This window comes from Python bivittatus, unplaced genomic scaffold (genome assembly GCF_059951505.1).
Source record: "Python bivittatus isolate LINGU-HERP-01145 unplaced genomic scaffold, Pbiv_v1 ctg000580_np1212, whole genome shotgun sequence".
In the NCBI taxonomy this organism is placed as follows: Eukaryota; Metazoa; Chordata; class Lepidosauria; order Squamata; family Pythonidae; genus Python; species Python bivittatus.
The window spans coordinates 23,729,778-23,873,956 of NW_028277087.1; the positions used below are offsets into that span (position 1 = coordinate 23,729,778).

The window sequence follows — 144,179 nt, forward strand, 5'->3', positions numbered from 1 at the left end:
TAGTGGTTTGGGATCTATCTGAAAGTGAGCTGCAGGATTAGATCAGCAGACCAACTCTTACACTGCTAGGTGGAAAACTCATCAGTAAATGAGGGAGGTTCCCCTCTTCCCCCTCAGCAAGTTGGTATGAAATCTCTGTGCTTTGCCATCCCACGTGCAAACAGGGTGTTTCCCCACACCAGAAAACATGCAAAATGCACTTTTAACCAAAGAAGACAGTAATACAAAATGTGCGTGTGTAATTTTCCGCTGAACATTATTCACTGCCCCCAGGCCTCGTGTGTATCACAGCTGCCTTAGTCTCTAGCTTTCACTTGTATCTAACAATGGTTACATCCTCATTATAAAGGGGAAGTTCAATCAATGGTCCACGTGGGAGGGAAATACTTCATAACATCAATCTTCCAGTGGTTGCTAAGAAGTCTGGTTTGATCTATAGGAGCTGGAGAAACTTGAGCTGGAATTAATTTCCAAGATGGTGAGCATTTTTAAGATTATTGTGAGATCATGGGCCATTGAGGACTCTTAAGAGTCTGGGTGAAGGTGAGTTCTTTGTTGAGATGGACTGGAGTAGGAGACAGGAGGCGACTTATCTGCACTTACAAATGGGTCTTGTTTTGTGCATGTTGAGAAAGAAACCTGTACCGAAGGTGTTGGAGAATTCTTTGTTGGTAAACAACATGGCAGGAGAAAGCAGTGCGTTACAAATCTTAGTACCCACCAAACTCCTATCTTATGTAAAACAAAAATTAAATGGGTAGCTGGCATTTGAAAGCAAAGTGCCAGCCTCTAGCATTAACATTATCATTAAAAAAATGTCTCTGGGTTTCATAGGCATTGTTAAAAAAATAAACATGTAAGATGACTGCAGCCCAATTCTTTATTTAAAGGACGGTGCAGCGTGTTTACCTAAGTTGAAAACTGGGGTGTAAAGTTGATAAAAAGATAAAGGTAAGCTAAGGGGTGATTGGGAAGACCTTCATCCATTCACCTTCTGATAAATGAATGTTTTGTGATTGTCCAAACTTGCCATGCCAGTCATTTTGAGAATTGGCAAGTCACCTCTATGACAAACATTTTGTGACAGGATCCACAAGATACTTTCAGAATTCCAGAAGTGCCCACTGCCACAAAAAAAAAAAAGTAGCCTCCCCTTGATTCTGATCTGGAATGGACCAATGAGTCATTCTAATCAAGAATATGAAACAGGATAAGATTGATTCATATGAAACAATTGAATTAGTTCAGAACAATGGGAGGTCCTTAGGAGAAGCAACTCTTCCAGGTTTAACAGACAGCTTGAGATTGCAGACTTTCTGCTCTAGTCTCAGAAATTTATTTATTTTAAACAATTTATAGAGCCACCCATCTCACAGCAGTGACTCTGCATGGTGTACAAAGGTTAATTTATCCCATCCTGCTTCTTGAACACTAGCAAAGCTACTCAGCCAACTCTCTTCCTAGTTGTATCGTCAAAGGCTTTCACGGCCGGCATACGATGGCTGGTGAGGGTCTTCCGGGCTGTATGGCCGTGTTCTGGAAGTTTTGTTTCCTAACGTTTCACCAGCATCTGTGACCGGCATCTTCAGAGGGCAGGAGTACAGACAGGAGCAGTTCTCACAACAGGGTCACATCATCCTGGGCACAGAGAGAACTGCTCCTGTCTGTGCTCCTGCCCTCTGAAGATGCCGGTCACAGATGCTGGCGAAACATTAGGAAACAAAACTTCCAGAACACGGCCACACAGCCCGGAAGACCCACACCAGCCATCTCTTCCTAGTTCCTTAAATTTACCTTCATGCTCCAGCAGCACATGAAATGGGATGGCTGAGTTTCTTATATACTGGCAATTTTTATAGTTGGTGCAAGGAGGGCTGGGAGATTATAATTTCTGGACCCACTTCTTGTTATTACTATTATTATAATTTCTATTACCAGAATGAAAGCAAAATAAGAAAAAAAATCAGTGGTGATGCAATGTGAAGAGGTTTGGGGAGGTTTTATCCACATTGCCCATTCCTGCCCCATTCCACAGTTTCTTCCCCTGTGTGGCTGCAGAGGTGGGGGAATCCAAAGGAAAACAGAGATGATGTTCCTAGAGAAGCATTGTTTTCATTGAATATCTCATCTTAATTTTGAGGGATTTAGGGGACACTTAATCTCTAATCAGTAGTTTGAATGATACAGCTGACTGCAATGAGTTAATTTAACCCCAACCTATCATGCATCTTTTTGAGGTTAAATTTAAGTCCCAGAATTTAAAATGATAGGATTCATCTGTTAATATGACATGCTAACTACTCCCCTTCACATGAGCAGTGAGTTGCATTATATGAATGTAGCCAATAAGTTGCTTTAGATTCCATCTTTACTTCTGCCCTCAGTCTTTATTCCATAAAGCATGGATGCACAACTAGATTTCATTTAAATCTAATTAAAATAAATTGAATTTAAATAATTTGAATTAAATAATTCAAAAGATGATGTTGAAGCTGCTTTGATCAAAATGGAAAGAATTGTTACAAAGAGAGGTAGAAAGATGCTTGGTAAAGTAATGAAGTGAAAGAACCTATGGATGAGGAAAACAATGCAAATAAGAGAATGCTACAAAAATAAGGATGAGAAAAAGATATTGAACAATGTGTACATAGAGAAAAAAGTATTTGCAAAGGTATTTATAAGGACCATCTCTGGGCAAGTCAGGATTCATATACACTGAGGATATGAAGCCTGTTACATAAACCAGGCTTCCTCACCCTGAAGTTTTCCAGGTGTATTGAATTGCACCATTGGGAACTGCAGGAGTTGTATGGTTCCTATCTGGGTGACATTGCAATAAAAATGGCCTCTATTGATAGCATCCCTTTAGTTATTACACACACAACTCAGTTTTTGAAACTTGTACACCAATCCAGCTTTCTAATGGTGTTTAAGCTAGAAAAAACAGGATTTTGTTAGGGATTCAAATAATTTTGGATATTTTTTTCAGATTACCCCTTTATTGTGCCTGTTATAAATCCCATAGGATTTATGAAGTTAAATTATTGGATGAAAACTGTGGTCAGTTCCTGAGGCCTGATCATATGAGCAAAGAATATGACTCACAGTTAGTAATTTTCTTAGCCTAAGTTTAGGAAGCCTTCTGAAAATGTTTCCATGTGTGCACTAAAGTTTTCAGGCTATGGCCTCCTCTCCCATTTCTTCGTCTCTAGAAATTTAATATTTCATCCAGAGTTTTTGAGTTTGAAGCAGATGCTAAAGACTCTTGAAAGGGAGTCTACCTGAATCAAAACACATTTTATATCTTTCCTCTTTCAACTGATGGAATTTATTGTGCATACAACTCTATACTGAAGCAGCCTAGAGTATTTGCACAGTTTGGAGAATCACACTTTTAAAAGGCTATAGACAGTTTGGAACCAGCTCAGAAAAGGTTTAAGTATTGAAGAGTATGCCCAACTGCATAAGGAAGACCTGAAGGAACTGGACATATTTAGCTTGGAGAAGAGATGCTGGAGGAGGAATGCCTTTCACTTCCGTGTCATGTATTTCTGTTCTGCAGATATTGAACAGGACACCAGTAAAAACCCAGATATTAAACAGATTCTTCTACCTTAAAAAGCATGCAAATAATCAAAATGCCATTCACATGGTAAGTATTGGAATAAATTAAATTACTGCTAAGGAGGTATAAAATGCTTCTGAAACAGGAGTGTGCAGTCTTTTATGGGTTGATGGTTACACTTGGAGTGGCAGGCTGAAGGCCTGAGTCCTCAGAGAAGACAACTCCAGAATGAAGAAGCAAACAGGGCCAAGCTAAAATAATTGAATGTAAGTTAAATTTAAATTAAATATAGTTAATATGTGGTTATACCCCATGTAACTAATAATTTCCTTCTTTTGTCTGATTAAAAATTGTAATTTGGTGTCAACTTTTTGAGGGCTTTGAAAGCTGTATCCTGATCTTGGGAGGTGGGGATAGGATTATCCATGGAACTGGAGGCTCAGCTTGGATCACCCTTGCTGTAAGTCAACATGCCTATTATATTATATTAAAGAAATTATATTTCTTTAGTAATGAAAATAACCCTAAACCCGATTGTATTTCTCAGAAAATACCAACAATGCCCAGAATAGACTGAAGATTGATTTCTCACTTAAGATTTGAGGATAGACTTTATACCTCTCCTACTTTGGCCAAAGATTAAATGAAGTTTATTCAGATCATGATAGCTGTGCTACTCAGGAAATGTTGAGCTTCTTCAGGAACACTGTTTTACTGCAGTAGTTGTCCGTGTATGTTTTGTGAGGCTTCAGAGGATGGTGACCACCTTTGCTGAAAGGATGATGAACATATTTATCAACATCATCATCATCTTATATATTAACTGTTTTTCTAACTTTTATACAGCAATTTTAAAAAGCTAACCTCACAGCCTGACAGTCTAAAAGAAATAACGCAAACGAGAAAAAAGAATGAAGAAGAGGACAGCAGAGAAATTCAATAGCCAGTCATAGAAGTTAGATAACTTAGGCAGTCACATTTGCTCTAAACAGGAAATGGTTTCCCTGTCCCTTTATATAACTTTATCATTACTGTCTTGTGACAGAAATATGAACAGGAAATAAGTCTCTTCCACCTGCTATTGAGATTCAAGCCAGTGACTTGAAGAGTTTCACTATTTTTAATAAAATGAAACTGTTTTTGAGAAATGAAATGAGGCTCAGCTCCATTTCTGCCTTTCAGTCTTGCATTTTTTTAAAAGCAACACATAGGAACACTTATAATCGTTTAAGCTACCGAGTTCTTTTGGGATTGTTTTTCTGAGCCAGACTAGATTTAATGGGGATTATATATTTATGAACCTACCTGCCTGTTTCATATAGAAGAGCAGGGGTCACTTTTGAAGGGATGTGGGCTTCACTTTGGGGGAGTAAGTACAACAGCTTCAATATGAAGGCAAATTAGATTCTTCTTTTTTTTCCTGGATTTTCTCTTCCTTATATTTTGGCGTTTCCAACTCAGTTAAATTTATTTTGGGACTGTCTTTCTGACTGTTTCCTTCTCAGAGGATGGAAATTGGGCTGTTTATTGTACTAAGGCAAGAAGGAGTTTGGGCAGGTACATGCAATTTAAGATATTAGATTACCTATTACATATGTGGAAACAGAAGAAGCAAGAACAAAACATGGAAAACTTTTCACCCTTCCCAAAGTATTTATGGTATCAGAACCAGACTGGTGGCAACAAACAGCTTGGAGCAATCTTTCAACCTGCTGTCCTCCAAATGTGTGAGAATTACAATTCTTGGAAAGTGGGGAAGAAGTGCTTAAACTTGCTCCACATTCTTCTTGTCGTATCAAGAGAAGACACACCCTCTCATTTCTGTGTTTGGCTCTGAAGTAAGTTTTGCAAACCACAAATGTTCATGGGATTGTAACTGCTGCCTCCCCTCCTTTGCTTGGACCACAGTGTCCCAAATTTCAAAGGAGCATGGTCCCAGCCCATTGGTAAATCAGAGGTTTACAAAAAGCACTTAGGAAAAAGACTGCATTAATATTACTTCTTTGCTTGCAAGTGCCCGACGTTTGGTTTCCCTACTGAGTGCAGATGAAAGTGTTTCATGTTGAAACTTCAACTTCTTCCTTCTTTCAGGTGCTTGGAGTTATTTTAATAGCAGGGCCTTTTGTTTTATTAACACTTTACCTCCTGACATCTTATGCTGCAACTGCAAGGGATGAAACAATGGTTTTCAGCAATTATCTGTACACCAATGATATCCAAAATGTGAGAGACAAAATATCCAAGATGGGAAGCCATTCTAGATGTAATGATTCATGCAAGTAAGCCAACAATTAGTTTGGGGTGTCAATATTTTAAAATCTTAAATTGATAAGTGTGGTTGATATAGAAAGTAACATTGCTTTAGTTTATATTATTTTTAGAAAACTGTCAATTGAAATATACAGTAGATATTTCAATTATTTATTATATGTAATAAGTGACCTATAACAAATACCTCTTTGGATAATACATAGTAAAAATAAATAAAATCCAGTATTAAAATATTTTTATGATGGTAATCCTCAGTGGAATTAACTTTTCTGTATAATCACACTGTTCATTAGATGACTTGCAGCAACTAGATCATTCAAATCTAACTAATTAAATCCAAGAACTCATATATACATATTTAAAAATATATACTCATAGCATACACTGTCAATAAGCTCAACAGAAACTACAGGTTTCGACTTATGACCACAATTGGGACTGGAATTTCCATCACTAAGTGATGTGGTCGTAAAGCGAGACGTCATGTGACTGCATTGCTTAGCAGTGGCAATCCCAGCACTCCCCATTGCCAGTTGTTAGCCGAGGACCCACCCCAATCCAAGCCATTCCAGCCTTGGTCCCTCACAGCCCCAAGCCTCAGTAAGGTAAGGGACTGCCTCCAACTCTCCCCACCCACATATCTTCCCCCCATCTCTGCCTTTTTGGCTACCCTGCACCCTGCCTTGCAGGGTGGCAAGCAGCCCCAGAATCACACAGCTCTGGGGCTGCTTACCATGCCCTGGGAAGCTGCAGCTGCCCCAGCCCAGCCCCAGCTGTAGTCGCCCTTGCCAGCTGCACTCCGAAACCCCTGCTGCCCTGCGCTCACCACCCCAGCTGACCTTCGCCATCTTTTTGCTCCCGCTGCTGATGAGGTGTGCCCAGTCTGGCTGCTGGGTCAATCTGGGGCTGCGCTTTGTGCTGTGCTGTGGCATGCCAAAAAGCCCCTTTGTGCCGTGCTGCTGGGCCATGCTGGGACTGGGCTTTTGCACCAAGGGGCTTTTTGGTGCGCTGCGGCTCTGGGATTGCAAACAGCAGCCCCAGAGCTGCAACACAGCCCAAAGCCTAGCCCCAGCCCAGCCCAGCCCAGCAATGTGGCACAAAGTTGCAGCTGCCCCAACCCAGTCTCAGCTGCAGTCCCCATCCTGAGCTCCGAAGCCCTGCCACCTTGCACTCTGTCGCCCCAGCTGACCTTTGCCGTCTTCTTGCTCCTGCTGCTGATGAGGCGTGCCTGGTCTGGGTCTTCACGAGGCAGCTGCTGGCCATGTGAGGCCGTCTTCCCTAGGTCTCACAAGGAAGCCACCATGCGCAACCTTGGGAAGAAAGCCTCACATGGCCAGCAGCTGCCTTGTGAAGGGCCAGGCCATGCACACTTGTCAGCAGTGGGAGCCAGAAGACGGCAAAGGTCAGCTGGAGCGGCAGAGCGCAGGGTGACAGAGAGCCCAAAGGGCATAAATGGGGGGGGGGGGAGATAGGCAGGTGGGAGGAGTTGAAGCACCCCTGTGGTCGAGTGCGGGTGGGCTACCAAGCGCCTGAATTTTGTTCACATAACTGCAGGGGTGCTGCAATGGCTGTAACTTTGGGCACTGGTTATAAGTCCCTTCGTTCAGCACCGTTGTAACTTTGAATGTTCGCTGAATGAATGGTCATAAGACAAGGACTATCTGTAAAATATATTAGACACCAACAAAATGGAAATAAAAGTCAGCAATGACAAAGAATAGCCTGCTAGATGTTGCTGGACTGCAACTCCCATCATCTCTCATTATTGGCCATAGAGTTTTGGCTTTCAAGATGGAACTAGATTAACCAACTCTAACAGCCTCACATTAGACATACTTGGTTCATTTAGAGTTAAAAACAAACAAATTGAATGACATTATTCTATAGGCAGAAGGAAATGAGAAAATATATTAAATACTCTTCTCTAGAAACTAGAGCTCTTTACTCCTTGCTCTTCTGCTACTATTTCGAGTAGAAAATATTCAGCTTTCCTTACCTCTCCAGTTTTCAACTTGTGGAAACTATTCCTTGGGATATGCCATATGACCCAAACAGCAATATTGCAAAATCTTTATATGAAGCATGGATGGAGCTCTTAAATATATCTCAAGAAAGCATTCATATGGCAACTTACTATTGGACTCTGACTGGAAAGGATCTTGGTATAAATGATACATCATCTAAACAGATGAGATAATACTCTCTTTTATTGCTTCCCAATTTAGCCAAAGCCTCCTGCTCCTAACATCATACTGAGCCTCTGCTGCCAAATTGCACATTGCACCCTCTTTGCAGGCTTCCGTAACCTTGTGTCTTCCTGAAGTGTTGGAATTACAACTCCTGGAATTAATTTAGCCATGGTGGCTGAGAGTTGTTGTCCTAAAATATCTGTTATAATGTAGAGGTTGGCATATTGCAAAACAGATCAGAAGTTACATCAGCAGAACAAATGACTGTCTTCCTGATGAGTTAGCTATTACATGTGAAACAACCTCTTGCCTTGTTTCACACAGAGATTACAAACTTGTCACTTGCAGTAATAGCATTATTGAACTATATAATTATGATTTTCTTCAAAGTTCTCCAAGTGATGAGAAGTTTCAAGATATAACTTCTTTTAAAGAAGATAAGATTTGGGATCTTCTGCTTTATGGTATTTTATTATATTTGTACTTTCTTACAAGTTGAGCGTATATAAATAAAAAATAATGAAATTATAGCTAAAATATCCAGCAAACAGCCAATTTCACTGTCCCACGTCAGATCCCCAGGGGGACAGATGATGCTCCAATATATTTTTCTATTTCACTTGGTTCATACATAATACATAGTTTATTGAATAAACCACAGCTGGATGGATTCATGAGAATGCTAAGCTTTACATCAGTGTTGTCCAAACTTGGCCACTTTAAGATGAGTGGACCAACTCCCAGAATTCCCCAGCCAGCATGGAGTTGAAGTCCACTCATCTTAAAGCAGCCAAGTTTGGACAACACTGCTTTACTTCCTAGTTTACAGAAGAGAATGACTGGGTTCATACAAAATAGGAAGCCAAAACTGAACAAACCACAAAATGGTTTAATGGCTTTAGCTTCTTTTAGTTTCACTGAGGTCTTTAACTCCATGGTACAGCATATGTTTTATAGGCAGAAGATCCCAAATCTAGCTCATGGTATCTCACTGGGAAAGGCTCCTATCTGAGAGCTGACACTAGTCAGTACTGACCTAGATGGACCAATCTATAAGGCATCTTTCCATATTAAAACATGGGATTGTTCTCTTTGTTTCCTTCCCATATACTTGGATTATCTTCTCCTTAGCTTAGGATGGGAGGAAGAGGAATAGAAACAGAAGATGATCTGCTTTTGATACGTTCCTTAAAATGTAAGGAATCAGATTGTTTAACCATTAGTTCCCCCCCCCCCCCCAAGTCCTACTACATTGCCTTGCTGCAGAGGGAAAAGCACTGGGAGGGAGGAATGAAGAACACTGGGAGTGTATCCAAGAGTATATACTCCTAGCAGGGTTACTGAAGGCATGAAGATCATTTCTGCTGCCCAGCTAAAGCAAGAATGCTGGAGGCGGATGATCACATTAGTGACAATGGCAAAGGCATCATTTCATTCTGCATGTGAGAAGGCAATGGTAAACCATCTTGTATTTACAAAAATCCCCACATGGATAGATAATATAAAGGGACAAGTGATACAATGCTGGATGATGGCTCCCTCAGGTTGGATAGCACTCAACATGCTACTGAAGAAGAGCTGAGGACCTTTTGGAGCACTAATGGTATTTATGGTATGGCTAGACAAAAGCCTTTGAGATGTCTAGTTGCTGATGTTGCAATTCAGGAAAAGAAAATCCAAAGCTGTAAGGACAGAATTACACTGTGAACATGGAACATGAACGTATGAAAGCTGAAGTCAGTGAAAGATGAAATGAATTGATTACACACTGACATTTTAGGCATCAGAAAACTGAAATGGACTGGAATGGGAACTTTCAATCAGAAGATCATACTGCTTACCACTCAGGATTTGAAAAATGGAAGGAATGGTATTGCTTTCATAGTCAGGAAGGAGAGATCAAAGGTAGTACTTGGATGCAGGTAGTCCATTTGTTCAGCGATCGTTCAAAGTTACGGTGGTGCTGAAAAAATTGACTTGTGACCAGTTGTTGAACTTATGACTGTTGCAGTGCCTTCATGGTCACGCGATAAAATTTGAGCCAGCTCGCATTTATGACTGCTCCACTGACCTCACTGCCACCCCCCCAGCTGACCTTCATCATCTTCACCTGTCTCCCCTCTGCTGGGCTCACCAGCCCAGTCACACACGGGGAGGTGCCACAGTTCTGGGGCTTTTTGCCGTGGCATGGCTCTGTGGCTTCTTGCCATGATGCGGCTCTGGGGCTGCTTGCACCATCATGCATCTTTCCCCATCTGGCAGCAGCCAACCCCAGCCCTGCTACAAAGGCCGCCTGTGTACCCTCCCACACTGTCCTTCAGCCCTGCTGTGCTCATGCTATGCCTTACCAGTCACCAGTGTGTCCTTGCACACACTTTCCCACCTCTCTGCGCTTGCAATTGGTTGGCCACTGTGTCATTCTCCAGATCTGCTGGCATAGCTTGAGTAGAACCTTGGCTGATTTTTCTTCTGTTGCTTGCCATATTTCAGTGGATATTCCGTCAGTTCTTGTAGCTTTCTGACTTGGTAACACCTGGAATGCTGATCTAACTTCATCTTGTAGTACTAGAGGTTCTTGTAAGTAAGGAATATCCTCCAAAGTATCTTGGATGTTGACATGTCTACTGTATAGTGTTTCGGTATACTTTTTCCACCTTTCTTTGATCTCCTTTGAATCAGTTATTATCTGTCCATTGGCGTCCTTCAGCATACCAATCCGAGGTTGGAACCTTCTTCTGAGTTCAGAGATCTTTTGAAAGACTTTTCTTGTTTTTTCATGTTTGTTTCCTTAAGGTCTTTACAGATGTTGTTGTAATACTGCTTCTTGTCTCTTCTAACAGTTCTCTGAAACTCTTTGTTAAATTCCTTTCTGAGATTTTTGTCTTTCTTGGCTTTGGCTTCTCTTCTCCTCTTGGCAATTTCCAGAGTTTGTTCTGACATCCAGTTTGCTTTCTTCTCTTTCTTCATTTTTGGCAGTCTCTTTTCACATTCATCCTTAATGACTTCTTTAAATTAATTCCATAATTCCTCTGGTTCTCTATCAATGAGGTTCAGGACTTCAAAGCAATTCCTGGTGTTCTCCTTGAAAATGGTGGGTATATGTTCAAGATCATATTGTGGAAACTGACAGGCTTTCTTCTTCTTCTTTAGCTTAACTTGGAGCTTGCACATGAACAGTTTGTGATCTGTTCCACAGTCAGCACCTGGCCATGTCTTTGATGGTATAATTGAGCTTCTCCACCTCCTTTTAGCAATAATATAGTCAATTTGATTTCTATGTACTCCATCTGGTGATGTCCATGCATAGAGTTGTTGTTTTGGTTGTTTGAAGCCAGTGTTTGCTATGAAGAAATCATTGGAGTGGCAGAAATTGATAAGCCGGTCTCCTGCTCCATTTCAGTTTCCTAAGCCATACAGTCGAATTACATTTTCCACTTTCATGTTTCCAACTTTGGCATTCCAGTCACCAATCCCAGGCAGCACATCTTGGTTGCATGTTCTGTCGATTTCAAATTGAACTTGATCATAGAAGTCATCAACCTCCTCTTTTTCTGCATCAATGGTTGGAACATAAACTTGAATGACTGTCATATTAAAGGGTTGTCCATGAAGTCTAATCAATATTATTCAGCCATTGATTGCATTGTAGCCAAGTACTGTTCTTGCTATACCCTTCCTAACTATAAAAGCAACACCATTTCTTCTTTGTTTTTCATGTCCTGAGTAATAAACAGTGTGATCTTCTACCTGAAAGTGTCCAGTCCCAGTCCATATCAATTCACTGATGCCTAAGATGTCAAGTTGTAGTTGTTTCATTTCAGTTTTCACTGTGTTGAGCTTTGCTGTGTTCATGCTTCTTACGTTCCACATTCCTACTGTAATTCTATCTTTGCAGCTTTTGATTTTCTTTTCCTGAATTGCAACATCAGCAACTAGACATCCTGAAGGCTTTAAACTAGCCACGTCATAAACACCATTAGTACTCCGAAAGATCCTCAGCTCTTCCTCAGTAGCATGTTGAGTGCCATCTGACCTGAGGGACCCATCATCTGGCACTATATCGTCAATCATATATATTTCTATCCATGTGGTTTTCTTGGTAAAAATACAGGAATGGTTTACCATTGCCTTCTCCTGCATAGTATGAATTGATGTCATTGCCATTGTCACTAAAGTGATAATCTGCCTCCAGCATCTTCCTATATTGCCCAATATAGGTACCTGGCTGCTTTAGCTGGACAGCTGGAATGACCTTCACACCTTGGGTGACCCTGCTGAGAGAATACACTCTTGGCATACACTTCCGACATTCTTCACTCATCCCTCCCAGAAAATCCCCTCCCCCACCACGATGAGGTAGCACAGCAGGACCTGGCCGGGGGGGGGGCGGGGGGCGGGTCTATTGCTTTAGAAGGAAGAAAAAATTAAGTTAAAAAACTAGTCCTTCAAATTAGATTATAATGGACCAGTTCCCAACAAATTGCTGCTTTAAACATGGGAGTGGGGGACTACATGAACAAAATATGATATAAATCAGGTTGTTTGGATTTTCTTTTTAGGGTGAAGATGTTCTTAAGAGATTTGAAAGTCTGCTCTCAAGGAATGTTTCTATGTTTATTGCAACAAGTGTGCCATCCAAGGCTAAGCAGTCAACTGATCTCAAAGTCTTGGAGAGCAAAGGTATTTTTTAAAAATTAAAGTAATTTTATCTTGTCTTAGTTATGAATATTTATATATCACAACATTTTGAAGACTAAGCAGTTTAAAATACACCAACGTGTAGGATTAAGATTAATAATAAGAACAATTTATGGCAAAATTACAGTCAGCCTGATGTGCCACCATCTCCGTGTAGTATGGTTTTACTTATGCCCAAATGGCTTTCTGAAGAGCCTTGTTCTCATGGCTTTTGGGAAACATCATAAAGAAGAGTGGGGCAGAGATCCATGGCAGGCTGTTCCAAAGGGGAGCCATCACTGAGGACAGACTTCTCCAACATAGCTACCAACTGAAAAAACAGTGTAACACTGAAACAAGCATGCACACCTGCAACATAGATAAACATGGCCAACAATTCAGCAGCTAGAGATATTCCCCAAACAGCCATAATTAATTGTGAATAGAGACAGAATAAAGAGAGCATTCTAAAGGTTAGGCACCTTTTTAAAAAGGCTGTCTTTTACATGTAAAAGTGAACTGAGACTTGGAGGTAACTTCCAAAGAAATAACAACACAAGGAGAGTCCTGCTGGACAAGCTTAAATCATCATCATCATCATCAGCAGCAGCAGCAGCAGCAGCAGCAGCAGCAGCAGCAGCAGCAGCCAAGGCCCATTTTTGTCCAGCATTCTGTTTCCCCAGGTGGCCAAGCAGATGCCTCTGGAGTGCTCACAAACAGCAAATGTAGACATTCCCCTCTCTCACCATTTCCAATCTGTAACTGGTATTTGGAGACATGCTGCCCCCAATCCAGAGGTAACATCAAATCCTTGAGAGACTTGTCCTCCATGAACGTATTCAGTCTCTTTTTAAAGCCATCCATGTTAGTGGCTGCCCAAAGAAGTGTTTTCTTCTATCTGTATTAAACTTCAGCTTCATTGGAAGATTCCTGGTCCTAGTATTTTGAGAGGGAGAAAAACCTCTCCCTGTCCACTTTCTCCATGCCATGCATGAATTTACACACTTCGATTGTATTCTCACCTCTGAAACCTTTTCCAAACTAAAGAGACACAAACATAATGTTTTGTCATAGGGCAAGTTTGATCTTCTGAATCATTTTTGTTGCCCCTTCTGCCCTGTTTCCAGCTCTTGATTATGACTGATTATGTGCCATCGTCAGGATCAACTCATAGTCACCACATAGACAGATTTTCTCCATGATGATCTGTTCCTAACCTGGTACTCTAGATTTTCCAGCTTATATCCTTTTTTCTGATATAGCTTTAAGGGATTTATTTATTGATTACATTTCTAGACTGCTTCCTCTCAGTCAGGCCAGTCCTTATGTTGACATTTTTATTTTCAACCCCTTTCCTAATGATCCCTAGCATGGAATTTGCCTTTTTCACAGCTGCTACGCACAGAAGCTACATCTTCAATTAACTATCAAATGGTTAGTTACAGACAATTCAGACCCCACTGGTATCGTGTGAAGTTGAGGAAGGTTGACCCAGTGTATATTAGTTTACTTATTCGAATTGAATCACATTGTCTTTGGATTGACCTAGTTTAAAGAGATCCCTCTGGAGCTCTTCATAGTCACTTTAGGCTTTTATTATCCTCAACAATTTAGTATCATCCACTGCTTATCTCCAAGTCAAGATAATTTATGAGCATGTTACAAAGCATCAGTTCCAACACAGATCTTACATGAACTTTTTTCACCATTCTTTTTATTTCTTTTTTTATAATAAGAATAATTAATATAAGAGGACACTAGTCAGATAGACAAGGCAGAAAATCCAAAATATAACAAGGGACTAGGAAGTAGACAAAAACTTTCTCAGGCACTGGGTGCCACGCCTATACTTGCATACAGACAACCACACAACTTGAAGCAGATTCTTACAACAACAGGACAATAATGCTAACATGGGAACCAGATGCTGCAACAAACCCATATGTCTACTTTGACCCCATATCTACACCAACAGCACCATCACAGGCCTCAAGAAGTATATGCACAAGGTTAGAGGCATCTTCACCTGCTCTTCCTCTAATGTGATATATGCTATCAATTGCCCTCTGGATTATATGCAGGACAACTTTATGCAAAGGAATTAATGGACACGAATTTGACATCAGGACTTGAAAGAAGAACAACTTGGTATCAGAGCATTTCAACCTTCTAGGACACTCCATAGCAGAGTACTCCCATTGGAAAAAAAGAGATTTTAACACTCCACTATTGAGTAAGACATTGCTGAACTCATACACACAAAAGGTTTCAGGCAAACTCTAGCAAACACAATACACTGGGGTTCTCTGAGCTTGGTTCTTTTCTTGCAAATATTTCATTACCCTGCTAGGTAACATCTTCAGTGCTAGAATGGGATGGGGTTTGCTCTCTGTTTATATACTGTGGCATGCCCTGCCAGTGTTGGTGGGGTTTTTGTTTTGTTCCTTTGGTAATTCCTTGATTAGGGTATTGTTCCCTGCTTGATTGTGTGCCTGGTGGTAACCTCTGCTTATCTGGGTGATGACTGCTGGTGAGGAGATGTACTAGATGAACTAGAGAAGACACATGAAACCATCAACAACATCTTCAAAGGAATAAAATTCACCAGAGAGGAAGAAAACAACAACATGCTACCCTTCCTGGATATCCTCATCGGCAGAAGAAACAACAGTAAATTAGAAACCCAAGTTTATCAGAAGACAACCCACACTAATCAAGTACTCCATTACCAAAGTAACAACTCAACCTCCCAGAAGAGGAGCTGTGTAAGAACATGATTCAAGCGAGCACAAACACACTGCAGCAACCCAGAACAGCAGAAAAAGGAAACAGACCACCTATACAACATCTTCCAACCAAATGGATATCCACGCAACTTTATCAAAAAGTGCCTGACCACTCAACCTACTACAACACAACCAACACAAGCTATGAAAAAGATCACACTGCCATACATCAGAAACGTCTCAGAAACCACCAACAGACTACTACAACCACATGGCATCTCCGTAGCACACAAACCAACAAAATCACTCCAAAATATCTTAAGTAAACCAAAAAACCCAGTAGCCCAAGAAGAAAAAACAGGAGTCATCTACAACATGCAGTGCAAGGGCTGCAACAAACACTGTGTAGGACAGACAGGCAGAAGGCTGGCAGAGCGCATCCATGAACACCAACTAGTAGTCAGAAGACATGATGAAAACTCCTTAATCTCACAACACATGGACAGACTTAACCATAATTTTAACTGGGAAACTGTCAGCACATTAGACCAAGCCAAATCCAAAAATGCAAGGGAATTCTTGGAAGCTTGGTATTCAGACAAGGCAGCCATCATCAGACACATAGAGATAAATAGCATCTACACACTATTCAAAAGAGACAATAGAAAAGAAAACAAAAGACCAGAACATCTCCTCACCAGCAATCATCACCCAGATAAGCAGAGGTTACCACCAGGCACACAATCAAGCAGGGAACAATACCCTAATCAAGGAACTACCAGAGGAACAAAACAAAACCCCCACCCCCACCAACACTGGCAGGGCAGGCCACAGTATATAAACAGAGAGCAAACCCCATCCCATTCTAGCACTGAAGATGTGACCTAGCCGCGTTATGAAATGTTTGCAAGAAAACAACCAAGCTCAGAGAACTCCAAGGACTCCACAGTTCAACCCTGAGCTACACATATTCTCTTTTATTGGAAACACATTACAATTGTTAATTGATAAGGTACTTGTAATCTGCCCCTCATGTAACCTGCATCTGCATAACCAACCTGACTTCCCCTCCTTCCCCCCACCTCACCCCAGTTTAAATCCTATATCAATCTATCCACTGTATGCATCTGATGAAATAACCTGCAGCTCACAAAAGCTTATGTCTTTTAATAAAATGTGTTAGCCGGGAAAGGGACTACCAGACTCCTGATTTTTTGCCACCATAGACTAACATGGCTCTCCCACAATGCCAATCTGAATCTGGATATTATAGTAAACCAATAGTAGACACTACATAATCAGTTTCATCCTTATTGGGACTATTCAGGTGTAGCTAATATAATATCTAAAGCTATATAAGATCCTGTTTAAGGGGAGATGGTCTTGAGGCCTCTAGCATGAAGCTTAGACCGATAAAAGTTACATAACTCTTTAGTATGAGAGGAGAGAGAGAAGAAGAAAGGCATAACTACATACCTTCTATGAATCTGAATATATTTTAATCTAGTTAGGTTATAGTGATACAATGCTCAAACCTGTGAGCTCATAACTCAAAAATATTGTGCTATCCCCACTCCTGGGAAACAGGCACACTCACTTGCTGCTTTACTTAATACCTTAAACCTTTGGTAAATTTATACTGTTTCATTGCATGGGATTTTCAGGACAATGAACATGTACGAGAATTTGAATGTATGTTAAATCAGTTGCTTGACCACACCTTTGTTCTTTTCTGAAGGAGCACATATAAAAAGGATTAACTTTGGACAGTTGACCCATGGTGTTCTGCACACGAAATTCTGGATTGTGGACAGGAAGCACATTTTTCTTGGCAGCGCCAATATAGATTGGCGGTCACTAACTCAAGTGAGACATCTGAATAGGGATGGTAAAGAAATTGGTTCTTGTTCTGCAGTATGTGAACTGGCTTGAAATGTTATCTTTTAAAATATACAGTTCTCAAAAATGTTCAATGCTGTTTTTCAATAAGAAACAACATAGTGAAAATTGTTGTTCAGTCACCTCTGCCGCTTTATGACCTGATAGACCTAATGTCACCAGGACCGTCTGTCAGTGATTATTTCTTTAATTTCTTGTAAACTCATGGTAGCCACCACTCCTTCTATTTGCCTTAGGTTTTTACAAACATCAGGATCTTCTTCTTGACTTCACATTGTATGTCCCAATATTTAAGCTTTAGCTTAATTATTAGTGCTTCCAACAAGCAGTCTGGTTTTACTTCCTCTAGAAATGAATGATTTGTTCTTCTTGCTGCCATCAGTTGTCTCTAGCACTACATTCCAAGTCATACATTTTTCTTTGTCTAGCTTTCAACAACCATATATGAAACGTCCAGCTTTCACAATCATATGTGGCCCTAACAAGGTATGCAGTGTTGTCAATGTGATATCTCTGCACTTTAATATTTTGTCTACACCTGTCATAATTGTTCTTCAAAACAGTAGACACTTTTTAGTATCATGGTTATGGTCACTATATTTGTGAATTTTTGAACCTAGGAAAATGAAGTCTGCTGCCATTCATCATCTGCTCTACCTATAGTGAAAATAGCTTACAGAAATGTATTATATTACAAAGAACAGCCTATAAAATGCATATATTAGGCACTGTTAACTGTACAAGTTTTATTGGCTGTGTCTTATATTTTTGAGCATCAGATATTTTTGTCACAGTTGCAGTCTTTGGGTATCACTGGTATAACTTTCTCCTGGTTCTAATTTTTCTGTTTTCTCATTCTTGCTTTGTTTTGTTTCCTTTAACAATTCTGTTAGATTTTACCTCACTATTGGTATTCCCCAAGATTTTGTTCTAGCCCTGAGTTCTCTTCAGTTTTGTTTACTTCCTTTGGGTGACTTGATCACTAACCTTAGTTTTCAATATTGCATCTACACTGATGATACCCAAGAATATATACTGACTGGTTTAATTGATTATTGATATATTTATACCTTGCTTTTCTTCTACCTTTTGGAAGGGGATCACAGAAAAATAGTTTTAAGTAATTTTAAATTTTAATTATTTAATTAAACCAATTATGAACATATATGACCTGCTCCATCTCTCTCCCTAGATTAGAACTGAAGGAAAAAGTATTGTTTTGATAATATATAACATGCCAATTTAATCTGTCCTGAAAAGTTCTAGGAAGAAATCCTATTAAAATTAACTATCTTGTCCTTAAAGAAACAGTAAGCTCAGTTTTCTCAGCTGAGGCAAAAATGGGCTTGTGCTCTGTTTTTGTTTCTAACCATTGCTGTTCTTTGCTGTGTAATATCAAAGGTTTTCTAATTTTCTACCTTGAGGAGTCACTTACTGCATTCTGGGAAACCTAGAATGTACCCACAATTTATACAAGAAGTTGGATAAAGCTCTTGAGACTCACCATCATCTTAAGCCAAACTTAATCATATCAAACAGGGATATATCATCATACAGAATAAGATAACTAATATAAGACTATCTCAAATTTGGTTTAGAATATTGTTCTCTACCTTCTTCTGTTCTTTAGATGAAAGAAGTTGGAGTTATGATCAGTAATTGCAGCTGCTTGGCTAACGATCTCTTGAAAACCTTCAAAACATATTGGGATCTTGGAGAACCAAATGCCACCATTCCATCTCCATGGCCAAACAATTATTCTACCAATATTAATAGGAACAGTCCTTTAGAAATGCAGGTCAATGGAACCTTGACTAAAGCATATTTTTCTGTAAGTAGTATATCTGCAGCCCAATCCTAAACCTGTTTATTTAAAAATTAATACTACTGAATTCCATGGCATTTACACACAAAGTGTGTATAGGACTATGGAACTGCTCTGCAGCAGGCAATATATGCTTCTCCATGATGTTTTATTGCACAGTTGCTCTGGCTTATTCATTTAATGTTATGGGGAATTCTGGTAAAAACTGTCTCCCATTTCAGACCTCTCATTTTCTCCCATTGCTTCTTCTAACATTTCCTATCTCTTATGGAACAAAAGACAGAATATGTGTGTTTATGTGTGTGTGTTTGTGTGTGTGTGTGTAATACCTTTTGACCGGTAATGCTAGGATTCCTCTGTCTGAAAGTATCTTGAATAGATCTAGAGGTAGAAATATGTGATAGTGATTAAATGTCTTCTTTGTTCTAGGCTTCACCTTCTTCATTTTGCCCAGATGGTCGCACCTTTGATCTTGTAGCCATTCTTGATGTTATCTATGATGCAGAAAAATTTATATATGTCTCTATTATGGAATATTTTCCTATCAGCCGCTTCAGTCACCCATCAAGGTATCAGGTTAAATCTGAACATAGCCACTCAGACGATTTGAATAAACTGGGTCTCCCTCATCAATTTGTTTGTATTACTGCTGACTAGGAGTGGGAACAAACAATGATTGGCTATTTCTTCCTACAAACAATGAATACATAGAAAACTAGCATGTCATGGAGAAAGTAAAACTAGTATCAGTGTGGAAATATTTTTGTGGAAGTATTTTTTAATGGGAGGATCTCTGGATCATGTCAGGCCTCACCTGAAGTGGCAAACTCCAAAGATAGGTTTATCATCGCAGGAACAATTAAGCCCAAATCCAACCATGCCACTCTCTGTGGTCTTTCAAAACAGGACCCCTCCAGTTTTAAAGGATCTCACTCTGATTTTGATGGATCATGTTGGGTTTACCTGGCAATGGCAGCAATGAGCAAAGCCAGCAATTGTGGTCTACACTAGTATAGATTGATTGGAAGCTGCTGTTTAAAATTCCTAGAAAGCCTTTGGGACAGACATGTTGTAGGATATTTCAAAAAGATAAAATAGCAAATTCAGGATACTAAAAAATTATTTAAAGTCCATACAGGGGAAGAAGTTCTAACTACTTAGCCTGATCTGAATATATTTCTTGGAGGTTGCAGCAATTTACCCTAATTCTAAGGGTATTAGGTATTCCCTGGCAATATTCTTAGGGAGACTCAATAGGAGCACTCTTTATGTATGGCAGGATCCCTGACTTGGATGCACATTATGCTGTTAGTTTGTAAAAGCTAAGTGGTAAATACAATTTAATTCTTTTCTTTTTTTTAAATATCCTGCTTTGAATTGGGGATGCTCCTCTTCTGTGATCCAACTGGCATAGGAAGCACCAAGGAAGTAATCATTCTGCATAGAAAGTGTAATCACAATATTACTTTTGCAGATACTGGCCACCCATTGACAATGCTCTGAGAAGTGTGGCACTCAGTCGTAATATACAGATACGGCTGTTGATCAACTGCTGGATCGATACTGATTCTTCTATGTTCCATTATTTGAAGTCACTAAGTGTCCTTAGTGATCCTCACATCAACATTACTATAGATGTGGTAAAATTAAAACGCTTTTGGACTATTGGTTTTCTTTAGATGTTTGAATATTATATCTTTACTGTTGAGAAAAGGGCATGTAATACATATGAGAATTTAAGAGACTTTTCTGAAACCTAAGTGCAGATGCTTAGAATCTTTTTGAAACTTGTGATGTCCATTTTAGAAACCTACATCAAGTAGAATTGGTTCTGTTTTAAACTGATGTAGGGTTACTGTTTTCTGCTTTGTATTTGCCAACACAAATGAACATTTTACTGCATGATATTTAGTAACATGGTAAATAGATTAGCCTTTTGCCATCCTTGTAAATGGTTGGTAAATGGTTAAATGGTTGGTAAATGGTTAAATGGGGCCAATTTTGTGTAGTGGTTAAGGCACCAGGCTAAAAAACTGGGATACCTTGAGTTCTAGTCCCACTTTATTTACAAAGCCAGCTGGGTGACCTTGGGCCAGTCATGCTGTCTCAGCCCTAGGAAAAAGGCAATGGCAGACCACTTCTGAAAACCTTGCCAAGAAAACCGCAGGGACTTGTCCAGGCAGCCGCCAGGAGCCAACACTGACTTGAAGGCACACCCACACAAAAGTTAAATGAGCCAACTAATGTTGGTGCTGCAGATTGAGAAACATCACTGTTTCTCTATCTTTCAGACGACTCATTTGAAAGTCCTTGATCAAATCTCCCCCCAGCCACAAAGGTTGTTTTCTAAGCAATTCTTATAACCTTTACTTCATTTCGACGATTCAGTTAATAATACTGATTTGCCTTATATGCAGCATGGATGACTAAGAAAGCATGATTAAATAGAACTGTGCAAAGGGTTTGAATGAAGCATTTCACATTAATAAAGCCTCTCTCTTTTAATTGGTAAAGCAGCTACATCCTTTGCAAGGCACATGTAGCTGTACTGAACTCAGTTCCCGGCTGTCTATCTGTGTAAAGCAAAAGATTTAACAAGTTGAAGAGAGGCACATAGTGAAGCACTTCGTTCATATGCTTTGCATTCTATTAAATACTACGTATTGACAGAAAAATCCAGACCAAATGCCCTCAGACTAATGTAGCCTTCTGCAAAGCTAGTCTTCTGTATTCTGTGATTTGAAAATATGCACACTTTATGAAATCCCCTGAAATCAATCTGGGTTTAATTTCTCAATCATTTGAGCTATTTTTTGTGTTTACATCTTATTAGAAAATCTTCATTGTTCCGATTGGAAATTACTCAAATATACCATTTGCTCGACTGAATCACAAGTACATGGTGACTGATAAGACAGCCTACATTGGTAAGTTTTTAAATTGGGAAGAAGGAAACTGTACATGCGCTGTCTTGATTTTTCATCCCCACAGATTTCCTGGTACTGAATCAGATGCTTTTCCAACTGGGATTCCTATGAGTGAATCCTCTGGTCAGAGGTCCACAACCTGAAGCCTCTAGTTGGAGTGTGGCCTATGAAAGTCTGGTGAATGGCTGCCAAAGTCTCTTCAAAATGTGCCAGCAATTTTTAGTGTGCCAGAAGGAAGAAATTATGGGCTATATGGGGCATAATTGTATGAACTGTATTTAATCAATTTAATATAGTTTTAATTACAATTTAACTTTGGGGGGAAACTACTTTATGCAAAGCACAAAAAAGGAGTAACAAATTTGACTCCAGGGAGGCTTGTGTAAATGTGTGTATGTGTGTATGTATATCTATATCACATATGTATGTGTGTAACATAAAAAAAAACAAAATAAACAAGAATAAATATAAATCAGTAAGTAAGAAAGTAAAAGTTTCTACTCTGAAATTGTTAAATTGCTCTTGCTGTCTTCAGTGTTCAACTAAAATGTGCCTCCCTAAAACGTAAGACAATTATTCCATTATTTCTTTATTAGGGGCTTTGATCACATGGCTGTGATTGCCATCTTGACTTTTTTGAGCCCTCTCCCCAGACACTGCTTATGTTCTGTACTCTGGGATGAGACAGAATAGCTCTTAACTTATTCTGTGCGGTACTTCTTCAGGCATCTTCTGTATATCAGATGGGTTTATGCTTGACACGTTTCCCTTGTTATGTTCTTCTAAAAGACCTATTTCAGCTCAATATCTGGTAAATGGACTGGGTAGATATCTTTGATCTTGCCTTGAGAATTATTTTTCTTAGGATTCCTTTGTGTTGTTCTTGCCCCTGTATGCTGATATGGAGTTTTCTTCAATCAAAGACTTTATCATATAATTACACATTTCTCCTTTATCCTCACTGCTGAACTCTACAGTTGTGCTTCAAGTGGCATCTGCTTAGAATGCTCATTTCACTTAGCCAAAACCACTTATTGATCATTGTAACAGGCTGATATGGTGTAGTGGTTAAGCCGTTGGATGTGGATCAGAAAATCTAGGTTCAAGTTCCCACCTGCCTATGGAACTTTCTGAGTGACTATGGTCAGTTACTCTCAGCACAACAGCCCTCACAGGCAATAAAATTATGGAAGGCACACTGGGAGAGATTCCTATATATACTCTGAGTTCCCAACAGAAAGATATGAAAGGACTTTGATAAATGAGACCATTTTTAAAATAAAAGAGCTGTGGACTGTAAATGTGGCTATGTAAATGCATACTATAATATTGTACTCTTATTTTATATGGTTTCTAGGAACTTCTAACTGGTCTGAAGAATACTTCACCATCACTGCAGGTGTAGGACTGATTGCAAAACAGTCAACAGATTCTCCAAAGAGAAATCTAATAATACAGGAGCAACTGAAGTCTCTCTTTGAGCGAGACTGGAATTCTAAATACTCCATAAATATGGAAGATCTTCCCGGGCAGAAGGGCTGTGCTTGGAAAGATGGAATTTAAACTGTAAAATAACTTGACATTATTTCTGATGGAAATTTACTCATAAACTTGCTGTGTGTTGAATTTAAATTAATGCCTGTTAGAAAGTGCTTTATTTCATGGAATCTTAGAGTTTCATCATATGAGGGTTATGATGCCTTTCAAGTTACTTTTTGCCACCCACATCATACATTGTGTATTAGGCGCTGTTTTAAAGGAGCATGTATGAATTGGCAGCCACCATGTATAAGGGACACAGCTTAATAAAGTGCTTTTCTGTAGTATGGTCTGTTTTTTAGTCTGTGTGCCTCTAATTGCAGAGGAACATGCCCCACAAAAGGGTGAGCTGAATTTTACATTTATTTATATTGCATTCATATTTCAAATACATGAAATAAGAATTTTAAATTTAAAGAATTTTAAAAAAATCTATGGCTCTATAATGGCAAATTGCAGCCTAGAGATCAAAGATTATTATTTAACTAGGTTAAAGCATTGTGACATTTGGAAAATGCCACAAGATGGCAATGTTTGAGAAACATTGTCCTGCTTCAATCAGCTGAGTGCTTTTTAAATGAAAAGCTTGGTAAACCACCAGGGTGGAACTACTACAGAAGAATTTAAAATCTTGATTGCCTTAAACAAATACTTGCAGAATTAAAAATCTTTCTGTGCTAGTGTCAGTAGGAATGTTTCTTTAATTAAATATTATAGCTTCTGAGAACAGTACCTTAACTCTAAGAGGCCTATATGAAAAATTAACATTATATGAGAAACTGAGGTAATTAATAAGTTGATTAAGACCTGCAATGAGTTTGTTTCCAACCAGATTATTAGCCAAAATAGGAGTCCTATGATGTAATATGCATATTTATGTATGGGTATTATGCTTTTAAAGCTGCTTGATAGATTATGTCATTTTTACGTGAAAAAAATATCAGTCAAAAAAATGGCGAAGTTAACAGCATTAATAAGAGATAATACTATTTCTAAATTTGTCTCCTTATGGCAACCCTTCTTAGATTATGTGCTTGTGTGGGAAAAAAATGAGGCTTTGATTGTGGGTTTCAATGAGTAGATGGTTTGTGCTGATAGAAATAATGTGAACTTGGATTAATTAGTGGTAAGAGATTAATTTTTTTAATTTGTATTTCTATCTGTATTGGAGATAGTCAGAAGTCATTTTCTGTTTCAATTTTCTATCTATCTGCACTATTGTAGTTTCTTTTTCTTTTAGCTCTATCTTCTCTCTATGCTGTACTTTCTGTTTTGTATTTTAATTGTACTTTGAAATACAATATAATACAGCTCTTATTAAAAAAAAAAATCAGACAAAAGCTATGTAAGTTCCCAGTGTTAAAATCAAGTGTGCGTTTTACTTTTTAAATTTGTGTTTGGAAGTTACAGTGCAGGCCCTAAATCTATTTAATCACAGAAAATTAAACACAATACACAGGTCCCAATAAATGTCTTTGTAACTTTGCTTTCTAAGACATACACATACACATACACACACACACAAGAACCAAGAGCTGGAAACACTAAGCTCATATCATAAAATGCTCAGACACCTGTAGTTAGAACATTGAGCTAAAAGTTAGAGTGTAGGAAAAAGTATTGCTTCCCTCCTACACTTTGATAACAGGTTGTTATGTTGGAAGAGGAGAGAACTGTTCCCCATGGAAAATAAGGCAGGGAATTATAAATAATTTGCATAGCTAAAATCTGGGAAACTGAAATTGTTTTCTGCTGTCTTTTGACTTAAATAAAATGGAGAATGATTGGAATATGATGTGGTGCTGTCTCTTCCAATCAAAGCCTTCTCCAACCTGTTAACATACCTTGTGTCAGCCTAGGAATTAAATAAAGACATATGTTTTGAGGGTTTTGCTGTTTCAAAATCCTTCAGAATGTTATATGATCAGTAGGCTAAGCTGATTGCTATTTAAAATATCAAGAAGGCTTTACAGTAATATTAAGTGATTGCACCTAGATTGTACAGTATCTGGCAAAAACAATCCCGTTCCCATGTTTTTACCAGTTGGTTGAAATATGGCAAGCATCTACCACATTAGGCAGACTATTTTTATGCCAGAATTTCTTTTGACAGCATTTTAGTTGCAAACTGTCAAGATACCTCAGGGAATGGAAGTACAAGTTCCCTTCAAATGATAAGGGAAATCTCAAGAAATGTTAATACATATAACCTTAGAACAGTTGGGATACAGGAGATGAGAGAATCTGAAAACGATAGATTATGTGTGTGGGGGGGGGGAGGGGGGTGTTCTTGGAGATCTACCGGGGGAAAGCAATGAAATGTGTGCCATAATATTGCAGCACCAATTCAACCCTTTCCATATTTGCCTGCAATGTCAGAATGCATGTACTATGCAAAAGGGTGGAGTTTTTCATCCTTTTGATGATATCATGGTTTAGGAATGGGCCTATACTTGAACAATGCCAAAATTTGTTTGGGCAACTGTTTAACTCATTTATTTCTGATGTCTTTTTCTTTTAGTTAATTCTATTTTTTAAAATTCATACAGAAAGATTTACCTATCTGGTGAAAGACCAGACATTTTCAGTAAAATGCTAATAACAAAACCAGGGTTGCCAGAACCATGCAGTAAAGGAGAGGAAATATTTCTACCAGACTTTTCCAGCTAGTTGTGGCTACTTATTTTTACACAGACTATGTAACTAATATGTTGAAAAATATATTAAGTTTCAGGTATCTCTTCGTTACCCAAAACATGCTTTTAGTATTTTATATTGATGTGGATGTGTATGTTTAATTAATGATGATTTTCACACTAGTGACCTGTAATGTCATCCAGCCATTGCTGTGGCAATAAATCAGTAATGTAGGCTTCAAAGTGTTCATTAGAGGCACAGGTATGTATGTATCATACATAACTACTATGAACATGTTATGCAGAGCACAGAAAAGGAGTAAAAAATAGTTAACCAAAGTAATTAAGGATAGGAGATAAGAAGAAGAAAAGGAAACATAGCTAAAACTAGCTTATACTAACTCCATTCACTGCACCTCTCCATATCCTTCCACCTAAACTGTGTCATGCGTTGCCTTCTCTTCTGTAAACTGTAACTGCACCTTTCTGAAAATATCATCAAACGCCCCCAACCACAACTTTCTTGGACTTCTCCTTCGTTTTGAACCATTCACTTTCTTCATGTATTTGTTCTGTAACTTGATTCTCATTCCTTCTTTCTATATGACACTAAATTATCTCAGTGTACTTCTTTCAAAGTGGCCAGTTTGGTCTTCAGTCCACGTTCATTTGTCACCCATGCATTTCTAACAATCTCTTCTTGTTTTACCACTCACACACCTTCAATACTTCATTCCCACTGCATTCAACTTCCTCTTGTGCATCCCGACATACCCAACTCTCACTTTCATATAACATAGTGAACAGGCTCACACTCTTTTACAGAGCCACTTTTGCTCCTTTGACAAACATTCATCCCCCACAACACACCCAATTCTACCCACTATCTGCCCACCAGCAATTGTACATCCTAAAATTTCTTCCTTCATTTTTCTAAATGTATTAAACATTCTAACAGGGTACACAAATCTGCCTACTTGTTCTATTTTTTTTTGGCCATTATATATAACTTGTTATAATTAATTTCATTTTCCCTCTCAAACATAACTACTTGGTCCTTTGTACATTCATTTTCAGTTCCATATTCCTCATTGCCTCACACAATTAATCTAAATTTACTATAAATCAAATCTCAGCCAACAACAAAGCATCGTGTACATAGGAAAGTACACATACAGACATATCCCCAAGCAATATACCTCTGATATTCTCATAAGCATTCCTTACCCATTTATATAATAAATTAAAAAGACATGATACAGCCTGTCTTTTTTTTAAGACCTGTAAAGAAAACCTGAATAGGCAGCTCTTAACAATGCAGAGTCCTCTCAAAGTCTCAGGGTAGAAACCTTCCTCCAAATACTGAGAATAAATTACAATACTCGGCCTAGTAATTCTTTCCAGAACCACAATCCCACATGGCTGCGGAAGCACATTCACCGAAGATAGCACAGCACAGCAATAGCTTCTGGGAATCTTAAGAAAAATATTAAGAAGCATTCGCTTCCAACTTGAGAGACAAAAGAAGGCTGACTGAGCTGAGGAGATAATATCGAACAATGTTTCTATAACACTTTATTTCAGTTGCAGTGAGTTCAAGGCTGAAACAAACTTTAAAGCAGGCCCATTTTTGCCCATATAGCTAATTCTGTTGAATGAATGAATTATATCATTTCTCTGCAGAAGATGTATTTCCAGGATGAGCGCATAGCACCCTCAAATTGCATATTATGTGGTAATTGTGGTTAATTCTAATTTATTTATGTAACTTTCCCAAAAGTTGTTAAGCAGTATATTGTGTTCATTGTCATTTCCAGATTTTTTTCCCTTGCCTTCTGCTGGAAAGACCCTAAAAGCATGAATTTATAGAATTACTCAAAGCATTTTCAGAGAGGTATTTGCTTTTGGTCAAACACTTGACTTCTTAATGCTCTTTCTTTTGATGTCACAGATGTTGTAAAACTAGATCTGCTACATCTCATACCGAACTTGCAGCAATTTAGCTTTCATATTATTTATGGATCTCATTTGCAATGTTTACAAAACGTCTGTCAAAACATATTTTTTAAAATGTTCTAAACGAAATTCAGAAGCTCCTTGAGAACCAAAATGGATGTCCTTAATTACTGCTGCACCAGCCCATATTGATGTCATGGCCCATATGGGAGTGGCCAAACAGCATTTTTCTGCTGTTCACAATAGCAGCAGCCTATTGTTTTTCAAGTTCCTTAAAGGAGACTTTTAGAACAACTTTTTTCTATGATTGTACAGAAGTCTGAAAAACCCTGGGTTGTATTAATGAAAAGCAAAGAATATTCATAGCAGACACCAAGTTAGTTTGCTGTCTTATACCTGAACAGAATTTAGTTTTTGAACATGCAGATACTACATTTCACAATACAGTATATTACTAGGTTCTTGATTTTTATTCTGCATTAGGCTCGGCTTGTAATGGTTTGATCCAAGTTCACTACCCCACAGACATTTGCAAGGGCTTGAAAAAAATAAAGCCAAATTTGGTCCCATTGGAAGGTTTTTTTTAAAAAATTAAAAAAACAAGCACGTGTATACGTGGGAAGGGAAGTGAATTTTGTGAAAAAGGGGTCAGGCAGGAAGAAAATGCATCTTTTGTCTGTATATCAATTCTTTTTACTTAAAGCTTAGTTATATGGAGAAGGAGGAACGAAATTTTCTATCACTGTGATAGAAGGACAGGGTAAAATTGATTTTTTTTCCTGTGAACACTGGTATAAGGGAATTGGTAGTTTGTATTGTAATATATTCTAGCACAAAGTTATGTTCTTTTAGAACAGTTTGAGAATTATTGCATTATGGTTTCAGAGGGAAATTTGCTCAGGATTGTGGGGCCCATTCCTTTAAAACTGGGGAACATGTGCTGGCTGGGGAATTCTGAGATTTAAAGTCCACACATCTTAAAGTTGCTGAATGGTGCTTTAAAATACTGTACCACTCCAACTTCTCTACCTAAAAAGCCCCAACCAACAAAACCAGAATGATCCAGAGGAATTTGCCAGTCTGTGTAGTTTAAAACAACATCAAAGTTCCATGCTTCCCTTTCTGTAAATGCTAAATCACTTTGTAAGGGAAGGATGAGCATTGGTTTCTGTCCCCTTCATGCTCCTGAACGTTGAGCATTCTGCACAGGCCTCTCAACCTGATTTCATCACCATGAATGGCTGGTTTTTTAATAGATACCATAATCACTAATCCCAAATGGCAAAATCATGAAGGAATGGTAAAATATTGCCCCATAACCCATGATTATAATCCCATGATCAAGGATTGTTTTACAGAACTACACTCTGTACTGATTTCTTGGGAGAGGCTGCTAAATCAGTTTAATCTATAGCTAGATAGAACAGTGGGCTTTCATACCATCAGTGGAGATGATACTGGGGAATTAAGGAAGGGTGATTCCCATTCCAAAGTCTGTCTGGGACATGCTGCTTCTCTTCATAAACACACTAGGAGTCCTGACCCTAAGACTCAAGCATAGCTTTATTGAAGACTTCTCGGATTTTCAGATAAGCACATCCCCATGTTAGCTCGGATAGCATTACTTTGGAATCAGAGTGATTATCACAATACAAACAATACTGCTTTTATTTCCATATTGGGAGCATAGCCAGAATATATTCTACATTCTTGTCATAAGTAAGCATAATTTTTAAATAGGTATGTATCATCTTTGTTAGCTGTATATTTCTAAAAAGCAATCATATAATCCAGAATCCAATAATAACTATTTACATCTCCAGGAAACCTTTAAAACCATGTGTATTTGTCCTCTTCTATTTGTACTTTGTACTTCAAAGATGACACCAAACACTATTACTGTCTTCTCAAGTCCCTTGAATTCCAATTTGCAATCATGTCACACTGAAGTACTTGATATTAAACCCCTTCAAACCCTTGTTTAGGACTACCATCTTGTTTGATTCAGAAGGTTCTTTTTATGAAGGTAGATTGATCTTATGCATCTTGCCTTTTGGTGATTAAAAATGTTGTACTTAAAATAGGGGAAATTCACTTGGCAGTAATATCATGTTGTAAACTGAATGCATTTAGTGCTTAATGCTGTTATGTTGCATGAAGAATTTTATTTTTACTGTATCTGATAAGAAACTAGAGAAGCAGGAAAGTGTTAAATTCTTGTTTAGCATATTGGAAAACTCCCAACTAGTGGCGACATGGGAGTGAATGTTGATTACTATGCACACAAATGATCATGACATGGAGCACCAACACAGATCTTAATATATCAGCATTAAGATCCTTGATAAAAAAGACAATTCAGAAGCAACCTGAATTATCTATGCTGTTCTGGCACATAAATGCTCAGGATATATCTATCAGTTGGAAGCTTTGCCAGCACAACATACTGGAAAATATGGCACTAAGTTACCACAGTAGGTAACTTAGATTTATGATAGATACGCAATTGCTGTAGCTCCGAATAATTCACCTGAACTGGACTGTAGACAAGACTCATAGCCTTTATTTACAAAGCGTGCTTAAGCTGGCTACCAAATTAACCCATTTTCTTGATTTGTACAAATGGGTTGGGTTCATACCACATGCCAATTACAAAAAAATTAACCAAGCTTAAAACTAAGCAAATTTAACATGTTGTGCAAATCCAGCTGCAAGATCTGTAACTGACACAATTAATTGTATTGGGTGAACAAAGTCTTAAAGTAAGAATAACTGCTATAACATTTACATTCTTATTTCCATTTATCTACAGTTTACAATGCTCCTAAAGTATACCTATTCTAAGATAATGATCTTTTTTTCATAAGATAGCAGCATAAATATAGTTAAAAAAATAAAATCTAAAAAAAAGGAGAAATATATTTCTATTTCTCTCGGCACTAGCTTCTTAGTACTTTCTGCAAATAATTCCAAACAAAATCATTGTAATTTTCAGGAAAGTATATTTAATCTCTTGCTTTGCTTTGGTTCCTCTAAATAGGTCTGAAGAAAGAACATCTCTATGGAAATTGGTAGAAAGGATCTTTGCTGGTTTCATTAGAACTATGGATATCTTTAATCAATGGTATGGCCTGTCCGTATGTCTGTATTTTCTTGCACGTGTTGTCTCATATTGTTGGTAACAAGTGTTTCTGTGAAGACATGAAAGACTCTTCCATGAGCTTATAAACACTACTGCAATATAAAGTGTTTTAAAGATCATTTTAAGGTAACATTCTATTTATTTTGCTGAAATGGAGGCAATGCTATTTTCTGATTTTTAAAAGTATTTTTAGAATAATATTGTTATGTATATAAGGAGGAAGAAACAATTTTATTTTGATGAGCCTTCAGGAATGCATTGGGGTTCGGCTTTCCCTTTCTCTAAGAGTATCAATTCAGTTCTTGCTGAAGATGAAACAATGGGCTCTGATGGTATGTCACCTGAGGTTTCATTTTCTTCTTTCTCTTTGAGTGATAAGGTTTCTTGAGCATCAAAAAAAGTTTCTGATTTTTCTGTTGGACTTTCTTCATCCTTTCCTTCTTTTGGATCTGTTTCCTTTTCTTTGTCTGCTTCCTTGCTCTTTTTTGTTGGAGATGAAAAACCTAACTTGGGAAATCTAAACCATCCTGTTTTTTCAGTTTGTTTCGCAGTATCACTGTCCAATACGGATGAATCATCAGACTGAATTTCCTGTTGAGCTTCAGGTTTTGAATCTGACATTGTGCCTTCAGCAGTGGAAGAAAACCCAATACTTGGAAGCCAAAGTTTAAATCTGCCAGAAGATCTCTTACTGTCAAGTTTTTCTTTCTCATCTGTGGGCTCTTCTGTGCTACTTGTAAATTTAGTTTCTTCTGCAATTTCAACAGCAGATTTAGATATCTCTATTGGCTCAGAATGACTCTCTGCAAACTCACTAGAAGATTGTACTTCAGCTGTAAAGGCTTTAAGCTTTGTCAGTGTTGTAGCAGAAGATGCTTCTTCAGTAAATTCACAAGTTATATCTTTATCCTTACCAGATGGTTTCACTTTACCCAAACCAGACATTTGTGCTGTTTCTCCTGAACCTGAAAGTTGATGATCCTTACCCTCAAATGTTTCATCCATACATTCTGTAGAAGATAATTTGACTGGTGTATCTAAGCTCACATGTGATTCCTGGATTTTCACTTTGAGAAGTGAAAATCCAAAGGCAGCTGTTTTAACTTCTGATGGAAGAATCTCAGATTCTTTTACTATTTGACTGGAGAAAGATTCCTGTATTTCAGCAGCATCACCATAACCAAAGGTAGATTTATCTTCCATCTTTATTTCTTTACTTTCAATGTATGATCCTTGAACCTGCACTGGTGCACTAGGACTAAATGGATCTTCAGGCTGAAGTTTAATTTCAAGTGGTGCTTTTTGAATGTCTGGCTCCCTCAGGGTTGTAATTTTAGCTATTGACTTTTGAATGTTACCATCTTTGGTGTCTATTTTCTCTGTAAGAAATTCAGCACTGAATTTCTTTGGCACTTGTATATACACTGTTGTATCTGCAAAAGAAGAGTCCGTAGATGGGAGTTTACTTCCAACTAGTGGTCTTTGAATGGCAGGTTCAGACAGTGTTGTAATTCTGACTTTTGATTTCTGAATATCATAACCTGTATCTCCTTTCCCTTCAGGTAACATGGTCCTGAACTGCAGTTGAGAAATATCATCAGTAGTAGTATGTTTTATATCCATTGTCTCTTCTGAAGTCAGCGTTTCTCCTTCAGAAATTATATGTGTGAATCTGGGCATTTTGAATTTGGGAATAAGAAAACTTACTTCTGCATCTCCTGGTTTTTTATCCTGAACTTGGATTCCTGGTATCTCTCCTTCAGGTTTAACTAGTGATACCTCAGTCTGCATTTTTGGTGGATCAACCTGAATTTCTGCACCCTGAGATTTACTGCGCAAATTGGCAAATTTTGGTATCTTGAATTTAGATGCTTTTGATTTACTTGATTTCTCTTTCTCTTCTGCTTTCACTTCATCTTCTGTGGGCAAATCTTTTTCAAAGCCCTCAGTTGGATAATCTATAATTTCAAAGTCTTCATCTGTGATTGAAATTTTGGAAAGAGCAACAGCAGGTTCTTCTAGGTCAGATACAATACCGGGAACAATGGCACTGCTCTTTGTGGTAGACCATCCGAACAAAGGCACGCTGAATGTCGGCATTTTGAATATACTTTCTTTTCCCTGAGTATCCTTTTTTGGTGACTTCTTTTCACTTCCCATCTCTTCAGGTTGTGTATCAAGGCTTTGCAGAGGCTCTGTGTCTGAAATAGTAGGATCAATTTTCCTTCCCATAGTAATTTCAGTAGGTGGTACCTCAGCCACTCCCATAGGGTCTAATGTGACTTGGTGTTGCTGAAGGGTCATTTCACTTTTAGGGATGTTTATATCAATATCCATCTTTGGGATAGCGATTTCTGATGTAGGGCCAATGAACCCAGTTTTATGTATTTGCAAACTTTGTCCTTCTGCACCATGTTTAACTACATCAGCATACGTTTTAGTCTCCAGGTCACTAAGTTTCCTGCCAGCTTTGTCTGAGGACTGTAAAAAACTGCCTTCACCCACTAACAGGTCAGTGTTAGACTGTATATCCTCTTGAGGAAGCATGACTTCTTGTTCTAAAATGTCTTTTCCAATGTCAAGTTCCATATGGGGAGATGTGGTTACAACTTCAGGAGATTTTACTTCAACTTGTAATTCAGTGACAAGAGCTTTTCCAGTGCTGTCTTCAGTTTCAGCATCACTTTTTTTTGTCTTTGAAGAAGTTCGGCCAAATGAAGGCATTTTGAATTTTGGCATTTTAAACCAACTCTGAGATTCCTCAGTCTGAATTTCTTCAGGATTTGCTTCATCATTTTTAACTTCTAGGGGCAGAGCTTTTCCACCAAGTTTATCAGATTCTGTTGTCATTTGAAACTGAGAGACATCAGATTCTGTTTTTGGTAAAATGATTCCACTTTCGGATACATCACTTTCCTGATGTGAAATTCCAAAATTTGGCATTTTGAGTTTTGGCATGCTAAACTTCCCCTCTGTACCATCAGATTTCATACTTGCATTGTCCATACAAACATCACCTTTGAACTCTGTTTCTAAACTCTTCTGCTCAAATGAACTTTTTGTCATGGGCACCTTAATATCAGTTTTGGATAAGTTAATATCTGTATCTGTCTGGAAAGTTTTGATTTCTTCTTTGATTTCATCTTTCAACATTTTTACACTTATTTCTGTTTCTTCTACTTTTCTTGTAGTAAAACTGCTTTCTATGTCAGGTATTTGTACTGAAGCTCCATCACCTTCCACGACTATATCCACCTCTGCTCTTGGTAGCTTTGTCTTAGACAGTGAGATTTTGGGCATAGTTATATGAGGTCTTTTCACCTGACCTTTTTTGGTGGCTATTTCTACATTTTGGTCAATATGAACTCCTTGATCTTGTGAAAGAGTTACTTTTGGTTCTGTGCCTGTATCATCTGATACTATGGTCAGTTTGGATTCTTCCAGCGGTTCTTTTATATTTGTTTTAAGGCTTGCTTCCTTTTTAGGGGACCAGCTCAGTGATGGCAATTTGAATTTTGGCATTTTGAAATGTCCTTTTTCTTCTCCATCTAAACTTTCTGACTTTACCTCTCCCTTAGTTTCTGGTTCCTTAGCTGCAGCATGTGAATCCTGAGTGCTTACCTCTGACTGTGCGACAGAAATATCGACAGATGGTATGCCCACTGCTGCAGTCTTCACATCAACTCTAAAGATTTGGGACATTTTCATTTTCTCTTCCAAAACTTTCTTTTTTTCACCAGGTACATCAGACTCCATTTCAAGGGTTGGAGCTTCCACTGCAATATCAGTAATATCTGTTGTTGTTTTCAGCTGGGGCACATCAACATCCTTGGGTAGGCCAATATCAGTATCTGGAATTTTTCCTTTAGAAAACAAGATCCCAAAGTTAGCCATTTGAAATTTTAGCCTTTTTATTTTCCTATGCACACCTTTAATTTTTAATTTCTGTTCCATCTACAGATATTTCAGTAGATGGTCTTTCTACTCCAACTCCTGGTACTTTCATTTTAGGAATCTTAATTTCTGCCACTGATTTATAATTTCTATCATCAACATCATCTGATTAAAATTCTGCTTTTGAAAAACTGACATCAAGTGAAGGAAATATGACTTCCATATCTATTATAGGAGCTTTAATTGCTGGTCTAAAATGTTCTATGTTTGGGACCTTAACTTTGGTCATTTTAATGATATATATATATATATATATATATATATATATATATATATATATATATCGTTGTCAATGATTTCCTTGTCTGATTTTTCTTGTGAAATATCTTTTTCTTCTGAAGAAAACAGACACTGTCATGTTCAGTGACAGCACAGGTATTTCAACTTTATGACTTTCACTTTTGGAAGAGATATTTTTGGCCTTCTAATAGTCCTTTTCTCACTATCTTTATCAATATGCATGTGGCCCTCTAGGTCTGCAGTATGGCCTTCAGTTTCCTCCACAATCAGTTTTAATTCAAATTATTTTTCCTTTGTTGAAACTGTAAATGAGGGATCTTCTTTGCTTGTATTAATATCAATGGAAACTCTAGAGACCAATTAAGTGAAATTTGAATTTTTGCATCTTAAATTTATTTTCTTTTTCTTAATGTCTTTTTCATTAATTTCACTTTTTATATCTTTGCTGCTTAAATCTTAGCATCTGATTCTGCAATAGAAAATATCTGCAGATGGAAAGACAATCTCTGAACTTTTAATACTGGAGTTCAGTGTGTGGGAATCTTTCATCGATGAAATCTGTATTTTTAGATCTGAAGCACCTGGGACTACTTCAGAGGTTTCAGATTATCTGACATCTAAAATTTGCGTATCAGAATTTACATTAGAAATATCAATCTCAATCTTGCAGACATTTTAATCTTTCCCTTTGAAAAATCAGCTTTTCTCTCAGCTGCACTAAAATCGGAATCAGCTGTTATATATTTAGTTCTTAAATTTGAATAGTCAATAGTGGTTAAGTCATATCTAGTCTGTCTCAGCCAGACTAGATATGACATCAGTGACATCAGTGACAATTTCAAATTCAGATTCCTGAGAAGCCACCAGGTACTTAGAATAATATTGCTAGTGGGCAAGTTTTCACTCCTGTTAGCTTTAGAAGGAGCTATTTCAATCTTTGAAAAACCAAAATTTGGTACATGAAACCTAGGCAAACTGATATTTATCCCACCAACATGACTGTGAGATTCAAAAATATCCATGGTGACTTCAGGAACTCTTGTATCAGACCTTTCCCAACTAAGTTAATTTTGATAATTAAGTTCCTTGACACTTACAGATAAAACTACATCTACAGTACATCTAGTGCAGCAGGAACAACTCACAATTCTGGTCTTACAATGTTTCCTTCAGATACAATGTCAGTTTTGTAGGAGGAAGATTACCCAAAAGAAGAAATAATATGCTTACTATCTTCCTTTTTCAAAGATTTCCCTGATGATCTAGAACGATTTTCAGTGTTAGAATCCAATTCATCATCTTCAGAATAAAGAACATCTGTACCTATGTTCAGAATAGAATTATCCAAAACTGGGAAGTCAGCAGCTACTTTGGGTGATTAAATATCATATTTAGGAATTTTAGATTTTTTGAATGATGGTACAGATACCCTCCAACTTGAAGATTTACTGTACGTACAACATAACATGAATAACTCATGAAATCAGCATTACAAGCAACAGCCAAGCTTGCAAGGTCAGCTTTCAGACCTGGCTTTGGCACATCTGCTTCTACTGAAGGCAAGGAGACTTTTTCCTTTATTGCAACATTCCCATTAGAAAGAGAAATTTCCAATTTTGGCCTTTTGAACTTTGGCCTTTTGAACTTACTATCCCCACTTTCCAGCTTAACCTTGGCCCCTTGCATAGAAACCTTGCCAAACAGAGGGTCTACTTCTAGGTCAGCAGTTTTCAGTTCCACAATCACCTGGTCTGTTAGAATCTCTACATTAGATGCTGAAACTCTGATGTCAGCCCTGAGTTCTAACAACTTCAGCTAAGGTTTGATAATGCTGAACTGAGCTTCAGAAAGAGAGACGTTCACTGTAGGCATCTGGTGTCCATGTTGACTTTGAGCCCTTTACTGTCTGGTTTGGAGAATCCCAAGCTGGGCATCTTGAACTTTGGGACATGTATTTTCATCTTGCTTCCCTTAATCATGCTTTCATAATTAAAGGGAACACTCTATGTTGGCCTTGATTTTGGAGGCTCTGTTTTTCCTTTGGGAAGGGAGGGATTTGCCTCAACCTTTGACAAGGAGATCCCTATTTCTGGAGCCTTCAGCTTGGGGACCTTGATGCTAGGCACCTTGATTCCAGACATTTTGCTTTCACTCTCCTCTCTGATCTCCACATTCAGGATGGGGCCCTCAATTTCCACTTCTGGCAGCTTTATTTCAGCTTCAAGATTAGTAGAAGGCACTGGGATTTCAGCTTCTAGTCGTGCTTTGGGGCGGTCTGCTTCTAAGGCAGATAAGGTGACTTCTCTGTGTGTAATGCTTTTCTACTTGTTAAGTGAAATTCCCAGCTTGGGCGTTTGAAACCTTGGCATTTTGAATTTACTATACCCATCAAGCTTAATAACACTCCCCTCCACAACAACCTTACCTGAACAAGCCTGTACTCCTATGTTGGGAGCTTTTAGCTCCACAGTGACTGGGACCCTTGGAATCTTTACATCAGGTGCTGCTATTCTGAGGTCACCCTCAAGTTCGTCTGTCTTAAGCCTGGGTTCTGTAGCGCTGAGCTCAGCTTTCGGAAGAGAGACGTGTACATCAGGCATGCTGACATCCACATCGATTTTAGGTCCCTTGATATCCTGTTTAGAGAATCCCATGCTGGGCATTTTGAACCTTGGCATGTGTATTTTCATCCTACCCTTCTCATGACTGTCTTCTGCTCCTGCCACTTTGATGGCCGCCTCACTATCATGCATTTCAGCTTTTGCTTTGGAGAGGGAGACATCCGCTTCAGACTTTGGCAAGGTGATCCCTACTTCTGGTGATGTAAGCTTGGGGGCCTTCATACTAGGCAACTTCATTCCAGGCATTTTGATTTTGCCCTTCTCTCCAATCTCCATGTCCAGGCAGGGGGGCTCCGCTTCCAGTTCTGGCAGCTTAATGTCAGCTTCAAGCTTTGCAGAAGGCAGTGTGACTTCAGCTTTCAGACCTGTTTTGGGGAAATCCGCTTCCACAGAGGGTATGGTAACTTCTCCCTCTGGGACACCTTTTCCCTTGGGCAGTGAAATTCCCAACTTGGGCATTTGGAACTTACTATCCCCGCTTTCCAGCTTAACGTCGGGCCCCTGCACAGCGACCTTGCTGGAAGAACATTCCAGGTGTAGGTCGGGAGTTTTCAGTTCCAGGGTGTCCCCAATTTCAGTGGCTGAGATACTGATGTCGTCCATGACTTCGCCTGCCTTCATATCAGGTTTGGCAACATGGATCTTGGCTTCAGGAAGAGAAAGGTCCACTTTAGGCACACTGAGGTCCATGTCGACTTTGGGGCCCTTGATCTCTGGTTTAGAGAAACCCATGCTGGGCATCTTGAACTTTGGCATGTGTATCTTCATCCCTCCACCCTCAATGGTGCCTTCAGACTCCGGCATTTTGACAGCTGCCTCGACTTCGGGCACCTCAGCTTTTCCTTTGGGGAGGGAGAGGTCTGCCTCGACTTTTGGCAGGGAGATACCCACTTCTGGTGCTTTGAGCTTGGGGGCCTTGAGGCTAGGCATCTTCACTCCAGGCATTTTGAGTTTGCCCTTCTCCCCAACCTCCACGTCCAGGCTGGGGCCCTGCACTTCTACTTCTGGCAGCTTAATGTCAGCTTCAGGACCTGTAGAGGGCAGTGCAACTTCCACTTTCATTACTGTTTTGGGGAGGTCTGCTTCCAAGAAAGGTATGGTGACTTCTCCCTCTGGAACAGCTTTCCCCTTGGGCAATGAAATTCCTAACTTGGGCATTTTGAACTTGGGCATTTTAAATTTACTATCCCCGCTTTCCAGCTTGACGTCAGGCCCCTGTACAGTCACTTTGCCAGAAGGAGCCTTTATGTCTACGTCAGGGGCTTTCAGTTCCAGGGTGGCCTGGCCCATTGGAATCTTTACATCAGGGGCTGAGATACTGATTTCATCCACGGGTTCGCCAGCCTTCATCTCAGGTTTGGCAACATGGAGCTCAGCTTCAGGAAGAGAAAGGTCCACTTTAGGCATGCTGACATCAACGTCAACTTTGGGGCCCTTGATGTCTGGTTTGGAGAACCCCATGCTGGGCATCTTGAACTTTGGCATGTGTATTTTTATCCCACCACCCTCGATGGTGCCTTCAGCCTCTGGCAGGTTGACAGCCACCTCACCTTCAGGCACTTTGGCTTTTCCCTTGGGGAGGCAGACGTCCGCCTCGACCTTTGGCAGGGAGATCCCTACTTCTGGCGTTTTGAGCTTGGCAACCTTGACACTAGGCATCTTCACTCCAGGCATTTTGAGTTTGCCCTTATCCGTAATGTCCATGTCTAGGCTGAGGGCCTCCACTTCCAGTTCCGGCAGCTTAATATCACCTTCAAGTTCTGCAGACGGAAGTGAGACTTCTGCTTTCAGTTCTGTTTTGGGGAGGTCTCCTTCCATGGAAGGTATGGTGACTTCTTCCTCTGGAACAGCTTTCCCTTTGGGCAATGAAATTCCTAACCTGGGCATTTTGAACTTGGGCATTTTGAACTTACTATCCCCGCTTTCCAGCTTAACATCGGGCCCCTCCACAGCCACCTTGCCAGAAGGAGCCTCTATCTGTACATCAGGGGCTTTCAGTTCCATGGTAGCCTGGCCTGTTGGAATCTTAATGTCGGGGGCTGAAATTCTGATATTGCCCTCGAGTTCGCCAGACTTTATCTCGGGTTTGGCAACGTGGAGCTCAGCTTCGGGAATAGAAATGTCCACTTTAGGCATGCTGACGTCAACATCAACTTTGGGGCCCTTGGTGTCTGGTTTGGAGAACCCCATGCTGGGCATCTTGAACTTTGGCATGTGTATCTTCATCCCACCACCCTCGATGGTGCCTTCAGCTTCCGGCACTTTCACAGCCACCTCTCCTTCAGGAACTTCGGCTTTTCCCTTGGGGAGGGAGACGTCCGTCTCGACCTTTGCCAGGGAGATACCTACTTCTGGCGTTTTGAGCTTGGGGACCTTGACGCTAGGCATCTTCACTCCAGGCATCTTGAGTCTCCCCTTCTCCCCAACCTCCAGGTCTAGGCTGGGGACCTCAACCTCCACCTCTGGCAGCTTAATATCAGCTTCAAGCTCTGCAGAAGGCAGCGTGATTTCTGATTTCACTCCTGTTTTGGGGAGATCTGCTTCCACAGAAGGTATGATGACTTCTCCCTCCGGGACACCCTTCCCCTTGGGCAGTGAAATTCCAAACTTGGGCATTTGAAACTTGGGCATTTTGAACTTAATATCCCCACTCTCCACCTTAACATCAGGCCCTTCCACAGCCACCTTGCCGGAAGAAGATTCCAGGTCTAGGTCAGGAATTTCCAGTTCCAGGGTGGCCTGGCCTGTTGGAATCTTTACATCAGGGGCTGAGATACTGATGTCGCCCTTGAGTTCGCCAGCCTTTATCTTGGGTTTGGCAATGTGCAGCTCAGCTTCAGGAAGAGAAATGTCCACTTTAGCCATGCTGACATCAACATCAAGTTTGGGGCCCTTGATGTCTGGTTTGGAGAACCCCATGCTAGGCATCTTGAACTTTGGCATGTGTATCTTCATCCCACGACCTTCAGTGTCTGGCAGTTTCACAGCCACCTTTCCTTCAGGGACTGCAGCATCTCCTTTCGGGAGAGAGATGTCTGCCTCGACCTTTGGAACGGAGATATCTACTTCTGGCGTTTTGAGTTTGGGGGCCTTGACGCTAGGCATCTTCACTCCAGGCATCTTGATTTTGCCCTTCTCTCCAACCTCCACATCTAGGCTGGGGACCTCGACCTCCACCTCTGGCAGCTTAATGTCAGCTTCAAGCTCCGCAGAAGGCAGCGTGATTTCTGATTTCAATCCTGTTTTGGGGAGATCTGCTTGCACGGAAGGTATGGTGACTTCTCCCTCTGGGACACCTTTCCCCTTGGGCATTGTAATTCCAAACTTGGGCATTTGGAACTTGGGCATTTTAAACTTACTATCCCCTCTTTCGGGCTTAACATCAGGCAACTCCACAGCTACCTTGCCAGAAGGAGCCTCTATATCTACGTCGGGGGCTTTCAGTTCCAGGGTGGCCTGGCCTGTTGGAATCTTAACGTCGGGGGCTGAGATACTGATGTCGGCCTTGAGTTCGCCAGCCTTCATCTCGGGTTTGGCAACGTGAAGCTCAGCTTCGGGAAGAGAAATATCCACTTTAGGCATGCTGACATCCATGTCGACTTTGGGGCCCTTTATGTCTGGTTTGGAGAATCCCATGCTAGGCATCTTGAACTTTGGCATGTGTATCTTCATCCCACGACCTTCAATTGTGCCTTCAGCCTCTGGCACTTTCACAGCCACCTTTCCTTCAGGGACTTCAGCTTCTTCTTTTGGGAGAAATATGTCTGCCTCAACCTTTGGCAGGGAGATACCTACTTCTGGCGTTTTGAGCTTGGGGACCTTGACGCTAGGCGTCTTCACTCCAGGCATTTTGATTTTGCCCTTCTCCACAATCTCCATGTCTAAGCTGGGTGCCTCGACTTCCACTTCAGGCAGCTTAATATCACCTTCAATTTCTGCAGACGGAAGTGAGACTTCTGTTTTCAGTTCTGTTTTGGGGAGGTCTCCTTCCATGGAAGGTATGGTGACTTCTCCCTCTGGAACAGCTTTCCCTTTGGGCAGTGAAATTCCTAACTTGGGCATTTTGAACTTGGGCATTTTGAATTTACTATCCCCGCTTCCCAGCTTAACATCAGGCACCTCCACAGCCACCTTGCCAGAAGGAGCCACTATGTCTACATCGGGGGCTTTCAGTTCCAGGGTGGCCTGGCCTGTTGGAATCTTAACGTCTGGGGCTGAGATACTGATGTCGCCCTTGAGTTCGCCAGCCTTCATCTCAGGTTTGGCAACGTGGAGCTCAGCTTCAGGAAGAGAAATGTCGACTTTAGGCATGCTGACGTCAACATCAACTTTGGGGCCCTTGATGTCTGGTTTGGAGAACCCCATGCTAGGCATCTTGAACTTTGGCATGTGTATCTTCATCCCACCACCCTCGATGGTGCCTTCAGCCTCCGGCACTTTCTCAGCCACCTCTCCTTCAGGCACTTCGGCTTTTCCCTTGGGGAGGGAGACATCTGCCTCGACCTTTGGAACGGAGATACCTACTTCTGGCGTTTTGAGTTTGGGGACCTTGACGCTAGGCATCTTCACTCCAGGCATCTTGGTTCTCCCCTTCTCCCCAACCTCCACGTCTAGGCTGGGGACCTCGACCTCCACTTCTGGCAGCTTAATGTCAGCCTCAAGCTGCGCAGAAGGCAGTGTGACTTCTGATTTCAGTCCTGTTATGGGGAGATCTGCTTCCACAGAAGGTATGGTGACTTCTCCCTCTGGGACACCTTTCCCCTTGGGCAATGATATTCCGAACTTGGGCATTTGGAACTTGGGCATTTTGAATTTACTATCCCCACTTTCCAGCTTAACATCAGGCCCCTCCACAGCCACCTTGCCAGAAGGAGCCGCTATGTCTACATCGGGGGCTTTCAGTTCCAGGGTGGCCTGGCGTGTTGGTATCTTAATGTCAGGGGCTGAGATACTGATGTCGCCCTTGAGTTCGCCAGCCTTCATCTCGGGTTTGGCAACGTGGAGCTCAGCTTCAGGAAGAGAAATGTCGACTTTAGGCATGGTGATGTCAACATCAACTTTGGGGCCCTTGATGTCTGGTTTGGAGAACCCCATGGTAGGCATCTTGAGCTTTGGCATGTGTATCTTCATCCCACTACCCTCGATGGTGCCTTCAGCCTCCGGCACTTTCTCAGCCACCTCTCCTTCAGGCACTTTGGCTTTTCCCTTGGGGAGGGAGACATCTGCCTCGACCTTTGGCAGAGAGATACCTACTTCTGGCGTTTTGAGTTTGGGGACCTTGACGCTAGGCATCTTCACTCCAGGCATCTTGAGTTTACCCTTCTCCCCAACTTCCACATCTAGGCTGGGGACCTCGACCTCCACTTCTGGCAGCTTAATGTCAGCTTCAAGCTCCGCAGAAGGCAGCGTGATTTCTGATTTCAGTCCTGTTTTGGGGAGATCTGCTTGCACAGAAGGTATGGTGACTTCTCCCTCTGGGACACCTTTCCCCTTGGGCAATGATATTCCGAACTTGGGCATTTGGAACTTGGGAATTTTGAATTTACTATCCCCGCTTTCCAGCTTAACATCAGGCCCCTCCACAGCCACCTTGCCAGAAGGAGCCACCATGTCTACATCGGGGGCTTTCAGTTCCAGGGTGGCCTGGCCTGTTGGAATCTTTACATCAGGGGCTGAGATACTGATGTCGCCCGTGAGTTCGCCAGCCTTCATCTCGGGTTTGGCAACATGGAGCTCAGCTTCAGGAAGAGAAATGTCGACTTTAGGCATGCTGACGTCAACATCAACTTTGGGGCCCTTGATGTCTGGTTTGGAGAACCCCATGCTAGGCATCTTGAACTTTGGCATGTGTATCTTCATCCCACCACCCTCGATGGTGCCTTCAGCCTCTGGCACTTTCACAGCCACCTCTCCTTCAGGCACTTCGGCTTTTCCCTTGGGGAGGGAGACATCTGCCTCGACCTTTGGAACGGAGATACCTACTTCTGGCGTTTTGAGTTTGGGGACCTTGACGCTAGGCATCTTCACTCCAGGCATCTTGGTTCTCCCCTTCTCCCCAACCTCCACGTCTAGGCTGGGGACCTCGACCTCCACTTCTGGCAGCTTAATGTCAGCCTCAAGCTGCGCAGAAGGCAGTGTGACTTCTGATTTCAGTCCTGTTATGGGGAGATCTGCTTCCACAGAAGGTATGGTGACTTCTCCCTCTGGGACACCTTTCCCCTTGGGCAATGATATTCCGAACTTGGGCATTTGGAACTTGGGCATTTTGAATTTACTATCCCCACTTTCCAGCTTAACATCAGGCCCCTCCACAGCCACCTTGCCAGAAGGAGCCGCTATGTCTACATCGGGGGCTTTCAGTTCCAGGGTGGCCTGGCCTGTTGGTATCTTAATGTCAGGGGCTGAGATACTGATGTCGCCCTTGGGTTCGCCAGCCTTCATCTCGGGTTTGGCAACGTGGAGCTCAGCTTCAGGAAGAGAAATGTCGACTTTAGGCATGGTGATGTCAACATCAACTTTGGGGCCCTTGATGTCTGGTTTGGAGAACCCCATGCTAGGCATCTTGAACTTTGGCATGTGTATCTTCATTCCACCACCCTCGATGGTGCCTTCAGCCTCTGGCACTTTCTCAGCCACCTCTCCTTCAGGCACTTTGGCTTTTCCCTTGGGGAGGGAGACATCTGCCTCGACCTTTGGAACGGAGATACCTACTTCTGGCGTTTTGAGTTTGGGGACCTTGACGCTAGGCATCTTCACTCCAGGCATCTTGAGTTTACCCTTCTCCCCAACCTCCACATCTAGGCTGGGGACCTCGACCTCCACTTCTGGCAGCTTAATGTCAGCTTCAAGCTCCGCAGAAGGCAGTGTGATTTCTGATTTCAGTCCTGTTTTGGGGAGATCTGCGTGCACAGAAGGTATGGTGACTTCTCCCTCTGGGACACCCTTCCCCTTGGGCAATGATATTCCGAACTTGGGCATTTGGAACTTGGGCATTTTGAATTTACTATCCCCACTTTCCAGCTTAACATCAGGCCCCTCCACAGCCACCTTGCCAGAAGGAGCCGCTATGTCTACATCGGGGGCTTTCAGTTCCAGGGTGGCCTGGCCTGTTGGAATCTTAACATCAGGGGCTGAGATACTGATGTCGCCCGTGAGTTTGCCAGCCTTCATCTCGGGTTTGGCAACATGGAGCTCAGCTTCAGGAAGAGAAATGTCGACTTTAGGCATGCTGACGTCAACATCAACTTTGGGGCCCTTGATGTCTGGTTTGGAGAACCCCATGCTAGGCATCTTGAACTTTGGCATGTGTATCTTCATCCCACCACCCTCGATGGTGCCTTCAGCCTCCGGCACTTTCACAGCCACCTCTCCTTCAGGCACTTCGGCTTTTCCCTTGGGGAGGGAGACGTCCGCCTCGACCTTTGGCAGGGAGATCCCTACTTCTGGCGTTTTGAGTTTGGGGACCTTTACGCTAGGCACTTTCACTCCAGGCATCTTGAATTTACCCTTCTCCCCAACCTCCACGTCTAGGCTGGGGACCTCGACCTCCACTTCTGGCAGCTTAATGTCAGCTTCAAGCTCCACAGAAGGCAGCGTGATTTCTGATTTCAGTCCTGTTTTGGGGAGATCTGCTTCCACGGAAGGTATGGTGACTTCTCCCTCTGGGACAACCTTTGACGTGGGTAGTGAAATTCCAAACCTGGGCATTTGGAACTTGGGCATTTTGAACTTACTATCCCCGCTTTCCAGCTTAACATCGGGCCCCTCCACAGCCACCTTGCCAGAAGGAGCCGCTATGTCTACATCGGGGGATTTCAGTTCCAGGGTGGCCTGGCCTGTTGGAATCTTAATGTCAGGGGCTGAGATACTGATGTCGCCCTCGCGTTCGCCAGCCTTCAGTTCGGGTTTGGCAACGTGGAGCTCAGCTTCGGGAATAGAAATGTCCACTTTAGCCATGCTGACGTCAACATCAACTTTGGGGCCCTTGATGTCTGGTTTGGAGAACCCCATGCTGGGCATCTTGAACTTTGGCATGTGTATCTTCATCCCACCACCCTCGATGGTGCCTTCAGCCTCCGGCACTTTCACAGCCACCTCTCCTTCAGGCACTTCGGCTTTTCCCTTGGGGAGGGAGATGTCCGCCTCAACTTTTGGCAGGGAGATATCTACTTCTGGCGTTTTGAGCTTGGGGACCTTGACGCTAGGCATCTTCACTCCAGGCATTTTGAGTTTACCCTTCTTCCCAACCTCCACGTCTAGGCTGGGGACCTCGACCTCCACTTCTGGCAGCTTAATGTCAGCTTCAAGCTCCGCAGAAGGCAGTGTGACTTCTGCTTGCAGTCCTGTTATGGGGAGATCTGCTTCCACGGAAGGTATGGTGACTTCTCCCTCTGGGACACCTTTCCCCTTGGGCAATGATATTCCGAACTTGGGCATTTGGAACTTGGGCATTTTGAACTTACTATCCCCGCTTTCCAGCTTAAGATCGGGCCCCTCCACAGCCACCTTGCCAGAAGGAGCCTCTATGTCTACGTCCGGGACTTTCAGTTCCAGGGTGGCCTCGCCTGTTGGAATCTTAATGTCAGGGGCTGAGATACTGATGTCACCCTCGGGTTTGCCAGCCTTCATCTCGGGTTTGGCAACATGGAGCTCAGCTTCAGGAAGAGAAAGGTCCACTTTAGGCATGCTGACATCCATGTCATCTTTCGGGCCCCTGATGTCTGGTTTGGAGAACCCCATGCTGGGCATCTTGAACTTTGGCATGTGTATCTTCATCCCACCACCCTCGATGGTGCCTTCAGCCTCTGGCACTTTCACAGCCATCTCGGCTTCAGGCACTTCGGCTTTTCCCTTGGGGAGGGAGACGTCCGCCTCGACCTTTGGCAGGGAGATACCTACTTCTGGCGTTTTGAGCTTGGGGACCTTGACGCTAGGCATCTTCGCTCCAGGCATTTTGAGTCTCCCCTTCTTCGCAACCTCCACATCTAGGCTGCGGGCCTCAACCTCCACCTCAGGCAGCTTAATGTCAGCTTCAAGCTCCGCAGAAGGCAGTGTGATTTCTGGTTTCAGTCTTGTTTTGGGGAGATCTGCTTCCACGGAAGGTATGGTGACTTCTCCCTCTGGGACACCTTTCCCCTTGGGCAGTGTAATTCCAAACTTGGGCATTTGGAACTTGGGCATTTTGAATTTACTATCCCCACTTTCCAGCTTAACATCAGGCCCCTCCACAGCCACCTTGCCAGAAGGAGCCGCTATGTCTACATCGGGGGCTTTCAGTTCAAGGGTGGCCTGGACTGTTGGAATCTTAACGTCAGGGGCTGAGATACTGATGTCGCCCTTGAGTTCGCCAGCCTTCAGTTCGGGTTTGGCAACATGGATCTCAGCTTCAGGAATAGAAATGTCGATTTTAGGCATGCTGACGTCAATATCAACTTTGGGGCCCTTGATGTCTGGTTTGGAGAGCCCCACACTGGGCATCTTGAACTTTGGCATGTGTATCTTCATCCCACGACCCTCGATGGTGCCTTCAGCCTCCGGCACTTTCACAGCCACCTCTCCTTGAGGCACTTCGGCTTTTCCCTTGGGGTGGGAGACGTCCGCCTCGACCTTTGGCAGGGAGATCCCTACTTCTGGCGTTTTGAGCTTGGGGACCTTGACGCTAGGCACTTTTACTCCAGGCATTTTCAGTTTACCCTCCTCCCAAATCTCCATGTCTAGGCTGGGGGCCTCGACCTCCACTGCTGGTACCTTAAGGTCAGCTTGATCCTCCATAGAAGGCAGTGTGATTTCTCCCTGAAGTCCTGTTTTGGGGCGATCTGCTTCCACGGAAGGTATGGTGACTTCTCCATGTGGGACACCTTTCCCCTTGGGCAGTGTAATTCCAAACTTGGGCATTTGGAACTTGGGCATTTTGAACTTACTATCCCCGGTTTCCAGCTTAACATCGGGCCCCTCGACAGCCACCTTGCCAGAAGGAGCTGCTATCTCTACATCGGGGGCTTTCAGTTCCAGGGTGGCTTGGTCTGTTGGAATCTTAATGTCGGGGGCTGAGATACTGATGTCACCCGCCAGTTCTCCAGTGTTCATCTCAGGTTTGGCAACATGGATCTTGGCTTCAGGAAAAGAAATGTCCACTTTAGGCATGCTGACATCAACGTCGACTTTGGGGCCCTTGATATCTCGTTTAGAGAACCCCATGCTGGGCATCTTGAACTTTGGCATGTGTATCTTCATCCCAGCACCCTCGATGGTGCCTTCAGCCTCCGGCACTTTCACAGTCATCTCTCCTTCAGGCACTTCGGCTTTTCCCTTGGGGAGGGAGACGTCTGCCTCGACCTTTGGCAGGGAGATACCTACTTCTGGCGTTTTGAGCTTGGGGACCTTGACGCTAGGCACCTTTACTCCAGGCATTTTGAGTTTGCCCTTCTCCCCAACCTCCACGTCTAGGCTAGGGGTCTCGATCTCCACTTCTGGCAGCTTAATATCAGCTTTGGGCTCCGCAGAAGGCAGTGTGACTTCCGCTTTCAGTCCTGTTTTGGGGAGATCTGCTTCCATGGAAGGTATGGTGACTTCTCCTTCTGGGACACCTTTCCCCTTGGGCAGTGAAATTCCAAACTTGGGCATTTGGAACTTGGGCATTTTGAACTTACTATCCCCGCTTTCCAGCTTAAGATCGGGCCCCTCCACAGCCACCTTGCCAGAAGGAGCCTCTATGTCTACGTCCGGGACTTTCAGTTCCAGGGTGGCCTCGCCTGTTGGAATCTTAATGTCAGGGGCTGAGATACTGATGTCACCCTCGAGTTTGCCAGCCTTCATCTCGGGTTTGGCAACATGGAGCTCAGCTTCAGGAAGAGAAATGTCCACTTTAGGCATGCTGACATCCATGTCAAGTTTCGGGCCCCTGATGTCTGGTTTGGAGAACCCCATGCTGGGCATCTTGAACTTTGGCATGTGTATCTTCATCCCACCACCCTCGATGGTGTCTTCAGCCTCTGGCGCTTTCACAGCCATCTCGGCTTCAGGCACTTCGGCTTTTCCCTTGGGGAGGGAGACGTCCGCCTCGACCTTTGGCAGGGAGATCCCTACTTCTGGCGTTTTGAGTTTGGGGACCTTTACGCTAGGCACTTTCATTCCAGGCATTTTGATTTTGCCCTTCTCTGTGGCCTCCACATCCAGGCTGGGGGCCTCCACTTCCACTTTTGGCAGCTTAATGTCAGCTTCAAATTCTGTTGTGGGCAGTGTGACTTCCCCTTTCATTCCTGTTTTGGGGAGATCTCCTTCCATAGAAAGGTGTCCCTCTGGGACACCTTTCCCCTTGGGCAGTGAAATTCCAAACTTGGGCATTTGGAACTTTAACATTTTGAACTTACCATCGTCATCTTCTAGTCTACCTTCTGAACCCTCAGGAGGAATCTTGCCTGATGGAGTCTTTGTTTCTAGGTCTGGAGTTTGCAATCCCAAAACAGCCTGGCCTGTTGGGGACTTAATGTCACATACTGAGATGTTTATATCAGCAGTAATTTCTCCCATCTTCAACTCAGATTTGGTAGCCTTATGGTCGGCTTTGGGAAGGGAGATATCCACTTTAGGCATGTTGATGTCCATCTCGAATTTGGGCCCTTCAATATGTGGTAATGTGTGTTTGCTGGAAATAGTTGTTTCTTTTCCTTTTTCATCTTTCCGATATTGGGTTTCAGTTTGTAATTTCTCTCTTGTATCTTTTTGCTTTTTTTTCCTTATTTTTGGAATATTTTGTGAAACTTTCATTTGAGAGTCTGAAATATCTTTTGTTTGAATTACTGCTGTTTTCATCTGTGATGTTGTAACTGTAGGTTCCTGTTTTGTAAATTCTACATTGGATTTTGCCTTCTTCTCTTTGGACATTGGAATAGTTAGTTCAACATCGGGGTATTTTCTTGTATGTTGTGGAAGTTGAAATATTGTGTCTGATACTTCTCTTTTTGGCTCTTGTTTTTCTCTTGTTTTTCTATCTATATCAAATGAAGTAGTATACTCTCTTGTCATTACATCAGGGAGCTCCATAGTAGTATCATTTTCATATTCTTTGAATGGATTTACTTCATATGGTTCTTGTTTACTTTTGTGCATCTTGAATCCAATAGTTGGAAATTTTAGTTTCTTTTGGCTTTGTTTTTTAATTTTTCCATGAGTTTCCTCTGGCTGGAATTGTGATTCTGTATCCGTGCTTGTGGGAGAAACATCTGGAATGCCATGTTCATATGCATCTGATGTACTTCGAGATCTTCTGTGTCCCAAAATCTTCTTTCCCTTAATGGACTGGAATTTTGGCCATGAGAGTCTATCCTTTTTGGTTCTTTTTTGTCTTCCCACTCTTTGTTTTACAATTAAGTTTGTTTTATCTTCTTCTGAGATCGTCTTCTCAGATATTTCCAATGTATCCCTTCCCTAGGAAAGACAATTTCTAAAATGAATATGTTTATCTATTAAAAAATGTATACTGTGTATTATTTATATCAATTTTATTTCTTATTTACAAAGCTTATAGGGTGCTACAATCAACTCCCCAAATATATAATTTGAATTAAAACAAAAATATATAGTACAAGCAATCATGGGCATCAGGAAGAGAATATTTCAAAAAACACAATTTAAAAAGTTGCTCATCCAGAGGGATCTGTCACTCGAGGCTTGGTAAAATAACTACCAACTATTGACTTTCTAAAGATCAGAAGGGAGGGGACCATCCAAATGTCTGGTGGAATACTATTCCAGAGAAGGGGGTAAATGAGAAAAAAAGGTATGCTTCTGTAGTATCCATAGGTGGTAGTGTCTGATCAAGGGGGTATATAACCTCTCTACTAGATGTTACTACTGTAGGTGGGCAGCTGTCATCAGGAGAAGGCAATCCAGGCCCTGAACCATGAAGGGCTTTAAAGGTGACAACCAGGAACTTGAATTGTACCTGGAAGCCAACTGGCAATTGGTGTGGCTGTGTAAGTATCAGTGTTATATGGGGAACTTAAGATATGCCCTGAACTTTGAAGAATCAGGATAGAAAGAGTTTTGATACTTCTGAATATTGGAGAAGACTTGAGAATACCATAGATAGCCAAGAAAATAAACAAATGGATCATAGAAGAAATTAATCCAGAGTTCTCATTTGAGGTACAAATGACAAAACTCAAATCATCATTCTTTGGAAACCAAGGGTTAGATATAAAATTCTCCAAGATACGAAGGAAAGAGGAGGATTGGGATTGCCTGACTTTAAATTATATTTTGCAGCCTGCTGTTTGGTTTGGATGAAAGAATGGCTGTTGTTAAGACATAAGAAAATGTTAGAATTAGAAGACCACAACCTGAGGTTTGGGTGGCATGGTGTTTTATGGTATGATAAAGTGAATATAGACTTCAAAAATCATCATTAGGAATGCCATACTGAGAATAAGAATAGATATAAACCCAGGCTGTGCCCAAAAATACTTTTATTGGTCTCAGCACAAGAAGTGTTTTATAGAAAAGAAACAGCAGGCCATAAAAAAAAGAAAAGGTAAATATATGAAGATTTGCTAGTACAGGAAAATGGAGAACTTAAGATGAAATCAAGAGAACAACTAACTGCAGAGGGATTTACTTTTCAGTGGTTTTCATATGCACAATTAAGGGAGAGGTTTAATATGGATAAAAAGCTACCAGGTATAGAACAAAATATAACAGGATTTGAAATGGAATTACAATATACAAATGATGAATGTGTAATTGGTAAAATGTACAAACTTTTGCTGAGATTCAAGATGGAAGAAGAACAAGTTAAACAGTGCATGATAAAGTGGGCTAAGAATTTTGGTTATAATATACAGATGGTTCAATGGGAAAGAATGTGGTTAAAAGAAGAAATTCACATTGTCTTATAACTTAAGAGAGAATGTTTATAAAATGATGTACTGTTGGTAGATACCAGTTTAACCAGATAAACTATCTAAGATGTATAAAAGGTACTTCTAATTGTTGCTGGAAATGTGAAAAACATGAAGGGACATTTTATCATGCATGGTGGACTTGTGAAAAAGTGAAAAAAATATTGGATTCAAATACACACAATGATGCAGGGAATCTTAAAAATTAACATTCAGATGAAACCAGAATTTTTCTTACTAGGACTTATGAGTAGTCAATTAGAAAAGACTCATGGATGATTGATTTTATATATGGTAACTGCAGCAAGGTTATTATATACACAAAGATAGAAAAATACAGAAATACCCACAATGGAGGAATGGACTGTGAAGATGGTAGAACTTGCAGAAATAGCTAAATCGACTTGTTTGATTAGGGAAGGAACAATAGCCACTTTTATAAAAGACTGGAAACCCTTTATGGACCTTTTGCTGAAAATGGATAAAAATGAACTGGTGATTTCTGGATTTGCTGATTAAAAAAGGCTATACAGTGTATATGAGGAGAAGGGAACTTTGTTATGTAATTTTGAAGGGGGGAAATGGTACCAAGTATGTCTATAACTGCTGTAAAGAAGATTGTAAAGAAGATTGGAAATCACTTCAAGTATCTTTTTTTTCTTTTTCTTTTCTTTGTATTGTTTTCAACACTTTTTCATTATCTTTCTTCGTTTCCTGCTTTTCTTCTATTTTTTTGTGTTTATCTTTTAACTTTATATATATATATATATATATGTATGTATGTATGTATGTATGTATGTATGCATGCATGTATGTATATGTATGTATATATAAGGTGCTTCACAAGGCTCCTCACAAGAAAGAAGCCATTCCCTTCCTAATGAGCAACACCAGCATTGGTTCTATTTAAGAAGAGCAGCAAACTCAAGCCTCTCGGTTGGCAACTACCATCCATTTACTCAGACTCCCATAACTCTGGCTTTGGACCCAGACCAGCTGTCAAATCTCCTGCAACATTAGATTCTCGGACTTCGTTTTGACTACTCTTGTGCCTGCTGCTTTGGATTTGGAACTCTTGTAAGGCACGCTTGCAAGCTTGGGACTCACTGTGTGTGCATGTGTGTTTGTGCTCACGCTTCGTCTGCTTCTTGGGTATTTGTTTCACAAAATTAGCAGTAAAGCCTGCAACCACCTGTCTGTGTGTTTGTGTGTGTTTGGCCTGGAACAGGGCAGTTTCCTAGATTTGGGAGCCCTTCAGATAGTCACTTATGACTTAGTCACCTCACAGCTTGACTACTGCAATGTGCTATAGATGGCATTGCCCTTGAAGACCACCGGAAGCTTCAACTGGTCCAGAATGCAGCAGCACTAGCAGTGATGGGCATGCCTTGATATGCCCATGTAACACCTCTGTTTTTTTTTAATTAAAATTTTATTTTTAATATTTATTGTGATTGGATTATTGGTGTCTAGCAGTTTCGAAGGTATATAGTCTAGTCACGGACTCCCCTGTACAGGTAGTATTGTTCTGATATATTTGTTGAAGACGACTGTACTATGCTACTGAAGGCCAGACAATAAGAAGTAGCAGGTGAATGTGTGAATGAGAAGTGCCTTTTTTTGTACAGGTAGTCCTCATTTAGTGACCACAACTGGTTCCAGCAACTTGGTCATTAAGTGAAGTGATCGCTAAGTGAAAATCTTGTGACCGCGATGATGCTTACTATTTTACTCCAGCTTTCCTTTGCTTTACACAGCCAGAAGGGTACAATCCTAAACAGTCGGGTGAGCCCAAATGGCAGGGAAGGTTTTCAGAACTTGACTTATGAGGAAGCTGGATAAAAGGGCCAATCTTATCACCCTTTTTGCCTACTCCCCTGCCCTTTGGAATGCTCACTTCAGTGCTGGGATAATTAGCAAGAAGGGAATTAATCTTTGAATTGTATTCATTGGAGAGGAAGGGATTACAAGAGAGTAAGCAGTCACACAATGGAGAATACACATTGAAAGGAATACGCTAGCGCTGGCGGTTTGGAAGCAACGTAGGAGACACAAAAGCCTCCAATTTGAAATTGATTAGGGTCTTAGTGTCAGGCAGCAGTGCAAGAGGCTTCTATCCAACTAATTAAGATCACAAAGCTGAGTTTGTTAATTTGGGGTTAGCACATTTTAGGGATGCACTGCACTGCAGAGAAATGCAGTTCAGAAAGAGATAGCTTGTTTAGGCAATCTCTCCACTCTGTGAGGGGGTAAAAAGGAAAAAAAAATGGGTAAGACACAGGACAACATGTACTAACTGACCGTAATGAGGAACACATGACTGAGAAACACTGCGAAGGTTGTAAATGCAGGTATTGGTCTCAGAGTTACTTTTTCATCACTGTCATAACTGCGAATGGTCTCTATGTGAGGCAGCTGCTAAATGAGGACTACCTGTACACAATTATAGACTGATTGTGGAAGAGTAACTTTCACATCACTGTGCTTTTCTGTGGGCTGTTCTGAACTTCAGAGTTAAGGGAAGTCACTACTAAAACACCCTTTTTAGAAGTGGCGTCTTTTCTGGAGAATTCCTTTCCTCATTTTGTCCAAGTGCAAACTTTATGGTCCTCTTGGTGGCAGCACCTTGTTTTTGGAATTTTCTTCCTTTGTCTTTTCAGGTGTAAAACTTCGTGGTCTTTATGCTGCAGATAAAAATGGTTTTCTTGGGCTTCTAATATTTTTTACAGAGATTAGTTTCATTGCTGTTTTTAGATCTGCTAGTGCTATTTTACTTATTTGATTATGGTTTATGATATATAATATGAAATGACATTGCTAAAGATGCTTTATGAATTGAACAATGAAATATTGTATTAAATGGCTTCATCCATTAAATAAATAACTTGTTTTAATTTCTTTTTAAAAATGGGCTTCCCCTCATTATTAAATAAACAGACCCCATCACCCCAAGATGCTTTTTATAGCTGGTATTAACAATTGCTTTAGTGTGTTTTTATATATTGTCTTTTTGTTAACTTTATAGTGAGAAAAAGTTGTCTTATTTTCAAATAAATCCTGAGCAGAAATCCAGCAGACCAAGAGCAAACTGAGTGGCTTTACATTAGTCACTTTTTCTCATCTTAACTTTGCAGGGATATAGTGAGGATAAAATTTGCTGAGGGGAGAGGAGATAATTATTTTCATTGCCTTAGCCATTTTGAAGAAGGATAAATTATGTACATAATTGTAATACTGTAAGATAAATTTGTAATCAAGAAAAGAAAACAAAAGTGCATATTTCCTTCTTTTTCATCATTTATTTTGCATATACATATACATATACAGGATGTACCAAAACTCAGGGCCCATGGGCTAATCACAATATGTTTTATTTATTAATATTTTTTTCAGAGAAATTGTTACTGTACTTAGGAACATTCAAAGATCAAGTATCAAATGAGTAAAGAAGTGCTTAGAAGAAAATGGCAACCAATTCAAACATTTAATGTAATTTATATAAGAAATTATCCATGGAGCATGACTTTTGGAACACCCTGTATATTCAGTGTACTTATTCTAGGGAAGAACCAGGAGCTAAGCAGGCCAACCAAGGTCTGTCCTTAAAAAAATCAATCCTCTGACTCCTCAAATTTCTGAACTTTCAATAGGCATTCCTTACATACCATCAAGCATATTTTGACTAGGAACCTGCTTTTAAAAAACCTGAGATTGTACTTGACAATACCATATACAGAGTATTTCCTTTATTTTCACAGAAATTGTGATACTCACAATACAGAATAACACCTTTGCCTCAAATGTAATTTCCATTTGGATACGGAGGGGAGACTTTAAAAAAACTCCTAAAATTACTTCAGTGATGGCTAGATTTCCATGATCTACAGCTTAATTCACAAATTTAATAATAAATAAATTAAATAAATACATAATTCAAGAACAATATTACCTGACTTAATTTTTCCTTTTTGGACTGTGTTTCAGAATGTATTGTTTCCGGCTCATCTTTCCCAACAAGTTTTCTTTTAAGATTGAACTGCACTTTGTATGGCTCGGAATACTGTAGTATTTTAAGTGCATCTTCATATTTGATATTATCAAAAAAGATTGTGGCACTCAAAAGCTGATCACCTGGAAGAAAGACAACAGAAACAGGGCTTTCAGAATATCAGATAAGTCCAACAGTTCCTTGCCTGAGTTTGCAAGGTATACTCCCATTCATTCACTTTTTAAAGGTATATGCTATTTTACCGTGCCCGTAGAATGTCCATCGTTCAATAGGCATGCATACTTTTTACAAAGTACTGTATGATTATTTTTTAATGCGTATTTTAAATAATTATCATTTTCTTAGTTAATGATATTAAGAGAAAATGTAAATGTAATACAAGAGCAATACTGTACCTTCTCTTAGACTAAATAGTTTTGATGCTGGGGACTCCTTCAGCACTTGCTTCACAAATATGCCTTCAGCTCCCCCACCAGCCACGCTAAATCCACTTGCACCAGATTCCACTTCTGTTTGCAATGTCACTTCCATAGATTCCTAGTAATTCCAAAAGTTATGTTATTAAATCTCATCTCTAAATTAGCTCATTCTTCAATTCCTTTATATCATAATATCACTCATAGTGTCATGAACATAAACCTAAACTTGGCTGTATCATACAGAAGCATCACACATAAAATTTACTAAAGAACCAAGGACATTTCCTGGCAGCTGAAAGACAAGCAAAATTATATAACAGATAGCAAAGCTTTTTAGAGATTACATTTATTACCTGCGTGCTGCATTAGTACTGTGAATAAGCCTATCACAAGAGCAATGCTTAATCAGAATGTACAATTTGACAAGAAAGTATTAATATTTCTTAATGATAGGCAGATAAAGATCTCTTACAAGCTTTCTGATACAAACATCTTTCTGGTATTTTTGAAATGCAAAATAAGTGAAATGTCTACCCTGAATGCCATAAATACCCATGATTTTTTTCAAATGCCACTTATTGTTCCTGAAAAAAACTCACAACACTGATCCTCATTACTCTGGATGTTGTGACAACAAAATTTATAGACACCAGCAACTCATAAAATTATAAAATGTATTGGTTGAAAAGGACTGTATTGGTCTGCCTTTTCTTCTATGTAGTAAGTCAGGTACCTGTAGGGTGCTATCATATCTTGCCTTAGTTTTCTCTTTTTTAAGCTAATCATGCCCAACTCCTTTATTCATCTCATACAGCTTGCTTTCCAAACTGCATGTCAGCCTGCTAAGTATTGTCTGAACCTATTCCATTTTCTCCCTGTCCCTTTTAAGGTGGGATGTGTGGCCTGACCAAAGAAATATTACTTCCTGTAACTTAGATGCAATACTTCTGTTAAAACAGGCCAAGACTGTATTGACCTTTTTAGCAGTTGTATCATTCTGCTTGCCCAACTAGTGGTTTACTAGTACTCATAGATCCTTCTCACATTCCTTAATTTTCAGTATTTAATTTTCAGTGCTATACCCATAAAGAATATTTCATCTGGATCCTAAAAAAATGTTTGATCTTTGCATAGGATAATTATATTACTTTAAAAATGGAACTATTAATGGCTTCTTCCAGATGGGATTTTATCTTCTACAGAATCTAGTTTTATTATCATAGTGCTTTAAATGTTATCACCTTTATTTAGTAAAATGAACATTTAGGACATCAGTGGCTATATTTGATAAAATTCCAAATGACTTCAGCCACTTGCAAATCCTGTTTTATTTACATAGGTGTTGCTGTTCAGTTGTAAATGAATCAGGCATCAAGGTAACTTAGGTAAACAGTTCCATTGTGGAAAATAAATGCATACTAATCTTCCCATACAATTTGATTTCCAGCCTTGCATTCTTTCAAATAGATCAATGCCAGAAAACCACATGTGGGACTACTGGACTTAGTCACATATACTAAGAGCTGATATAAAACTGTGATTGGAGAGCCCAAATAATAGATTTTTATATTTAAAAAGACTGGTTTAATTGTTCAAGGGCCAGTTAGTTTACCAGCCTGAATTAAAGAACTCTTATACTACCAATTAATCTCTGGATAGATTTTGGGAAATTATATATTCTGTATTTGTCTCCATCTTTAAAACAGAAATAATGTTTCTCAAAATGATAATGGGAAATTATCTCTTTTATCTAAAAAGTGTTTTAAACCACACAGATTACAACAATCAATAGAATTACAACTATAATAGTAGTATAGTGAATTATAACTAGTGAATTATAACAATCTAACAAAGGGAATCTATGCATAAATTCCAGCAGGATTATTTTTTGGATTTATCAGGAATGATTTCCCTCTTTGGATCAGGATTGTAACTGCGGCATTAAATCAGTTAATGTTGTTTGCCAGTTTGGATAGCTCCAATCACTTATTCTGTGCAAGGGACTGATCCTAGCCGCAATAGTGCTATCAGTGCTGACTGGGCCAATCCTTTGCTGTGAACATGTCCAGGGCCGAGTGTAGAAGCATTAACAAAATGCAGAATATGAAAGTGGGTGCAGAATTCACATGACTTGCTTTATTTTAAAATTATGTTGAAGGGACAGAATAACAGGGTCTTCTGAAATTTCAGCAAGTGATGAATGAAATGAAAATTTCACATGGAGAAGTAGTTGTTTAACATCTCTACCTAACTAATGCAAGTAAAGTATCAATTGTCATCTAATGGGACCCAGGACTTTCAAGCATTCTAGCACAATGCTTTTCTATATTGAAAGACACACCTGAAGTTTAACAGGTACTTAATCTCACCTGTGAATCACTCATTTTGAAGACAGAATCTCTTCTTTGTCTGTTCTCTATATCTTGCTGAAGCTGGAAACAAACATATCATCTTTAATGCTTAGCTGTGGTAAATTTGCAGCAGATCATGTGAAACTCTGTCAGCTGTTACTAGCTCTTAATTTATTTATTTAGTTAGTTTTATGGATTTATAGGGCCGCCCAACTCAAACAAAAGGGACTTAGGACACCATACAGTGCAACAGAAACAAATAATAAAGAAAAACAACCATATAACATTAAAAAATAAAATAAAATATATGAAATATAAAATGGCAAACAAAGAGGATAATTAGACAAGCAAAAGGGGACTCCACCCAACAGGACCCAAATGCCTGGGGAAAAGCCAGTTTTTAACAGTTTTTCTCAAGGCAAGCGGAATTGGGTCCTGTCATTATTGTGCGGATATCATTCTAGAAAACAAGAGCAGCCACTGAAGGCATACTTCCTAGGCCCCATAAGATGGCGATGTTTAAGAGAGGGAACCTGGAGCATGCCCTCCCTATGAGAACATGTAGGGTGGGCAGATGATCTTGGGAGAGGGTGGTCCTGCCAATAACCCGGTTGCATACCACGTAGGGCTTTAAGTGTCATAGCCAGCATCTTCAATTGCATTCAGAAGCCTATGGGGAATCAGTGCAGCACTTTGACTTGCATGGCAGAGTAGTGGTATCACATGGGTGTAATGAGCTGTGGCCATAACTACCTATGCCACTGCATTCTGGACCAACTGAAGCTTCCGTATGAAGCTTCTGAAGCTTTCAATGACAGTTCCTCATGCAGGACATTTCAATAATCCAATCTGGAGATGACTAAGGTGTGAATTACCACGAGCAAAGTTTCTCGGTCCTCATCAGCAGAGGAAATGATGGCAAATTAGAAAATCAAGTCTATCTGAAAACAACTCACACTAACCAAGTGCTCCACTATCAAATTAACAACCCAATCTCCCACAAGAGGAGCTGTGTAAGACCATTATTCAGACAAACACAAACATACTGCAGCAATCCAGAATACCAGGAGGAGGAAACAGACCATCTATATAGCATCTTCCAAAAAAATGGATACCCACACAACTTTATCAAAAGTGCCTGACCATACAACCTGCTACAGCACAACCAGTACAACTTATGAAAAGGGTAACACTCCCATACATCAAAGACATCTCAGAAACAACCAACAGAATACTACAACCACACAGCATCACTGTGGCACACAAACCAACTAAAGCCTTCCAAAATACCTTAAGCAAACCAAAAGACCAAAAAGAAAAAATAGGAATCATTCACAACATACAGTGCAAGGATTATAACAGCCTCTATGTAGGACAGACAAGCAGAAGACTAGCAGAGCACATCCATGAACACCAACTAGCAGTCAGAAGACATGATGAAAACTCCTTAATCTCACAACATATGGATAGACTCAACCACAGTTTCAACTGGGATAGTATTAGCATCTCAGACGAAGCCAAATCCAAAATGTTAGGAAATTCCTAGAAGCTCGGCACTCAGACAAATCAGCCATCAATAGAGATAAATCAGCCATCATAGAGATAAACTGCATTTACACACCATTCAAAAGATCAATAAAAAACTAGGAAGGAAACAGACTAGAACACATCCCCTCCAGCAACTAACACTAAGATAAGCAGGGAATAACACCAGACAAACAACCAGGCAGAAAACAATACTGTAATCAAGGAACCACCAAGGAGGAGACCACACCCCCACCAAAACTGGCACAGCAAGCTACTATGTATAAGCAGGCAGCAAACCCCACACTCACTCACACTGATGATGTTTCCTAGTTGGGTAATGAAATGTCTGCAAGCAAATAACCAAGCTCAGAGGGCACCAAGAACTCCAAAGTACATATGGATCACCATAACCTTGAACATCTACAAATCACATGAAAGCTTAATTAGTGCCAAGTCTATGGTCTCTTTTCTTTTCCCATTTTAATTTCGTCATCTCATATGTGCTCCAAGTTCAAAATAAATGGGCTGATGCTCTGTCTAGAGACTCTAAATATTGGGGATGATTCTGAGGAGCTTCAGCCCTAAAGCTGCAAAACTTTGCTGCCACTTTGGGACCTACCCTCTTACAGAATGAACTTCAGCAATTCGAGAAAGGGATGCGTATACTTAAACCCAGCTCTGGTAGCTCAAGTCAGTTATGAGCCATTCTTGGAACTCTCTGTTTAAAACCCAGGATGGACTTTTATGTCACTGAGGTCATCTCTACTTATCTCCAACTGAGTTACTGGTGTAAGTGATATACTTGGCTCACAAAATACCAGCAGCAGGCCATTTGGGATTGCACAAGACTCTTCATTTGATCACCTGGGATTTTTGGTGACTCTGCATTAAATTTAAAGTCGAGTGGTATGTTGCCATCTGCCCTGTTGCCTATAGGCAAAAGACATCCTTGGTTGGAAAATCTGTGGCATTACTCTGTTACTTATGCTAACTGGCTCTTGGAATACCATCTCCATGGGCTTTATGAGGGACCTCCCACTGTCTCAAGGCCAGATCATCAACCTCATGGTATGGTAGTTGATCACTTCACTAAAATGGGACACTTTAACCCGAGTAGGATTATCCACAGCCAAAAGAACTGGGCTACTATTCCTCTGCAACACTATTTGTTTACACAGATTGCAGACTGTATTGTCTCAGATTAAGGCCTTCAGTTCACAACCAGATTCTGGAGAACTGTGTTTAAACTATTGGAGATATCAATAGTTTAATAAATTGCTAGGCTCACTGTGCTGACAACTCCATGTTGTCAGCAGCACAGTGCAAGTGCAAAAGCATACACCACTCTCTGAGCCAGCAGCTTCTATGCTCTCCTGTCTGTCCCTCTCTGTGCTGGCAACTCTGTGTACAAATGCACATAATATTCTACTGTCCCTCACTCTCTATGTCAGCAACTGTGTGCAAGTGCACACACAATCCTTGCTTGACTCCTGCTCTTCATGCTGGGAATTTGGTATATAAGCACAGTCATCTACTCTTTTGCCTTCAAAGCTGGGAGCTTCAGCACCTTCTATGTTTCCCTGTGGCTAGACCACAAAAACTGGCATACTTTGGATGAGAATTACTTTCCCTTTAAAAAGACCCAACCCCTTAAATTTATTATATATATATATATTTATTTCCCATTACTTTAAGCACCTTTGCAGCTTTCCCTTTCGTATCTGAATCATAGTGTCATATGCAAGTCATAATAAGGATATTCTTGTAGAGTGTACAGGCAAGGAAGAAATGACTGTTTCACTGGCCAATCAACAATTAATTTTGCCCTTAAAGTTAAAGGGGCTAAGGAAGGCAGCGATCATGGAGTCAACGCCTCCAAAGGCTTACAGATTGTTGCCATAACTAAAATGTTTACTATGAAATCTTTCATTTTGAGTCTTACCTTTTTGTTAAAATATTCATCTTCTATGCAATACTCATACACTGGAGATGATCCTTGTGGCCTAGGTCGTATACTTTCAGTTGTCACTTCACTGATCTATAGAAATGGAGAAAGAGAAACACCATTAGCTTGCCTCTTATTTCCTAAACCATGCAAAACAACATTTGGGATTTTAATCCTATGTGCTAGGAAGGCTGTCAGTGCAGAAAGAATAAGGTTGGAAATTTTAAAATAATTTCTCTTCAGTGAAAAGTGTAAAAACTAAAAGAGTTTCATATGAGGATTATGGTAGAGAACCCACATTTAGAAGCGACATACAATTCTGCAGCTAGGGTGTTTTTTGCTTTCATGTGAATTTCATGGGCTTTAAAAAACGATTGTCCAATGTGAGAAACAAAATGGTGGATTATACCACTCGTTAATTTGATCCAGTAGGATACTGATATACATAATGCCAAATTCTTATTAAATTAGCCAAATGGATAGAATCCAGGTAATCCTCACTTAATGGCATTAATTAGGACCGGAATTTCTGTTGCTAAGTGACGCGGTTGTAAATCATAACGTCATATGACTGCACCACTTAGCAATGGAAATTCCAGCACTTGTTAACTGAATCACCACAGGTTGTTAAGCAAGGACGTCATGTGGCTGCCATTTGTGACCTCCTGCTGGCTTTCCCATTGACTTTGCTTGTAGGAAGCCAGCAAAGAAGTCACAAATGGTGATCATGTGACTGTGGGATGCTGTGATATTATAATAGCAAGCCGGGTGCTGTTCATGATTGCGTGACTGCAGGGACACTGCAACTGACGTAAGTATAAGGACCAGTCATAAGTATCACTTGTTCAGCACTGTCGTAAGTTCAAACAGTTGCTGAACAAGTGGTCGTTAAATGAGGACCACCTGTATGTCCTTATCCTCTTTACCTTTATACAGTCAAGGTTTCTGATGTGCCTTACAATTTTCACACTGGCTTTTGAATGATCTTCACTACTACCTTTTAGGAAAAAGGCAGTTACTGATACATTTCCAATTTCATATGATCCACCACCTCAGAAAAGCAGGAAGTTCCTGTTGCCAGGGTTGTTCCATATGCATATCTGAGCAATCATATCCACGAGGAATCAGTAGATGAATGCACAAGTCATAACTGCATGTATTATCTGCTTTGCATATTATATTCAAATATAAAGATGCATCCTCATAGTATACATGAACATAAAATAAGCTGACTACACAAAGCTTCTGGGGAACTTCAAAGACATTGCAGTGGTTGTTCATCCATTCACTGAAGTGAAAATACCCTTAGATGAATAATTCTGCAATTGCAAATCTGATATTCTTATCTTTCCATTTTTCCTTTACCATAATATATTTTCTGTTTAATTCCTGGTTTCTTAATTTGCTGAGAGGCATGTTTTACAATATTTAAACTCCTTTAAGGTGTATTCTTATATTTAACACAGTGAGGCTTATTTCCAAGTAAAAATACATAGGATTTTGTTGTTAGTGTCTTACAGCAATACCTTACTGAATGAAGAAACAAAACTCCCTTTCTAGCAAGGTGTTCTGCTAAATGTATCATGCATCTCTGTTAGATACTCTGCTAACATGGCCCATGGATTTTTTTTTTTTTTTAGAAGGATCTAGTTTAGTTTAATCTGGGACTGAAACTGTTCTGGTTCAAGTTAATAAAAACTTGATAATGATTTCTGAATATTTTCAATTAATGAATATTATTGTGTTACAATCAAATGTTAATCATAACTCGTTAAAACTGTTATAATAACAGTAAAATTGCAGTATGTTTAAATGTATTTTTAATACTTAACAGCATTAAACATTTGTTTCAAATAAATAACTTAATCTTTATTTTAAAGATCTATTTTGGGCCAGGTTGAACAGAGGCTTTCAAGTGCAGAATCTGATTAAATTCAGGAAGAAGAATGGTTTAATTTGGCTTATTATTTAATTAGATGAAGCTTGACTTCCTTCTGTGATGCTCTATTGTAAAGGAGATGAAGCTTTGCAATTCTCAATTAAAACTAACAGAGCAGTCTGGATTACTTACAGAATCGTCTTCTGCATCGGCCTCACCATCTGCCTCTGTATCTTCAGGTCTCAGCTGTCTACCTGAAGCTGGAATTATCAAACAAAGCATCAAACAATTGTTTTATCTATTATAGCAGTGAAAAAAAAAGTAAAGCTTGATGTAAAATTAAAATGTAAGCATTATAGCTGATCTAGTAGTAGTTGTGGCCAACTAATTCTGCCCCTCAATGGATATTTAATGGTTGTGCAGTAATGATTTTTCATTAAAATATGCCTTCAGTCAATAGTTCATGAGACATACACAAGCATTGTGAAGTGGCAAAGTGCAGAGGACACATCTTATAGACCTCTTGGTTTGGCTAGATTAGAATGTACGATATTACTTAATTCTTTATTCAAAATTTGGGCAACAAATGAAATCTTGGATTCTCACTAATAAGCATGTAAGGATTCTTTCCAAAAATTAATAATAGGCCAAGTTGTATACTAGATCTTATTGAAAAAAAAAATATCTTCCTGCTGTTTCCTATCTTGTTTCCTATCTCTTCATTATAATTGAGATGTATAAGAAACAAAGTTAGGCCAGTACAATATAACCAAAACTATATATTTAAACAAAGTGGATTCATTCTGTAATCTGAGAATCTGTATTTGACTGAGGCAAGGCATAAATGTAATAAATAAACATTATATTATTGTATATAGTTTTGAATTTTGCACAATTTATTCTAGTTCCACTACTCATAGGAAGCAGCGAGGGATATGCAGGTCACTGAAGCCCCATTTTTCACTACTAATATACTTATTCACCCACCCTTTTGACATTTGAGATTTGACAATTATTTTGTAGATACCATTAAATCCTTTTTTACATCATAAGGATTTGAAATTTCATCCAGCAGCCAAAGCTAAGCTCTTTGAATTACCATTGGTTTAATAGAGATAGAGATAAATCAGTTTGGGTATAGTCAAATTGTACCCCTTCATTTGAAAGAAATCTAAAAAATTAATTCTATAATATTAACACATTTAATTTTTGTTTATAATAAAAATGGACATACAGTATAGGTAGAAAACCCATCACCGGTCACTTCATCTCTGTGTTCTTTGAGCAATGACTGGTAAAAATACTCTAGAGAAAACAAATCCAAAACACCTTTGGACCTTCAGAAGCAGGGGCAGAGCTACTGGCTCCATGCCAGAATGTGGGCCTGAATAATCATCTCATAATGCTGGTACAGTCGCTGGCCCTGCGGCCATATGACAGTGGCCATTCTCGTGGCTGGAGATGGCTCTTTTTATTTTTTCCAATTCAAGGGAATGTTGGAAGCAAATTCGGTAGGCAGGCTTGAGACTGTCAGCTAGATCTCTCTCTAAAACCAGAACGGACTTAGACCAGATTTGGTGAGGGGAGAGGAACAAGAAAAATAAAAAGTGAGTTTGAAAATGGGTCAAGCCAAGTCAGGGGCTGCCTTGAAAAATCATTCAGAAAAAGTCACCCAATGGGGGGTGCAGTTGGTTTGTGGTTCCAAATGTTGCTGATTGTTCTTTTCTAAGCCCCGTAACCATATGCAGCCTACCCTGTGCTTTTCACTGCATATATACATAGAAGCACACAGAGACACAATGCAAGGGAAGAGCAGAAATGCATGCACACACGCACACACACACTGGCACAAGACATAATGTTACACCAAATAAAATACAGGCACCTCCTATGGCCACTGTTGATGAAGCAGTTGGAAAGAATTCCAGAAGCCATGCTCTGCATGTTTCCCCTACCTTATAGGGCTTTTTAAAAAAAATCTCTTGAGATGAACAAACAAACATAAAAAAGGGATAAAATTGAGCGCCTAAAGCATAGGTTACCATTTTGCTTCTTAATCCTCCTCTTCAAAACCAAGAAACCCCCCCCCCCTGATTTTACCCCAGACAAAAGGTAAGCATGTCTGTTTTTAAAAAAGGGTGTCTTAAGCCACACCTTTCTAAAACAGGCTTTAGTCGTTACCCTGATCTACTGAGGGGTATTCTAGTGGCTTCAAAAGGAATGCTGGAGGCCACACACCCAGCCCATGAGTTGCTCATGCCTGCCCCATAAGAACAAACCAGTCAGCTCTGTTTCAGCTTTTAAAAAAAGCTTAAGTTTCTCTCTTTGAAACTATGTTTCATAGTCTTATGATGCTAAAATGCTCTGATCAGTCATTACTCCTACACTTGCTTGCAAAATTATTCCCTTGTTTTGAAAGCAGTCCAGTGGCCACTGGGAACAGTGACAGTAATTAATTTCATCATGTTTGTGAAAAAAAAAAAGCTGAGACAAAATGCCAATTGTCAAGGATTTATGAAAGAATGAAAACTTTGCTAATCTTTGCAGGAAGAAAAATAGACTAAAGTTTTTTAGTTCAAATCTTAACAAGCAGTAAAATGCTCAAACTGGGATTTGTTTTATTTCTGATTTTCAAAAGCTTGTGATTAGTATCTTTGAAAATCAGGCTGTTAATAAAAGTCTAAATGCTTGATGACTCATTTTGATGGAAATTTAAACAGCCAGGATAATATTTAGTAACTTACAGATCTGGGAGATCTTCTGTTTGTCGTAGGCCTAGAAGTTCACTTTAGTATTTGCCTATAGCACTTGTAACCATAAGGTGTAGTCCTGACCCAGATTTTTATCTCTCTACAACCTACAACAGATGTCCTCAACCCCCTTGGGTTATCAGATATATTTGGAATTTGAGAGCGTATTGTGGAAACTTCCTCAAAATGGCTGTTGTAGGGAACATAACAGGTGTTTAAATGCTCATTTAAAACAAGGTGAACTTGCTACGAGGGTTTCCCCAGTTAGATGTTCCCTACCATACTTAGCTTATCATTGCCTGTTTTTCTAGACAGGTGGACATACTGCAAAGCAAAGCACTGAGCTGCAGCCATCTCATTGCTTTTATTTTCTAAGAACATCTATGAATCTCATGTGAGAACCAGAGCTTGTTTTGGAAATAAATAATAATAATAAAGGCCAGTAATTTGTTTTGTACCATGCCTGTTTCCCATTTCCTTTTTTAAATAAAAGAATCTAAATTAAAAAAAAGTAAAATCTTAGAAGACCCCTCAAGAGTACAAAGGGAGATGATTCTTCCATGTTCTGCAGGTTCTTCCATGTTCATCAGTCTGCAGGTTCTTCCATGCTCCTCAGTACCACATTAAGAGGCCAGTTTGGGTCAGGCAGCAAGTAGAGCTCACCCTAAAAACTTGTTGAAGCTAATGTTATCTTAATCACATTATATTAGACCATCTCTCTGCGATTCTTCAAGGCCCTGAAGAACCTTACAACTGATCTTTCTCCATGAAATTGTGCCTTGATTAGAGTATGATCAATTAGTGCTTTGCATTACATTGTAGGCATTAGGAGAGTGGTCTTGTTCACACAAACTTTAGGTCATCAGTATGGTTGTTTAATTTTACAACAGTGTTTATTACTATTCATTGGCTACCTGAAATTTTCTGAGCTGGTAGATCTATTACAAATCTTGTAAATAGCTCTTACAACCAGGTTTAGTGGCAAGATGGGGAAATAATTTCCAAACCCCTACTTATGAACCTAGATATCTACCACCCAGGATCAAGGAGGGGGATATGTCCTCTTTCCTTATAGAGTACAACCCTCAAGGATTAAGCCTAAGGAGGAGGCAATACAAATAAGAGTAAGGAGCATCAGGTCTTTTCCTTCACTTCTGTTTTGCTCATGCATCTTTAGATTTCCAAATTTGCTTTGTCTGACTCCTTCACGATCAGCTTTGGATATGAAAATATTATCCATTTCAAAAATCCACAACTGCTCTTACTAAAATATAATACCCCCAACAGTTAAGGTACTCTTGTCCAGCTTTGGTTGTGTGCAGTTGCTTGTGCACATGAGCAATGATTTTATTCAATTCAAAGGTGCACCCACTAAACACAACGGGGTACAGATGAAAATTGCAATTCTTATAAAGGTACATAGCAAACTTAGCATAGCACTTTCCAGGGTGAGAGTGGAAATGTATTCTTAGAGTACACATATGCTAATTTTTATTTTAAAAAAAATCTTATAAAAGCATACATCTGCAATATTTAATTTTACCTTCCATTTAGATATACTACATTATAGAATGGAGTAGCAATGAAGATGTATGGATTTGCATAATTGCTTTATTATCCCTAATTACACCACTTAGCTTGAGCAATTTTTGGCCATTGATCTACTAAATATTCTGCTTTTGTAGTATAAATAACCAAAATGTTATTTCACTTGATGTCATCAGCATCAGTTTACTTTAATACCTCTTGTACTTTCTCTGCAGAGCTCTTAATTTTCAGATCCAATTACAAATGGAAATGGTTAGTTAATGCTGTATTATAATAGTACACAAAGTTTTCATGAACTCTAGACTCCTGTTACCAAAAGGAAACTCGTCACAGATTTACTTTCCAAAACTACGTTCTTCTTGGAATATTATATAGACAATTTGATCCAGGCCATGCTAAATCTTCGACTGACATCCCAATAGGCGATGAATCAAAGAGGCTTAACATTTTAAGATAGAAGACAAAAGGCACTCATGACTGCTTTTTCATCCCCCCCCCCCTACACTTGGGGATATCTCACAATTTCCAGATATGGTCACAATATTCCTTTGCTAATCTCTACAAGGGTGCTTAAATCCTGGGAATGTTTTTTTATCTAGGTGACACAACTCAAGTTGCAATTGATATACACATTCACTTTTAACATTTTTCCCTGTTAATTTAATTTTAAAAAGTGGGGGAAGTAGTCATCCCACAAAGCAAAGTACCAACTTTCCACATTTCCATTAGGTGGAATGAAGCAGCAGTTTTGAACAGTGGTCTGGATCATATGGCAAATTGGGGCCAAGCACTTACCCACTGCCCTCTATTTTATTATCTCTGACGACTGCAGTTCTCTGGAATGGCTTGCTACTCCACTGGCTTTGATACAGGTCCTCCGAACCACATCGAGTGAGCTCTACTCCCTTCAACTGTGTGAGCTCTGCTCAATTGCTCCCAGCCATGTGCCTCTTCCTACTGCCTTTTTAAGTGTCACTTGGAAAAAAGTGCTCGAGACAAGGCTTAGAGAAGATTCTTGGGCTTCGTTGAAAAGTATGGCTCTAAGAAGATTCATTGGCTACAGGCTGGTAGATGAGGAGCATTAATGCCAGAGAAAGGGGTGCATGAGAAAAAGCTCATGTTGAGAAGGGTGTGAAGCATGCAGTGGGGTGTGAATGGCCAAACTGATATGGCGGGGCCAACTTCTCTACAGTGGCAGAGTCTCTTGTGAGTACCTCTAAGTCCCACAGAGACAGTACGGCCATTCTTACAACATGAAAAGATAAGGAGATGAAGGCCAAGGCTTTGTTGGATGTGTGTCCTGCTTTCTGTCTTTTCTTGCTCAGAAAGGAAAGAAAGCTGGAATCACAGGTGAGGGGTTGGCTATGGAGAATAATGGGAATTACTTATGAAAAAGCTAAAAAAAATCTGGATACAAGTACATACAATGATACAAAGAATTCTAAAGATTAACATGGAGAAAACGCCAGAACTTTTTCTATTGGGACTTATGGATAGCCAATTAGAAAAGACTCATGGAAGTTTGATTTTATATATGGTGACTGCAGCAAGATTATTATATGCACAGCGATGGAAGAATACTGAAATTCCCACAGTGGAGGAATGGACTGCAAAGATGACAGAACTGGCAGAAAGGGCAAAACTGACCTGTTTGGTCAGAGATAAAACTAGTAGTTTTATAAAAGACTGGAAACCTTTTATGGACTTTTTCCTGAAAATGGAAAAAAGTGAAGTGATGATTTATGGATTTGATGATTGAAAAAGGATGAAATAAGAGGCTGAAAGGACTTTTGTAGTGTTAAAGAGGGAGGAGGGATAATGAGTTTGTTTATAACTGTTGAAAAGAAGGTCAGAAGTCATTTTTTTCTGATGTTCCTTTAGTTTTTCTTCTTTCTTTCTTTGCATTGCTCTTCACACTATTTTTCCCTCTTTTTCTTATTTCTTTTCTCTTTTCTTTATATTCTTTCTTTACATTTATCTTTTATGTATGTAAAAACTCTCAATTAAAATAAAAAGAGAGAATAATGGGAATTAACCTCCCCAGTCTGTTTTTCTGAAAACAAGTGTTTTATGACAGGTTGGATGCAATAGGAAAGCCCCTCCCCCCAACCACCATAACAGCTATTTCGAAAAAGTTCTAAATATTCCAAACATGTCTGCCAGTCCAAAAATGTTGCCTATGCTTTTTATATAAGTATTTCAGAATCTTAAATATCTCTGAAGCGTGAAGACTTGGTGTTAGCAGAGTGTTTTGATATCTGGAAATGCTGCTTCAGTCAGGACACTTTCCTGTCAGGAGGATACTTCAAACATGGCTGACACTTTATTCTTTACAGAATGTGAATGAGGAGGACATGCATCATATCATAAAGACTTAAACACAGAATAACTTTAAACACTGCCACCTACTGACAGAACCAAACAACACACTATAGAACACAGTATTTTATTTGTGAGATATAATTTGTTGCTTATACAACATGTACACTGTACACACACAGGTCTATATGGTAGCCTTCAGGTTCGAAGAATACACGCTGTTGTGCAGTTCATCTGTGGATATGGAGGTGGTTCTGCAGTCCCAGTCTGGAAGTGCAAAGTCTAGCACAATGGGGGCACTGGAAGTCCACTGTTGTAGTAACTGTGGGTGTTATCTGTGATGCTACTCATGATTTTCTATCAGTTTTTGGTGGCACCTGTCTTCAAAGCCGGTAGATGCTTCATAGCACAGGGCTCATCAGTGGGTTCTGTCAGCAGCTGCAGCTTCTAGTTCCCTTGGCTGGATGTCACAATGGAGTAGGGTGTCTTTCACAGTGTCTTTGTAGTGCTTGTATGGTTGACCTCGAGGTCCCTTCCCAGACTCCAGTATACTATAGAGCAACTGGTGAGGCATATGGTGGTCATCCATTCTGATGATGTGTCCCACCAACCGCATCTGGGCTCTGATAATCAGAGACTCAATGCTGGCGGACTCCACATGATCCAAGACCTCCAGGTTGGAGACACAGTCTTGCCAATGAATGCCAAGGATGGAGCGGAGAGTGCACATGTGAAATTTCTCCAGTTGTTTGATGAATCTTCGGTACAGAGTCCAGGACTCACATCCATATAGGAGAGAAGGGATAACCACACCTTTGTAGAGTTTCAGTTTTGTGGAAATACAGATATTGTGTTGATTGAGCACTCTAGTATGTAGCTGCCCCAGTGCCTGGCTGTCCTTGCTGATTTTGGAGTCAATTTCTTTGTCCAAAGACCATTGCTCGAGATGATGCTTCCCAAGTATTTGAAGCTGTTTACATTTGTCAGCTGGGTGTTGTCAACAGTGATTTTTGGTTCTAGGGGTTGGAGTTTGGCATGGGTTGGTAAAGTACTTCAATCTTGTTCAGCCTCATAGTCAGGCTGAAGAGCATAGCAGCGTCTGAGAATTTGTTCAGAGTTTGTAGATCACTGTCTTTTTGTGCCAGGAGTGCACAGTCATCAGCAAGGAGGTTTCTTGGATAACTGTATGGAGGCACTTCATCCGTGTGTTCAAGCAGCAAAGGTCAAAGTCAGAGCCATCCAATTGGTACCTGATGTACATTCCCTCCTTCAGACCCTGGACAGCACATGACAACATGCAAGCGAAGAACAGATTGAACAGGATTGGAGCTAGCACACAACCCTGTTTTACCCCATTGGAAATGGCAAATGCAGCTGATATATCAATCATTGTAAAGAACTTGTCCTGTCATTCCATTGTGGAGTAGCTGAATTAACTTCACGAATTTCCTCAGGCATCCATAACATCTCAAGATGATCCAGAGAGCCTCCCTGTTTACAGTGTCAAATACCTTTGTCAGTTCAATGAAGACAGAATAAAGAGGCTTGTTCTGTTTGATGCACTTCTCCTGGACTTGCCTCATGGCAAATATCATGTCTGCTGTACTCTGTTCTGGCTGAAAGCCATACTGTGCCTCTGGGAGGTTCCTTTCTAAGACAATGACAAATTTGTTCAGGAGAATGCGGGCAAAGATCTTGCCTGCAATGGACAGCAGTGAGATACCCCTGTAGTTTCCGCAGTCTGATTTGTTTCCTTTATTTTTGTAGAGAGCTACAATGAGGGCAATGTGGAAATCATCAGGCATTTCTTCTGTGGACCAAATGTCTTCTAAGATGTCTTGGAATGCCTGTAAGGCATTTGGGTCTAATACTTTGTAGATCTCAGCAGTAATGCCACCCTGTCCTGTTGCTTTATTTGAGCTCATCTGTGAGATCACTTTCTTGATCTCATCGGTAGAGGGAGGCAGATCTAGGGCATCCAAGACTGGCAGCTGAGGAATCTGCTGAAAGACATCATGATCAACTGTGGACAGCCTACTGAGTAGGCTGCAAAAGTGTTCAGCCCAGCAGTTTTTCAGTCCTTCCTGGTCTTTGATCAGGCTTGACCCATCAGATGACAGCAGGGGGGAGCATCCTGATTTAGAAGGACCGTAAATTGACTTTATGGCACTGAAGAACTTTCTGGTGGCATGCATGTCTGCATAGTGTTCCACCTGCTCAGCCTTTCTCTGCCACCACTCGTCCTGCATTTCTCGCAGTTCCATCTATACTTTGGACTGCAGGTGCTTAAAGTCTTTCTGATGAGAATGATGATGGATCATTCTGTCAGTCTGCATAGTTCTTGGCCTGGACGGCTGCTGAAATGGTCTCATGGTTTTCATCAAACCAGTCTTGATGTGCCCGAGTGTTCAGTCCAAGTACAGTTGTTGCAGTCTGAATGATAACATCTTTAAACTGCATCCACTTTTCAGAACAGGTTCCTACAAGTGGTAAATTGGAGGAGAGTTGGACTTGGCTTGGGTCTTGCAGGCTGCTGATGTTGAATGACTTTCTGACAGTCCTTGGTTGCTTATGATGTAAAGGGGCTATGTGGAGGTTGAAGAGTGACTGGACCAACATGTGATCTGTTCAGCATTCAGCATTTCGCATGGCTCAGGTGAGGGTGACATCTTTAAGGTCACACTGATGTACTATGACATAGTCAAGTACATGCCAGTGTTTGGACCTGAGATGCATCCAGGTAGTTTTGTACTTGTTTGCAGGTCTGAACATCGTGTTAGCAATGCACAGGTTGTACTTGGCACATTTTCTCAGAAGCAGCAGGCCACTACTATTTAGTTTTCCCACCCCATGTCCCCCGAGGACTCCATCCCAGTTGTTGCTGTCTGTCCCCACCCTAGCGTTGAAGTTGCCCAGAATGACGAGCCTGTTATTTTTAGACATACTAGTCTAACACTTGGCAAACTGCATCAATGAAACTTCAGTTTCCATCTTTTGTCCTTCAGTTTCCTCTCCATTCATGATTTCTTTTTTGCTATACTGTATATCTGGAATACATCAAACAACCGAATATTGACTGGCTTTGTCATGTGAGGGAGATGACTTCACTTGTCTAGATCAAATAGATACATCAGACATCTAGATAAATTCACACCAGACACATTTTTTATTGTTTCACAAGTAGTTAAAGATGTTTGCTGAGTCATCTCTTTTGTGCAGATACACAGCATCTCTGAAGTAGATATTGAAATGGGGCTCTGTTTTGCCCATGCTATGTTTTTCCCTTGCACTGGGGACTTAATACAGTGGTACCTCGGGATACGAACTTAATCCGTTCCGTGACTCTGGGCGTATCCCGAGTTGGTCGCAACCCGAGGCAATTTCCACACCACAAGCCTCACCGAACGTCTCCTTGCTACCGTGACCTCGCCCACAGGAATCCGCGACCGCGTGGCAGCAGGGAAAATGGCCGCGTATCCGGTTCGTATCCCGAGGTAAATTTTTCCTGCCGAAGCTGGTCGTAACCTGAAATGTTCGTTAGGAGAGGCGTTCGTATCCCGAGGTACCACTGTACTTAAAGTTGACAAAAACTCCATCCTACAGTGCAATCTTACAGAAGATGGAATGACTGCAAATCCAGCGCCTTTCCCTGAAAGCAGCTCCTGATTCTCTTCTTGGCCTGTCCTGACTTCATCTCCCTCAGTGTTCCTTTGAAGCTTTCCCTTAATCCAGCTTTCCATATTTTTCTCCTGTTAAGCTCGTCTCCAAAGAAAGTTGACCTCAGTCCAGCCATTTTGGTCTCATCCCCACTTTCAATTATTCTTCCTCATCCTAAAGAAGTGCCTTTTGCCTAAATATTAGCTTACTAGATGTTGCTAGCTAAACTGAAGGAAACCTTGATAGGATTCAAGAAATTAGATTGAAGTCTAGTCCTAAATGATTGACAGCTGAGGAGTCAATACGAAGTTGATGCTTTTACTGATAAAATAATGTTTCTAAGCAAGCCACTATGTAAAATTCCTATTAATAGCATCATTGTTTGCAAAAATATGACACGTATAGTAACAAAAACCAACATTGCTTAAACCAAATGTATATATGGGGCTACAGAGGCCTTATTTATACAGTCAGGAAAGTATGTGCTTAATGTATAGAAAAAAAAGCTGTCCATATTCAAGCCTGTCTGAAAAAAACATACATTTTTGTTTTATAATCCTATAATTTTTATAGTAGTAGCTCTTTTTTAGAATTTACTGCTTAAAGAAATTAAATTTGAAATGGCTTAAGAACAAATATAATTGTTAAGTGACCCTCTTTCCCCATCCCCCCATGATCCTGTCCTGTCCTGTTGTTTTAAGAGTTAACTGTTAAAAGACTTATTTAATTTTTTTCAGTTTCTTTTTTTTTTTTGGTAAGATTAAAGACTGTTTTGTTAGGAAAAAAGAGAAAAAAATAAAGATATTAAATAAAAATTTAAAAAAGAGTTATTGAAAATAAGATTAAGCTTTCTGATACAAAGAGAAAACACTGTCACTCGGTCAGCACAGATAATGCAAAGGAAGATGCAGGTAAAAAAATTGAAAGTCTTAGACGGTGTATATGCAGAATTGCATGTTTCTTTTTCTTTCTGAATAAAAAATTAGTGAAACAAATTTGAATAATTGAGGTCTACCTCAACCCCACCCCATTGTGGTATATCAGTGCTTTGGGACTGGCCTGGTCTCCTTGGGCAGCCATTATGTGAGACTACACACGAAATCCTCTCAAAATTGCAACTGTGCCCATCAGCCTGGGAAAGAAGGATGTCCAGCAGCCCACATCCCTCCTTCCCCATTGACCTTTAACGGCCCCACCCTCAGAAATGAGCCAAGCCAGCTTTAAAAGGGCTTGGGATGGCAGGAGGTGGCACATGGAGAGGGAAATGCAGAAAGAGGAAGAGAAGCGAACCAAAGTGAAGGTCCAAAGAGAGCCAAGGAACAAGAAGAAGGCCAATTGTGTCCGGCAGTACAGCTGGAGGGCCCAGGAGGTTGGTAAGTCCCGAGGACAGGAACGTTTCTCAGAGCCGAGCAGGCTGGCAGAGCCCTGGCAAGGGTGCTCATGGCACCAGCACCTGCAAGGCAAAGGGCTGCAACAAACATCGACAAGCCTCAACCCAGTCCCCAGCCTTGCAAGTAACCATGATGTATTAAAATGGATATCTGTGTGCTCTTGAGCATGGAGGTTAATTGAAAATGTTGTCTGGAAGCTTCTTGCCATTTTCTTACTATAAGCTGACTGCCTTTTTAAACTTGAACTCAGCCCTAAGGAGGGTGTGTGATGATGGAACAAAGATACTCCGGAACAGCAAACAGTAAGACTACTATCAGTATATTTTTCTGAGAAAACAGCATTTGCTTTTGGTAATCTTTGATTAAACAATGTTTAGTCTTTATTAATTTTTTAAAGAACCAGATGCTTACCAGATGGTAAAATGGTAAAATCTGGTACAATCCAGGTAATTATCCCATCATATGCTCACTGTCCAATAGAATAAAACCAGATTTAATTCTTGGTGAGCAGCTGGACAAAGAATTGCCTGCATGTTTCTCATTAGATCGCCATAGGAAAATGTAAAAGCTGGAGAGAGCTACATCCATATCCAGCTAGCTCCACACAAATAAACTAAACTTATGTATATTCTTCTTCAGAAAACTGGCAGTAGTGTTGATTAGGAAACCAGAAAGGATAAGGCAGGGAAAACTCAGTCCAGCCCACACTTCTAACCCCCTGATTGATACCATCATTGACTGCCCAGCACCTTATGACCAGCTGCCACCTTGTTTCAGATATAAGTCAGAACCTCGCTTTATATGCATGTACTCCTTTGCTGAATCGAGTGTTACTTTCTTTTCTTTTTTAAATTGATGCCAAACAATTCAGGGAAGAAATCTATACTTCTGGCCTTGCTGATAAGGGATGATGAATGCGGCACCAGGTTGGGGAGCAATGCTTCTGTGGCACTTCCGGTAGTTATGGCCCTCTGAAGGGAATGTATGGATTTATTTTCATACTCAAATCCATTCACACAACAACAGGAACTTTATTTAATGAGATGTATGAATTATGTCCAGATTTTGTCAAAATTCTGCCTTTCTCCTCATTTGGACATGGAATTATATTTTGAAATGAAATAAAAAATATAGACAACCAAGAAAATAAAGAATTCCATAAAACAATGTAATAAGAGCACTAATCAAGAAACAAAGAAGCTCACCAGCTACTACAATTCTTAATATATCAAGATTTAGTTTGTGGGGTAGCCTAGTTCTGAAAGGAAAATGGCTTTGGTGAAAATACAGGTGATTGTAATTTAAAACAAACAAAAACATGAAAACATTACATCAAAAATAATATTCAGTTTTTAGTGCACATTTCCAGGTTAATATGTATAACATTTAGGCCTTGGGTGAGTAGGCTTTGTCTCAGTGAAGGACTTCATGCTGCAAAGATGACACAATTCTCCTTTCTGAGGTGAGGAGATAACATGGTTTCCACTATGTCGCCTTTTTGCGTCCCCACACACAGATACGTCTTTTAACTACTCACTGTTGTAGGAGGCCTCAGAAGTGAGGTGAAGTGAGTCAATGCAGCTGCTTAGCTTTCAGAAGCCAGTGTGCATCTATACGTGTGTGCATGTTTGCACATGGCCTCCTGAAGCAGCTTTGAAGGGTGCTTCACTGAAAGCATAACTGAAACTAAACATCGCTTCTTAGCTCTGCTTAGCTTTAATAATTTCTAGCAAGCCTTATCAAACATGCATATCTTGACAGCAGTTTGTGCATTCTCTGGGCAATATGAAAAATTTCCTAACGTATTTTATATATTGTCCAAACAATATGCACAGCCTTTAATAAACTGCCTTTGAAAACATATGTCTGTGTGTGTGACCATGTAATTATACTATGTGAATGTTCACACACAGTTAATATAATTATAATTCCTTTTTGATTTATGATCTCATGTATACTTTGTGTTTAAATTCTGAATTGGGGCTTACATGCTTTCATAAAACATTAATTACCAATTCAAAAGAATACCAATCTCATCATAACACATTCCTAAGTGAACTGGTGAAGGAATGGGCTTGGTCTATGTCATAAAATTAAAAATTAAATCCCTTAATTTAGCAGAAATGTTGAAGAATGGTGTTATGCAATTCAGAATGACCTCATTCTATTTAAGTGGCTAACAAGAACTTCTAAGATCAGTGTTTTTCAGATTTGGCAACTGTAAGATGTGTGGACTTCAACTCCCAGAATTCCCCAGCCAGCATGTTGCCAAGTTTGAAAAACGCTGATCTAAGAACATTTGACGCCGCTCTTCAGGGAGAAAAAGAGAGCCAATGCTTGCTCCCAATCTTTGTCCTGGCCTAAACTCGCATTCTTAATTTCTTAAAATAAATACATGTGCCAACAGTAAATGAATGATAGTCCTCTACATTACATTTTCTAGCACTTCTTGTACCTAAAATATTAATCCCCATATTAACTTTGATGGCCATATCAAGCTGGCTGACGCAGACACAAACAAAAGCAACCTAAAACAAGGTCAGGCAAGCATGTCCCACAGGGCTTCTGAACTCCTTTCCAAACTCTTCAGAGCAGCTTCTCTGGGTCACAAAGCCAGAAGGGAGATGGGGAGCTCAAGCATTAATAATTAATTAATCAATTAATTAAAGAATTAAGCATTAAGCAGGCAGAAGTATTCCAAGCCATCTCCAACAGCTTCTCCCACAGGGATGCACTGGGGGAAGTTTTTCTGCATATCCTTCTCTACAGCTCCTGACTGGATCTGGACCATTTTCACATTCCATTTTTGGTTTGAGGGTTGCTTCTCTCACGCCCAGTTTGGTCCACCCAATTTTGGCTTCAGAGAATCATCCTGCTGATGGAAGGATGGAGTCCTGAGCCCCTTTATATTATGTTTTTCCCTCACATTCTATTTGTTGGAAAGAATAAAGAGGGAGTTAATAGCTCTGGACTCTATAAACTAGTTGAGAGTGGGGCTTGCAAAGAGTTTGGCAAGAGAAGTGGACATTATCATAGGGCCTTTTTTTTTTTTTGCCACGAAAGGCTGAAACTCCATGCAGAGAAGCCTCACGCCTTCAGTTGTCTGCACCTAAAAGCTGCTCTGAAGGCACAGCAGTGGCCACAGCGCACATGTGTCTGTGGTCAGAAGCAGGTTGAGAAAGCATAGCCTTATTCAAGACCAAGTGCCTCCGGCAAATTTGATTAAATGTGGAAATGCTTTTTAAGCCATCTACAGCAGGTTTGCCCAGTCTGAGATCTGTAAATGGGAATTCAGTCCATCAGCAATGGTTGGTGCAGCCACAATTGTGAAGCTCAATCCAGTTCTTGTTTAGAACTGCAAAAATGTGTGGAGGCAGATACTTGAGAACATCTGGTTGGCTGCTGTATGTACAAGGTAGCTCAGAAGCCGTGCAGGCTTGTTCTGAAGACAGCCAACAATTGTACTATCTGGCACTCCTACTGGATCTTTGTGGCAGGTGGCTCAGCTTGCAGTCACCAGTTAATGTTTGTCAGAATGCTCTGGGACCACAAGGCACTGCAGGGCATTGTGCGGAATTTAAAGTACTGTATTAGCTTTCCAGCTGCCTGTTTCTTTCTTTAGGTACTTCAAAGTATTTTGGTGATTAAGGTGGACAACAGGATACCTCCTTCTATTTTACGCATAACAGCTGATCAGAGTAGCTATTGAACAGCTGCGAGACAATATCACTTGTTGCACCTGAATGTGTATGATTAGGGGGCTCAGGATAAGGCACATGGTTTTGTCCCTTCCCCAGCCATCAGCACTGATTTCCTGTAGCGGCCACTCTACTTCCATACTGGCAGGGCTGGCCTGCCTCCAAGTAATTCCACATTGATGAAGATGGGAGATGGGGTGAAAGGGGAAGAAACCAGATGGCACTTTGCCAAGGGCTCCTTTAAGCAAAGGACTCGCTCTAAGTTAGGTAGGAATTTAGAAATAGTGCCAAGTAGAAAACAAAGCTTTGAAAACTGATCAGTCTTTGACTTGGATCTGCCCAGACAATTTTTCACCTGCCAGAATTAAAGTAGGCCACTTGCCAATAACTGTAGGTTGGTATGAGGTGTTCACAAAAGTGCTTGTTCTGATTTTTAAAAAATTCCAAGCAGGCAACTAATCCAAGAGGTTTGATCACTCTCAGGTGGGCTGCTTCCATAGCATGCTACATTTAGTAGCGCAACAATATGTGGGTTGCAAAAGCAACAGCAACAATCCAGTGGTTGTCCAGATTTTTGGAGCACACATAGGGCATTTAGGATAGGCCAAAACTAAACCAGTTTAACTTGTTTGGGAGGCTTTTAGCAGGAATGAACAGGTGAAACATTTTATAGTACTGGAAAGAAACACGCTTATCTGTTCAGCTCATTTTACTGTGGATTCAGAGATGGTTAAAGTCTTAATTATTTCTAACATTTCTTACTGCATTTTGCTTTGCTAAATCACAAATTGGCAGAGGCAGAACTTGGTTGAAGTGTTATCAAATTGAAACGGTTCTATTCCTTGTATTTAAAAAAAAGAAATCCTGAAGCTTCTGTGCTAAATTTCTAAAGAAGGCTTCAGTCTGCTAGATGCTTTGGAAGGATTAGGGACCAATGGCACCAAGTCTATAAACAAATGCAGGGAAAAGATGACGATCAACTGGTGGGTGGATTAGTCACTCCCAATAAATCCAGCACTATGAGAACCATTTCTTTGCTGTTTCATTGCTTGTTCTCTTCCCCCACATTTATCAAATAAGCCAATAAAGCCAAAGCAGATGCATTTCTACCCCACCTCAAAATACACATGATTCCAAAGTATATTTAGGAAGAAGTAAGCTCAGGAGCAGCAACCTTTTGGTGGCCACCAGATGCATTTAAATTTGCAGGGAGGGGCTGAGTGGTAAAGTGGGTGGGGCTCAAAATGTTCATTGCCTGCTGCCAATGATCCAGCCCCAAGGATCAGGTAGGTTGCTTGTCTGTGGTGGGGGGTGGTGGAAAGAATGTGAGCACCTGGCAGCCCTGACTCAGGGGTTCCTGCCTGGTACGGCCATCACTGACTTTCATCTGCAACTCCACCCAGTAAATGGGAGAGCTGCAATACGGAAGGAGAAGGGTACAAAACTAGCAATAGTTGGGAACCATGGGGACAGCAACACTAAGCCAGAGTCTCGAGTGGGAGCTGTAGGCAGATGGCAGCGTTTGTTTCTTCAGTGTAGGGTTAGTTGATCTTAGGCTAGCCAAGCCCTTTGACTGTAAAGCAGTGTTTCTCAACCTTGACAGCTTTAAGATGTGTGGACATCAACTCCCAGAATTGAGAAACACTGCTCTAAAGAAATGGGCCTTTTTTTTTTTAAATGAAACATGATCTACCATGACATTTGTGATGGCAAGGAGAACTTTTCATCTTGCAGGTGTGTTGGTCCTCCTATAGTTTTTCTTTTAATTAAAAAAGTTTATCTCAATAAATTCAATCTACATCGCAGTAAAACTCTCCAATTGGCAAATAATGAAAAACTTCAAATAAATATATAAACTGCCAAATAGAAAGAAGGTTCTAAAGACAGTTCTTGACAAAGAATCAGAAAACCGTAACAACCAAGAATTATGATTCATATCTTGCAGTATGACAAAGCTTACTCCGCATGCCAGACACAAAAACACTCAGTGAAATTCATATATGCACACATCTAAAGGTCCTAAACAAATTTCCTAAATGATAAACGGCCACACAGTGTCAGCTTCCTTGTGCAGAGAGATCCAGTGACAAGGTGGTACTGCAGAGAAAACTCAAGCAGCTACATCTGGACTGTGACCTACTTAAAATTCTTGTTGTAGACACTACTAGTCTAATAATTCCTCTGATGTGCATACCCAAAGGTGGGTTAAAATGCTTCCTGTGAACCTGAAGCCTTGTTTGGAATCTTGTTTCCAGTTCTGGTTTGTAGTACATGTTTAGTCGTATTTCCCTGTTCTGTCAAATCCAGAAGCTTGTAGCTGGGTTTGTGTGCTGTACAAAATTCTGAATTGCATTAACACACTAATCCACAGTGGCTAGGCTCTCAGCTCATGCTTTTAATAACCTCAGGACAGAAAGATGCAGCAGGTTCAGCTTATTCCCGTGGAACTTTTAGGGCTATGCAGATCTGATTGCCCAAAAGTACTCTAGAGCAGTGTTTCTCAACCTTGTCAGCTTTCATATGTGTGGACTTCAGCTCCCAGAATTCCCCAGCCAGCCTTACTGGCTGAGGAATTCTGGGAGTTGAAGTCCACACATATGAAAGCTGCCAAGGTTGAGAAACACTGCTCTAGAGAATGGAGAGGTGGAAACGTAGCCATGTCTTTTTCCTGGGATCACCAGTAGCTGCTTTAAGGTGTTCAGGTGAGTGTTATGTTTGCATTCCCATGTGCTCTGAATCACTTTCTACAGCAGGCTTGCACAACGTGTAGAGCGAAAAAGGCCATGTTGATGAATTAAAAATGATCATAGGCCGAAAAGGAATACCTGGAGCACCAGTCTGCTGTTTGGTGTCTAGCGAAGTTGTGACAGTGCTGGAGTTGGCAGCAGCGGCGAGGCGTTGGAGCTGCTTGGCTGTGCATCTTTTGAGCTGGCGGCAACCGCGATGGTGAATTTATTGACTTTTTAAAAAGCGCTGGCAGCCTGCTTGGGGGACTGCATGTTGTTTAGGCCTGTTTTAGAGATTGAATCCAGGGCACTGCCCGGCCCCAGTAAGGGCCTTCATCTATTCTAGCAAAAGCAATGTAAGATTTTGCAGCACTCTTAAGGACTAATAAAAAGATGATCGTCTAAGCTTCTGTGGATCCAACACAGAGTGTATCTATTACCAGGGTCAGCACTATTTTCTGAAACACACCCATAATTCAAAAGTGTGAACAGACTCCACTTAAGTGGCTGTGATGTAGCAACAGCACGCCACAGAAATTAAGCAAACTCTGGGCAATGTCAGGAAAAAATATGTGTTTATAGCTCCCTGCCAGTTTCTGACTCACGCTTTTGTTTGTTGCTATAGAACCAGCCACAAATCCACCAGGCAAAAGGCACGCTCATGAGCAACTTTGCGTCTCTGAGATCCGAAAAATGGAAATCCGGGAAACAATGCAAGGAGGCTGAGAAAGGAAACGCCTATTTAGGCACCAAATCTACCCAAATGTTAAACTGAGAGAGTGGAAAGTATTTAAAGATGGGAACAAAAAAAAGGAACTGTCTGTCTATGGGTTTTCCCTTTTTTCCTTTCTAATATAATCTTTGTTTTAGAAAGGAAAAAAATGAAGAATAATCTATTTATAATTCAGGAATCTGTGGAATGCAGTTCATCAAGTTTATTACTGCTATTCTTGGTACTTCTCAGATACTTCTTTAATTAAGAGATCTGTAAACAACTAACAAATTGTGCTGCAGTGACAAAGCTACCGGAAAATAATAAATATCTGTCTGAGTTCTGGCAAGAAATTAAGCCTGTTCAGCCTCCAATGTGCTTAAAACACCTATTTTTTTTTTTAAACTTCAGTCCCCTAAAAATGTGAAAAAAGGGGAAACATTCCATCTCTGCCCTTTCTGTAATGTCACCACCTCATTGTCACACCTCCTGTTACTTTTGGCCACCCAAAATATTTGGCTTATGATTGCAGAGAGGTGGTCTCCCCCAACACAGGATCTGCTTAATCTCACTGAGCTGTTCTGATCCCTCCCCAACTTTCAAGGTTTTCCCCTCTCAATCAATTAATTAATTAATTAATTGCTCTTTTCTGGGTATATCTGCCACTTCCTTCTTGTATGGGGATAATGCTATTTTGGCAACTATATTCACCATCCAAACTATCATAAATTAAGGAAATCTGATCACATGATAAAAGTTTGTCACAGGTGATCTCCTCGACATCCCAGCATCCTGACATGGGACAGAAGTGTTGAATTATAGATGGGATGGTACACTTGAGGGGGCTAGTATCTAGGTGAACGCGTAAAGATTCTTTTAGACAGAGCTTTAACTCCTAGTTCTGAGCTTAATGGAATATGTCTTCTCTCCTATGTTGGAGAAATAGTTAAGTATAAGATGCAATTGGTACAGTGGAAGATAATTAAGATGGACTGGAGGTAGACTGGAACATTTATGAAGTAAAATGAATTAAAAGTTGTTTCCTGTCTTATGGAATTTGTTACTAGGAAAAGCTGTAATGTTTTCTTGTTTCTTGGTCTTTGAGCTCAGATCAAATATAGAATACCAAGAAGGATAGAGCCCATTGATGGCTATGTTTGTTGCCCCTATTAATGCAAGCCTAGATATTTCTACTTGATCCCTTCTGCTAGGTCCATTTGGACTTACTCCTAGGAAAGTGTGTAAAGCAAAAGCGAGCAGCTTCCACATCATAGTTATGTCAGGAGGTGTACGAGTATATGCACAACAGATATCCATGAACACACACATACACACACACACACAGACACTTTTACCGCAAAATATCTGGAATGAGGAAGAGAAGCCTCCTCCCATTCCTCTTTGGAGATTACTTCTACTGCTATTAACCATGAAGAAGCATTGATCCCCAGGAAGGTCTGTCTTGTCCCATTCCCTTTCTGTAAATGGGAAACAAGTACCAGTCCCCTACAGCCATCAAGGTGATCTGCATGCTGCTTAGAAGTGCACACTATTACATCGAGTAAGTTTTCCTTCCTTGTACATTAGTCTGCTCTGACCAATAACCCACCACTTAGCTGAGGGAGTAGCACTCAATGGCTGCCCTGAATACAGTCCTCAGATTCAAGTTGCTCATTAATGGTGTGCTGGATTTCGGTCTAAAGACAGCTTCTTTATTCAGAGGCAGCATACTGTTAAATGACAGTCTTTTTTAGGCTATACTCAGGCACTTCCTAGAAGCTACTAGAAAGGGGGATCTTTTTCTTAAGGGAATTATGCTGATGTACTTAGCTATATCTTTTTAAAAAACATATTTGCAATTTGACATGACATAAAACATTTTATTTTTAAACTAATCTATTAAGAAAAAAACAATAAAAAATTCTAATTTCAAAGGGGTGGGGAAATTCCCCTTCCCTACATAGATACTATCAAGCTTTAATTACGTGAAACAGCCAATTCTAGATCTAGTTCCAGAGTAAACAGAAAACATGATTAAGCTTTTTTAAAAAATGCATTTACACCTGTTTGATGTAGATTTTGTCCAAAAAGCCTTGTAATAAGGACTTGTTATTATGGTTTCATTTTAAAATAAAACTCTGTTTCTGATCTTACAAACTTTCTGCCAGAGGCATTGTTGCACATAAAGGGAAAAACTAACAGTTCTATGTTGACCTTACCTTCTGTTTCCCCAGATTTCCCCCCATGCTGTATTCCCAAATTAACCTCTGTCCCAAGCATATATCATTCTCTTGGGGACAGTTTTATCAGGTCTGTGTTTTGTCAGCTTTTTGACCTTGGAGATGTCCTGCCTTTGAGGTCATTTTTCATTTTCCCATGTTAAGAATTGTTTTTTTCTTTTAAAAAATATAGATTGATAGGTTAGAAAGGCAAGAAATGAATGTAAAAAGTCATACATCTGATCACAACATTCCTACAGGAAATTTATTTGAAGAGGCAGTTGAAAAACTGGAGCAATATTGGGCATAATGTATTTTCTCACTGTTCAACAGCCTTATGTGTGTATAGTGGATAAGCAGACTGTAGATCTTTTATGTAATGGTTCTGCTCTAAAATGGCTTTCTCTTGACGCAGGAGATAACATGCTCACAACGTACATTTGATTCTTACTTCATATTTTGGGTGAGGGAAACTAAATCATGTGTGTCAGCTAGGATGTTACAGGAATCCACTGGATCTCAACAGCAATGTGATAAAGCCAGAGCAAATGGTGAAAGAGAGTTAAACCGCATCTTAATTTTTGCAGCCCAGAGTTTTAAAAAATCTTGTGCAACCCGCTTTAAAAAAAAAAAAAATCAAGAAATGCCAGAAATGCAGCTTTTATGGGTGCTTTGGAATTTCACAGCTGGAAGTTTTTGTAGCCAGGGGTGAATAATACTGTTTCACAGCAGCTGTTCTGTTGTCAAAAGGACAAGGAGATCCAGGCTATGGATGTTTTATTACTTCCTTACAGGTAGATTGTAGAAACTGATACAATTTCAGTTTTACAGTATGTGTCTTAGACCTCTCCTACTTATGGCAAGAGCCCTGTTTAAATCAAAGCAGCTTATTCTTCCAGGGGCAACATGGCCTGTGACCAGCATAGTTAATGCCATTACTTTGGAGCAGACCTGCCCAAGTTTTGACCCACAAAGATGAATGCCGTTCCTCAGCTGAATATGATGTGGCCTTTAATCTTTGCAGCTCCAAGCAAGCATCAGAAACAATTTTCTCGAGCCTCTGGAAGGCTGCCAGCCATAAAGGCATTTATTATTTATTGCTTGGATTTATTATTTTACTTTATATAATTATCTGATCTTTCCAGTAAAAATAGTGCCCCCAAATAAAAAACGAATGCACAAATTATAATTAATCTTACAAATTACCTGGAAATATGATTAAGAAGATCTGTATGAAAGAAAGAAAAAGCATCTCCATCAGTTAAAATCTACTTTGGCTTAAAAACCAAAACCCTTTAATAAAGAAAAAAGATTTTGCCTTGGTGGAAGGAAAAGGATGGAGCTCTCTGCCCCCAACACTCAACTATTTTTTAAACAAGTTTCTAGTCTTCATGCCTGCCATACACATATACACATGCACACCAAGGTAAGTTTGGGAAAGCACAAGTAGGTAGATGACAAGAATGGAGGAAGTGTTGATATGCTCTTCTATGCTACTGAGCGCATTTTAAATTATGCAACAGTTAAATGCTGCAATCAGAACATATTATGTAGTATAAATAAAGTTTGTCCCTTCTTGATGTAGGTTCCGCTTTGGGAAATCCCATTATTTTTGTCCCCACTTTTCACTTCCTCTCAGCTGCATAGCAGCAGAAGCTGAAGCTGACCACTCCAGAACTGCTTGGAGAGGAAGAAATATATAGATTTCTTTAGTGTGTACAGCCAAAACTCCACCTTAATCAGCAGGGAGTTATGATGAGTGGAAACTGAGTTCCTGGAGAATATGGAAATGAGCCCAAACCAAACCACAAGTTATGGAGAAAAGTCCTTTCTTAATGTATCTTGTCTATTTGCTGACACATCCTGTGTTCTTCTCTATTTATCCTGGGTTGCTTTGCATCAATTAGCTTACTGATTTTTGTTTAGTTTGGACATACGTGAATGCACCCCCACCTCCAAAAGGCTGTAAGGGTGGGATACAATAAACAGCATTGATTTAATATATAACAGTATAATATCTAAATATCCTGAGAGACTTAATGCTGTATCAACCAATATTAAAAATGCAGTATTTTATTTTTAAAGAGTAATTTTAAAATGTCTATGCATTAATTGACAGCAGTTTGAATCAGGTGTAAACTTTCTGATCCCCAGTTGCCATTGCATGAAATCACGGGAAAGCCCCCAAATTTTAATGAGATATCACAGGATTGCTAGTATTTTGCATGAGGCCTTCAAAATCTCACAAGATTTCAGTGAGATTTCAGCTGTCACCATTCTTATGCAAGATCTCATAAAATCTTGGTATTTTTATGTTGAACATGGAAAATTGGTGATTTGATTTGATTTGATTTTATACAGGGGTTCCAGAGATGGGGTCTGATGGATGCTCTGGAGCCAGCTTGCCAACTGGTAGAACACAGCTAAGGTACCAGTCATATCTTATCCTATAGCTGGGAGACTTTTCTCTTTTGTGTCATTAATAAATGCACTCTTGTAAGCAAAGGACAAAGAGAAGGGTTATCTCAAAGCATGAGCACGTTTCTTCTGATACTTCTCCCTAGCTTTTTGTATAGATTCTTTCCAGAGAAATAAGAAGCTGGTTCTTAGTTGAAGTAGTATTTTAATTTAAATTATAACAATTATTTCCACACTTGCAACTGAATACATACACTACTGAATGCCAGTTGGTTTCTGATTTCATTTTTGCATTTCTTCTTTTTTTTGGTGATGAACCAACCAAACAGTGCTGTGTTCCTTGCCCAGGTTGCTTTATAGAGAGATATACACTCAGTATATGGTTTGTGTTTATCTTGTGAATCATTCCATCACATAAAACTGAATCTAATATTAGCAACCTATATGTATCAGCACTTTTTTACACCCAGGAAGAAGGACAGATATTTATTAAGAGATTGCAATTAATGACTCAGCAGATGCAAAGAGCATGTGCTGAATACAGAGGACGAAAGGCAAATATAAACAGCCACAGGAGAAGGATTACTAGAAAGGTAAAAGGCACCAGGATAGCAGAACATGAAGCATTAACCATTCCATTCTCAACAGCCAGAGGTATTTTGAGTTTGCTCCTATGTGGCCACTTTAAATATGGGCACTGTAAATTAAATACTTTCAATACACAGTACACTTATATTTAATACACATAGCAACTTCCTGGCTCTTAATAATAGTCTTTGCTCTACTTTCTAACTCCCAGGATGTTCTTCCTTCCCATCCTGAGTTGCTCTTGCAGAACTAAGAAGTGACTGAAGTAAAGTATCCCTGCCAGTGATGTGAGATATCCATGTAATTTTCTTGGCTGTGATATGAAAGTGTTGCCTTGCCTTCTTCCAAGATGTTCCTTCAACTCCCCAGTCTAGTCTACACCCCTGGGCTTTCCCAGGAAGAACAGTAACCACTGTTAAACCACACTTACTTTCCTAGAATGCCTGGACCTCAGGTTACTGTCTCCATTAATTATGGGCATGGAGATGGTGGTGGCATTTTGATTGCATGGACCGGATCATGTTGTGAAAAAAAAAGTGTTTCCTGAATGGCCACCATTTGTATTCAGTCTGGACAGAATCCTTGCTTGTAGTCATAAAAGAAGGTGCTTCTTGAAGAACCTGGTGGCCTATAAGAAAACAGTGGTCCATTCTGTTGACTCTGGCTCCAAAAAGCATAAAGGTGATGAACCAGGGAAGGAAGCAAGGAAAGAAAACTGGCTTGAAAAGAGCACTTGCATTTGTGCATGGGCAGTAAACGCCGAAGAAAACACTTTCTGGCATTCAAGTCCATTCTTGAAGGAGGCTCTTTCTTCTTGAAAATCAGAGTCATGGACAAGAAATCTCCATGGGTTTCCAAAAACCAATTAAATGAACTATTTGAAGTATTTCTGTGCTGTCTTTCAGAGGAAAGCGCTTCCAAGACAGCTCACAAAAGTAAATACATAAGTACATACATAAAATAATGCCTTGTAAAGAGGTTTGGCAATCAATCCACCTTCATTTATTTGCTGAGTCTGGAGCTGATATCCTTTTCTAATGGTGTTTCTTATACTTGATGAAATATGGTCTGTGTCCAGTCTCTACAGCTTCTCTACCAACAGATAACCTCTGTAACTGCAGAACACACTGCATGTTATTCTTCCTTACCTGCACAATACCAACACTTTCCCTACACCATTAATTGCTTCCCCATGTTTTTTCTCCTACCCCTATGCTGGAGGGGGGTGGAGGAACCTGTGGCCTTCCAGATCTTTCCAGTGTGTACTGGCTGAGGAATTCTGGGAGTTGAAATCCATACAGCTTAAAGTTGCCAAGTTTGAGAAACACTGCTCTAGGAGCTGTAGTGCAACAATATTTGGACCATTACTTGCTCCTTTTTCTGCCTTATGCAAACCTCAAAAGCTAAGAGATACCACCACTTCCCAACACTTGCTGATTCCCTCAGCTAGCAATGTAATAAAAATTAAACATGGGATTTTCTGCATCCTCCATGTGGCAACAGCTCTTCTTCCTTTCTTTGTACCTTTTAATGTCTTGCAACATTAAAACTAGAACTGAGTGCTAATATCTAATGCATATGATTACAGCTCTTGTGATCACTGTGGCATGCATGCATGCATGCATGCATAAATAAATAAATAAATAAATAAATATCATTCCAATTATCAGGCTTCAATCCACTTGCCAAAAAGAGTTGAAGCCAAATGTTCCCATTGTGGCAACAATCTTGGGTGAGTGAAATGAAATTCTTCAAGAAACAGCCTATGACACTTTCAAGATATTGTCATTTCTTTCAACAAACCATCTTTACACTAAGACTATGAAGACCTGCAAGAGATACATTATATCTCTACCCTTGAAAACTTCTAGTACTTTTAAGTGAAACAAAAAATGCACAGAAGGACCATCAATGCTCAAGGAATAGCCAAATTGGAAGAAAGAAAAAAACATTCCCACAGAAATCTTATACTCAGGTCTGTGCAAATAAACTGAAGACAGAAATTCATGCCAGGCTTTGACATGTCTACTTAAAAGCCTGCACCTTAGTATGATAATGTGCACCAGAACTGTTTGAGTCAAGTATTCAGATAACAGGTACCTAGATAGATAGAAAAAATTGATACTATGTTGATAAGAAAGAGTACAGGCTGTTGTTGCAGGCTGAAAATCCTAGCATCATTTCTTAAACCCTCCAATTTAAAAATCTCTGGTTGTCTTCAAAATCTGCCTGAGACCTTGGTTGAGTTCACACAACCTAGTAAGACTCATTGCTGAGCATGTACTGTATGTGCCAAATTCTTAGGTCAACATTTAAATCCAGAACAACTTCCATGGAAAATAGTTTCTAAACCAGTGTTTCTCAACCTTGACAACTTTAAGATGGGTGGACTTCCCCAGTGAGCCATGCTGGCAGGGGACTTCCCCATTGAGCCATGCTGGCAGGGGAATTCTGGGAATTGCAGTCCACCCATCTTAAAGTTGCCACAGTTGAGAAACATTCTTCTAAACTATAGCAACTCTTGGCTACAAATTCTAGTTTCTGTAAACTCCAAATTGCTGCCACTCCAACTTCAAGCAACGTTCAGTTTAACAACTTGATTAATGAGAGTAAACAGCTTGCATTTCTCAGCTGGCAAACAGAGTCTTGGAAATGCAGCTGCCAGCTCATGGTCGAAAGATAAAACTCTTGATGTGGTGTTAAGACTCATCCTATGTTGGTACTAGCTATACAGCATCCTCACACAGTGATGGCATAATTATTTGCTCTCAAGTAAGTATGAAAGGCTGTTGTTTCCGTGCATAGCTCCAGGATTTGCTCTCATAAATGCTTCTCTTTAATGGCTGGAATGAGCTCCCTTACCATTATGGAAAGAGTTCTGTTAAATGAAAAATGAACCACCTTTTTCCTGTCCTACAGGGAATGGGACATTTTCAGACCTTGTCTTTTCCAAAATTTTGCACAAACATCTGCTATGCTTATTTTTGTGTATCTTAGGACCTTCTGCATTTGGCTGATATTAGGAACAGGAAATGCAGTGCTGCTAGAAACAGGAAATACTGACAATTAGATGGAAATCAGAGCAATTTGAAGCTGTGTTCTGGATTTTTGCTTGTAGAAGGCCTTGAATAAAGCTGTTGAACCAAAACATCATACTAGTGTTTTGGGAATGTGCAAGCCACAACCTGCTTTGCAGCTGAGAGATGCTTCTGCAGAACTCTGTTCAACCAGTACCTCAGGGTAAAAATGTGTGTTGCTACTGTTGTGATTTACATGACTGCAACACACCTTTTCCTGGCAGCCAGAAGGGACTTGAGTGTGAGAGCTATTAAGCAATGGAACAGTCTACCTACAGTGGTAGGAGCTCCATCACTGGAGGTTTTCAAGAAAAGATCGGACAGCCATTTGTCTGAGATGGTATGAGGATTCCTGCTCTGGGCAGCAGGTTGAACTTGAAGACCACCAAGGGCCCTTCCAACCCTATGATTCTATGACTTCTGCAAGAACATGCCACACATGCAAATAAAAATATTAAGTCTTGGAAAGGGCTTTCCAGCCCTGCTGCTGCGTTATGCAGACGTGTTCCTGAGACAACTGCATGGCTAGTGACTGGGTGAGCTGGCTTTCGAATCAGTGAGTCCCATGCCCCAGGGATGGGAAACATTTAGGGATCAGGGACCACATTTCTTTGCCTTTATAGAATGATCTTTCTTTCAATCCAGTTTTTGGCACTGGTGGGGGCTAGGTCAGTGGGTTAAGGGTAGGATTTGGAGCAGGAGACCTCTGGGAAGTAAAATTTCTCCCATCCCCAATTTAAAACCCCCCAATCCTGAAAAATGGTCTAAAATCAGCCACAAATCAATGATTTCAAGCCATTTGGGAGAGGTGGGAAATTTTAAGGATGGAGATAGGAGTGGTTTGGCTCTCAGATACTTCCTGTTCTAAATCCCATCCTTAAAGCCCTGGAGGAAAAAAAAAAAAAAAGGATTGCAATTAGCCCCCCAAACAGTGATTTGGGTTTGGGACCATTTTGGAGAGTCTGAAAAAGATTTGAAGGATGGGATTTGGAGGTGGTCTCCCAATAGACTCTTGCTCTCATTCCCAGTGTTAATTTTGAAAACAAAATTTAAAAACCACCAATATTTTGCTTTTGAAATCAGATTTTGGAGTATTGGGGTTCTTCAAAGAGGGTGCAAGAGGGCACCCTCAGCATGCAAATCATGGATTGCCCACTTCTGCTGCAATTTACTGAAACATTAGGACTGACCAGTTTACCTTGTACATTAAATATGGGTCTACTGCTATTTGTGTAGCAATCCAGTCCACCATACGTTCCAGCCCTTGTTGGAGGCTTAGCTGGTACTTGAATTTTGAGGGGTGGGGAGTTAAGTGTCTCTCTTTTGGTATGCCCTACTCAAGGGAGTCTGCAGGGTGTGGTCAAAAAGTCAAGATGGTGGCCACATAAAAACGAGGTGGCGCTTCAATTGCACTGTTGTGGCTGCCATCTTGACTTTTTGACCCTAGGGACACCCCTGACCCTACTTCTGAGGTTCACAAATGGGTGCCGCTTGTTGCCAGTGGCATCCAGTCAAGGCTGGGTTGGTAGCTGCCTCTGACCTCACAAGCACAAAGGCTCCAGCATGGCCTTCAGTCTTTTAAAAAAGCAAAGCAGGCCATAGTCTGCTGCACGAACAGCACACAGCCATGGAAGTATTTAGGCATTTGCCTGCAGAGGGTTGGTAGATAGGCTGGAGCAGCAGGCAGGAGAAGCTTGGAGAAGTGCAGCTGGTAGACTCCATGCATACTAATTGGAGGCAGCCACTAGATGGCAGCAGAGATGCAGAAAACTCCAACGGAAGAGAACTCTCTGCTGCCTTTTGGCAGTTGCCCACAACTGCAGCCCAGCTCTGGCAGCCTCAAGGCAACACAACCCGCCAGCGTCCCCAAGAGAGTGCCCTGAGCCACCCCTGCTGGTCTTTCCTGAGAGCACCTTGCCAGCCCTGGGCACCAGCGATGGTCCCTCGAATGGAGTCAGTAGCTCTGAGAACTGATTGTGTGTGTGTGTTTACATTAAACCAAAGCTGATTTTAAAACAGGAAGCTGGCATACTGCAAAGCAAAGTGCCAGCTGTCCATAAGGCCAAGCACTGGGCCCCATAGCCTGTCTTAAAAAATTAAAATGCTGGTTAGCTGTGGCCCAGTGCTCTGTCTGAAGGCATGCACACCTGCAGGAAGGCATGCAGGAAACAGAGATAGTGGGGTGGGGTGGGGGGAAGATAGCTGATCAACTGGGCTTTGTAACTAGCTATATCCCCAAGTCAGCCCCCAACACGCTCCTGGATTTTCAAAATCCCAGTCATCCCACCCCAAAATTGGAGCAGGATTCTACTACTTAATTATGTTTCAGAAGCTCCTACATTTTTTTTTCCCCAAGCCAGGATCTCTTTTATTTTTAATTAGACAGAAGGAGGAAATGATTAAATCTAAGACTGAAGAGGGATTGTATTAACTATATTTAAAATGACATTATGGTCAGATAAAAATAAAAGGAAATTTAATCTAATAATCTTTGGTATCAACCATTAGTTTTGGAAATATAGCCCCTGGCATTGCCACTCAAGGGCCCCGTGTGATTTTCAGTGCAAGAATAGAGGGCCACATCTTCAATTCAAAGCTTCTCCAGCTGGAAAAAAAGATTGAATAACATGACCAGCAAGAGTTGGTGGCAAGTAATTTAGTGGTCTGCTATGCACTAGAGAGACAATGATGGACAAAATAGGCCTTTCTTAACACAGTATAAAGCGCTTACAGACATTAAATCAGTGTTTCTCAACCTTGATGACTTGAAGATGTGTGGACTTCAACTCCCAGAATTCTGGGAGTTGAAGCCCACACATCTTCAAGTTGCCAAGGTTGAGAAACACTGCATTAAACTATCAGTGGGGTCCCCTGTTTACTACTCCCTGGAAGCTGGCATAATATATCTAAATAGTTCATTTTAGTGAAGCTGTTGCTTCTTCCAGCCAAATCAAACAAAAGAGGCCAGATGACATTTCAGAAAGTCATATGGATGTGAGACTTTCACTTACTGCCTTCATATTAACAATGAAAGCATTGTCAAATGCCACCAAAATTAAATGAGGCAGAGAGTACAGGAACTCACCCATACCTACAACCCAGCAGAGTTAATATTTGCAGGTTGAAGGGGGAGGGAACAGGGTTGAGTACAGTAGTTGCTACCTTGCAATATTCTCCCAGCTGCTATTTTTTTTGCTCTTGGCCATCATGCTGGGAATTCTGAGAATGATAGTCCCAATCCATCAATGGGGAATACCAGGTTGGGCTCGAGAACACATTGGTGCCTCCTGTTTCTGTGAAATGTACTTAAAATCAGAGTGCTATCTCTTGATCTACAAAGTCACCCACAGCCTCAGAAGTTAAGGAACAACAGGCCCTCAGTCAAGCAGCTCATGGTCCTTATTCATCCTAGGGAATAATATAGGCAGTTGTTTAGCAGCCAGAATTGTGGCCAGCAATTGTGGTCATTAAGCGAAGGGGTTGCTGAGTGAAATTTTGTGCTTATGATCATACTTCAGCTTTCCTTTGCTTTACAGACCTGTGAAGGTTGTAAATGCGAAGATTGGTTGCAAAGTTACTTTTTCATCACCGTTATAACTGCAAACAGTCACTGTATGAGGCAGTTGCTAAACTAGGACTACCTGATTATACCGGCATGCTTTCCAAGCTAAGCTGAACCAACCTGTCTGAATACATTTTAATATATTATTGCTGATTTCTTGAATCCCAAATTTGGATGTACAGAAATAAAATGTTGATCTCATTGTTTGGAATAAGAACTGAACTAACAAGATGAATAATATGTTTTAAACTATTTTCCACTGTCAGAAAGGTTAGAGGAATGGTCCTGGAGGAAACATTTGCCAACCTTCTCTCCAACCTGATGCATTTCACAAGAAAAGTCGTTGTAGACTGGAATGTTGCCATCTTTGGTGAACTGCTTTTAAGGAGTGACTGAGATCATCTTTACCACACTTTTCTGAGCGAACATTAACATTAGCCCTCCAGACAAAGAACTGAGTTTACTTTATGAAAGTGCTATACCAAAAACGGTTAACCCCCCACCCCACCCCACCCCACCCCACCCCGGACATAAAAGAAACTAGCTTTATCAGTTACTAAACTACATCATCCCACAATTAAATGAGAAAGCCAGAATAAACAGAGCTTGCAAGAAGTGCGAAGGTGGATTGTTACTCTCAGGACAATCTTCTCCAAGGAAAATCTGCCCATCCTATGGGTATCACAGGGAGAGGATTTGATGAGTGCCCATCTCCAGAGAAATTGGGGAGCCACCACCTGGAGAAAGGTGTTCTCAGTGGCGGTCCCCTCATTTTGGAATAGCTTGTCCCATGAGGGTAGCTCAACCCCTTTGATCTTTTAGGGAACTAAAAGGAGTGTAGAAATAGTCTTTTTCCCTAGGGCATTTGGAGAGGAACATTTTAAGTGAAGACAGCAACCAACATAGTTTTAACATTGGATGGATTTTTAGGGCTGTTTTAATGTATGTATATTGTAAGCTGCCCAGAGTCATACAAGTAGGTGGCATACAGATATTTTAAATAAATAAATAATAAAGCTTGTGTGGCACCTCTTCAGCAGCAATTTATAGTAAAATCAAGGAATTAATGATGGGGGGATTTGATTTGTTGACTTGATCTTTGCTGAATTGCTGCAAAGGACAGTATTTGAAGTAGCAATGGGGACATTGGCAAGAAAGCCAGTCTGGTGTAGTGGTTAAGGCACCAGGCTAGAAACCGAAAGAATGTGAGTTCTAGCCCTGCCTTACGTACAGAGCCAGCTGGGTGACTTTGGGCCAGTCACTCTCTCTTGGCCCTGGGAAACAGGCAATGGCAAATCACTTCTGAAACCTTGCCAAGAAAATTGCAGGGACTAGTCCAGACAGTCACCAGGAGTCAAGACTGACTCGAAGGTACCAAAAAAGTAAAGAAAAAGAAAAAGAAAAAAAGAAAGAAAAAGTGGGCAGTAGGAGGAATTGTTTAGTTCTACTCCTCTCTATCAACAAAATAAAGAGTTCTTTATTTCGTTATTGAGTCTCTTAGCTGCTTTACAAGTCTTCAGCCTTCTCACTACAAGGCCATTTTTGAGCCACTTTTGGGGGGTCATGGATACATGTTTGCTCTGTTCAGGGAAAAGGGGCTGGGGCAGAAGGGTATGTGACAGGCAGGGGAAGAATGAAAGATCCCCAACAGCCTATTGTTTTATACTGACACCCTTTCTTCTAACAATGCTTTTAGTTGTTTGGTGAAACTGTAGGTCCCGAGATTAAATCTCCACTGGCATTGATTTCTCCCCTTAAATTGCAATGCACAGCTTCAACATCATCAAAATAAAACATAAATTTAAAAATGGGATTGGATTGCAGCTAGCTAGTTACACTTACCCAAGCTTTTTAAAAAAGCAATTTGTCAATACACTTGGTGGGATGGCACCTTCCAGGCCTTCCTAAGATGGGTGGGATAAGTCTGGCTACCAAATCTGTGCTGCAGAAGCCCAGATGACTGCTAGAGGCCAGCAAAGAGAATGCTCTTTGTTGCCATGTAATGGTCTGGATTTTTACTGTCCAGAGATGATAATCCTATTGCATGGAGTGAACCACAAATGTGAAAAGTCCTGCTGTTACTAGAAGCTGAGCTCAGAGTTCTGAAGGGCCTCGTGATCTGAGAGAACTTGGCCGAGAATCTAGTCTGACACACCCGTTTGCTATGACTTGTTTTAAAAGGAGGGATATCCTCTATATCCCTGGCACAACTTTGCCTGATTAAACCACCATTGCTATTTCTTATTCCCCCCTGATCAAGTTCCTTGATGTCTAACAGCTGCACAATTAGCTCACTTGGCTGGCTGCTATCTGTCTAGTTAGCTTAAAAAGTTCAAAGAGGGAGGAAACTGGGGGATGGAAGGAAGAGGACAGTTTACGGATGGGTTGAAAATGCAGAGCTGGACCAGCAGGATTCAGACAGCTGGCTGATCAGCTGAGAAGAACCCATGCTACGCGCTTCTACTATGATCTTCTAGAAGGCGTGACTTAGAATTTTAATAATCTTTTATAATGATTGTTTTTATCTATTTGGTGTTTTATTCAACTGTTGTATGCCGGCCAGAGTCGCTTCGTGTGAGATGGGCGGCTATATAAATGTGATATATAAATAAATATAAAATAAATAAAACTGAGGGCATTCTAGTACATCATGAAAAAACCCGCCCTAATAAAAACAACCATGTACCTGATACTGTAAATTAATAGAAACTATTAGGGCTGTGGAGCAGTACAGCATGGAAGGGCAAATGTGATTTGGGGTGAGCATGAGAACATGTGTACGATCTGTCAGGAACACCTTAAACCAAATGTGTCTTTTCCCAGGATCACTCTTCGGCTGCAGAAAGTGAATCCAAGAAAAGACATAGCCTTTTTACAGTATTCCTGACAGGTACTATGTGTACTCGAAATCACATTTTGCTCTTTGAATCTAGATCCCTGCACAGCCTCTGAACTTATATCTTCTGAGTATAATTGGACTGGGTATAATTACTCACTTTAGACAGATGCTAACTTCTGGTTGGTTGGTTTTTCACTGCTATCTTGCTTGCAGTATACCAAAGGAGAGAAGGGGTTGATGTTCCCATTACAGGTTATAGTTGTAACATAGTGTTCTGTCTGGCAACTCAACAGTTTAAAGCCCTCACCAGATGTATTCATCCACATGGATCCATCCACATCAGTATCTATTATTATAGAATATATATTGGCACTTCTTGCTGACTTGCTCATGAGTGTCAAAATAGTTATAAGTCACACGAGACAGGAAGTAGAAATGCAATATTTATATAAACAGCCTGATTGTTAGTATAAAACACTTTACTGAATACAAACTGAGTACATGAACTCATCTTCATAATAATAGCTGTCAACATTTCTGTAAAGGACTAGCTGAAGAAAGTCACAGAGTGTTTGGGTCTTTCCCCTTCAGAAGGTAAGGGAGAAGGAATAAGGGTTAGGTAAGAATAAAATATACCCATATTCTAATAATAACAGGCTCTGTTCTCACAATATACTTATCTAAGGTTGATTAAGCATAGCTTACTCAAATAATAAAATTTTCTGGACTTGTAAGACACAGTGGACATAAAGCAACCACATGGGCTAGGTTCACTGAACATGCTAGACTAAAATGTGGCTGGCCAGATCTGCACCCATCTTGGATAGTTTGTATTTGCTGTCTTATCCTAAACATATTTACTGTACAGTACTTAAGCTTCTTTAATGTATAACTAGGCATTCAACCAGGATACAACCAACTTTATATTATTTCTTCATGTTTCCTTTCTTGCTGTGCCTACGTATGCAGGTATCTCCAGACCCTCAATAAAAAGTTGTTTGATCATGTGAACTTGTCATCTGGTTTGATGCATGCTTACTCAGAAGTAAATCCAACCACATTTAGCAACAAAGTAGGGGTATACAGTATACTGCTGAAGATGCTACCTGTTCTTATGCCCATTTACTCAGAAGAAACTTGCATGCTTGCAATGAGACTCCCAAATTAGCATGCGTAAAACAGCTGCTGCAGTCCATTCCGATACATGTTAACATGGACATCAATATTACTTAGACTTGCTCCTAAGTAAGCAATCACAGGGGAGCAGCCCTACAACATGTTTTACATAGTGATATTTTGTTAAATGTCCACAATTAATGTCGAAACTAATATGATAGCTCTTTTATAACAAGTTGCTATAATAATACTTCTAATCACATCAGTTCATTTAATTGCACAGTATGCATTTCTCCATGTGAGTAAGAGTAAAAACATATAGTTGGCACCCTGTTGCTATCCCTTTAATGATCATCAGATCTGCAGGAATGATTTAAGTAAAATCAGTGTGCATTAATTTCTTTAAATGTGCTACTAAAAACAAGAGCAAGCCTGGCTGGATTATTCCCACCTATACAATTCTACATGGGAACCATCAGTGAAATCTACCAGATTCCTCAAAGGCTAAATTTGCATGATCTTGTTTTTTAAAGCCACCTCGGCTGCCAATTATGGCTGTAAGCACTTCCTCTGAATCATTTTTGAAGTGTACACAGCACAATACTTGGATGGGGGACCACCTAAGGAAAAAGTGGATAGAAATATAACCTAATAAATAAACTGCACAGATGCAGTCAGCAGGAATTAAGATCCAGTCAAGGGCATTATTTTTCCTCTGGACATGACAAGGAAAGACTCAGATACACTAAAGAGAAGCCTAACTAAAGAATTATTTCAAAACTTGCTGTGCTGTTCAAATGGGGAGAAGAGGTCCAAAAGAGGACTTCGTTTGCAGAGGTGCCTATGGATGGAGGTAATGTTGCTAGACCACCAGCTCTCATTCGGTTCCAATTATGGTTCCTTACCAACAGGAGCTAGGATGGAGATGGAACATTTTTGTCTTCCTTGTGTTCCTGGTCTCAAATCCAGCAGCTCCAGCTAGCATGGCCAACAATCAGGGTTGACAGAAAGTATAGGACATCAGGCAGATCACAAATTCTCCATCCTCTGATCTAGAGTTTGAAATGCTGAGGCTAGGATTCAGCTAACAGCAGTATATCAGAACATTAGTGCCCAATGAGCATTCAGAGTGAAAATATTTTATTGAAAAATGCCATCAGTGTTTCCTATACTAGATTTATTTTGTGTATCAAAGTAAATCTTGAGACTTAAGGTTGTGTATACTGAAATCTTGTTCAATTACCTAGGTATAAGCCCCATTAAAAGCCGCAGGACTTGCTTCTGAATAAACACCAATACAGTTACATTACATCTCAGTTTGCCCACTGAAATGAATGAGACTATACGGCTACAGTCCTTCACACAATTATCTGTGAGTAAGCCCCACAGCAGATCTATTTCTGAGTAGACATTGTGAAATTTGTGCTATTATAATTCTAAGTATATTTACCAGAAAGCCGATCTCATTCAGTTGAATGGGATTTCTGAGCTAACATTTAAATAAGCAGGCTGTGCAAATGCTTAGTGCTGGATCATTTCCAGTAAGCTAATATTTATTGCATAAATTGGCATCACATGTTTCAGTATTGCACACGGTTGTTTTTAAAATTGGGAGTGACTGTCTGCGGGGAGATACAACTGCAAAAGATCAAAATAGGTGGCCTAGATTAATTAGAGATGACATGTGTAAAGAACACAAATCTGACAAATCTGATCTTGCATTAGAAATCTCTGGGGAGTCATCACTTACAACTCCAGAAAACAAGCTGATATTCTGATTGCTGTGAGGATGAGCCAGAGGATATGTAAATCACTTGGTTAATGCAAGGACTCTCTTTGGGGAGGTGTGTACGCAGCCTGTCTCTGCATACAGAGCCAGCTTTGCACGTCCAGAAGATCCAGGAATCCAGGAGACGTATAGGCAAACCACAGCCTGAGCTCCTGGAGAGCTACTGCAGATCAGCATAAATCAGACTTGGCCACATTGGCTGGGGAACACATGAGTTGCTGTAATCCAACATATGTCATGGAACCAGCTCAGGGAAAGTTGTAGATAGGACATGCCTGAGCTAGAGGGAGGACGGATCTGACTGGGGATAAGGCTTTTTTTTTCCTTGTGGGTTTTGCATAAAGTGACTGCTGCAACCATACCTGCCACAGCCACTCTGTTTCAGAAGTTCTTTGCTTCAAGCAAGCTGTCCCAAAAGGTAGCACTTTTCTAGGGCTAGGTGAGAGGTGTTCATTTCTGTAGAAGAAACGGGTGCAGGATGCGGACCCTGCTATAGGTGGGATAGGACTAAGCTTCCAGCGTACTCCAACTGAGAATCAAGTTTGTCCTTCATTTTTTAAAGTATGTGCAGGCCCTTAGTAGCACACTGTTTTTTAAGTCATTCACATCACAGTGGTCAAAATGCTGAGAATTGACTTTTGCACACAGTAATAGGGGCTGATCTAGAAAAGGCCAAACTGGGTAAACGAGCTTCATCTATACACAGTAGATCACAGAGCTAGATTCTATACTGGGTATCGCTTCACTTCTTCTGCACGTTGGACTGTCTCCGAAAGTTACCATAAACTATTTTTTTTTTACTGTGCCCATCCTAGCCAAAAACCCCACAGAACTGGGCCAGGTTTAATAATTGGTCCACCTACAAGAGATTTAGCAGAAAGGTTTAATTCCTAAATTCAGGGGAGAAATGTATTTGACAGGAGTTAATTTATTGCACCCTTTCACTACAACTCCTTCCAAAACTCAGTCTTAAAAAAACCTCCGCCCCAGATCAGTTTCTGTAGTTTCTGTACATCCTTGTTAATGTTTTTAATCCAGCAAATCTCATTTCTAAACTACTAAGGAGGGGGGGGAAAGTACAATATCCCGGTATGATCCTTCTAGCTCTTCCCTTCCTCCAGCACTACAAAACTTAAGAGTGGGTGTGCACCATATTTCTGCGTCTTGTTCTCAGTTGGCATCTGCGGAGCACTTTACAATGGGACATGCCATCTTCTTTAGCACTGCTTACTGCATGCAGCCACACTGCTCTGCTGTAAATCCCGTGCATCAAGAAATACGTATTTAAAATGCTCATCTTGGTTTGCAACTTGGCACAAATCGTCTCCCAACAATATAAGGGTTGGGGGTGGTGAGAGAGAGAGAGAGAGAGAGACTTATTCCCCAAATGACCCCAATTTACTATATATATATATATATACAAAGTTCTGAAAAGTTGCTCTGAAGTTACAAGACATGCTAATCCCGGAACAGCCCCTCCTTTTTTCCAAGCAGACTTTAGCGAAAACTGCCGTGCAGGAGTTGAACAAAACGAACCTTGTTGCTGCCGTGTACAGCCGTGCTGAGTGAGCGGGGAATTTCTTCTCCCGTCCAAACCGCGGAGTCCCCGCCGCGCTCGGTGGCAGTTCCCGCAGCCCGTGGAAACCCAATCCCCGCTGCAGGGAGACCACAGCTGGACTGCTTCCTTCAAGCTGGAAGCCACTTACAGGTCTTGTGCCGAGGGTGAGTCACCCTCCGCCATGGAGGAAGGAGGTTGGGGCTTCGGCTGTCAAGACGGACTCTTGCCTTTAAGCCCACATTTGCAAGCACCAATGTGGGTGGAGAGAGCGAGAGGGAGAGAAGCAACGATTCCCCGCGGCTGCGAAGGCGAGGGCAGAACAACCGTCTCTTTTCCTGGGATTCGTTTCAAGGCTTGCCTGGGGCCAATGAGTCACGAATACACTTTTCTCTCACGCGCACAAACACACCCATTCGCACACAGCAGAAGATCCGCACCAACATCCTTTACGGGGAGCGCAGCGTAGCCTTCTGTTTACACGTCTACAGAAATCAGAGGCTTCCAAAGGTAATGCGGGTTCTTCTTTCTAAAAAGTCACTTTAGCAACAGCCATTCCGGAATTCAGGCTCGCTGCCTCCTCGTACTGAATCACCCCCTCTCAGACCAGCCTTTACCTGCTGCAGCCCCGTTTCACTAGCACAGTGTGTCTCAACCTTGGGAACTCTAAGATGTGTGAACTTCAACTCCCAGAATTCCCCAGCCAGCATGGCTGGCTGGGGAATTTTGGGAGCTGAAGTCCACACATCTTAGAGTTCCCAAGGTTGAGAAACACTGCACTAGGAGAATTCACATGTCCAACTACGCCTATCCTGAAAAGGCAAACGTGCATAGATGCTTGGCAATGATGAGTCCTTAAGCTACTGCTAAAGGGTTGCCTGTGATGCACGTCCTATGAATTAGCAGCATGCATCTCTTGAACGGAACAAGGCAAAAATGTTTTGGCTTCCCAGCTCCATCTCCGCTTAGCCATGCTTAAATCCCCAGGAAAGCCAGTTATTGGACAAGTCTGTTGCCCCTAACTTAAATTCCCCTCACGGGTCAATAAGACCTGGCATGATTGAACCCAGTGTTTCTCAACTTCAGCAACTTCAAGATGTGTGGACGTCAGCTTTCAGAATTCCCCAGCCAGATTTAACCAAGGTGGTTTTCCTGTGACCAGCTTCAATTTCTGAGCTTTAAGCAAGTAATTGTAAGCAGCATTTTTGTACTACAGCCCAGCACCTGGCAAATATCTTGGTCTTCCCATTTATTATTGAATGTACATGGCTGCCCGCCTCAGTCTAGTGACTCTAGATGCTAACAGTGTATAAATATATAACATAACCCAGTATAACTAAACAATATTACAATGCAGTGAGATTCCTAATAAAGCTGTCTCACAGCTCATCACTATCTATGCCTGGGCTCGGCTTGCATCCTGGCCTTAGCCCCTGAGGGAAAAGCCAAGACTTTAAAGCCTAACAGGGCCAGGGCCATCTGAATCTCAGGGAGGAATGGTGCTGTCTTGGGTTGGGCAACGCTTCCTGCAGTTGGCTAAAAAGCTGTGAACTGGTACCCAACATGTTCCTTGTTCTCTCACTACAAAACCAACTAAGCAATGGGTCCTATCTAATGGCATGGTAAGCAGGCCCTTATGGCAGTCAGAAAACAACCAAGGAATGGCAGCAAGGCATTAGAGTGTCTTGAGTGGAGGAGAAACCCAGTGGGCCAAGGAGGAGGACTAGGAGCAAATGAGAAGCTCCACAGCTTCAGAGGTGATGCACAGAACTGTCTTCACAACAGTTCCTTTGGAGTAGGAGCTAAACTGATTAACACCTGAAGTCAATCAGTAAAATGTGGAAAACATGTTGGAAGCCCTTCAGTCTCACTGAGGGCACATAAGGATGACATTTATCTTGAATTGCCATTGCACAGGGAGGGACCTTAGGACTGCAATCCTGTACAACAGCCTTCTCCAACTGGTGCTTCCTTGTGGGTTGGACCACGGCTCCCATCATCCCATCCAGAAGTGCAACCAGCTGGTCTGGCTGTCTATAATGAGAATTGCAGTATAACCTATGTGATGGGCACTAAGTTTGGTAAGGCAGTTCTCACCTACTCAGTGCATGTTCCCTTTTGGTTAAATTGTCAATGTTATTGAAGAGGTAAGTTACATGGCTTCCTCATTTTCAACTTTCTTGCATGGGATTATTCCTACAGTTGCTTCCTTATAGGTAATTTGATTCTTTTATTTAACTTTGGGGTAGTGTGGGTTATTAGGAACAGTAAAGAGTTTGCCAAAAATTGCAGCTGAAGTGCTTTCTTTAACAACTTATAACATCACCATCCAGTACTGGGCAGTTCCCACCACCTCATATGATGACATAGACTGATTCAGCTTTTAAGGGTAAAGGCCCCTGGGAGAAAAAAAGACACCTTTAGCAGAATATAGAAAAAATCCTTGCATTTTGCTTTCCACATTTAGATGCCTCCAGACCCCTCAGAATTAGGGCTTGGAAACCATAGTCCCTTTGTTTGCCAGCAACAAAATTCAGAGGTACATTGCCTTTGAATTTGGGAGTTCATGATGGGTAAATCCATCATGACTAATGATAGATCCACCCATCTTCCATGTAGGTAGAAGAAACTACTCTTTATGCAACACATACCCCCATCTGGTGCAGCCATAATTGGTGGCCTACGTGGCTTTAAAAAACAAGATCATGCAAATTTACAAATTAGTATATCAAAGTAATGTCTTTTATTCTTAATATAAGTTAAAGATATACTTTTCTCTCACACAGTATAAGTGGCCTTGTTTCCTTTCTTTCATTTATAGCCAGTCATCTCACAAATACCAACAGGCATTCTTTGGGTTAGTGCATGACAGTGGAAATATCTATCCTTAGATATTTAAAACATTTCATCCCTTAAACTCTTCATCCCCCCCAAAAGTGAAAAAAGGACTGAAAAAATAGCCCTGCTAACTCTCATAAACATAAAAGGGGTACCATAGCCATCTGTAAGACACCACAACAATGTCATGAAGTCTGTGCAAATGATGCATGTGATGTCAATTGCCCCATCACCTCCCTCTCAAAGCCCATGTGTACTGCAGATTGTATACTTAAAGCCACACTGCCTGAATTTACCATGACATTAGTGCAAACCCAAACAAGCCCATTTTGGGCTAGTGCTTTCTTACAGCTCTTCCAGAAGACTTGAATTCAGAGCAATCTCTAGGGGAGGAAAGTTCCACTACCATACATTGATTTAAAAAAATGCCTCCTGCATGCCCTTGGTGACTTAAAGGAGTCTTCCAGGAGCCTCTGTAAGGATGGTGTGTATGTTAGAAAAGTCAAAATAGTGGCCATGGCTGCATGACAAAACCTTGCCTCAATTTTTGCAGTGCTTTGACTGCGTAGCTGTGACCACCACTTTGATTTTTTTGACCCTTGTGCAGATGGCCCTGAAATGCTCTTGGAGAAATATTAAGGAGTCATTTGGTATGCTGCAAATTTGCATAGTCATGTTTTTAAAGCCACTTAGGACAGAGATGATGGCATCTGAGGGCGCTGAGTTTCATTAAAGGAAACACTTCACCCCAACTTGGACATTTCCCTCTCTCCCAGATTGGGCTGATTTTTCTCACAAAGCCTCCCCAAAAGGTTTGCTTTGTTTAATGGCATTATGATGCCACCAGCGGCACCTATGTAGCCCTTCAAAGGCCAAAGAGAGAGCTCAGTGTACTGTATTGTTACATATATAAGTTGCCTGCTCTTAGTTTATGACTTAGTGTTATATATAAATCAGGCCACTATGGCTTGTTCAGTAAATTATGTTTAAAAGAAACAGTGGCTTAGCAGGAAGTGTGAACCCAACCGTTATAAACATATGGGCAAGCACTCAGTAGCTAAGATTATGACAATATAGCTTGATGTCAATTTTTGTACAATGAAGATTTTACATCCTGTATAATTTTTTTTTTAATCCAGGATACTTTTTGTGTTGCAGAAGACTGAACACAACTAACAAATATCATTTGCGCTTCTCTAACCCACTTAAGCATTTGTCTGATAATCCAGTTATGGAGGCCAGGGTGGAAATTGTTCCAATAAAACCTTGAATAATTCAGTGTTGTCATGAAGTGTTTGAATTTTAACTCCTATCATCTCTACCCATGCTGACTGTGAAGCATGGTGATTGCAGTGTCAATAGTTATGAAGAACACAAGGGTTAGGGAGGACTGTTCTAATAATAATTTATAAAGAACTCTGTTGGATGAGACCAAACCATACTCAATTTCATTTAATGGGTCAACCAGTCAAAAGAAGTGCTTTGCAAAGCATGTTAATGCAGGTGAAGCATCACTTCTCAAACTTTTAAAACAACTGTGTCCTTTGGAAAGTTGGGTGTGACTGCTTTAAAGGCTAACCCTGGCTGTCTGCATGTGCACATGCATATACAATCACTTTCCTTTGCTGGAGGCCTCAGTGGAAACACTGCTTGTGTGCGTGAAGGCACACACAGGTAACCAGGGCAAGCGGCTGCATGAGCCTTCCAAAGGACATGGTTGTTTTCATGCTTCAAGGAGGGATGCTTCATCTGCACTGACAAGTTTTGTGAATCACCCCTTTCAAATCCTTTGCACAGCCCCCCTCATAATGAACATCAACAAGCAAGGCATGAAGGCCATGGGTCTCCCCCCTTTTGCTCCCTGCCAATTGCCAGTCCAAAAATTTATTCAGAACTTGGAAGCAGCATATACCCATCAGGATTAGTAACCATGTATTGACAGCAATTTATTGGCTTGGTTCTGGACCTGTTGCATTCTTTTAAACTCAACAATTGAAGATTTGAGATCTGTTCTATGAAGTTCAGTTAACAGTGGAACCCAGAATCAGGCTATTGCATTCACTTTAAATATTATTGTGATTTCAGGCAGGGTGGGTTGGCAATGTATCCAAGCTACTAATAAGTGAGAAATGTTGCTGAGCGTTTGCAGGAACTGGTTTGTTCAAGTTTACTTCAAGCTTTCCTATAGTGATTTCCCCTTTAGGGAAGGGGAGGGATCATGGAAGATTAGTATCTTTGTGATTAGTAAAGTGCCAGAAGCAAATCAGGTTCAGGAACATCATCTTGAAAGAACTACAGCGCTGAAGCCTTTATCCCACCCAAAGTGCAGTGTGAAACTGAGAAAATACCAACCTGTGCAAAGTGAAAACATAGCATTGGTATCATTTGCCAATTCTTATAATAGAGCAGTAATTCTCAAACTTGGCAACTTTAAGACATGTGGACTTCAATCCCAGAATTCACCAGCCAGCATGCTGCTGGGGAATTCTGGGAGTTGAAATCCACATGTCTTAAAGTTGCCACGTTTGAGGAACACTGTAATCGAGTGATAGGTTACAAGGGACAATAATAAATAGTGCTTATTCTATTCTGAAATACATTTCTTTGGTATCAGGGAAAATGCTTCCTAGTTCAGATTGCTACTTTGCCGTACTCTCTCTCTCCCCCCTGAATTATGTAATTTGGAAACCCAAATTGGAATGTATATATGAGCGCATAGTTTGTTTTCATGCTAAGATATTGTAAAGCATAAATTGTGCATGCAAAAGACCCTGGATTCTCCCTTGGGCTCTCCAGCTTCTAATATTCCTAATATTTTTAACACAACCATGTTGGCTGCAGGATTTTAGGGTCCCCTGACAAGAGGCGCTTTGCAGTGCCTCTTGGGGAAGACCCGTCTCTTTCTTGCCACTTCACTTCTTCTTTCTCTGTGAGCAAAGTCCAAGGGCAAGAGGAAATGAGCTTATTCCCACTACTTGCTCCTGTCACTGGATTCTTGCAGAGATATTTAGCCAAGTATACTGTATGTCAGAGATTGGCAATAGGAGCCTTGCTCTAGTGTGGGCCTCAGCAAGGGCCTGGTGAAGCCTGTGATTGTCTTGCTTGCAAAATTAGAAATCATATTTCAGACTTTTTTTTTTTAAATGCTGATATCAAATAGGGAGAAATTGACATTCCCAGAGAAATCATTATGTTTCTCTCCAGCTACCTTATAGGTTATTGTTGTGGAGAAAAATGCGAAGAAGGGATGTTAATTTTTATCTATCCATCTGTCGATCTGTCTATCAATCAATCAACTCTGGGCAGCGTATGTACACCAACTGGAACTTTTAGAGGAAAGATGGGATATAAATCTAACTAATCATAGATAATAAAATCTGGTTTCTGTTTGGCCAATGCCTGGTAACCTCAAAAGAGGATCCCATGTTAAGGCTGATATCAGTGTTCAGAAACTTCATTTGTAGCAGATTGGCCCAATGTAGGATTTTTATCACACCAACCCCTAAGCACGGTATACTTTCCAGGCTCGCTTTAATGGGGTGATTTTTATTTTTTGCCATAAATGATCTCGGACATTTCTCTACATTTGCCTGTAGTAACTTAAAATTATCTGGGGTGATCCTGCTGTGACTAGATTAGAGACACTTTTTGCATAGAATAGGGTTAGCATGTTGGGGTAAGACTGATCTTTGGTTGTTCTTGTGGCATACTGGTCAAAATATTCCAAAATGACTGAATATTGAAATACCCACAATGGAGAAATGGATTGTGAAGATGGCAGAATTAGCAGAGATAGCAAGACTGACCTGTTTGGTCAGAGATAAAATAAGTACTTTTATAAATATTGAAAACCTTTTATGAACTTTTTGCTGAAAATGGAAAAAAGTGAAATGGTGATTTCTGGATCTGATAATTGAAAAAGGATTGAATAAGGGGCTGAAGGGATGATTGGAGGGAGGAGGGATAATGAGTTTGTAACTGCTATAAAGAAGGGTGGAAGTCATTTCTTTAGTTATCTAACTAAAACTATTTAACTGCATTGTTTTCTGTACTTTTTCTTTTCTCTTTTCCTTATATATTTCTGTATTTGTATTTTATCTATGTACAAACTCTTATAAAAATTATATTAAAAAATTCCAAAGTGACTGGTAAAACACAGGTAAAGCTATTGTAATAATAAATTCATGGGTAGCATCAGTAAATCAGTTCAGTGATTCAACACAGCAGTTAAGCTGGGTTGTGAACACCAAAAGCAATAGACCTTGGAAGATTACTCAGGTTGCTACTAGAGATTTATTACTGGAGATTATCTATGCCCATGAATTTACCTTATTTTTTAAGCTGTTTAATGTGGTGGCTTCACCCATCAGCACATGCTGGTACATTCAATGTTTTTAATTAGTGCTAGACAGAGAAATTCTGTATTTTTTCTTCTATGACTTTGCACTGAGTTTAAAGAAAGAATATTTGCTTTAGAAATTCCTTTCAAAGGGTAAGAACATTTTGGAGAAATTCTTCTGAATGAAGTATGGTGTTCTTGCTCTTCATTATGCTGTAGCCAAGGATGTCTGTGAATGTTCTCTTTTGTTGTAAAGTCAACTTTCCAGCCATATGCCACCTCCCTGGTGAATCCTAAGGGAAGACAATAGGCAAAAACTCCCCCACTGGACTTTTTCAGCAATTGTGCTATTGTCACCACTATGGAGAATCCGGCTTTTAGTAATTTAGTGTAATTATCCACTCAGTTTCTCTGCCCCCAATTTATTGGAGAATCTGGAAAGGCCATTTGTGCCCAGTTCTAGTTTTAACTATACAATTAAGGCTTTCGGACCTGTCCTGAACTGCTCACTGTTTGGTTTCATTAAAACCAGTCTGAACACAAAACTAGTATCAGTTATGGTAACTATATTACTGCATTATTAATTTTATATACTGTATGCTAAAAGAGTTCTCTTAAATATGAAGAACTAGGGCACGCAATAATTAACTTATGCTCTGAAGTGGTAGAGCCCAAACAACAGTTTCATTGCACAAATCTTATTTACTTACTGAAATCAATTAATGAGTTATGACTTTTCTTCTGACATTAAAGGCCTTGCCTGTTGCCTTCTCATGACTGGGAGTCTGTCATTCAAAGCGGCCACCTGCAAATTCATCCACGGATTTTGGAAATCTAGATCTGGTGTTTATAGATTTGCCGCTGGCTGTTGTGCATTCCAGTGCAAAGCTGAGTCATATGTTCTCCAGCAGTGGAGACAAGGTCAGTGTGATGGAGCCAGAGTAATTAAAGGAATTACTGATATGACCTTTTTAACATTTATGTACCACTGGCAGTGAATTATCTACTGTATAAAATACAGGAAATGGCACAGTCATTAGGCTTGATCAGAAGTGCATAATTTGAGTTTCTGTGTTTCCAGGGTGGCATAAAGCCTCCAAAAACCTGGAGTGTAAGCTCTCAAGGTCTACAAAAAGTTACCAAATTGTAACTTAATACAGTAGAAGGGAAAATTTGTTAAATACCTGTCTAAAGGATAATAATTAACTATATTTAATTTTAATTACACTGAAGTATAAATGACCTTAAACCACATTCTGTTTTGTTCGGGTCCGATAGTTCTTGGACCAAAAAAAAGTTTGCCCCTGGTGGTTCTCAGATCAGAAAAAGTGGGCTAAATTGATCAAAGTGATCAATTCATCACTTGTGAGCTAAATTGAACAAAGAACTAAACCAAAGTGTATATGTACATATGTACATGTCCATCTCTCTGTCTCTCTCCAACATTTTTGGAAGTAGTTTGCCATTGCCTGCTTCCTAGGGCTGAGAGAGAGTGATTGGCCCAAAGTCACCCAGTTGTCTTCATGCCTAAGATAGGACTAGAATGCATGGTCTCCAAGTTTCTAGTATTGTGCCTTAACCACTACATCATCACAGGAAAATATTATTTCATAACTTAGATTATTAACTGTTGCAGGATTCAGTTTATCTTTCTGGATTTTGCTGGATGCACCACTGTATGAGAAGGGGAAACGTAGGAATCACGATGAGATCACTGTGCCAAATTAGAGTTTCCAGAATTCCTTGGAAGGAACCGATTAAGCTGCAAGGGATCTCACATGCTCCTGCTTCCTTCCTTCTCCTTCCACCTGCTTTTACTAGGCATTTCAAACCTTGGGAGTTGAAGTCCATATGTCTTAAAGTTGCTTTAAAGCAACGAGAATTCTCTCCAAATCACTGAAGTGGAATCTGGTCCATTTCAAAGTCTTTTGAGTAATTTGGAGATAAATGGGGAGGCAATGTATCTATTAAAAGTGATTCTCTGGCAATTTTCTGTTTTTGGAATATGCCTGTTCAGGAAGATGAAAGTACAGTTTTTAACACATCTCACTTCCAATCACAGGGAATGATTTTATCAGTGCTCTTCAATCACAGTGGAAAGAATATTGAAATACCATGTCAGGTTACTACTTGTCCTGCACTCTTGCTAGTTTTCCCTTGTCAGTAGGAACATTTTGAAAAATTGTGTGGTGGAGTTTTGGAGTCTTTTGACCTATGATTCATGTTCTTAAAATTATGCAAATCCTAAGCAGGTAATACTCTAAGAAACAATATTTCTCTGTGATGAATTTTCAGCTCATCTATGTATATATCTGTGTCTATCCCTATACCTAAAATTCTTAACCTGGTCTGAAATCAATGTCTTGATATTTTTTATTTATGCTTGCTGTGAGGCTGTCTTGAAGATTTACTTTGGTTAATAGTGTTACATAGTGAGTAGTGAACAATAGACTTCTCCAACTTGGTATCCACCAGATATACTAGATTCCAACTTTTGTAAACCTCAATCTTTGGCCATGCTGGCTGGATATGATAGTTGCAGCCTGAAGAGCAGGTTTGGAAAGATTTCTATTCAACCTGGGTGGGTAATATTTGAGGGGTTAAGGGCCAAACTCAGCTTCATGATCTTCCAAAGAGCTGCAGGAGATCATCTTGTATTAAGGTGACCTAACTGAAAAGGGTGGAAACAGTGTGTTTTTAAGCAAGTTTGGAACTTTTTTTTTAGAAGTTTGCTTCTAAAGGCTTCCCACTTCCATTTCCTTCCTTTAAATATGCCATTTTTTAAAAAAAAAAAACACCCTGAAATCAGACTAAAAAAGGGTGGGGGGATCTAAATGTGGGAATGAAAATTCTATTTAATTTTGAATTTTAAAAAATCGAACAACTGAAAAATTTTCAGAGGATAATATTCGCTTGAACTATATACCTATTATATGGAAGTTGACAACTGGACAATGTAAATGGATTCTCTGTGCCCTTACTATGGCCCAAAAATTGATACTGCAGCATTGGAAAGATAAATGTATGACCCCATTCGCTAAGTGGATTGAAGACCTGATTGCACTTGCCACTTATGAGTGGATTGCCTATAGATGTAGACTTTGTATGGACAAGTATAATGAAATATAGGACTCATTTATACAAAATACAGTTGGTTAAAAAAACATGATAGTCATATAAGTGTATTAGAAATATATACGTACTTGAATAATATTTGCAGTAGATAAGTATATACAGAATTGTAACTGTTTACTGTTATAATGACGTATATCACACTATGTTTTTTTCCTTTGTATTTCTTTCACTTTTTTGTTAAAGTACTTTTTATTGTTTTTTTTCTTCTCTTTGACAGTATATGTATTTCCATCGTAATTATCTTTGTGTTTTGTTCCTTTCCTTTTCCTTTGTTATTATTTTAAAAGCAATAAAAATAAATTAAAAAAACTGAAAAATTGCTTTATACGAAAATTTGTTACCATTTTAAAAACACACAAACAGTTTATAGTAAACACTTTATGTAATGCAGTGATTCATTCCAATTTGGTAAAAGGTGTAACTTCACATCCTCATTAGATAGACAGGATCTCCTCTGTAGTGGCACCCAAAGTACTGGCTATCCACTTTTTTTTTTTTAGATTTTTTTATCCTGCCTTTATTATTTTTATAAATAACTCAAAGTGGCAAACATACCTAATATTCCTTCCTCCTCCTATTTTCTCCACAACAACAACAACCCTGTGAGGTAAGTTGGGCTGAGGGAGAGTGACTGGTCCAAAGTCACCCAGCTGGCTTTTGAGTAAACTTCACGGTAATCTTGACTAGGGAAGGCTCTGAGGACTGCAAAAACAGGCCTCAGGGTTCCCAAGTTCCCATTACTAATTTATAAAGAACTACAGTGCCTATATATAGTATCACTCTGTCAGTAAAATAAAACAAAAAATATAATTTTTAACAGTAGTCAGTTGGGGAAGGAGGGTATCAGATGTTCAGACTTAGGGCCGACTTGCATTGAAGGAAAAGGAACCATCTTCCATCGATCACCTTTTGGCTCTTTTCCCATTCTGTCTCCCATCTCAGTGATTTCATGAAGTACAGAAGGTAAAAAAAGAAAAAGGAAATGGAAAATATTGTATATGTGTATGTGTCAGAGAAAGGGAAGGAATCTCTCTCTCTGGTGACTTCTTTGAGAATGGTACAAAAAGATTTTAACTTAAGCAACTTTTCAAAATATGGATCCAACTGAAATTGCTCAAGAAATCATGTTGTTGATCTAACTAAATATATATGGGCTAAATACTGGTCTACTGGCCAAAAAATATTGCCTTCTCCAAATCATATTAAAGGGATAAGCTTGTGATTTCATTTATTTATGTATCACCAGCACTGCATGAGGCACTTTATAGAATGAGATAAAGCTAATGAAGAAAAAAGAGTTCCCAGGAGAATATTGTTTAATGATGTAGGTCATTGTTTCTCAACGTTGGCGAAGATGTGTGGACTTCAACTCCCAGAATTCCCCAGCCAGCATGGCTGGCTAGGGAATGCTGGGAATTGAAGTCCACACATCTTTAAGTTGCCAAGATTGAGAAACCCTGATATAAGTGGTTGGATTGATGAATAAGTGTCATGGCACCCCATCCCTGACCCGAGTTTTCACTCATCCTATCTCAATGCATTTCTGACAGAGAAGATTGTGGCATCATTGGTGCACACCGTGGCTGTTTCACGTCTGTTTTAATTCAATGATGATCTAATAAGGGTTCCTGATTCCTCTTTCTAGTTCTAGTTCAGAACAGTGCTTTTAAGGCAGTTCTGGAGTTCCATGCTATTCTCATGCCTCGTTATGGCGCAGAGCTCTTCACTGGCTCCCTATTTGAGCCAAAAACCAGTTTACAAACTGGTGCTTGTGTTTAGGGCCCTCCAATCACCTCATCCCCACTCACATCTGGCCTTATTTTTCCTTACAATCCTGTTTGGTCCTCACATTCCTCTGAGCAGGGCCTTTTTCTGTTCTTCCTCTAGGACAGTGTTGTCCAAACTTGACCACTTTAAGATGAGTGGACTTCAACTCCCAGAATTCCCCAGCCAGCATTGGCACACATCTTAAAGTGGCCAAGTCTGGACAACACTGCTCTAGGACCATTATCTCAGGGATTTCAAGGACCTGGCCTGGTGACTCTGGAATCAGCTCCCTCCTTTCTCTTTTTCTCTGTGAAGGTTTAATGACCTTTAAAAGGGGATTATATATCTCTTTTTATTTTATTAGCAGGATAGCCTAAGTCCTGGTTATCCCCCTCTATGCTCATTAATCTTGACTGTTCCTGGTTTAGTATCTGTTTTATTTTAACTCCAGATGTGTATATGGTTGGTCATATTGCAGAGCATTCTTTTAAATATGTATGGTTGTTGTGTTTGATTTATTTTAGTGTTAATATGTGTTTATTGTTAAACTGTAAACTAATGTTAATGGATTTTTAAAAAATTACAGTCTTTCTCTAATTTGTACTGTGCCTTGGTAAAAGGCATAGTCATCATCATTGTAATCCAAAACATTTGAAAGGCACTAGCTTGGGAAAGGCAGGTCTGAAACAAAGCATTAACTGCTGAGGCTTCTTAGTGGACCTAACAGCACGCACAGGTCATGCCTAGAATGGCAGTCAGGTTGCTTTCATGACAGGAAACTGCTCTCTCCTCTCCTCATGACCTTAGTCTTCCATGTCTTCCTACATTCCCACTGGATACAGTGGGAACTGGTTCTGAGGAATATGCAGGCCACAAAGAAAGATTACAGAAAGCACCACCTCATTTTTTTGTGGGCGTGAATAGGCTGGGAAGATTCAAGGATGAGAATATCATTTGGTTTTTTTGGACCTAAGGCAGTATTCAGTGGAGTGAATTCACAGTACAGTAATGTGTTTGCAACCATCAAAGGCTGTCCATAACCATATGGAGTTCTGCCTGCTTATGATGTGGAACAAAGGTGCCTTTTGGTATAAAACAATGTATCTAAAATAGAAGGCTCAAGCTGTAGCTTTATTTGGAAAGCTTGTTAAGTTACAGCTGAAAAAAGCCATGAGAATTTAGCCAAAAAGAACCCAATACCTCCTTCCTATCAGGATATTTAATAGAGCCTCCATGTTCAGAGTAAGTGAATACCAGAAACTGGAAAAGAGCAATGGGGGAAAGGCCATTGTCTTCATAGCCTGCTATGGAGTTTTCTGGAAAAATATGGTTAGCTACTTGGAAAAGGAAGAGACAGGATTTGATGTATTTTTCAACTACCTGTATCTCGAATAGGGGCAGGCAATTATATGCCTTCAAGATCATTTGCACTACATCTCCCACAACTGTTTGTCACTGCTGGGTAGCTGGGGTTGGGAGAAATTGAAGTCTATTTAAGAGTGTCTAGAATACGTATCCGTAAGTATACAGAATACAGTTCTCCTCAGGTCGAGAGTCTGAGTGTCAACTGAATGGGCAACCCAACGCTCTGTCTTTGATTCAGTGCTTGTTTTCCAGCAGCTGACAATCTGGCTCAATTTGTGTCTCGCTTGATTGATACTATCTTTGTTACATAAACTGAAGTTTGAGATTATCCATGTCATGCTACATTCTATATTCACCCCTTGCTTCATCACCCTGTCCCTAAAACTGAAACTAAACAAACATACACTGCCACACCCATCTTTAAAATGAGACATTGTCCCATGCCCAACTCTCTCATGGCTTATTTATTACATTACTCACAAGGGTGTTCCATAAAAAGGAAAAATTGCATGCGTTGGCATATATTAGTCGAAATGGCATACAGTGTAAAGCCTATAGCTAGAGCTGAATCTACTCTGTATTCAGGCCAATAATTAAAAATGTAATCCATGATTAGCTCTCCTTATGCAACAAAAAGGCTTGGTTTCTGTCTAGACAAATGAATATTTTTAGAAATCTTATATAATTCTGCAGGTTGATGCAGAGAAGCAAAGGAATAGGACACTGAAATAGTAGATTCTAGCTACTAGAATGTTTTTAGTCTTTTCAGTATGACTATATAAAAGCTGAGATGTAAAAGTTTACTTCTGCAGTTAGTACACATTGTAGTTTTCTTGTGCTTCCATAATAGAGAAAATATCTATACAACGGATATTCTCTCTTTAAGTCCATTGTACCCACATACTTCCGGTTTCAACAAGTCCCCCACCCAGTAGAACAGGTTGTTGGAGTACACAAAAGGCTACTGGTAGGAAGCAGTACAGTAAAAAGGGTCTTACCTTCCACTGGCAGGAACATGCAGCCAGGAAAAGCAAACTCATAGTCATTAGTCATAGAAAGGATACTTCCCCCTCCCTATTTATGCTGCAATTAATCAAACAGAGCAATTGTGATAGAACAAAATCTTTCAACAACCTGTTCAGAATCTAAGGGGCAATTAACCATATTTTAAATGTAAATAAAATTAAATCCATGGGCTGTATTTGGACCCATAATTATGATAACCTCTATTTTGTCCCTAAGATATATTTACCAAGCTTTGCTGATGATATTACTCCTATAAATAGCCATATTCCATTGTTATGCTGTAACTAGAATGTTTATGTGAAGCAGAAAAAGGCATTAGCCATCCCACATAGACCGTGTGGCCTAATGAAGTCTGGAATTTGATTAAGTTAATCAATTCAACAGTGTTTTTAAGATCAAATAAATTTTTTTCCCCCAAAACATTTGTGCTGAAGAACGATGTTGCAGCATTACAAGACTGCATGATAAAATGAGTATTTCAACTTGGTCTTATTTATCTATTTACTTTAATTACAAAGAAGATAAAGAGTTACAAGGCTTGTTCATGGATATTCAGGGTGCTGACAGCAAGTCTGACTCCTGGAAAAACAAATGATGGATTTGAATGATATTTGCACAATATTTGCACACACATGCATACATTCACAAGAATTATTCTAAATTTTGTCACAGTATTTGAGGCATTATTAATAGTGATGTAATCAGGTTATTAGGAGAGAAGGCCACTGCTCGGGGGTTATATTTGGACAATCTCTGTCATCTCCAGCTAAAAAAAACCAGATAGCAGGCAACAAGAAATCTTTTTGAAAATTGTTTTTAATCCATTCAATAGAGAAAGATCCTTATTTGAAGCCTTGGAAAACCTCTACTGTACTACTCTGTACAGACAATGCTAAAGTAGATAGACAAATCAGTCCATTTGGTAAAAAGGCAATGCCCCATCTTCCTAATTACGTGGCTTTGAATGAGGATTTGTCTAAACTCTCATGCTTGGCTGAAGTTTAAATTTACTGTAATTTTCTTGGAGAATAGAAGATAAGATTTCTCTCATGGCACTACACATTAAACAGATTACCTATGAAATGGAACATAACCCAAACTTTTTTTGTTGTACCTTTAATTGTGCTAAATTTGGGATTAATTTCTTGGGACACATTTTTGCATGGGATTTTTTGCATAGGAGGAATAGATGGAAAGTGGATGTGCGTTCTAAAATCTGTATCAAAACAGCACCAGGCTTTTTGAAGACTTAAAGCAGTGTTTCTCAACCTCAGAAGCTTTAAGATGTGTGGACCTAAACACTAGAGGATTCTTTCTTGGTACTCTTTGGAATGACCAGTGAAGCCATATGACAACATGTGGTCATAAGGCTAGTCCTGAAAGCACTGGAGAAGAAGCTTACAGAACTTCAAAAAACTAAGTACTGCTCTAACAGGGCTTTTATCTTTGGACCATCTTGCATATTTTAGGAAATAAGTAAACCCCCTGTTTATTCCTGTTATCAGGGGTGGGGAAGAAGGAGAGCAGAAGGATAAACAATGACTGAATTTCCTTCTGGCTAGTATTTACTCTGCCTTGGATCTAATTTGCTCCCAGCAGGATTCATGGCACCCCCAGCCTCTCCCTTTTTTCCTTCGAGAAATTCTTAACTCCTGGTGACTGCCCAGACTAGTCCCTGCAGTTTGCCATTACCTTCTTCCCAGGGCTGAGAGAGAGCAACTGGCCCAAAGTTCCCAAACTAGCTTTGTGCATAAGGCGGAACTACAACTCACGTCTCCCAGTTTTTAACATGGTGCCTTAACCACTACACCAAACTGGCTCTCCATTAACCCCTAGTGTACACTACAAGCATTTGGTGAATATTTCCATTTTCTTTCTTAGCTTTTTCTTTTCTAGAAAATAAGGATGATTCTGTTTCCTAGCATCTTTCTATCAAGATTAGTGCTGGGAACTACAAATTCCAGAGAGTGGCACCATCATTATGAACTGAGGGACAGCTCTCAGAAAACTTATGAACCCCCAACCCCCCAATTGTAATGTGTATTCATACTGACACAATTGGGCAAATGTCATTTTTGCCTTCAGTCCTTGAAGTTTGTTTCCCTCTGAAATGAACTACAGAACATTCTCAGTTCTTTCCTTAATCAGTAATACTTTGATTCACAGATTTATGACAGAAAAAACATTACATGATCACAGGGTAGAGGTTTCACCAGTTTGGAATTAGTTTTAATGTTAAATGGATGAAGTGAAAACATCCAACAGCCATTCTGCAATTTAACACACATTAAGGGATCTGTCCGTCCTTGCCAATAGTATGAATGGTGAACCATGCCTGACAGCAAGTACACTAAAATGTTCCATCAGAACACAGCAAGAGCCAGATCCAACTGGAATGTCACAAACCTTCACAGTGCCATGGAACAGTGCCATAATCATCAAGTTATGTTTCAGAGTCAATGGGGGTGGGGGCAAACAACGAGATATGTGTAATGACATCATCATGCAAATGCCATGTCTTATGTTCTTGGATCAAATGTCATAGTACAAGTTATATAGCTAGCATTTTCATGTTGAAGTCATCATGCAAATATTCATTTTGTTGTCATTGCAGTTTGTTAGACTATGTTGATAATATACGCTGAGTATTTTTGATCGTAGTGAGAGAGAAATGTGCTAAATAACTATTTAATTAGTGCATTCTGCATGACATTCTTCATGTTTTCCCTCAAGATCTGTCCAAGATATTCTGCTGCAAATGATACTTTACAATCTCCCGTATCAAGATGAACTATCCCCAAACTGTGTGGGGCAGAAAAGCACCCTTTCCCTATGCCTGGCAGTAAATAAACCACTACTACCAACAATTTAATTAACTAACAACTTAATCTGCTGCTTACTGTTGAGATTCACAATGTACTCCTGCCCCAATCTAGTGAATGGCCAGGTCACTTTTCTTCTCTGTCTCATGTTTTCTCTTTTCTCTCTTACGTTCAAAGTAATTCTCCACTACTACTCCCCACCACTCTTGCCTCACTTTTTCTTGGAGATACACATTTTAATGCAAGCTCTAGGCTCTTTAGATCATGTCTTTCTATGACTCACTCTTTCCACTGGTCTCTTTTGATTATGAACATGTGGGCAGATACTGTCTTTATTTCATCACAGTATACTGCAGAGCTATTTTTGGCCCTTCATATATGTATTATTAATAATATGATGTAGCATCGAGCATTGGAATGTTTCATATGCTCCACTTGCTTCACATATTCTATCGTATAGTGCAGAATTAATGCAGCATCAGGGGTTGTGCAATATGGAATGTGAAGCTTGTGTTATATGTGTTTTATGTGTGTTATGTGTTTTATGGTTTTTATATTTTTAAAGCTGCACTGGGGTGGCATTAATTTCGTTGTACAAGTTGTACAATGACAATAAAGAATTCTATTCTATTCTATTCTATTCTATTCTATTCTATTCTATTCTATTCTATTCTATTCTATTCTATTCTATTCTATTCTATTCTATTCTATATTCCGGTTCAAAAAGCACCAGAAGACCTCTTCAGAGCTGAGCCCAGTAGCAGACTTAAGCAAGTAACATACAGTGCTGATTGGCTAGACTGTACCCCTTTGGGCTGAAGGTGAAGAATCTTTTTTGAGTATTTCCTTGATTTTTTTTAAATGAAATTTTTCACAGATTTGTGGGCAGAGAAATTGGGAGGAAAATTTCCTGATTTTCTTAGTGGTGACAGTAACACTGGAAAAGGGGGAAACCCTTTCCTTCTGATGTTTTTCCTTAGGATTTAATTGGAAATTTGGAAGCCAGGGAGATAGGAATTGCTGCAGAGATGGCAGCACCTAGGACCTCTATTTCAAGAAATCCGTAACAGATGATAGTACTGTACAATGAAAGGCAGCATGTTCACATATGCCCCTTGTCCATCTAAGTAAGAATGGGAATCTTCCACCTATTTCTCCAAATTTCTCTTCTTCTTGAGATAATTTCTAAACCTAATTCTTTTCCATTAAACTGAATAAGACCTGATAGGAAAGAAAATGGATGCGTAGGATATGAAGGCAATAACTCTTCTACTGTTGCTTCCCAGTATTTGAGAACTAGTACTGAGTGATATTCTGTCTCCAAGCCAAAGGATTCTGTTTAGTCATTTTGATTAGATTGAGAGTCCAACCTTTCTCTTCCACCATGAATTTCTCAAATCCTTTTTTGAAATCATACATGACAATAAGTAATTCAGTAAATTAATGGATGCACTGTAAAAATGCTGTTTCTTCCAGTTTCCCGAGATGATTCTGGATTCTAGGATTAAGAGAAGTGCACAAGAAAAACATATACCCATGTGTAGAGTCCTAAATCCTGCACAGAGAAACCTGGGCATAGAAGGCATAAACAAGTTTGGGGACAGTCCAACTTCCCTGATCCATTCACTGAATGTATCTACTTCAGGACAAATTGTTTGCTGCAAGTTAAATCTGTAGATTTGTTTAGCTCAAATGGCTCTACTTTTTTCCATTGATGAATTCAATTTTTGACCAAATGTGAGATTAAAAAAACAACAGCATAAAGGAAACCACCCTTACCTCTGACAGATTCTGTTCCCTACCTATCCACTGGCTTAATCTTCATTCAGAGCCCACCTGCAGTGCTGTTTACATCCTTCTGCCAAGGCCTGTTTACCTTTCTTTAAGAGCCAAGTTTCGAAGTCTTCCAGATTTTTTTCCTGGACCATCCACCATTACTTCTGATTTAAATCAAGGGAGATACCAAGGTGACCAGCATTGGATTTCTTTTCATCCCATCATGGGACAGATGATACTTTTAATCAGAGCTTGAGGCTGCAGGCAGTTTCATATCATGCAAACCCAAACAGCTGGGTTTCAGCAAAAACAGTATTTTGGACAAGCATGCCTTGATGATGCACTGATTCTTCATAGTCAGTCTTACTTTTTAGAGGTATGCTTTGAAAAAAATAAGCATACACAGCTCCAAATAGAAGGTAAATTTACTGACTGGGCAGGTCCGGTTCTAGGAATGGGGGGACCCAATGCAAGGCCAGGTTTCAAGACCCTCCCACCCACAAAAGCCTAGATTAATATTGCAGGAGGATTCCTACAAAATGAGATGCAAAATACCCACTCTCCCTCACCAGGCAAACGGGCAGCAAATGAGATGGGAAGGGGTTTGTTTGGCCTGCTGCTGCTGCTAAAGTTCCTAATACATGCCCCCCTTCTCCCGCAAAGGGACAATGGCAGGGCAATGTACAAGGGGCAATGTCTGGCCTGGGCAGTGGGGTGGTGGCCCAGCTAGGCATTGGCTGTGCACTGGCTGGACTGCGGCAGGCACAAATCTAGAGAACCCATTAAAATACCAATGAAATGAGGGAGCCAAAGAAAAATGGACATGTTGATAGAAAGAACAGTGATGAGGAGTGCTTTTTTTTAACAGCTAAATGCACCTTCAACTAAGGAAAAAAAATATAAAGAGAAATATTATATGTGTTCAGTTAAAATCTATACAGACTACTGCCGATCTCTCTCTCTCTCCCCTTTTCTGCAACTATTGAGAAACTTTCTTGGTTTAGCAAAATTCTGGAGTTCTTTAATGTCTCTGTCACAGTGACATGGCCTGCAGAATACATCATGGCCATCCTTTTGAGTTGTTATAAATATAGTATAAATATTTTGTCACATAATTAAAACGAAGTCTTTGGGCATTTTGGATAACCAGTGTGATTCTCAGAAAACACGCCCGCCTCTGCCTCTCTCAATCTTTCCCTCCCTCACACACACACAAGCACAACTTTCTGTTTAATTCCCCCCTCCCTCCCTAGACAAACATACGCACCTTGAAGGGGGTGGGGGAGATTACTCGGGCTACCAGGTCTGGACTGCAAAAATCCGGACAAATCAAAAGTTTCTGTATCTTCCTGCTGCCACCTAGTGGTCGTCCAGATTGCAGCGCAGAGATGGTAGCCGTAGCCTCCAAGTCGCGTCCCATCCAAGGCGTCGGGAGCGGAGGCTCTCCTTGCCTTAGCTGCAGCAACCGCCGGGAGCGTGGGCGGGCGAGCAGGATTGAAGACATCCAATCCAGCCCGCAGCGCATCTCCTCCGCGCCCCTGGGGAACGGCTAGTTGCCCTCCTTCGCCATTGCCTGAAATTTGACCTCGTGTAGCCTGGGAAGGAGGCGGGGACATGCGCAGTTGCTAGCTTAGCCCAGAAACCAACAGCCGCAAGCGCGCGGGAGTCGGTCCGGGCAGCGGAGAGGCTGCGGAGAACGTAGTGATGTGGCGGAGCCCTGCTTGGGCCGCCACTTCCCTGTGCTGCTGCGTTTGCTGCCATTCCCTTAAACCCCACCTGTAACTGGGTGCATCTGGGTGCATTTGTACGTGGTGTCTCTGGGAAACCCACCCCTGTTGTGGTGTTTATCCTGGGACCACATTATGAATAGCCTTACTCTTGAGTGCTTGAGTTAATTCCTAGGTCATCAATGAAGGGGAATGGATGTTGCTGCAAAAATATGGCGGCCTTTCTCAGGGCCCTGGAAATGAGCCTCCGTTGGAATGTTTTGTAGTGAGGAGGAAAAGGGTCCTTTGCGGTGGCTCCAAATGCCACCGGGGAGCCAACCCCAATAGAAGACCTGCTTTTTATCAATGAGGACCTGCTTGCCCATGCAGCACGTCACAATTTGGCTACAGGACTGAGCCAGTGTAATGTAGTGGCGAAAATGTTGGACTAAGATCTGGGAGATCCAGGTTCAAGTTCACCCTCATCCATAGAAGCGTGGCCCATCACTCCCTCACAGTGCAATCTACTTCACAGGGTTGTTGTGGGGAAAATATAGGAGCGATCCTAGGCATGCTGCTTCAAGCTCCTGAAGGAAAGGTGGGATATAAAACTAACAAAATAATCTGCATTGGATATTCCTTGAATCAGTGCTGACCTGTGCAGTGTATTTAGTGACTTTACTTATTATCTTTGGGGGGAATTCAGCAATTTGCTCTTATTTCCCAAAGTGCTGGTGATATCCCAGTTGATCCATGGCTGGTTTATCATCTTTAGGGCTCATATATTTCTCAAATCCTAAGTGGCCTTCATATTTCTTTTAGATGTTTCTTAGCATTCATTTATGGGCGTTGTAAACTATGTCATTGATCAGTCAAAACCTGCAAATCAGAATCACTTTGGGTCTTCTTGCAATATTGAAATGGCCGCATCCTTTTTTTCTCAAGGACTCTCCCGCCTTCATTTTCATAGTTACTTTTGTCTACAGAGAGACATTTGACCAACTTCTTTTCTGCTTTAAAAAAAGGGCTTGTGCTGAATATAAATTTACCATTTATATATGTGACAAAATAGTAAGTTTGCCATTTTAGCCATAATTCCTTAAAACTTTAAGGTCCAGCCATTCAGCTAATAGTATAAGAGACATGTAAAGCTATGTTAAAAACAACCCCTGCACAAACAGGATTCCCCAGAAGTCTTCCCCCCCGCAACTGGGCTTCTGAAAAATTACTGCATCTAGTTTGTTTAATGACGATTCCCAATTCCTTTAGAGAAAATTTCAGCACTACTTAATTTTGCATTTGACTCAGTGAAGATGCTTTTGTGGTAAGTTTAATATGTTTTCTCGAAGAACTCAATTTCTTAGAATGAAAAATTCACCTTTGAATGGGCCATGACATTCCAGCAGCTTTTTATCTTCTGACTCTTTAGTGGAAATGACACCGCCAGCAAAAGCCATTGCAATAACCACAATTGCTGTTTGTTCAATTAGGACATCCCAAAATCTCTGAACAAATTCTTTTTTGTTGAATTTTTGATAATATCTTCTATAGATGTGGTCATGCCATCAGTCTGCTTGTAGGGCAGATACATATTTTGTGTCTTGAGAGTTGAAGCTATGCTGGAAGAGAACTAAAGAAATCTTGATGACTTGCGTGCCACAATTACATGGCATAATTACAGGTCAAAATAAGCCATTACTACTACTGCATCTTGTTGATTTGAAAATTTCTTGCTCTTTTTCTGTCTGTCTTGTAGTGTCTTTGGTAAGTTTCCTTGGATTTAAACATCCATCATTATTTTTCACCAAATCAAGTAGACTTCATTTGGTGAAAAAGCTGACTGTTAATCCTTTTGTCCTCTTTACAACTTGCAGGTAAAACCTTCATCTTGGTAGTTCCATCATTAGTTTGTCATTGATAATGAGAAGTGAAATCTTTCTGTATTGACAATTTATGGAAAAGTTTTGCTTCTTCCATTGTATTGTTTCTTCACTGTGTAAACAACTTTTGAACAAATTCTAAAAGAATCTTGTATTTATATCTTGCATCTGTTTTTTTCCTCTCTGGAAGTTGTCTTTTGAGCAGATCAAATATTCTAGATATTTCTGCCTAAACTGGCTCAGAGACTGGAAGGTTTTAATGCCTTTTTAAAGCAATGTTTCGCTTTTACGTCACCTTACCCACTATAATTGCTTCCAAATAGCTATTATTTTTATAGTGTTTCACAGAATGTGTCAACTGTTTATAAGTTGAGAGTCCGTTTGACTGCCTTGCAATAAAAAGTAGGGCAAAAATATTTGAATTAAATAAATAATCTGGGCTAGGTAAAATATTAATCAGTGCTCAGATTTGTTTCTTTTTTTTTTTACTTGAGGAAACTGCAGCATTGTGCAAAATAAGAGTTTCTTTCCAAGTAGAGTTATGACAGCTTTTAAAAGAATGCTACACGCCATTTAAAGGCTTACTGCATTCCATTTCAGCTACAACCACTTCCTTATTCTTTTCTCTGTCCAGCTGTGTTGTAGCAGAAGATCTTGTAGTTTGTGCCAATTTTCTTTGACTATATTCCTTTCTATTTAACATACAGACCACACTTTGTGTCTTTTCAGTTTTGGCTAGTTAAAATGAACTGTCCCTCCCGACTTCATTGTAAGCAATGGGAAAGATTTTGTTTTTTTCCAAAAAAATAAACCTGCTTGCTGATCTGTTTCTAGAAGAGTTCAGGGATTTGTTGAAGGGATCTAACTTGGACACAGAATTGAACTGTAGATAACTAGATATCTAACTCTTCCAGACTTTCTATTTCACTTTTTCATTTATAGAATCCACAGTGCAGCTTCCAATAAAATGATAAACATGTATATATTTATAAACATTTTCTCTGCTTGAGAAAACAATGGAGAATACATACATAAAAGCTAAGGGAAATAAGCCAGTGTACCACCTAAAAGAAGGTAATGTAGGCATACGAGGTTGACTTCCTTAGGAAGGAACTCATAAAACTGGGTTTCTGTAACAGAGGTCACATTTATCCAGCAGCTATTTCTCCAGTATCCTCAGTTGCTGATCTGAACAAAGAAACAGGTTCTAGTAGGAAAACTGTTTATGATTGTAAACAGCCCTCTGGACTGTTTGCAGCAATGCAATTTGTGTGATTTTCCTGTTTTTTTTTTTTTTTTGGCGGGGTGGGGAGTTAAAGTATCAGTTAAAAAAAATATGTGCTAGATCTCTGCTAGGTTTCAGAGACCAATTTTCTAATTAACCTATTCAGAGTTTCTCCCTGGTTTAAGCATGGTGGGGCACAGCTAACACCCAAATGAAACAACTCCTGTTGTGAAGCAGGATGGACATGCATGAGAGTACATAATAATGTTGAAACTTACGTAGGTTTACTTTGCAGCTTCAATTTTATTTTAGCCTTAGGATATGGACAAGATACTTGTAATTGCTTGGCCTACAATGTGGTCTCTTGACCCTTATCTTGAGGTTTATTTGAACTAACTGAGAAATGATGCCTGGATGGATCCAGGAAGTGGTGAATATATATTTGCATGGTGGAGAGGTGCTGCCAGCCAGAGGCACCCCCACCCCCGAAAACTCCTCTGAAGCCAGGGGTTTATGAAAAACACTATCCAATCATGAATATATCTGAATAAGGTATTGGAGATGGCATGAGCATCTCCATCTGGCTGTTGATTATCTTGATTCATTGCAGTCTAGAGTCAGGCCTGTTTTGGGGACTGAAAGAGTCTTAGATGCTTTGTTGGATGATGTCCTGTGGGCAAGAGACAGGCTTCTGGGGCAGTGGCTTTTTGATAATATTGGCCACAGTATCCTCCTGGATTATATCTGTGAGATGGATTACATTAAATGATTATTCTTGAGTCCTCATTGCCAGTACAGGCTCAGCTGACCTCTGAGGTCAGGAATGCTTTTTATCAGCTTTGGCTGGAGCATCAGCTCCGGTATATCCTTTCCTAGGGCAGGGATGGCTTAGCTACCAGTAGAGCTCTCTGAGCCCCAAGACCAACCTCTCAAATGCTCCTCCATCCATCTCAACACTAGTCATCAGTTTTTAGAGTTAGTGGCGATGTCTGAGAGGGGAGACCTGTTCTGACATCTGTAACCTGCACACTTAAGTCCATTGGGGAGAGGAACAACAGCAGTAGTAGCTCTGGGCTCTCAGGGGTGGAGTGGTACTGGCTGGCTGCATTAGCACTAGAGCTATCAGATCAGGGCTGCAAAAGTCTGAACCACTAGATGGGAGCAAAGTGTTTCCTATATCTCTTTGCTGCCATCTGGTGGTTCACCTGGTCAGTGAGAGTTTAGCCTGGTCTCTGCAGCCTGTTCTCCCATCATGCTTCCATTGTGCTGCTCTTGGCCCTGCCGCAGACAATGCCTAGTTTAATCATCATCATCTGGCTGGAATATCATATATTCCCCCTGCTGTATTTTCCCCTGCTGTATTTCCCTCCACTTTGACTATATTCATACCACTGCTAGCAACTCTCGTCCATGTGCTGTAACTTCACGTTTGTATTCAGTCCAGAAGCTGGTGTAGAAGGCATAAGTATAGTACTGAATGGGATCATACTCATGTGTACTGTAGTAGGGCTACCACACCTGGACTCAAAAATCCAGCATACAGAACACCCCCCACCCCAGTGTAGATGGCAATATGCAGAAAAGTCAAATGCTTTACTGCCATCTTGTGGTCATCCAGATATTTGCAGCCCAGATATCGTAGCACTAGATGAAGCAACTGCATGGGCCTCCAATTAGCTACCAGTTCAAGGCTTTATTATTGGCATATAAACCTCTAAACAATATAAGAAACAGGCTAGCTAGGAAGTGATCTTCCCTGCTACAATTTGAATGATCATGAGGATCATCCAGAGAGGTTCTATTGTGGGTATCACACAAATGGACGTTTTCAGTGGTGGCACCAGCTCTTTGGAATGTTGCCTCCAGATATTTGAGGGTTGATGAGGATTATATGGCATTTGTGTTTTTTATAATTTCTCCATTTTCTTCTTTGTCATCATCATTTATTTTATAATTTCTATTTGAGATTACAGAAAGTATATGTGATTTACTATTTTGATGGCTTTTGCTTCTAAGCATTAGCTTTTTAAACAGTCTTTACAAGCACCACTGAGGCTTTCTCTTAAGTAAGGACTAGAACCCCACTCTCAAATATGCCTACAACTATAGCTTTGGTTTATTAAGCTGCTATTTCAGCATTCCTTAAATGCTTTTTAAAGGATTTTTGGCAATTTTTATGTAAAAGGTTAATACATTGAATAGTTTTATATGAAATATGCTGTGAAGGAAATACAAAGTTTCTTTTGAGCAGTTTAGAATCACTGCAAAGTTACAGCCATTGTTTTCCTGCATCCTAAATTTTTACCAACAATGATGTGTAAAAAACACATATCTTTGTTATTTTATATAAAAACAAGAATGTTTTTATGGTTCAAGTGAGGAATAAAGGAATTGTTGCTTACAATTCTCTGTAATACTGTGAGATATTCTGTCCAGACTATTTGCTGTACAATATTTGTACTGCTGCACAAAGAAGCTTAATTGTACCAAACAGAGATACAGATAAAATATTTCAAGCTACCTAAAGTCAAAGCTCTGGAGATATAAAAATATCTCAAAGAAGGTTAACCTAATCTAGTTCCCTTGTAGAGCAATGTGTTGATCTATTTAGGAACCACAGATAAATCTAAGTTTCTTCTAAACTACAGTTGTCTGGTTTCTTGTTGAGCTAGTAGTTACTATTGGAAAAACTTTCACAATAAAGATTTGAGACTCAAACCATCTGCTTTGTCTCTCCTCTCAACTATGGATTTCCAAAAAGTGGTTGGCTGATTCACGTATCCCTGTCCTCCTTTGATGATTCCCAGCTGAATGAGCACGAACTGACTCCACCTTAAACTATGGAACATTTGAGGTGAGATAGAAGTTCTGCCTCTGTTGTTCAAACAGCTTGATCTATACTGCAATTAAAAGGTAAGGGCTTGGATATTAATTTGATGAGCTTTTCTCACCTGGCAGCCTATGGACCATGTATGAGCCCAGCCATATTGTACAGTGGGATGTTTACTCAGGTTTGTGTGAATGGGATATTGCAACAATTACATGAAGTCAACAAACTTCAATTTTGGATTCGTTCAACGTTCTGTTCTAAATACTTCATGGGACAGAAACACTGAGATGCAATCCTGAGCAGAATATTTATTTATAATCTCACCCATTTTAAAGGCCAGGCATAGTGCATTCTCAGATAAAAAAGGCATTTTATGTAACCAAGGAAAATAAATACTGAAACAGAGGATGTCAAGCCTTGTACTCTTGGGAAGCATTTGGATTTCAAGATAGATGCTTTAAAGTTGTGGGGCTGCAATCTCAGTCTTCTCAAGACCAAGAATAATCAACCTCTAGAATAATCTTGTGTTAACTAGGAATAAGAGCTCTGTAAATAAGGAGCATAAACTCCCAGATGGGATGAGGTTATTGCTTGGAGCATGGCAGGATTTGATAAATCAATATATCTCCCAAGTCAAATGGCCAACGGCTCTGTTCAATTCCAGCATAATAAGGATAATACAAGAGAAGTTAGATACAGTCATGATTTTATGTGGTGCATTGAGATTCTCATCACTGCTCAATGTGAAATTGAGCAATGTCTTTTTATCTTAGCTGGATTATTTGGGGGAAAAAAAAGGGTGGGGTCTTTTGGAGCCAGATATTTTTTTCCCCCAAGAGTTAGGCTGCTAGTTGGCCATTATCCTTGTTGTAAAACCTGAACCTGGAAAATATTATTATTCAGATCATGATAATCTAATCAAAATATTATCCTGGGATTAGGGGAGAGCTCAGCTAATGTTTTGCTCCTCCCGGTGGAAAAATGCTGTTTCCCCCATAAAGGATCCATAAAGTAGTAACAATCAACAGGACCTCTCAAACAGTTATTTCTTTACAGTACATGAGAAACAAGAACTGATAAAGCTAGTCTTATAAATTCCAGGGCATTAGAAACAGGATTATAAAATACTTTTTAAAAAAGCCAACAACCAGACATTCAAAATCATGCATTCAATATGCTTCCTTTTAAGATTTAACCAGTGGCCTTTTAGCATTTACTTCTTCCTAAAATTACTAAAAAATCAGCTATGTGAAAGGGTACACATCATAGAAAATGCTTTTTGTAAACTTTGGTCTTGCAAGAAACAGAAATCATTTTAATTTATCAGATGCTTCAATTTAATATTGAACCTCTCTCTGTACCAGCTTTAAATTTCCAATATATCAAACACATGGCAGGTTACCAACTTGTTAAGCAACTACATTTGTTTCACTTTTTAACAAGTTGTCTTTGGAATAAATGAGTGCCTGTTGCATTTATTATCTCCCCCCCCCATACTTGGCAGTACATTTTGGATTATGATTATCATGTGAAACTTTATAATAGGGGACAACCCTTGAAGCAATATTGCTCATAATTTGGGCAAACTGAAAGATAAATTTCTAGCCCAGCTTCCTCTAATTTGCACCCACCAGATGGAGAAGATTACAACCTCCATCATCTGTAGTGACCCTGGGCACAAAGTTGAGGTGGGGTGCTTTATTGGGTTCTGATATTTTTAGCCACTTATTATAGAGTGATTTGAATATATAATAGTATTTCCCTAGATAGATTCTGTGGATCTTCTCTTGTAACTCTATTTTACCCATTAATCTACCTCCATTATCTGAGCCATTCCAACCACTATAGAAACACATAAAGAAATTAAGAGAAACTCTGGGCATGCACAGAATGTCTTTTTCCCATTACTGACCCCCTCCCCTGCTGCTGCCTTTTTTCATATGTTTAATATTAAGGTGCAGGGCTCTTGTACAGAGCTGAAGTCCAGAAACCTCATTGTTTAAAAATGAAAGCCTCTTGTTTATCTCCCAGGATTCTGGGAACAAAGTGACATTATTTTCAAAACTTCTAAAATTCATAATTTATGGAAGTGTATCCTTATTGCTGTCAAACTTAATGCTTTTCCTGGCACTCCCATATACACCAGACGTCTAACTTTATCTGCTGATTCTTAAAATCTTTGACAACACACATTAGAAGCACTGCAGTCTGTACATTCAAAGCATATACCACATATTTTCAGTTGCAGTTAAAAAAGACATTTTACTTTATTTTTAAATCATGCCATGCATGGTGCACCAACATACTTATGGCTATATTTTTAAAAAAGCAAGTGAAATTGAAAGCATGCAATCTGAGAAAAAGCGGATATTCTGACACACAGAACTATTGCTACTAACTTAGTTATACATAGTGCCAGAGCTCTGAAAAGTGGCTTCAATGTGAGGAAAGGTGAAGGGAAAGTTTAGCCCGCCCGACTGAATGTTACAGGATCCTCTGGACTCCTTATCTGATTCATGCAGTATCTGGGAATAGCCACACCCTAAAAGCTGCAGGGATGGCTTCACAAAGGCCAACTTTGCAGCTAGCAAACACAGTTTAAGTAGCACAGCGCAGGCACCAGCAGCATAGAAGAAAGTATAGAAGGAAAAAAAGTAAGCCCACCACTGGCTGGAGATCCTGGCCAGTTAGGAAGTACGAGATGAAAGCAGTCGCACATCTTGGTGAATTAGGTTGGAGCAGCAATAACAGAGGGAAAGAAAGAGAAAAGAGAGGAGACAGCTTCTCTGGTTCCTTTGAGAAAGGCTGTCTTGAAGAATCAGTCCCAGTGCAGAAGATGGAAGCGTGGTGTGTGCTTTTTTCGGGAATGCAATAAAATGAAAAGTGCAGCTTGGTTGGAATCCGCTGCTGACACAGTCCCTGGTCGGCAGAAAAAAAGACGCACCGAGTGTTTCAGGTCGGCTCTGCATTGCTTGCTTGCCTGTCCATAGCCTTGCAGAGCTGCTGTTTTAGGTCATTGCAGAGAAAGGGAGTGGTGCGGAGGATGCGACTCCTCCTTGCAGGAACCCAACGGCGGCCAAACAAACTGATGGAAGATTCCCAGCTGATGCCCTCATTTGATTGGATGACACTCGCCAGTTAAAGTGGTCGGCTGAGTGGGCAATTTCTGTGCCTACCTGTTAGGTGGGATCTTCGGATCAGTGGGACTAAAAGAGTTTATCCGGATGACCCCCAATCTTCAGGACGGGAGAGGGAGGGACGGAGGGAGGGGGAGAGAACAGGACATTGTTTATATTTCCAGAAGTGTAGGAGACTTGTTAACCTTGCAGGCAAAACAACACAGATGTGTGGCATCTTGGAAACTATGGTATAACTGTGTAAGCTTTCTTGGAGGACTGTGATTCACAAATGCTCATGTGATAATACATTTGTTAGTATTTAAAGTGTCATAAGACTCTGGGCTAGGGTGCTATTTGAAATGAAAAGCAGATGAAAGAGACTGCACAAGTTCTTTCAGAAAAGAATCTTAAATTTGCTGCCTATAGTGTTCAAATGAAAAAGGGGTTGGCAAACATCAGGTTTGGGGATTGCAGGATAGTGGCTTTTGAATATTTGACAGCCTTTCATGCAGAGAAAAAGAAACTTTTTTTCTAATGTTCAAAGGACAGAACTTTAACCAATCAATAGAAATTCCAGAGAAAAATTTGGCTCCACATCTGAACAATAAAAGCTGTAAGGCAGTGGAAGAAACTATGGGGTGTATGTGTGTGCGCATGCATTGGGGGGGGGGTGAGCATTCCTTCACTGGAAGTGCTTCAGCAGAAACTTTGGGGGAGCTATAGTTGCACCCTGATTCAGGCTAGATCACTTCTAACACTTGGATTCTAATATTCTAGCCATGCTAGCTGTACATCATCCAGAATAAGGTGGGGTGAGTCAAGAGCAAGAAAAATTCAGAGGTCTTCCGAATGAAATGCAGACTTATAGGAGATGACCCCCCTTTTGATTATATAATGCCACAACAGGGACTTGCAATTTTAATCTTTCCCTGTGTGAGTAGCATTGTACCCATGAATGGGGGAGAGCAATTTCAAGGCAGGGAATGCGACTTCAGAATCAGCAACATATCACCATCTTGTACTTGAAGGCATTCTTGTCTTTCTCAGCTCCCGAGATGCTATCATAGCACCAAGCTGGCATGTTTAAATAGGGACCCTAACTGTAAAATAGTTGCTGCACCAATATTAGGACATTTCCCTCCATGGTAAAAACAGAACTGGGGAACCTAAAAATAAAAGATCTTTTCTTTTTTAAAGCAGGGAAAGGATGTTTGGGTGGATGGGATCAAGCATTCAGTTCCTGGCTGGCAAGTAAATGCTGAAGGGCTGACAATTCTCTGCAAGATCTGTAGATTCTCAAATAGTGCCCTGATGCCTGAAAGGAGCCAAAAGTAGTCAAAATGTGGATTAACTTTGTGTTTGAAAGTGGATTTAGAAGGGTTGGGAGATGGAAAGGCTGGGCGCCTGCAAGTGCCCACTTTTAGTTTGGTTGTGCAGTTGATACTGAAATTTTCATGGTTTCTGCTGCTGATGTATAGTTTAGTTTGGGATCACGTTATTTATTATTTCCCCCTTGTGGCAGATAGAGCAGCACAATGACAAGGCAACCAGAACAACAAACTAGCCTTCTGATTTATACATTATGCATGTGTCACATCTATAATTTCATAGTTAGGACTCTGAATGCAAAAACTAGTCTGGATGCCACATTCTACTTTAAATTCAGCAGCTAGAATGTGGCATCCTGAAGGTGTTAAATGTAACTTCGTTGTGGGAATGGGTTCAGCTCTATTGTCTATCACTGTTTCTTCCAGCATGTATGAATAAAGATTGCCAACTGACCAAAAACAACCTTTAGTTTTAACAGCAGGACCTGATCTACCAGAAGTATCAGTGGCTTTTCAAAATATTGATATCAGTACATGTCACATCTTTTTTTGGTGCTTTCAAGCCATTGTTAACTCCTGGCAACTGCCTGGACAAGTCCCTGCAGTTTTCCCGGCAAGGTTTTTTGTAAGTGGTTTGCCGTTGCCTCCTCCCTAGGGCTGAGAGAGAGTGACTGGCCCAAGGTCACCCAGCTGGCTTTGTGCCTAAGGCAGGACTAGAACTCACAGTCTCCTGTTTTCTAGTCTGATGCCTTAAGCACTACACCAAACTGGCTCTCTTGTTACTTACCGTTTACATATCCTATAGGGGGATCTGGGAGCAGCGGTCAGTAAAAGAAATTGAAATATATTTCAATTAAATAATATATTTCAAAATATAATAGCTGCTGATGCTATTTATAACTTATAGTTCTGACCAGATTGTTCTATTGCATCCTCCCATAACCTGGTGTCCTGCAAAGCTTAAGATGCTAATTTTAACCCTTAAAATCCACCTTTCCTGAAAATGAGCCAAAAAGTTTGACCTGTTCACTCCACGGATGCTATGGCATTATCTGTCCTACCTTTTTGAAGGGCAGAAAAGGTAGGACAGATTACTGCCTTACTTCAAGAAAGTTTCCCCCCTCTAATTTAAGTGAACAGAGATTTCCATAACATTTTAATATGCTGATTTAAACACATTTGTAAGTTTCATTACTGTTGCTTTAACTGAAATACAAATACAACTTACAATAGTGGGGAAGTCTGTGACTAGGTGACCATCTTTAAGGCTCTGTTAGACTTTTGTTCCCAATATCTTTGATTCTTCTGCTTTAAACCAGACTTTGAGGTCATGCTCTTGAATGAATTTTGAGCAGACTCTCTTTTCATGGTTCTGCTATTTCCCTAGAAATATTTTCTGGATGTGTGGTCTTTGCATGAAAAGGGGGGAACTCATTGTGCCCATTTTCATTCTGACTTTTAACCTGTTATTATTATTTTTTCTTCATTTTCATCTGAAGGGCTTGAGTAAAATAACAGTTATAAGCTTGTTTCAGCTGCCTTATAACCTATTGCTCCACCCAGAGTCATTGAGAGTTGGGCAGCATACAAGTTTAATAAATTATTATTGTTGGTCACACAGTCAGCCAGTTGTTTAGACTGGATTTGGCATTTTTATCCACCTATCAAGTACTTCCCAAGGATCTGGGATAGGCAGATGTTGTTGTTTGATGGTGTTAAAGTATCATTGCAGGATATAAACTGTTCCAAGTAAAGCTGCCTTTTGCAATTGACTGATGGTGATTTTGTCAATACCAATGGTGTTCAAGTGGTGCTCCAGATGTTTTGGGATTGCACCCAAGGCACCTATTACTATTAGTACTATCTTTGCTTTCTTTTGCCATAGTTGTTCTACTTCTATTTGCAGGTCTTTGTATTTTGTGTAGTATTGTGTATTTAATTTTTTTAAAAAATCACAAAATAAATAATAATAATAATAATAATAATAATAATAATAATTATTATTATTATTATTATTTCCAGTACCATCAGAATTTTAAAAATGTAATATCGTTTGTAGAAGTTGCTCAAACTAGTCCTTTTGGGAGTCTCTAGGAAAAAAAATCCTATCATTATATTTGTTTTAGATTCTTCTTTCTTCTCTCTTCTCAAGTATTACTATTTATTCGTGTTTGTGTGTGTGTGGTTTGTTTTGTACCAAAAGTTGTGATGGTGATAACAATCATCATCATCTTTACCTGAATTTCTTGCATTGCATTCCTCCATTATATCTGTCTGAATATAAACCTACATGCAGAATATAGTTTAACGCTGAGCTGCTTTAAAGTCTGAATGGGGAAAATGTTATTTGATTCCAATTGCTACAAGAGCTTTCCCAAATTAGGAGTTGAGGAAAGAGCTGGGAAAAGATAGAGGCAGGATTTTTCTGGTCTTTTGAGAATGTATCTCTACCTTACTTGGGTAGCCCAGCTTTACATTTTGGCAATGGGAGCAGAAGGCCGGATTCTGACACTGGATACCACCTCTGATGCTGGAAGTCTGTCTCTAACTCTGAAGAGATGAAACCAATCTGGAAACTGGCAAGCATGTAAAAATAAAATACTGGACCACATATAATGATGATATCATTATCATCATGCATCATGCATTTATGATCAGAAATACATGAACAGGAAATCTAATCTGCAAAAAAGGCCATTGGCTATCCAATGACACTCAGAATAATGTTGGCATGTACAGTGTACTCTTAAACTGCAAAATTCTCATTTCCGATCTTCTTCCCAATAAAAATCACTTGGCACACATCTCTCTGGTTTACAGGGAATGTAGAGGGATTTAAAAGACGAGAGAAGGTGGCTTAAGCTTACCCTGTGCTCTCTTAGCCCCACAGATGACCCAGTGAGACTTTTTAAAAACAGCAACAAGAAATGCATGCTGCTGCAATGGCCGAGAGGAAATGTTTCAACTCTCAAGTCTGGGGAGGAGCATTCCAGGGATGTTTTTTGCTTGCCTCTCTGCCTATAGGCTGGATCACATCCAACCTCCTGGGAGAAGTTTGCCAGCTATTGTTCTTTCCAAAGATTCAAATTGCTTACGAATCCTAGGATGCTGGGACGTGACCCACCACAGGGATTTTGCAGCAGGAGGCAGGCTTCAAAATGCCACATGAACAAGAAGTAGAATAATAGCATTCAAACTCTCAGCTTAAATTGGAATAATAATATTGAGCTATCTACCAGGTTGTTGGGAGGTAACAAAATAATGAATATGAGAATGCTTCAGACGCTCTTTAGTTGCAACCTCAGTGCCTGAGGGTAGGTGACCCAGTGCCTGAGGACACATATTCCTGCTGGCAAAGCCCATGGTGCCCTTCAGTCCAGTGTTTGATTTGGAAATGTGGCTTGTGGTAGGAAAAACAAACGAACAAAAAAGCTAAAGGTAAACTCCAGATAGTATTCTGGTTGTGTGTGTGTATGGGAAGCACCTCACCAATTTTCATTCTAGTTTGTCTGTGTTTGGTGACTGGCCGCATTCACAATGGCAGGCATTTGGGGAATAAGCATGCCCCAGTTGTAGGTGTTTCCCTCTAGTCTCCCAAAAATTGTTAGAAGATGCTACAGTTCCTGGAGCAGTCTCCAGATTGGTTTCATCTCTTTAGCATTAGAGACAGACTTCCAGCATCAGTGGGAATCCAGTGTCAGAATCCAGCCTTCTGCTTCCATTGCTAATCTGTAAGGCTGGGCTTCCCAAATTTGAAAATCCCAGTGATAATGTACCCTATTCTCTTTCTCAAATTTCTTTTCCTACTCTGTACCAATAGTTGAGTACCCAGCTTCTAGAAGAATGCACTGAGCAAACCCCTAATGGACGTTTTGTGTAAAACTGAAAAAAATGAAAGTATGATTTATGGTTTTGATGATTAGACAGGATAGATTATAGAAAGAAGAGAGTTATGTTGTACCCATAAAGTAAGAGGTAAATTTATAATTGTACTTATAACTGCTGTAAAGAAGATCAGAAGCTACTTCTTTCTATCTTTTTTCTTTCTTTACTATTTTTCCTTTTTTTTCTTTGCACTTTTAGCTTTCTCTTTGATTTCTTTTTCTTTTCTTTTTCTTACTTTATATTAATTTGTATTCGTTTTTATCTTCCTTTTTAAAAATCTTTAATACAATTATATAAAAAATAGACTGCACTGAGTAGATGGTCTGGCTGGCAGGGGCAAAAGGAAAGTATCTGACATCTAGCATCAATCATGAGATTTTATTTTCAATGCTGAAAGATAAGTTTTTTCAGTGCCATATAAAAAAGTGAACTACAGCAATAGTTGAGTAGTCAATTTTGGCAATGGGAGAGGATTCTCCATTGCACCAGGGAGGTGAAGTGAGCAACAGGCTGGCCCAGCACCTCTATCTTCCTCTTGTTGTTGCTCCCCATTTCCCTCCATAAGAGGAAGATCTCACATTGCCTTATGGAAGAGTTGATCCTGCTCCATCTCTTTCTATTCTCTGCTTATTATCATGACATTTTCCTATTATTAATATTTATGTTTGTTATTATTCATTAGATTTATACCTCAATAAATATTTTTGTCTTGCTAGTCTGCAACCAGCAAGATGTTGGATATTTTGGAGTACTTCCAGTGTTAGACTGTTCTAATCATATGTTGGACCTGTTCTGCTCTTGTTTTGCTCACTCAGGGCTCATCCTTATATCCCATTCAGCCATAGCACAAACATGCCCCGGTGACAGTTTTTAAATGCCATGTCCTCAGGACATTGCTTTTGTCTCATCCCTAGCCTACATCCAAGGCAGCTTAAAGTTATTTTTACTTGTTCCAGTTCTAAAGCAGTATTTTCCCTCTCATCCCAATACAATTTTTGCTGTGGATGTGATCTAGGATTTTGTGGTTGATGTCTCAGGGGCTGGATCTGCCAACTCCTATTTGCCACTCTAGGCTTCTGTGGATATGTCCCCTCCCCTCTGGTTAGCTGGGCACTGCCGTCCATGGCCATTTGACTTGGATTGCAGAACATCTGCCTTCCACAGAGGCAGTGGGCCACATAATGCCTGACTGGGGCTTTATGAAGTGCTTGTAAGTCTTATATGGGTTTCTAAGAGAGACATTTACTGCTGTTCTGAAAGAGTGCTGGATCTGGTTTTAAAACTTGAATTTAGTGTTCTGTTGAAGGAAAGAGGTATCTTGTGCTGTACGGAAGGTCAAATTAAGCCATGAAGGAGCTGGTTCTGCCAAATGTGTGTTTCTGGTTCTGTCATCAGTGAGCGCATTACAGATTTTCTGCTGCTTCTGCCACCAAGGGATTTCAAGTGGTTGTATTTTCTACAGTTTTTCTTACTTTGGTGATAGTAGGGTACTGCTTGGCTAGTCCACAGGCTACTTTGAAGTACTGCCAGCCATGGCCACTTGCTATCATGGGCACTGATGAGGGGTGCAGGGTGAAACAGGAGGGGGAACCCCTATGTTGTTTGCCAACCCTCCTCCAGATCTGTGCCCTGTCAGTTGGGCTGTTTCTGAACATGGATACAGGGTTCTTTTCTGCTGCCTCAAGAAGTGTGGATTACACTTTAATGTGGTCATCTAGTTATGCCCTTGGATTGGCTTCATTTACATATGTAGCCATCCTTCCTATCAGTCCCTGAATCACCCTCTCTTTCCCACCAAGGCATTTTGTGCAAGTAGAGCCAAAAGGTTTTTGACATGTGTTGCCCACTTTGGGCACCACTACCCTTTGCAGTGCTGCAGAATGCTAAGTAATCATCTGGAACTGGAAAAATGTGTTGAGTTTCCATTTGCAGGTGTGCTAGATCAAGACAAAAAAAATTAGAACCATTGCCTTCCATCCTGAATGAGTAAAAATCTCTCCTGAATAGCTGTGGTTTATCCCAGATTCAGGATTCTAAGTGATTAGATAATAACATAATTCTAATCTGCTCCTTTCACACAAATGTTCTCCTCTTTTCCTGAACATAGCATCCAGTTTAGGAGATGGAAAAATCACTTGCTTGGCTGTCAACACTGGATTCCAGAAACCTTTGGAACTCTACCAATAAGTATCTACCTTTGCCTGCTCCTGATATAGTGTAGTTGCCTTCGGGATAAAGCCGGTGACCATACAAAATGAGGAGAGGAGCCACCATTAACTTTAATAGTTTTAATAGGTAACCTTGGCTGCTTTAGCAACATTGCTTTGCTGTATTCATTATTACTGGAATTTCCTCTGAGCAAAACTGTTTTCCTTTCATTCTTTTCCACCTAAAGAAATTGCAACATTCCAGTCCATTATGTCTTGCTTAGCTTAGATGTGTAAATGATATTTTGAGATTTTATTTTGATTACCGGGGAAAAATGATGATATAAATATGCTCCTCAGTTACAAGCAACTTAATTATATTTCTGCTTGCAGTTATATGTTGTAAAAGTTGGTTGAACTTAAAAGGAGCCCAGGTAAGCATCTTGAAAGTTTGCCATTTTTTTTAAAGATGGCAAAAAGTAGCACTTTTTAAAAAGGTAAATCTATGAATTATTACAGATTTATAATAATGACTAAGATGGAGAGAGTTCTGGAAGCAGCGAACACCTCTTTGAGGAAAGGAGTCTTGAAGACACCAATTCTTGACTCCATGGTGTTGCACATCTTCCTTCAGTCTCCAAGTTCCTTTTTAAAGAAGTTTTGGGAGAACGTTGTAGAACTACAGCTGAAAAGGATTCTACGTGAAAACAGATTATCTGGACACCTTTCAGCCAGGACTCAAACTCAGGACCTAGAGTGTGAGAATGCAGCTTTTCTGGATCTGTTAGATCTCTCAGCTGCCTTTGATACCATCAATCATGGCATCCTCCTGAACCACCTATTGTAGAGAGTGGGGCTACATCTATGAGGTTTGGGGCACTATACTACAGTGGTTCTGTTCCTTCCTGAGTGGGCAGTATCAGTTAATATGATTTAGGGCTGAGTGGTTGAGCCCAGGCACTTTTATATGGAAAACTACAGGGTTCAGGGCTCTCCTCGATGTTATTTAACTTCTTTGTGAAGCCACTAGGGGAGGTAATTTATCAGGTTGGGGTGAAATATGATTGATATAGATCAGCATTTGAAGCTGAACGGGAGGTGCTGTAGAGGTCCTTACCCATATTCTGGGAGCTGTGAGGGTCTGGATAGGATGAAACAAATTTAGGTTAAATCCTGACAAATTGGAGTGGCTGTTTGTTAAGCAGTACAGTGATGGCTGGGTGGCCTCCTGCTGACTCTGGGAGGGTGGCACTTTCCCTGAAGGAGTTGGTCTGCAGCTTGATAGTGCTCTTTGGCTTACAGCTCCATCTGGATCAATAGGTGGAAGCCATGACCAGGTTGTATTTGCCCAGTTTTGGCTGTTGCTCCAGTTAAGGCCCTTTTTGAAGTGGGAGGCTCTTACACCTTCATTATCTCTTGACTTATTTATTTAAGGCATCTCACTTATGCCTTCAGTATCTCTTGACTTATTTATTTATTGCAATGTGCTTTACTTAAGGACTGTCGGAAACTTCAATTGATGAGCGAGAGCCAGTTCAGCAGCTTAACTGTATTATGGGTGCTAAACTGGTTCCCTCTATGTTTCCAAGGACAATTCAAGATGTTAGCTTGAACCTGTAAAGCCCTGTAGGACACAATATGAAGATGTAAGACCATGTTCTTCAAGATGAGTCCAGCTAACCTGTTTTGATTTGCATGGGAGGTCATGTTTCATGTAATCTTGGCCCAGGGGGTGATGGGAGTTGTGGCCAAGAAGCAGCATTTCTCTATTGTTGCCACAACCCTTTGGAACAAGCTACTCTGAGATTCAGATGTCCTTGCTTTAGTTATTTTTTGGAAAGCTGTTAAGATCTGGGTGTTCCCCCAGTCTTTGGAAATTGACATGCGTGCTTGCATGCCACTGGATCAGCAGTGTGGCATTTTATTTGACTGTTTGGTTCTATGTTATTAATGCAGTTTTGTACTTTTTGTTATATTTTATGTTAGTCTTATAAAGCATGTAGAGTGATATAATTTGGTAGTAAACGAATACTGGAAATCAATCCATCTACCATCAAAGGAAAATTCCAACTAATCCTGTGGCCTTTTGTATGTTGTCTCAATAGCTGTAGTACTTAGCTTCTGTAGTACAGAAACCTTAGTAGTTTCTGTACAGTTTTTCCCCCAGATAAACATGGATAATAATGAATATATATATACCTGTCAGCCCTATATGGTAGACCAGACTAAGAAACCAGGACTATTTTTATTGTAACAGAATCTTGCAAGTCTGAATGTGCTCCCCTCCTCCCTCACTTTATCTGTGTGAACCAGAGAAGGGCCTGAGATGTTTTCTCAAGTTAGTTTCTTGGAATGGGCTCAAACTTTGCTTATCTGACTGTTGCCTTCGTAGCAGCTCTTCCTCCTGTCCTTCAAGGCCATTCCCTATTCCTTCTACAATACCCGTCTTCCCTAGTCTGGTGCCCTTTAGATGCTTCATATTATAATCTTGTAACACTTGGTGCTGGTCATGTGGATTGATGATGTTTGAAGTTGTCAGAATAAAATCTGGAGGACACCAACTTGTCCTATTGGGACTTTGTCATAATCCTAACAAAAATCACCTCTAGTTCCCAAAGTGGCTATATAGCCTCAATGCCAGCTTGAAAAGGCAATGTTTCCTTAGTTTTATGCAGGAAGATAAGATCTCTTTCTCCTTATATAATGGTTCCTGCTGAAACAGAAACTTACTCTCATTATTCAAGATTTATTTACTGAATTTTACATCCAAAGTTGTAAACATAGATAAGTTGCCAGATTTTGATGCATTTCTAGATTTTTGTGCATGCTTGCCTCCAATATTATTGAACCATTGCACTATTTCCTCACACAAGGAAAGTTTTCCTTAAGTTCTTTCAAAGAAGAATAGAGTCATACATACATACATGCCAAACGAACAGGCAAATTTCAGAAAAAACAGAGGGACCCAAGATAAGATAATTAACCTAAGATGGATAATGGAGAAAGGAATGGAATTTAACAAGGTTTTTTTTTTTTGTCTGCGCTCAGTCATTGCTGACCCTGCAGTGACTGCTTGGACGAGTCCTTGCAGTTTTCAAGGCAACTGTTCTTCGGAAGTGGTTTGCCAGAGCCTCCTTCCTAGGGCAGAGCCCAGCTAGCGAACGCAGGAGGCGGGGTTTCCGTTGCTTCGCGTCCTTTTCGGGCGTGCGCGGTTTTTCGCGCTTACCGGCAACTGCTCCCAACTCCTTTTTTGCAAGGCGCCACCAGCATTTTTCCTCCCACCGGAGTGAGAGTACCCATTTAACTACTCACGCGAGTTTTCGAACTGTTGGGTTGACAGGAACTGGGGAGGAAACAGGAGCTCACCCTGTTTAACGTGAAGGCTGGACTCGAACCCCTGAAGCGTCGACCATTTCTGGCCGGCAACTTTCAGTGTCATTAAGCCACTGCGCCACCGCGTCCCCTAACAAGGTTTACCTTTGCTTTATTAATTTCAGCAAGGCTTTTAATTATTTCCATTCCAGAATGTGGAATATATTAAGGCTAATGGATGTGCCAGAACATCTGATTATTCTTTTGAGAACCTTTTAAAGTGAACAAGAAGTTACTGTAAGAACTGAGATTGAGAAACAGAGCGGTTCAGAATAGGGAAGGAGGTGAGGTAGGGATGGCTAGTATTCCTATACAGGTAATCCTTGATGTATGACTACAATTGGGACTGGAACTTCTGTTGCTAAATGATGCAGTCGTTAAGTGAGTTGTGTCCACTTTTATTACCTTTTTTGCTGTGGATGTTAAGCAAATCACATGATCGTTAAGCAAATCCAGCTTCCCCCATTGACTTTGTTTGTCAGAAGCACCCTGGGAAGGTCATAAATGGTGATCATGTGACCCTGGGATGCTGCAACTGTTGTAAATAAATGCTGGTTGCCAAGCCCCCAAATTTTGATCATGTGACCATGGGATTGCTGCAATAGTTGTAAGCATGAGGACCGGTCATAAGTCACTTTTTTCAGTGCTGTCATAACTTCAAACAGTCGTTAAACGAATGGTCATAAGTCAAGGACTACCTGTATCTATTTAGCTTGTACAGTAAATAAAAGAATAGCAGTGCTGGAAGAGATTACAGCTGGAATCAAAATTCAAGGCCAAAACTCTAACAATCTGAGATATGCAGATGGATTCATTTTGTTGCCCAAAAGTAAAGAAGAGCTCTGGAACATCATACTGTTTAAGGTTCAGCTGGTCCTGACTCTGCTCACCTTTCAGACAGCCTTGAAGACCTGGCTGTTTTCCCAGGCATTGGGGCCAGGAGAGAAATCGAGCCCAAGCTGCTGATGTATAGTGTTTTTGGGAGCCATGTTGTATTATAGTTGGTTAGGAAATGTATTTTTTATATATTGTATTTATATTGCATTTTTAATCCTTGACAGCCACAGAGTTGCATTTGTGAGATCAGTGGCCATATAAAATGATTTAAATAAATAAATAAATAATGAAAATAAAACTAGAAAGTGAAAAATTGGGCTTAAAGGTAAATATTAATAAGACAAAGATCAACCAGCATATTTAGTGAACTTTTGATGGTGAAGAAGTGAAGATGGTAGATAGTTCTGTTTCTTGGGTTTGAGAATAGGTGAAATAAACATGAAAATGAAGGGTATAAATGTTTTTATGAAAACAGGATCAGAATAGTCAAATAATGTTTTTCCCAGGAGTAATATACACCTATGAAACCTGGCCATTAAGAAATACCAAGTCAAAGAAATGATGCTTTCAGATTATTACTGAAATATTGCTGAGATAGTTACTAAGAGTATCATTGACTGCAA

General features: G+C 40.2%; 2 protein-coding genes across 2 annotated transcripts; one reads left to right on the forward strand and one right to left on the reverse strand.

The window, feature by feature from the left end:
* Positions 1–12,449: 12,449 nt before the first annotated feature.
* On the forward strand, positions 12,450–24,791 carry PLD4 (phospholipase D family member 4). The gene is made up of 7 exons (XM_025163946.2): positions 12,450–12,705; positions 17,167–17,294; positions 18,958–19,158; positions 19,582–19,721; positions 20,627–20,792; positions 21,986–22,079; positions 23,437–24,791. The coding sequence occupies exons 1-7, from the start codon at positions 12,636–12,638 to the stop codon at positions 23,640–23,642; spliced, it is 1,005 nt and encodes a 334-aa protein (XP_025019714.2). The 5' UTR covers positions 12,450–12,635; the 3' UTR covers positions 23,643–24,791.
* Positions 24,792–29,851: 5,060 nt separating this feature from the next.
* Positions 29,852–102,664, reverse strand: AHNAK2 (AHNAK nucleoprotein 2). Its single transcript, XM_088149774.1, has 8 exons — positions 102,141–102,664; positions 64,388–64,455; positions 62,314–62,409; positions 58,863–58,925; positions 56,470–56,611; positions 56,015–56,196; positions 37,972–50,593; positions 29,852–35,215 (listed from the first exon to the last, which is right to left on the reverse strand). Exons 4-8 carry the CDS (start codon positions 58,875–58,877, stop codon positions 31,584–31,586), a joined length of 16,593 nt encoding a protein of 5,530 aa, XP_088005900.1. The 5' UTR covers positions 58,878–58,925; positions 62,314–62,409; positions 64,388–64,455; positions 102,141–102,664; the 3' UTR covers positions 29,852–31,583.
* Positions 102,665–144,179: the final 41,515 nt, after the last annotated feature.

Excerpts from the sequence above, each read along its gene's own strand:
- PLD4 (XM_025163946.2), top strand. The coding sequence starts at position 12,636 with ATGTTTATTGCAACAAGTGTGCCATCCAAGGCTAAGCAGTCAACTGAT. Across the intron at positions 19,722-20,626 it reads CGCTTCAGTCACCCATCAAG|ATACTGGCCACCCATTGACA; the intron begins GTATCAGGTTAA and ends TTACTTTTGCAG. Across the intron at positions 20,793-21,985 it reads TCAACATTACTATAGATGTG|AAAATCTTCATTGTTCCGAT; the intron begins GTAAAATTAAAA and ends ACATCTTATTAG.
- AHNAK2 (XM_088149774.1), bottom strand. Across the intron at positions 56,197-56,469 it reads ACTATTTAGTCTAAGAGAAG|GTGATCAGCTTTTGAGTGCC; the intron begins GTACAGTATTGC and ends TCTTTCTTCCAG. Across the intron at positions 35,216-37,971 it reads AGGAGTACAGGCTTGTTCAG|GAAAAATTCCAGATACTGAT; the intron begins GTAAGGTTGTTG and ends TGTTTTCTAAAG.